Source organism: Podarcis cretensis (assembly GCF_951804945.1).
Source record: "Podarcis cretensis genome assembly, chromosome: 3".
NCBI classification, from domain to species: Eukaryota; Metazoa; Chordata; class Lepidosauria; order Squamata; family Lacertidae; genus Podarcis; species Podarcis cretensis.
The window spans coordinates 30,622,815-30,740,296 of record NC_137172.1 but is presented as its reverse complement, the minus strand read 5'-3'; the positions used below and the strand labels follow the sequence as shown (position 1 = coordinate 30,740,296).

The following is a 117,482-nucleotide window of genomic DNA, read 5'->3' as shown; positions in this document are numbered from 1 at the left end:
CGCCACTGAAGCAGCCTTTAACAGATGCTGAAACAACGTCACAGGTGGTAACTGCCTTACACACATGTGTGCGTGTTTGTGTGTGACACAGAGAAAGAGACAGAGAGATTTCAGAGGTTGGGTGCCACTGCAAAAAAGGTTCATCACCTGGTTGCCTTGAGATCTAAAATGGGTTAGATGCACCAAGGCAAAATTAAACTTAATGGAGAGGACCATTAAATATGAGCTGGCTTGAGACATTTGGCTGCCTGAGCCAGAATAGCAAATGGTAAACACATCAAGTAAAAATGCATAGTACCTAAGGAGATTTTGGCACAAAAGGCAGAACAGCTTATAAGCACTCACCTCCCCCCCCCCCCCCGTGGCAAAAGGACTGTACAACGATAATAAAGTCACTAACAGTTTGCTACCCTTTCACAATATCCCAACCAGCTCCTGATGCAGCTGCCTCACTCTATCTCATGGTAGCTCCAAAGTGTGTGCTTCCTTTTTAATGCCTTGTTGAAAAACAACTTTTCCTTATTCTCAGGAGAATTTGAATTCTTCACAGTAGAGGGCACTAAAGAACAGTCTTACAACGGAGGAATCCTAGTTTTCATAGGAATGCCTGTGCCTCTGTGACCAAGCATGCAAGCTGGACACGGTTGTTATGTGTAACATATGTTTCCAGTTAGGTGGAATTATGAGTCCAAATAGCTCAGAGATTGCTTTCTAAGTGTTGCTTTTTAAATGTGCATTTTAGGTTCCTCAATTCTCCCATGCAGAAACTGGACTAACACAGCATGACTAAGGGAAGCCTTTCCAAATAGTGGGCTTGCTGCATGCTTCTTATGGGACAAGACTCTTCATTTTGTGTAAGGGAAACAGAATAAACATTGGGCAAACAAACAGAGAATTTCTTCACCCTTTACAATAGTGCAGTTGAATGCCTTAACCCACCATCTGTCCCACCTTCCTTTCACTGAATTAAGGATGGCTTGCATGGGATTCCCAGGCAGTCTCTCTCTTTCCCATCCAGAAACTGACCAAATCAAGACCTTCTTAATTTTAGCAAAGTTGCTGCATCTTGTGCCTTTGGACCCGAGCCTATAGATTTTATATAGCATGAAATTTGATGATGACGATGATGCAGAGAAACTTACAAGGCACTGGTGTTCTGCAAAATGTGATCTAACAGGTAAAGATTATGAAGGAATTTGTATATTAATGTATAAGTTATAAAGAACAAAAAAATTGCTGTGTTCTCTTTGCTGTAAACACTGGTGTTGAAGCTCTTAATTTAGTGCAGCTGGATGATCCTTAAAACCTTTCTCATTCTCAAAGCGGACTTTGGACTTCGACTAGCAAAGGATTAGTACTGGCTGATATGACTACACATTATATCATGCCTTTTTTTGCAGGCACATTTTAAAGCAGGCACATCAAGGAAAGTATTCACTGCAATTATAGTTTTTTTCTCACCAGGGAAGAACTCCAGGAAACCAAACTATTCCCACTATATCTACAAACTTTAAATAAATAAAAAGAGTTATAGTGTCAACAGTTTTTCCCCCCTTAACGTGTTACTTGTATCGATTCCCTTTAAGATTTTTGACAGCCTGCCATTTATTCCTATCAACGTATTTCAGTGTGACAGCTGCCCACTGGCTATAATGTAATGCTGGAGCCCCACATACAAACAGTAATGGGGGAACTTAGATGGACTACGAAGGTGGCAAGAGTTCTGATAAAAATGCCCTGGGATACTGTCCACCTTGCAGAAATCAGCAGGGGATAGAGAACACAATAACTATAAAATAAGCAGTGCCATATCATTGGCGTATCTACACCCATAGGCTTAATAGCTAACTTTGGAAAATGCAGTTCTGTGAAGGGGTCTAGGGATCTACAACACAAGATTCTTGATACCCTTACCAAGCAAAAGCTGCTTGTTCTCTTTGGGAGTAAGCCAAGATATTAACTGGTACAGATGTTCTGGATCATGGATATACCATCTACTCATACACAGACACTCACAGCGTGTTTTCTAATATATCCTTAGCATCATGGGGTGTGTGTGGAATACATTCTTTAATTCTGACCCTCCATAAGTCGCTGGACTCCACTTCCCATGGAGTTCACAGAAGGTGATCAAGTTGTAGTCCAATAACACCTGGAGGGCCACAGGTTCCCTATCCCTGCTTTATTTAAAAAACGATGGAAGACTAGATTTTTCTGGAGCAAAAATCAGGCAACTATACAACCTTATCTGTGTAAAGGATCTCCTTCTTCCTCACTTTTGTCCAGTACCCAGGATTTTAGGTGCTTTATATAAACCATGAACTACGTATACTAATTAGTCTAGAACTGTACTAATGAAGTCACAGCTGGAGGCAGCAATGCTTCTTGATACCAGGGGGTGAGGGTGAGTGGGGGTGCTCTTGCCCCCAGGCCCTGTTTGAGGGTTTCCTATAGCTGGCCACTGTGGGAACAGGATGCTGGACTAGATGGTCCATTGGCCTCATCCAGCACACTCTATTATACATTCTTGACTGTCATCCAGCAACAGCAGAGAGGGAAGCAAAGTCTCTCCATCAGCTCTACTAAGAGACTCTTTGCTTCCTCTGAACTGTTTCCATTCAAGCTGATCATTGTATGAATCTTGTAACTTCTAGAATCGGTATCTGAGTTTGATTGCTTTCCTCTTCCTCCCCGTCCCCTTTTTCAGCTGGAGAACTGGGTGAAAATGCTCTAAATTAATGAACAAATAATTGTGATTCACAGAAGACAACCCACTTTATAGGATGTTGTTACAGAGATCTTACCTTATGGGCTATTCGCACACCGGTTCTGAATTAATAGTAGGTAAGGTAAAGGTAAAGGACCCCTGGAAGGTTAAGTCCAGTCTTGTCCACAATACAAGATTAATAGTAGAGAATGTTTGGAAAATCAAAAGCAGTTTACACACAAATTGCACATTGGTTAAATCTATTTAATTTATCTTAGTACATCAGCTTACTTGTTAGCAGGTTCATTAATATTAAGTAAAACAAAATAACAACCAGCTTTAAAGCATATTTCTTTAAAAAAGCAAGTATTCTTGAATAAATTCTGTAAAGCTCAGAAGGTATATATAAAACGTTATCAAAATTAACTATTATCTAGGTAGAAATATATCATTTCAGGAATGCAAAGGCTTGATTCTTCTGTCAACACTGGACAAGATAATTCTTTAAATGGCAGCTTTCAGAGATTTCCATTTATAAGGTTAAACCCAGCAGGCCAGCTTAATGCTTTTTCCAGTGAGATATTCATCTGATCTCTTACTCTTGGTGCCTAGGGCATTCCAGGAAGATGAGTTTTATTAAACACCATGACAGATACTTCTGTCCTATACACACAGGCTGCTTGATTGTCTACAGCTGCTTTGACTGCAGCAGAATAAACAGAGAGCTGTGCCAAGACAACATCTAGTACCCAACAAATGGGGCAAAATTCTGTGTGCCATACAGATGTCTTACACAACTCCCACCTGCTTTGTAATCCTAGGTGTAGCATTCTAGCTGCAAAGCAAGATTGCTGGGGCTACTTTCTATGCCTGCCCTGATTTCTCTGCCAAAAATGCCCTTGAGTGCCACATGAACTGCCCTAGACTAGTGAGGCTGTAAAGTGGCCCTCTGCACCACCAGTAGAACAAGAATTGTCATTTGCAATGCTGTCAGAAGCCACATGGTCCCAGGACAATCAGATCATAAGGAGCCACCTTATACTGAGATGGACCAACTGCTCATCCAGCTTAGTATTATTTATTTACACTGACTAGTTGTGGCTTTCCAAAGTTTCAGGCATGGAGTCTTTTCAGCCTCACCTGGAGATCCTGGAGAGTGAACCTAGGAGCTTCTGCAGACAGACAGGTGGGAGACACTCACTTACGAATCACCTGACATCATGGGACCAGATGGCCCATTTTTGCCTGCAGGGGTCTTCAGGAGCATTCTGCGAGGTGCTTCACAAGTAGCACTTTGCAAGCACCACCCATCCGTGGTACCTGTAAACCCCCTTTCAGCTGAGCCAGGTCTTCATCTGCCCCACAACTGACGATGTATCAGTCAAGGGTAGGGCAGGTGGGTGTGGCCTGGCCAAAATGGCCTTGGGGGCCATGAGAGGAGGCCTAACTAGGTCTAAGTAGGCCTGTGGGCTGGAGATTCCTCACCCCTGACCTACAGTCACAGGTCAAGCAGGAGATACAGAAGAAGAATGAAAGTCTACCGAAGAGTAGTGGTGGGGAAATGACATAATAGAGCAGGTGTGGAGAACCTCTTTTATAATGCTAGAACTCATGGACATACAATGAACATGAATGTTGGAAAATTCAGGACATATTTTTAAAAATAAACACAGAAACTATGGCACTCGCTCGCAGTGATGGCCACCAATTTAGATGGGTTTGAAAGAGGATTAGATTCTTAATTCTGTGAAAGGGCTATAGATGGATACTAGCCATGGCAGCTGTGCTCTGCCCCCAGAGCTGGAGGCACTAACGCTTCCAAATACCAGTGCTGGAGACCACAGGAGATGAGAGTACTCTTGGGCTCAGATCTTGCTTGAGAGCTTCCCATAAACAGCTTGGCTGGACACTGACAATTGGATGGCCTGATCCAGCAGGATCATCTTATGGTCTCACGTTCTAACCTGATGCTGCTGAACTACGACTCCCATAATCTCTTAGCTATTGAGATATGCTTGTTGAGGCTGATGGGAGTCATAGTTCTGCCACATTTGAAGGGCCAAAGGTTTCCCACACCTTTAACAGAGGTTTATAAAAGTATGCATGGTGTGAAATTAGCACAGTGGTGGGGAACATGCTTCAGCCTGAGGGCCACGGTCTATTCTGGGCAGCCTTCTGGGGGCTGCATGACAGTGGTAGGCAGGGCCAGAGGCAAAAGCAGGCAGAGCAATTAATGTAAATGTTACCTTTGTACCATAGGCTAATTTATATACACACCCCTGCTTCTATCCTTTACCCAAGCAAATGAAACTAATTATCTGCCCTCAAAAACACATTTCAGCCACTGAAGGTGGGCATGAGGCTGGTGAAAGCGGGCATGGCTTGCAGAAATGTTTCCTTCCCTTAAGAGAGATAAAAGCACTACCAGGGCCTGGCAACCCTACCCACAGAGCTCTCACAATTCTGCAGCTGAGAACCAGGATTCCCAAGGTATCTGGAACTGATTGCAAGATGCTTGGCTACGTGATGGAGCCAATGCAATAATGTCCTCAAGTTCTCATTTTGTCAAATAATTTCTCTTCCCAATTCCCCCTTTTCATCCATCTTTTCTGGTCTTTGCCTGCTTCTGCTGTTGCTCCTGCGTGCTCTAACATGTAGACCAGGGATGGGTAACCTGTGGCTCTGCAGATGCTGTTGGACTCCAATTCCCATCCGCCCCAGCCAGCATGGCCAGTGATCAGGGATGATGGGAGCTGTAGTCCAACAGCATCCAGAAGTTCCCAATCCCTGATATAGACATTCCACAGAGGCAGCTTTTCCTGCCTCTGTGGAACACTAGCCCACCATGCAACATTACTAAGGCCTGACAAGAATTATGAAAACTTCCTCTCTTTGTTTTCCTTTCATGTGTCTCCTTTACTTGTTACTCTACCTCCATTTCCTCCTACATGCTGTCCTTTTCTTCGCCCACAGATTTTGCTTTTGTCAAGGCCAGCCCAACTAATAGGCGGTAGTACAGTCTGGTCCATTGGGTTGAATGGAGCACTACCGCACCAACTTCAGTTTACCCTCAATCAACCTCCATCTCCCTGCCTTTTTTCCATTATAATTGGTCCAAAAGATGTAACTGGCTTTCAGCTTCCTCCTCCTTAGCTTCAGTGTTTCCTGTGCAGAACTCAGCAAGGAGGAGGATAGGGACAAAATTAGAATTAATTGACTTTGCCTATCATTGAACGTGGTTGTGCCTGTCATTGGCTCTGGCTCCACCTACTGTTGGCCTCCTGCCTTACACGCCAGCAGTCCCAGTGGAGACCAGTCACCACTGTTAGGCAAAGGTGGCTGCCTCAAGGGGTGAGGAATGGAGGTGAGGTGTTGAAGGACAGAGTTGTGCATGTCACATAGTCTGCCCTATACCTCTCAGGCCTCATGTGTGGTGGGGGACACTGTCCTGCCACCAATGTTCATTCAGTTGACATCCAGTTGGATTTTGCACCTGGAATGGGACGTGGGGTGCCATCCTTGCCTCAGGCGGCCAATGTCTTGGGCCAATCCTGCTGGTGAGTGGTTGACACACAATTACTATATTTCTAAAGCTAGCCCTGCTAATCGACGTTTTGTTCTTTTGGCCTTACTCATTCTGTTGATCAAAGCACTTGTCAGAGAACTACTCAAGTCCAGAGCAGCAAATGAGCCATCAATGTTTTCTATTTTTTCTTTCTTGGTGCTGAGTTGGGAGACATTTCTGAAGATGAAGTTTCAGCGAAAGGGAAATTTAGTCAGGTGCTTCAACGACTGTTCCTCCCGTCTTCAACCCAAATGTGGCTGGCTGCAAGTCTTAACGAAACGCCGTAGCTATTGAAACAGCCACTCCAAGAGGAGATGAGTAGGCATTAGCTAATCCCTGCAGACCGAGTACCAGATAACGGCATCCTTTTTGCAGTGCTTTGCCCACATTCTAGAAGAAAAAAACAGAGAACACTACTGAAGAGCAGGACATACTCAAGAAAGTGACAACATATACCCCAAGTTTCCTCAAGGTGTCATACATGGGTCTCCCAACCTCTCCATTTTAATCTCACAACAACCCTGTAAGGTAGTTTAGGCTGAGAGATTGTGACTGGCCCAAGGTCACCCAGTGAACTTCATATCTGAGTTGAAATTTGAACCCCTGTCTTCCAGGTCTTGGTCCAACACTAACCATTACACCACACATATTTTTACATTTATTTTCAGCTGCAAAAAAAAAATTATTTGAGTGAGGCTCTGTTCTCACAATGCTTTCTGGTCACAAGGTATAGGAAAGCCAGTGCAGTGTACAGTGGTACCTCGGGTTACATATGCTTCAGGTTACATATGTTTCAGGTTACAGATGCCGCTAACCCAGAAATAGTACCTCGGGTTAAGAACTTTGCTTCAGGATGAGAACAGAAATCATGCTGTGGCGGTGCAGCGGCAGCAGGAGGCCCTATTAGCTAAAGTGGTGCTTCAGGTTAAGAACAGTTTCAGGTTAAGAATGGACCTCCGGAACGAATTAAGTAAACCTGAGGTACCACTGTACTAGAAAGAGTGGTGTACTCAGATCTGGGAGACCGGGGTTTGAATCCCTACTTAGCCATGAAGCTCACTGTGGAGCTGGCCACCATCTCTCAGCCTACACTACCACACAGAGTTACTGGTTAATGATATGGGGTGCAGCCCCTTAGTTCCTTGGGGCGGGGAGCAGGATACATTTGTAACAAGGGCCAGCTCACACGTGAGACAAGGTGAGGCGATCATCTCAGGTGCAGGGATCCATAGGAGCAGCAGGTTCTGATATAGATTTTTATCCCCCTCGCCCTGGTTTCTAATGCAGATCTCCAGTTACCTATTCTACTCTGCTGGGGAGCAGGCCACTAATTTGTGGCTTGCCTCAGGTGCCAAAATGTAGGGCTGGTCATAGAATCATAGAATCATAGAATCGGAAGAGACCACAAGGGCCATCGAGTCCAACCCCCTGCCAAGCAGGAAACACCATCAGAGCACTCCTGACATATGGCTGTCAAGCCTCTGCTTAAAGACCTCCAAAGAAGGAGACTCCACCACACTCCTTGGCAGCAAATTCCACTGTCGAACAGCTCTTACTGTCAGGAAGTTCTTCCTAATGTTTAGGTGGAATCTTCTTTCTTGTAGTTTGGATCCATTGCTCCGTGTCCGCTTCTCTGGAGCAGCAGAAAACAACCTTTCTCCCTCCTCTATGTGACATCCTTTTATATATTTGAACATGGCTATCATATCACCCCTTAACCTCCTCTTCTCCAGGCTAAACATGCCCAGCTCCCTTAGCTGTTCCTCATAAGGCATCGTTTCCAGGCCTTTGACCATTTTGGTTGCCCTCCTCTGGACACATTCCAGTTTGTCAGTGTCCTTCTTGAACTGTGGTGCCCAGAACTGGACACAGTACTCCAGGTGAGGTCTGACCAGAGCAGAATACAGTGGCACTATTACTTCCCTTGATCTAGATGCTATACTCCTATTGATGCAGCCCAGAATTGCATTGGCTTTTTTAGCTGCCGCGTCACACTGTTGGCTCATGGTCCTGGATACCATGCTGATTTCATCTGAATGTGACTTCTGAAAGTGGTCAGAGCCAGCATTTATCACATTCAGGCTTTGTTTTCCATGCAATTCCTCTATATTATATCACTTTTGTTGACCAACCTACGTACATATATATGCACACATACGGACATTCCTTTCCTGCCTTATACCTCAAAGGGTTCTCAAGACAGCTTACAAATAATGTAAACCCAAACAGAAAATATACAATGCAACCCCCACCTACCTCCATTTCCTTCTCACCAAAACCACTTTCTTTACACTGCCTGCACCCCTTTATGAAGGCACATCAAGCACCTCAGAACTCCATTAAAATCTGAGAAGAGGAAGAATGTGAGGGGGGAAAGAGACCATGTTGGCCATCAGGGAATGACTGTTTCCACCTGCCTTGCACCACTCTTCAGCAGGAGTGCTAGATTGGCTCCACTGGTGCATTTGCACTATGCCATCATCCCTACCTTCCTCCCCTTCTCCTGACAACTCACGGGGTCAGGTGAGTACCACCACTCTACCATGGCATCTGCTACTGCCTAAGGAAGCTGCTTCCAAAATAAAGCAATGGGGACTTTCTGGTCTTTGGTTTGTTTGGTTTTGCAAGGAGCTAATGTCATCAGCTTTGCAATATTCAATATTTTTGAATATTGGTGACCTTTGTGTTCACTTAAATTTTGTTGATTTTTTTTAGTAATTTGTTGTAATGGTGTTCTACTTTTAATTAGGTATCATTGTCGCACTGCTCCCTTTAGACTCCTTCTTTTTATGTGAATCTATGACTAGGGACGCAGGTGGCGCTGTGGGTTAAAGCCTCAGCGCCTAGGGCTTGCCGATCGAAAGGTCGGTGGTTCGAATCCCTGCGGCGGGGTGCGCTCCCGCTGCTCGGTCCCAGCGCCTGCCAACCTAGCAGTTCGAAAGCACCTCCGGGTGCAAGTAGATAAATAGGGACCGCTTACCAGCGGGAAGGTAAACGGCGTTTCCGTGTGCGGCTCTGGCTCGCCAGAGCAGCGATGTCACGCTGGCCACGTGACCCGGAAGTGTCTCCGGACAGCGCTGGCCCCTGGCCTCTTAAGTGAGATGGGCGCACAACCCCAGAGTCTGTCAAGACTGGCCCGTACGGGCAGGGGTACCTTTACCTTTACCTATGACTATCAGCTTTTTGAAAAAGCCTTTATTTAGATAGGTAAGGTTGTTGCCTTTATTTTATAACATAATAAGTAACAAGCCTTAAGGAATAGAGGGTTGAAAAGACATTAAAAATAACAAAAGGCAGCTCCCCCAGATTCATGCTGGGACAAATGAAACAAAACCTCACTGGAAGCTGGAGGCTGCTATGCTGTTTTTGCAGCAAATACTTGGTGCTGGAGGAGTGTATGAGACTCCCTGGAATTCAAGCTATTTCCTTTAGACGGAGATTGCCTCAAGTACTAGATTACACAACACCAGCTATCTATCACCATGGGCTCATTCATCAGTTCATACTCAGGAAAAACTTACTTATGGATTGTTGAGTGCGTCTGAATAAAGACTTGGTCATATCCATGCTATACATTCAAAACACTAGGATACCACATTAATTATCAAAAGCTAATGCTATTCTAGGCTGCATAAACAGAACTATAGGGTCCTCATCAAGGGACGTAATAGTTCCGCTCCATTTCGCCTTGAGCATACCACTCCTGGGGAACTGTGTCTAGTTCTGGGCACCACAATTTAAGAAGGATATTGACAAGCTGGAACGTGTGCAGAGGAGGGCTACCAGGATTATCAAGGTCACCTTATGAGGAATTGCAGTTGGGTATGTTTAGCCTGGATAGGAGGAGACTGAGAGGAGATATAATAGCTATCTTCAAATATCTAAATGGCTGTCACATGCAAGATGGAGCAAGCTTGCTTTCTCTTTCTCTGGAGGGTTGGACCCAAACCAATGGCTTCAAGTTATAAACAATGAGATTCCCACTAAACATTGGGAAGCACTTTCTGATGGTAAGAGCTGTTTGACAGTGGAATGGACTCCCTTGGAAGATGGTGGATTTTCCTTCATTGGAGGTTTTTAAGAAGAGGTTGGATGGCCATCTGTCATGGATGTTTTAGCTGAGATTCCTGTATTGCAGGCGGTTGAAATAGTTGACCCTCAGGGTCCTTTCCAACTCTTCAATTCTATGAAGTGGCTAAATTTTGGCCCTTTGGTCCAAACTACAGTGGTACCTCGGGTTACATACACTTCAGGTTATATACGCTTTAGGTTACAGACTCCGCTAACCCAGAAATATTACCTTGGGTTAAGAGCTTTGCTTCAGGATGAGAACAGAAATTTTGCTCCGGCGGTGCAGCAGCAGCGGGAGGCCCCATTAGCTAAAGTGGTGCTTCAGGTTAAGAACAGTTTCAGGTTAAGTACGGACCTCCGGAACAAATTAAGTACTTAACCTGAGGTACCACTGTAATTCTAAAACTTGCTGCAGCAGCAAACGTAAGGCTGGGCAGTGACAGAACTTGTGACCCTCTAGTTGTTGGACTACAAATTCCATCATCCCTGACCACAGGCCATGTTGGCTGGGCTGATGGGAGTTGTAATCCAACATTATCTGGAAGGTTCAGAGTTCCCCATCTCTGTGATAGGGCCTACAAATAGTTGCACAATCACACCTCTTTAAAATGCACTGGTGCAGCCAACTCCCTGTCAAATGCTTAGAATTGTGTTAAGTCATTGGTGCAAGATCAGAATAAATTCCTGTTCAAGGAAGAGAAAGATGAAGCTGGAAAGCCACCAAAAGAGGTGGTCACATAGAGGACATCATTGTCTCATCCTCTATCTAGCCTTGGCCAAATTACTTCACCTCTTTTGTTTCATTGGGCCTGGCAGAGATTGTGTCATAAAATGCTTGGACCTTGGCCAAAACAATGGAGCCCTGATTTCAACAGGGTTCAAAGTACTTTCCAACACAAACATACAGCATGACCTTTGTGTTCATTTCCTATACACGATGAAGCAATATTTAAGAGGCGGGATGTGAAAGTCTCACCGAAACCTGTAGCGAATGACACAGACAACAAATCATGGCCATCAAACTCCCTGTGTACACATATTATACCTTTAAATCACATTTGAAGCACATTTGCTCCCTCAAAGAATTCTTGGCACTGCACTTTGTTAAGGGTTACTGGAATTGTAACTCTTTGAGGGGTAAACTACAATGCCCATGATTCTTTGAGGAAAAGAATGTGTTTCAAATGTGCTTTAAAGGTGACATGACTGCTGCATGTTGGATCTTATACACAAGACTTATCAGCACCAACACATGAGCTAATCATCCTTTCAGTTGACTCATACAATATATGAGATTTCCACAGACAACCTGATGCTTACTATTTTGTCCAGGAATAGGGAACCTATGGCCATTGTCCCTGACTGAATGACCTTGGACCAGTCACTTGGGCCAGAGTAACCTATTTCACAGGGTTGTTGTAAGGATAAAAGGGGAAAGGGTCATTTATATCCCAATGAGTTCAAGGTGACATACATGGCTCTCCCCACCTCTCCATTTTCTCCTCACAACCACCGTGTGAGGTAAATTAGGCTGGGAGACAGTGACTGGCCAAAGGTCACCCAGTGAGCTTCCTAGCTGAGTGGGGATTTGAACCCTAGTTTCCCAGGTCCTAGTCCAATATTCTAACCACTACACCACACTGGCCACCTTGACCTCCTTGCAGAAAAGGGTTGTTATGGGGGAAAGACTGGTAATTCCAATGGCAGAGCATGTAGAAGTTCGCAGGTTCAATCCCCAGGTAGTGCTGAAACCCTGCAGAGCCCCTGATAGTCATTGTAGCCTGAGCAAGATGGACCAATGGTTTGATTCAGTATAAGGCAGCTTCCTATGTTCTTAAAAGGACAGGTATACGTACAATGAATTAGTAAATAAATAAACAGCAAGAGTAGTATTTTCATTGGTAAAACTCTTGCAGCAAACCAGCAGCAAAGTGTTAATGCTGATGCAGTCGGACAGAACGGAAGGGAGGTCTATTATTTGATCTCTTTGTCTCTGTTGCGGAGGGTGGGAAACGAACCTCACACTTCTTGCTAATTGGAACATTGTCAAAGTAAGGATGCCAAGCGAAGAAATGTGGCACAAAGAGATGCAAAGCATCTGTCACGTGGATTAGCTTAGAGTATTTTACAGACTGAAATGGCAGGTCTCTCTTTTGATCTACATGAATGCTGGCTTCAGCTCAGATAGGACTGGTTTCTTCTTAAAAGGGAAAGGGAAAAGGAAAGGGGGGGAGGTGAAATCCAACAGGCTCCTTCACTGGATTTAACTTGTTATTTGTTTTTTCAAAGACAATTCTGTTTGTGCTGCAAGAGCAGCCTTCTGCCACAAGAATTATCCAAAGAAGATCGCATGAACATAAACTTGTTATTACATACTTATAAGTGGAACCTGAAACAAAATGCTGCACTCTGTTTTCAGGATTCCAACCACTCAATTTCCCCTTGTCCCCTCCCAACAGTCAACAGTCAACCAACCAGCATTCTGTAGCCACTGAGCAGCACTCTCAGTCCTCACTAGGTTCTTTGCAGGGAGGAGTGTCCTTCACCTTTTATCCAAGGATATATAGATATTTAATTCTCAAACCTGGTTATGAACTCCCTCAAACCTGCTAAGAGGGTAAGAGGCCTCTTCTGGATCAGGCCAGTGGCCCACGCCCAACTAGTGCAGCATCCTGCTCTCACAACCAGATGCCCATAGGAAGCCCGAAAACAGCAGCTGGGCACAACAACACTATCCATCTTCTGCTGTTTCCCTGCTGCCAGCATTCAGAAGTATGCTGCCTCCACCAGTGAAGGTTAATAGCACAGCCATCAGAGTTAGTAGCCAGTCACTGATACTCCTTGTTTTCTCTGTGTTGTTTTGCCTACAGAAACAACAGCATTCACATCCGGGGCACTGTAAACAGAGGAATGTATTATGCCTCACCTATCTGTCTACATGAAGTTCCATAAGGGGGGGGGGGGGAATCAGATCCCTTTTACCAAGTAATTTGCAATCTAAATAGGCAACAGGGGAGATAAAATGGGGTTTGAGAGAGAAGCAAATGTGTGAGCAAAAGCAGGTTAACACACTTAATACTTCGCTACAGGAAGATGGATTAAGAGGTTTTTAAGCCTTGTAGAAAGACTTGGATTTTGAGGAGGGTGTTGAAGGGGTGGGGCAGACAGACAAGAGAGAGAGAGAGAGAGAGAGAGAGAGAGAGAGAGAGAGAGAGAGAGAGAGAGAGAGAGAGAGAAGAGATGGTACCATGTACATGGTCAGGGAGCAAGGAGAAAATTTCACCCATACTGGGCAGCATAGGAGAATGTGCAGCAGGAGACTCACTTGAAGGTGGCAAAGCTGAAGCTGTGGTCATAACAAGCAAACCAGGACTGGTGTGCTCTAGGGCAGTTAAGATCCTCAGCACTATCCTAAACAAAGTAATCCATGCTCTGGTAACCTCCAGGCTAGATTACAGCAATGCACTCAATGTGGCTTTGAAAATGGTTTGGAGGCAGCAGCTGGTGTAAAATGCTTCAGTTGTTTGGAATCATGCAATGCCACTTCTGAAGAGTATGCAGCGGCAACCCACATGCTACACAGCCCAAATCAAGGTTTTACTGCTTCCCTGAATGAGTTAGGACCCAGTTACAGTATCTAAAGAAGCACCTCTCTTGGCACTGTCGTGCCTGGGCATTTAAGATTTATCAGGAAGGTCCTTCTTGTCACTCTATCACTAAGCAAAACCTTAGGTGCTTTAGCTTGAGACAGGGCCTCATCAGTGATGGCACCTTGAATGTGACATCTTCTTCCCTTGAGGCATGATTGGCACCAACATGGTTCAACTATTGGCACCAGCTGAACAAATACATCAGAAGGGTTTTGAGATATTGAGCCACCTGGTACAGATACAGAATGAGCTTATCTGAGCGCTCCCCTTACCCCATATATGCCCATTCAACCACTTTGAGAAACTAGCGCTTTTACAAGTACCACAAAATATTTGTCCTGCACTGGTAGGGAATTGAATTTTCAGCAGCACTTACATTTTTGAACTCCTTACCCATTGATACTAGGCAGGTGCCTTCATTGTATTGTTTTTAGTGCCTGCTGAATTATTTGTTGCTTAGGCAAACCTACCCACATATGTAAGGTTGTCATGCATTTTAATAGGCTGTTTTTTAAAAGGTATGCTTCAAACCACTGATTATATGTATACTTCGATTGTTTAGGCCAGCTTGTCTTTAACTTCTGCTTTTATTGATAATTATAACGTAATTATCTAATCACGCCCTTCCTCCAAAAGGAAGTAAACCAATTAGAGGTTTTGACAATAGGCGTACATATTTTATAATTAAATAAATAAATATTACTATTCAGGCTTGAGATAGTTTTATTGACTAGTTTTGTATTTTTATCTGAATGTGACCCTACTTGAGTTTGCTTTTTAGTAAAGGAAGTGATACAAAATTTTCTAAATAACTAAAACAAAATGGAATTTAAAACAATAAACTTTCAGTGTACAAATTTAAACAACTGATTGCATTCAGGATAGCACAGTTACAAGGAAAATGAACATTCTTGTCTCCTGCCACTTTGTAACCTGATACATATAGGATCCACCCTATTATTTTTATTGTAATTTGTTTTAACGGATTTTAATATTATGTTTTTATATTGTTGTGACCCACACTGGGACCATTTGATGAAGAGCAAGTAAGGAATCAAATTACTACTATTAATTTGATTATCATAAGAATTTTGGTTTCGGCATTTATTAGACCCTTTTCTTCTTTAAAGAGATTCCCCTCCCCCACGACTTTTTTAAACAGTGTTGCTGTCAACTATCTAAGACCAGCTGCTGCATTAATTATAACAAAATTAACAGTTATTAATTATGAGGACAAGAATTCAGCTTTATTAATCAGGCATCTGAAAACTAAGCAGCTAAGCTTTTAATGATCAAAACTTGAAATGAAATAAGCTAAATGATTTTTTATAAAAAATAATAAATCCATATTTTTAGAGAACGTTGAAAATGGCTCATATGCAGGATGCCACCGTGTCATACATCCTGCCAGATTTTCACTGGAGCACCAACAAAGAGAAATCATGGCTATCTTTCATTGATACATAATTGCTACACCATTGCATTTTTTATTATCTCTTTTGTACCTACAACCAGGGACGTAGGTGGCGCTGTGGGTTAAAGCCTCAGCGCCTAGGACTTGCCGATCGAAAGGTCGGCGGTTCGAATCCCTGCGGCGGGGTGCGCTCCCGCTGCTCAGTCCCAGCGCCTGCCAACCTAGCAGTTCGAAAGCACCTCCGGGTGCAAGTAGATAAATAGGGACCGCTTACCAGCGGGAAGGTAAACGGCGTTTCCGTGTGCGGCTCTGGCTCGCCAGAGCAGCGATGTCACGCTGGCCACGTGACCCGGAAGTGTCTCCGGACAGCGCTGGCCCCTGGCCTCTTAAGTGAGATGGGCGCACAACCCCAGAGTCTGTCAAGACTGGCCCGTACGGACAGGGGTACCTTTACCTTTTTTTACCTACAACCACCCAATTCAGATTTGTAACCAGGTCTCATCACAGTGACTTGCCAAAGGCAATTTTATATAGTTGCACTTGATTCAATAATTTCCACAGCATGTATACTTTGCAGGTTTTCTTTTTCATCCTGAAAGGAAGTGTGCAAAATAGAGCATTTATTTTATCTGCCAAGCCATTGAAAATCTACCATAGTGCTTTTGCCAGTTGAATAAGTTTCTGGTTTATTTCTTCATATGATTTTATTTTTATTTTTTGCCTCAGTTTTTATTGTTTGGTTTAATATTGAATGGGTATTTGTATTTTTGCATACAACTCGATGAAATCTATATATGGATGAAAATTTGCCTCTTTCAATACTTCTAGCCATTATGGGATTCTTAACCTAATCCTCATCCAACTCCAATGTGGAGTGCTGGTTTTAACTTACAAAGCCCTAAGAGATGGATAGGGAACCTGTGGCTCTGCTGATATGGTTGGGTTACAACTGCTTTCATCCCTGACCACTGGCCACGCTGGGGCTGATGAGAATTGCAATCCAATAACAACCGGAGAGCAACAAAGTACCTCAAGAATCGCCTCTCGCTCATGACCTTGCTCTTAGGTGAGCATTAGAGACCCTCCTCCATCCATGGAAGTAAAACAGAAAAGACGGTCTTTTCCACTGAGGTACATAGTTTATGAAACACCCTCCCCTGACCATCCTCATTATTGTCTTTTTGACTTCAGGTCAAAATATTTTTTTATTTGCACAGGCTGGTTGTTGTGCTGGAACCTTAACATGACAAGGGAAGAAATTTCACTTCACTTTATGATAGCGAATGTAGAGAGTGGCTGTTATTTTGCACAACTTAATATGGGTTTGGGATATCTTTTAGCCACAAACAAACACCTGGCCTCTCTGTGTGTGCATTTTAACACAAAAAGTCTCCTTATCTTCATGGTCCATTCTTTTATTTCCTTTTATAGGTAAAGGTAAAGGGACCCCTGACCATTAGGTCCAGTCGTGGCCGACTCTGGGGTTGCGGCGCTCATCTCACTTTACTGGCCGAGGGAGCCGGCGTACAGCTTCCGGGTCATGTGGCCAACATTACTAAGCCACTTCTGGTGAACCAGAGCAGTGCACGGAAATGCCGTTTACCTTCCCACCTATTTATCTACTTGCACTTTGACGTGCTTTTGAACTGCTAGGTTGGCAGGAGCTGGGACCAAGCAACAGGAGCTCACCCCGTCGTGGGGATTCAAACCGCCGACCTTCTGATTGGCAAGTCCTAGGCTCTGTGGTTTAACCCACAGCGCCACCCGCGTCCCTATTTCCTTTTATAAAACCATATAAAATCAGTGTTCCACAGCTACTACAAGATTATCTTTCCTAATTAGAGCAATAGGCAGCAAAACCAACCCAGATCTCTTTTTGTCTCTGGAAAGCCCCACTCTGACCATGTGGTTTCTCGAATGATTCTTCCCCAAATCCATAGCTTCCCCTTTTTTGTGGGAAATTCCCTTATTCCAGTGCCATTTCCCGCTGCTATCCCAGATTGTTAGATATCCCGTAGACTGTCCCAGGGACAGGTGAGGCTGCTGATCCCTTATTTTCAAATCTGAAAGTTGTCAGCTATGCCCAAATCCCTGAACTGAGCAAACTAGATGACCTCCAAGATCCCGTCCAACTTCAACATCCTACAGTCCTTCAAAAGCAGGTGGCTTCAGACTTGCAATGAACATGCACACAAGGATGTCAACAACTGGAATTGTTGCTACGACCTCTGAAAGCGAGAAAGGGCAGTCTTGGATCACTGTACAGAAGACCTTACGAATGCTGAGAGAACTGAACTGAGCACCATCCTGGACCCTCTACATGTTCTCTAGGAGTCATCTGAACCGAAAGGTTAAGCATATACCCTTGCACACAAGGCCAGCCCAAGACATTTTGGCACCTGAGGAAAATGATACGATAATCTTTATTGTCATTGTCCCATACAGAACAACGAAATTGAAAAAAAATCTACATCAGACACTCAAAAACCCACAAGCCTGCTATCCCAGCCTGGTTAGCCCCTCAAAACACCCCGCTTTCACACCCAAGCCCACCAGGGAAGAAGGGGTGAGTGAAGATCTGCATCAGGAACAAAGGAAGAATAGAGATCTACATGAGGATCTGCTGCCCCCATGGATCCTGCCATCTGAGACCAGGGGTACCAACTTGAATAAAATATTGGGAGAGACCAGGTAAATCCGGCCCCATATAATTGATCGCATGACATGGCACATGAACACCATGTGAATGGCAATGCCTATCAACTTAGGGGACCCTGGCACCCTCAAATATATATTTTGGGGGGGCGTAAGGGACCTCCACCCCCTCGGAGTTGGCTGCTGTGCCTGAGGCGGTTGCCTCACTTAGCCAGCCTCCTGGATCTGCCTGAACGCCACTCAGACCAAATATCCCACATTCCCGCGACATAACTCGAGGTGCCTATGTCGCGGTTGGGTGAGATCCAGTTTTTTACCACTCTGACAACAAGGTGCTAGTGAAGTGTGGTGAAGGCATTTCAACAATCCGATGCGCCCAGAAATCCCCCAGCCATTTTTAAATATTTGTTTTATTATATAATATGACCGAAGTCTGCCCTCACCCTATCCGATAGCCGGGGCGCTGAGGCTGGGCAAGACACTCGCCTAGCGAGGCTGACCCCCGAATAACCCCGAATCGGCTGAGGCGCCCCTCGTCCCGCCGCCCTCGCCGCCTACCTTGCCGTATTTCTTGAGCTTCCTCCTGCGCTTCTTGCTCTTGCGCTCGGCTTTGGGCTGCTGCTCGTCCCCCGCGCCGCCGAGAGGCTCGTACCTGTCCGGGAGGACGGCGAAGGCGACTTTCTTGGAGGCGCAGCCGGACTCCCCCTCCTCAGCGTGGCCGCTTGGGGCTGTCTGCCTCCTCTCCTCCTCCTCCTCCTCCTCTTCTTCCTCGTCCTTTTCCAGGATAGAGATTTCGTCCTCCGCAGGCCCCCGCCGGGGGCAGTTGGCTCTCCGGGTCCCCCCGACGGTCATGGCGCCCGCAGGTGGCCCCGCGGAGAATGCGCAGGCGGCGCTGGCGAAGAGCCTGAGGCACCTTCGCTCCCTTCCCTCAGCCGAGCGCGCAGCAGGAGATCCGCGCGCCGGGCCGGCGGGAGAGAAGTAACAGGTGGCGCTCAAGGGACACTTTCGCATAGGCGGCGCCAGCGCCAAGGCCGCAGCCTGCCCTCCCTGGGTCCCCACAGAAGGGCAGCGGGCGGGGAGAGTCCGCTTCCCGAGGCCTGGCAGCTGATCCAAGAAGTCCAACATCCTGTGCCAAACGGCGCTGTTGACAACACACAGACACCCCCCCATTTCCAGGGCTTCCTGTTGCACCAGGCACTTCACATCCGCACAATAGCCGTGATCGGTAGGCTCAGGCAGGGAAAACAATGGCGTTGTGTGCGACTGAACTCTTAAAACAAAAGAAAAAAGTGCTGCCTCAGTAGAATTTCCTCCCCGGGATATTTGATCCATTGGCATCTTCGGAAATTTATAAAGCGGATGGGACAGATGATTTGGAAAAGTTTTCCTTGTCATCTTCTGCTTTCCCTCTTCTGCTTCCAGACCCAATAAAGTGTGAGGCCTTGAGATGAAAAAGATGTTGAAATATACATTTTTTAAAAAAACCAGAAGCATTTTTACTTGGTATTATAGGTCAGGACATTAATAGGCAAGTTGTTAAATTGTTTTTATATGCAACAACTGCAGCAAGAGTATTGTTAGCCCAGAAATGGAAACAAGAAGAAATTCCGACGAAAGAAGAATGGCAGACAAAATTAATGGACTATGCAGAATTGGACAAAATGACAGGAAGGATTCGAAACCTGCAGGACCAGAGATTTACAGAAGATTGGAAGAAGTATATGAATTACTTGAAGAGCAACTGTAATCAACAAATTACGCTAGTAGGACTACAATAAGTTTTGTAAGGAGAAATATATGAAGTGTTACAAAGTAGAAAAAGATAGAGATATTGATTATGAGTTTGAAATGTAATAGGGAAGATAAGAAATGCATACTAAGAAATTGGAAAATTTTCAGACAGGAAAATTGAATAAGATGTAAAAGTATGTTTAATTACTGTTGAAAATGATATGTTAAAAAACTAATAGTGTAAGAGAGACATCACCTTGCCAACAAAGGACAAAGGTCCGTATAGTAAAAGCTATGGTTTTCCCAGTAGTGATGTATGGAAGTGAAAGCTGGACCATAAAGAAGGCTGATCGCCGAAGAATTGATGCTTTTGAATTATGGTGCTGGAGGAGACTCTTGAGAGTCCCATGGACTGCAAGAAGATCAAACCTATTCATTCTGAAGGAAATCAGCCCTGAGTGCTCACTGGAAGGACAGATCGTGAAGCTAAGGCTCCAATACTTTGGCCACATCATGAGAAGAGAAGACTCCCTGGAAAAGACCCTGATGTTGGGAAAGATGGAGGGTACAAGGAGAAGGGGACGACAGAGGATGAGATGGTTGGACAGTGTTCTGGAAGCTACCAGCATGAGTTTGACCAAACTGCGGGAGGCAGTGGAAGACAGGAATGCCTGGTGTGCTCTGGTCCATGGGGTCATGAAGTCTCGGACATGACTAAACGACAACAATATAGTGTGAGAGGCCTACTTGCAGCGCAAGGCGTTTCGCCGCAGCTCACTGGGACAGGATCAGGTCCCAGGTTCAATCAGTGACCTCTCTAGATAGGGCTTGAGTGCCTCCCCCCCCCCCGCCTTAAATCTGGGACAACTGCTGCCAGTCGGTGTAGACAGACTGAATATGGTTGCTAGGAACCACAAGTGAGGCAAGTGACGTGGTGGTGAGGTCCTGCTTTCAGGCTTCCTATAAGCATGTTCTTGGCCACTATGAGATGCTGGACTAGATGGACTATTGGCCTGATCCAGCAGACTCTTCTTATGCTCATATGATTCATAAGCCTTATGCAAGCATTATTTGAAATCAAGTTGACATAATGCATGTGGTGGCCTGGCCCCCATGTCTCCATTGTTACCCCTGACCTTGTCTCATTCGCCAGGACAGCCAGAAGTAGGTTCTGAGCATATTCAGGTCCAGAAATTGATCAGAATTCTAAACTTTGAATCCAAAGTGAGTCCAGGTTTGCAGGCATATTGCCTCTGCAAGAGAAGCGATATCATTTTTTTTTTAGTCTAATGATATAAACCCTCCAGTACTTAATCTTCGCTAAACACTTCACTACACATCCATAAACCAGTTACATGAAATGATCACTTCCTCCTCCTATTTTATGCTATTTCATCTTCAGTTCAGTAGCTCTTTGGTTGGAATTCATTAATAAGCTTATCTTGTTTTCATTTGATGTCGCTACTAAAGTAATTCCCCAAGTAATTAAGAATTTTACCATGCCTCACTGTCCGAGCGCTGTACTAGAAGTGTTCTTTTGATTACTAAGATATTGGGAATTATATACATTTTCCTCCAGCAGGAGCTGTCATAAAGAATCTAATCTTTCTCCCCCACCCCCAAAATCCCATTTTATTCTGCATTACTGGTTTCTAATACTCCATGTGAGAAAAAAGTACATTAATTCTGAGGCTGAATTTGGTTTAGCAACATGGGTTTTTGGGGGTGGGGGGTGGGAAGGGAATCTATCATTGTAAATATATTATAATTAAAGGGCACAGCTGGCCAGCAGAGTCCCTAGAGGAAAATCACCAAACCTGTGCATCAAGTTTATAGATAGATCATCTAGCACTCAATAAATCTCTCCACAGCTGTACCACCTCATGGAAGAATGTAGCCGAGGCAGAATCAGATAGACCCTTTAGACCAGGCATGGCCAAACTTGGCCCTCCAGCTGTTTTGGGACTACAATTTCCATCATCCCTGACTATTGGTCCTGTTAGCTAGGATGATGGGAGTTGTAGTCCCAAAACAGCTGGAGGGCCAAGTTTGGCCATGCCTGCTTTAGACTATAGGTTTCCTGTAAGGCATTGGGTTGGCCAATGTGAAGACGCTTAGCTATATGGATCTTTGGCCTCTTAAGTCCTTTTGATTGCAGGTCTAGCTGGGCAATGACCAATCTTCTCCTGTGTTTGTCTCAGCTTGGTTGCCTCATGTATATCCTGCACTTTGCCAAAATAATAGCCTCAGTCTGGCCACATGACGCTCTTCCTTATAGGAGCCAACTCCTAGGAGCCAAGGTCCTTTTGACCCCCTCAGTAAAATATTTGATGCCCCTCTGCAAGTTGATGGGCATTGCCATTTAAATGGTGTATGTGACTTCTGATCAGTTATGTTAGGCGTGGCTTACCTGCCCCCTGCAGCCTTCCTTAATTCCCTACAATAGGTTCCTGCTCACTCCCAGCTCCAGCAGAGTACTTTGTTATTAATTTCAAAGACTGCCTTTGCTTTGCTCCCCACTTCACTTCCCACCCACATCCAGATATATTCCTGCCTATTACCTTCTTTCCTCCAAGCTCCACCATCCTCAGATGTTTTAATGTCTCCCAAAATCCACTCTCTCCACAACTACCCACCCAACACTTGAAACTGGCTCCCAAGACACCTGCATGATGCCACCTCTTCCTTCACATCCATAGTCAAAACCCACTTTTCCATGACACCTTTGGTTGAATCCCCACATTCCCATCTGCACCTCATTACAACACTGGAAACTGCCTTATACTGAATCAGAATATTGCTTCATCAACCTCAGTACTACATTGACTGGAGCTTGAGGTCTCTCCTTCCCTGGAGGTTTTGAAGCAGAGGTTGGATGGCCATCTGTCATGGATGCTTTAGCTGAGATTCCTGCATTCCAACGGGTTGGGCTAGGTGATGCTGGGGAGGGGGGCATTCAACTCTATGATTCTATGTCTGGCAGTGCCTATCCAGGTTTCAGGCAGTGGTTTTTCCTCAACCCTACCTGGAGGTGCCAGGGACTGAAATTGGGACATTCTGCATGCAGAGCGGATACTGTACCGTAGAGCTATGGCCCTTCCCCAACTCATCCTAAGCAGATGTTAAAATGAAACCATCGCATATTCTTCATTTAGCCCTCCTCTCCATTTTCCCTGTGTCAAATTTCAGGCTGCAGGTTTGTCTGGGCAAAGGCCTGTCTTCTACTCTGCAAAACGCCATGTGTCCTGATGGTTGCAAATAAATATTTACTTCCTACCATCTTTATATTCTTATTAATCACAATTTACTAATCGCCTTCTGCAAAATCATCTCAAGGCAATAAAAACAGCAAAGAAAAGTTACAAACACACACAAAAAAAACAGTTGATACATTTAAAACAAAACATTACAGAATATACACTTGTAGCCAAGACCCATTTATTCAGCTAGGAAAGCCCATCAGAAGAAAAATATCTTCATTTAGTCCCTGGAAAGCACAGATAGTGGGTACCTGTCATATCTTGACAGGAATGCTATTCCACAGAACGGGGCAGCGACAATGAAAGTCTTTTTCCGAGTTACTGTGGAGTGGACTTCTGAGATCATTGGAATTTGCAGAAGAAAATCTCCCACAAACTGCAATGATCTACAGGGTATATAAGGGCTAGGGAGGTTTCTCAAGTAGCTAATTAACTTATACTTTAGTACAAACACCTTGGACTTGGCCAAGTAGCAGATTGTTAGCCACACACCAGGTGCAGCCTCTGAACCAAGCCCAAAGGTAGTCCTCACGATGCAGTAATCCAACCTTGAGCTTACCTATGCATGGGCGATTGTGGTCAAGCTATCACCATCCAGGAATGAGCACAGCTTGCTTATGAACCAACTTTAGTGTGTAAGCTTTTATGTAAAAGCAGAGTATGCTTACAATTCATGTTACTTCAGAGGAAAACTGAAAATGTAAATTGCACTGAATAAAAAACTTTTAGGGGAAAATTCTCAACCATTTATGGCAAAGTCCTGCTAAGCCACAGGGTGCTCTAAGTTCAGGGATGGGGAACCTCAGGCCTATCTTGACACTCCATAGCCACACTCCTCAGCTGCCCTACTTGGTACCTCAAGTGTTTTTTGCCAGTCTGGAATGTGCCCTTGAACTCTGGGATGATGTTTCTTGTTTGCCTAGATTGATAGAGAGGGGTGCATGAGTGTGTGTAGAACCTGGCCTACAGTAACATTTGTTACTTTGCCCACTATTGCCTCTAGTCTCACCTACCACTGCCATGTGGCCCCCAAATGGTTGCCCAGGAGGGAATGTGGCCCTCAACCTTAAAATGCTTCCCAGTTCCTGCTCTAGACCCTTTGTTGTTGTTGTTTAGTTGTTTAGTCGTGTCCGACTCTTCATGACTCCATGGACCAGAGCACGCCAGGCACTCCTGTCTTCCACAGCCTCCCGCAGTTTGGTCAAACTCATGCTGGTAGCTTCGAGAACCCTGTCCAACCATCTCGTCCTCTGTCGTCCCCTTCTCCTTGTGCCCTCCATCTTTCCCAACATCAGGGTCTTTTCCAGGGAGCTGTAGACCCTAGCCCAGCCCTATTTCACAACCCTTTGGCGGAAGATGCACATAATAAAAATTCTTTGGCAAGGCTGACATTAAATGGTATGGCTAAACTGCTTGTGAGTGATTAAGATAATTTGTTTAGTGTCTTGTGAATTCATCAATTTTACTTGATTTTTAGATGATTAAAATGTTTACATTCTTAAGTTTCATAACCTATCCAGGGACTTAGGAATTAGGCATACTAAGGAAAATCTCAACAACAACAAAAAACAGTCCCAAGTTCATATCTGGGATGAATTCACGCAAGGACCTGGGGTCCTCTAAAACTGAACCATGCCCCCTCAAAAAAAAAATAAAAAAAATAATAAAAAAAATAAAAGAAAAAAAGAAAAGAAACAAGGCCAAGGTTGGGGAGGGGAGGGTTGGTTTTAAGAAACTATTTGGAAATAAAAACACACAAATCTAAAAGCTTTCATAAACCTGCAACCACCAACTCACCACCACCTCCCCTTGCAACCCTTCCTCAATGGAGCCTCAAACCATCCAACCAGCACAGTTAGCGACAAAGAGCAAAAGACAAGGGAGGGTAGTATGAGAACCGTTCAAGTAAGTTTTTAATAGAGTGCACCAGTGAATGTGAATTAGGATGACTTGCATCAAAAAAAATATTATTATTATTTTAAAAAGGAACACCAGATAAAAAGGGGTACAGTTCTTTCTTGCCAAAACACCATCCTTTTTTCTTCTTCTAAGGCAACAATACACGTTCATTTCAGAACAGAACTGTTACAGGAGAGCTATATCACAGTACAGTACAGCATGTCAAGTCCATCTGTCAGAAATCCATTCTCAAATGGCACATTTAGCTACACTTACAGCCTTCTAACTTCGGGTTACAGAGTTTACCACAGCTTCTTTTTTTCATTTTTGTTTTTTAAATAAAGTGACAATTTTGAATGACTTTTCTAATCTTTACAGGGGTGTGCGGATGGGGCCCGTATGTTGAAATTACAGTAATTACGACATTAAATAACATTGCACAACCAACCGCTATGATTAATTCAGTACAAAATAACAAATATTAAAATGTACCAAGTACTAGTGGTTTTACATAGTTTATATATCACCAATTATGAAGGAGTTTTCTTTACTTCCATAGGCAAATGCCCACTCACAGCTGCACATTACAGGCATAATGATGTGGAATAAATACAAGAAAGTGGGCAAAATATTAGAAACACAAACAAGATATATGAGAACAAAATTTGTACAATCATGTAATAATCTATTGTTATAAACCATGTTTGCTCAGCTGTGAAGTATATGAAACTGCACATACTGGAGCGTGGGGTGGGGTGGGGAATATTCCAAAAACCAGTTAATTCCTGAGGTGTCATTTATTAGCTCTTACAATTGGGCAACATTTCAGAATACCTTGTGCTATGAAACAATGTATTTTCATAAAGTGGGATTTGTGAAGGCAGAGAACAATAGTATTTCACTCCATGATGAATGAATATGAACTGTACTTCTATTCTGTTGCTACATTTGACCATATGTCACAAGAGCAATAGTTCAGTCTTCCTAAAAACTCTTTTTTAAAAAATGTTATCAAGACATGATTTCTGTTCCCCAACAAATTTCAAGGGGCCAGAGGCCAACATACTCAGAACCCCCTTTTCTTCACTGTAAGTGCCAACACTGTAAACATGGTTGCATTTTTATTTTTTATTCTGCCAAATAAACACTGTTCTATAAAGGAGGCTAAGAGTGTAAGGGAAGCAGGAAAAATCTTGTATACAACAAAAGCCAATCTGTCCTTGACTAATTCAATTTTTATATGCAATTTGTTTTAACGTAACTAAAATTGTTCATGCTACAGTTGTGAAAACATTTTTTTTTGTGCATTTCTACTATGGACGTAGTTTTTAAAAAACGCATGGTAAGAGGTAAGAATTATAAAAACCACAAAAAATGTAAATAATGACCAGGAAGAACTTCTTAACTCAAAGCAAACACACTTCTGTGCTGATATCTAGACAACTATACAAGATCTGCATTTAATCCTTCTTTTTTATTATACAACTCTATGAACATAAAATGAACAAAATGCTCTATATACTTACCTGTACATGTGAACATAACTTCTTCAGCTACAGTTTTTTTTCCTTTTAATATAGGTCATACTGAATTTAATTTTACAATTCAGAATAACTATGTATAACCTTATTGCAATGGGGCAATTTCTACATGGGGAGTTTCACAAGCCAATCATGTTAGACATAACCAGTACATTCAGAATGTAAGCTAGACTCTTCCCTGATCCCAGAAACGTTGTTGCTCTTTACAGCTTAAGCTCATTCGCTATTTTGGATGCAATGTTTTTAAAGGCAATAGAAGTCCCGGATATTCGCTTGAAGCGGACTCCATTGAGTGACAGGCGTGGCAATTTACAAACTTCCATCTCCCACTGGACGAGGCTGTCTTGTCGTGCATCGCCATGGACACAGAAGAGCAGGAACCTCTCTTTTTGTTCATAGTCACAATTGTTAGCGTCTAACACTTTTCGAATCTCTCTCATCATATCATTTGGGTCCATGGAGCTTGTGGTCTTCATGCTCCACGTGAACCTCAAAGACCGTGGCTTAGAATCTTTACCATCTTCTTTTTCTCTGTCTTTTGGTTCTCCAGAAGTGCTCCTGAAAAGGGAAACATCATTTATATACCAATGACAAATTAGGGAATTACACTTAAGCACCAGACAATTAAAAAATGCTCTTGATCAAAACTATCCTCGCTTAGTGGAGCAACGAAAAAAGGTTTCTCAACTATCAACTTGGTTAGGCTCTCTTTAGGTCTCATCTTTAGGGAGATCACCGAAACATTGAAAGGCCACACAAAACAGAAGGCAAGGAATGCTGACAAAAGCAGGGAAGAAAGGAAGCCACCTTTCATTCATTAGTAATTAAAAAATGTTACCCTCCTTTACAATAACAGCTTATTTTGCAAATTTAAAGTTGGAAGTTGAGAAAGTAAGGGAAATAATTTTGGGTGATTCTTGCCTAGAATGCCTCCTCCAAGCAATAATATCTCAACCTACAGAATTAATAATATGAGCATCTCTTAAACAACTGGGTTGCTTCCTTCTACTGTCCAATTTTATAAATAATTATAACTAGTTTATCTTTAAAAGTTGGCACTCAAGGGACACAAATCCATAAAGAATGTTTCCTCTCCATTCAACCCCAAAGATGCACAATGATAGGATGGCAGTGGCAGAAATGCGCTGTCATATGCAGCAAGGCTCTCCGTCATATCTGCCATTACCTTCTGTGCAATACAGAACATTTATGAATTCAAACCAATCATTGACAGGGAATACACTGCTTCCTATTATAAAGTATTTCATAATGTTTTGGCAGCATCTTCCACAAATTGTTTTGTGATGTAATGGGGAAGAAAACAATTGGGCAGTTCTATCATATGAATGTTTACTAAGTACTAAGGTCAACTGAGTTCAACAGGACTGACTTCCAAATAAGAGTGCACAGAATAATAGCCCTAGCGAAGTATGTTTTTTTAAAATTATTATTATTATTATTATTATTATTATTATTAGTTATTCTTTCAGCTAAAACTTCATCACACACTGTCTGCCTTCAAGAGTCCCATGCTTGCTGAGAATTATTCAGTGTCTGTTTAGACATCATTTAGTATCTTAAAGTCCTATGATCTTTCCAACATCATGTGAGGAAAGAAGCTGTGGAGCAAGGAGCAGTGCGGTGGCTTCAGCCTATCAACTGGAATGTGACAGGAGAAATATTTTATCACCACAAAATGTACTGCTTATACACAATACATCATGTCTATGTGGTCCATAGTTAGTTACCCTCTGCAGAGCTTCTAAGTCCACTGGCCAGCCTGCATCTGAAAAGTCACTCCCTAACCACTCCCTTTCAGGGAAGGATATTTGGCTAGGAGCTGCCGTAAGAAGAAAAATCAGAAACAAATTCCAATCCTTGTGTGCATTCCAGAAGAATTTTGTAGCCTGCAATGGATGACTAAAGGGCAGCAAACTGATCAACCATTGGAACTTAACTTTAGTTTTCTATCAAGTAGATTTTTCAGCATCTAAGATGTTAGGAACTCTCTTGCCAGTGATAGTGGGGGGTGGGGGGGGTGCACACACATGAATGTGTGTGCTCACACACATACGCCCTGGGGACTAGGCAATGCTATTTTAATCTTTAACACTTGCAAAAGTTAAGCAGGATGACACATTCCTTTTCATTCAGAGCCCACAATTTCACCAGCAAGTGGAAAATGTGACTGCTAGCGAGCACTAACACCACGAGCAGCACTTTCAACAACGATACATACATGTGCATAATGAAAATGTAATGTGGTCTTCCAGTAACAACATCTTTTAGGGAAGCTTACTACACAAGTTGAAAGGATGGAGGGATCAGTTACTAAAAGTATAGGAATGAGGGTTCATGGTCTTTCCAGCATGTAATACTGGGAAGAATATGGACCATGGCATCTCAAAGGAGTGGTCAGCAAAATGAGATTTACGTATTCAATGTATAAAATGCCAATTGAATACTAGGCACAATAGCATTCATCTAGATCATCCCTTCCTGATATGTAAACCACTTTCAAGAGGAACACCCCCCTCCCCCGCCACTAAGTTTGCTCAGATTGTTAAAGAGAAGCTTCACACACAAGCTCTGTGCTGAGGAGCAGGCTTTGGGTTTGCATGCCAGGCAGCACATTGCCCATGGAACAAAAGCCAACACACACAACCATTCCTAGGATACACCCCTTGTTGTGAAGCAGATGAATGGGGGCAACTTATTTATGACTCTCGGTGTGTGTTTGTGTGTAGTGTCCTTGGTTCAAACTAAGCAGCCTGCAAGCAGGATTCGAGTAAGGCACCAGTCCAAGGCTAACTCCCACATCTCCAGAGTGTGTTAAAAAGCAATCTTTAAAAATAACATCCGTCTGTTTTTGTTTTATATATACCATGAGTGGGCAAGCTTTATCAGCCCAAAGGCTACATTCCCTTCTGAGCAACCTTCCAAGGGCCACACGACATTCAGGAGCAGGACCAGAGGCCAAAGTGGGCAGCGATAGGAAAGTAAATTTCACTTTTTGGTAAAGTAGGCTAAGTTCCTGACCCTCTATCCTCCATCTAGGTGTCATCAGAGTTCAAGGACTTCGAGGACACACTGCAGCCAAGCAAACACACTCAAAATGAGTGCGAAGCAGGGCCAGGAGGAGGTGTAGCCTGGGGAGAGTTTAGAGGGCCAAATAATTAGTTATTGAGGGCCGCATTCAGTCCCTGGGCCTGAGGTTCTCTGATGCATATACTCTTATTAACCCCAAAGGATTTGCCAGCACATTTTTTTATTTTAGTATTTGTAAAAAGCAGAGGCGTATGGCAGAAGTGCATATTAGGCAGTTGGCAAAGTTCTCAGAATGGCAATGTAGGATTTTACTACGCAATGAAAGATAATGCTTGAATATACATAGTTGTGGTTTTTTTTAAGCTGTGACCTTGCAAACACTTAGAAGGGAGCTGTTTCCCAAAGTGGACTTGCTGAAGTCTAAGAACTTGCAGAATCATGGCTTTTCATTTTTTAAAAAAGTTATTTAAACTTAATAGTATTTAAAAGAGAAATGGGGAATTTAACTCATACATAGTATTTTTTAAAAGACAAGTTATTTAGAGACTCCTCTGTTTTACATATTAGTTTAAAGGCTTTCAGAATCATAAAGCTTTGAACACAAAGGGACCTAGCAGCGAAGTATTAATCGTGGCTCCTCACCTTGAGGTGTCAGTTCTGCCACTGGCTTCGCCTTCACTTGGATCCCTCAAAACAAAGTTAAGGTCAAGATTTTAATAAATGGTTAAAAAAAAAAATAAGTCAAGAAAACCGGTTATCCAGAACAAAGTTAAAATTACTTTTGAGCAAATAGCACGAAACCATCATTTACTACTATTTTTTTAAAAATAGTGTTTTTCCAAAGCTGCAGTTTACTTTCTCCCTATGAAACTTCAGTTTATTTTTACCCTGGCTGGGTAACTTCAGATTGCCCTTCCCCTCCCCCCTTACACCGTGAGCTTAAAATAGCCGCGCTCAAAAGCCAGAAGCCATAAGGCGAGCATGCTCCATTCTTTCCTTTCCCCACCCCACTGTGTATTAATGGCGAGAGACCACCACTGCAGTCAGCAAGGAACTTATCCAGACAGGGGTTCTTACTCACGAAGATGCCTCAAACAGTTTGCTATTAGCATTTAGCCGTGTGCTTTGCCATGCCCTTAAGTCATAACACAGCAGCACATTTGCCAATTGTGTTAGTTATTTGCAAATTAAGGCCTATTGGATACCACCTAAAAAAGCATACTAAAATTTTCTACCTCCCAACTTTAACAGCTCTTATTTAAGGGCTCAAAGACACCACTTCTTGCAACATCTGCAGAGTGTTGTATAGCCCGTCCCACACAATAGTCCATCGTAATATTTTAAATGACATTAAATATACAAGTATATCAGACCTGTGTAGCATGTGACCCACCTAACCAATATGCAGCCCATCTGCTATGTACTAGGCCACCAATAACATGTGAGCTGTTCACAATGGATCAGCATGCTCATCTCTAAGCCAATTTGAATTTAGACTTTACAAAACCCCATGAGCTTTCACACCATTCTCCTCCCCACTGCAAAGTCAACAGGCCTATTGGAAAACTGCACATCCCACAGGCTATTTGTGCTTGGCTCACTGTATACCAGCTTGCCAGGCTCCCTTCTGCTTGCTGCTGCTGACCAGCACAGAAAAACAGCCAGTTTAAGTAGAGTGCAAGGAAGACAGTTCTTCTCCAGTGCCGCTTAAAATCCAAGCTGGAGAAGAACTAGTATATGTGCATCATAATTCTCACCTTGAATTCGACAGGACCATTCTGAACCAGTAAACCCTGTATTTCTAAGTCAGGAAATAGAAGTCTTGGCACATCATTTTGGACAACTATCATCTTTTGCAATCCCAGGCAGGCACTAAAAAGAGGGTTTTATCATGCTTCTTGTGGGCTGCTTTCAGCTTGGTGGGTCACAAATTGTGCAGGGCTGATCTACACAGAACATTCCATAAACTCACCAGAACACTTTGAGAACAAGCAGCAAATAATTCTTTCTAAGGTATCAATCATATGCTAGATTGCACGTTTATATAATATGCTTTATTACAGCATTTTTTTAAAACAAGTACTTCTGATTCCAGCACATATTTGTACACTACTGAACACTTTAAGTTGTAAATGAAATGTATTTCTAAATATATTCAATTAAAAAGGGACAATATTAATACAAGCTGTGAACATAACTTAAAATTAGATGCAGCTGTTAAAGAACATAAAGATGACATGACTTTTTCCAAGTATCTGCACATGTGGCGCCACAATGTGTGAAATCTGATGAGCTGTCAAGTGAGTTCTCTATTTAACAGAATCATGGAAAGAATTTCAGAACTGGAAACTGCCTTATTCTCAAATGCCACTGATAAGGTTCACAGGGCAACAAAGTGACTAGCAAATCTCCTACTGATTTTAGTGAACCTCACCATTACCATACACAATTTTAAAGCAAGTTATGGGGCTCTGGATTCAGAAAATGCCATTTCAAAATGACAATTAAACTTAAGATGCTAGCTAATTGTTTTAAGTTAACATTATGGGCCCCAATGTACCCCCAACAGGTTACACGTTAGGCTGTGTTTTTGGATTATAATATCAATAAATGTTTAACTGTTAAACTAGAGTCCTTTTGAAATCAGTAATATCTTTAGTTCTAACAGCAGATGGATTCCGTCAAAACAAACGGTGTTGAATGGGTCAAGATGAATGGGGTAATTAGTTTAAAAAAAAAAAAATACCTGGGGCTGCTCCAGGCAATATGAATTTCCTACACCCTTTCCCTGTAGGAAATTGTCACATTAAAGAGAGAGCACATGTGTATTTTGCTACGTTTGTGCATAGTGAGAAATCCAGAATTGCAGCATGTTCTCAGAATTCAGTCACAGCATGTCATGAAGGATATTCACCCATTCATTCATGTTCAGGGAAGTTTTTAATGTATGACATATTAGTGTATTTTTGGTCTTTGTGGAAGCCGCCCAGAGTGGCTGGGGAAACCCAGCCAGATAGGCGGGGTACAAATAATAAATTATATTATTATTATTATTATTATTATTATTATTATTATTATATTGCAGAGTTGCAAAAGGTTCAGAAAAAGGCAATCAAATTTATGACGAGGCTGTAAAACATCCCAAGAGAAAGGTTGCAACTTTTGCAACTTTCTAGTTTAGAAAAGAAGTTGAGTGAGGCGGGACATGATAGATAGGGAAAGAGTTTTTTTTCCTCTCTCTCTCTCTTATAATACTGGAACCCAGAGTCAGTCAATGTAGTGGAATGTTGGAAGACCCAGGAGAGACAAAAGAAAGCACATCCTCACATAGCACATAAGCAAACGTAGGAGTTTGCAAGTTGAAGATGCCGTAAACGGCCATCAACTTGGACAGCTTTTAAAGGGAATTAGACAGATTTGTGGAGGAAAAAGCTATCAATAGCCACTAGTCATGAGAGCATTAGAGGCGGTATGTTTCTAAATACTAGTTGTGAGGGAACCCAAATGGAGAGTGTGCTGCTGAAGTTGTGTCCTACTTGTGGGCTGTGAGACTAGGTGGGTCTTTGCTCTGGTCAGACAAGGCTCTTCTTATGTTAAAGTGTCCACATGCCAAAAATGATGCTCACTGCACATGATGGTGCACATACCATTTTTTCCACACAAGTGAAAACCCACGTATGAAATTAGTGACATTAGAACCAGCCTTTAAGTGCTAGGATGCTTATCAATGTTTTCAGAGACACTAGCCAAAGAACCAAGTTTTTCATACCTATTGGATTTGAACAGTATAATTTATTCAGGAAGTTTTTGATTTTTTAAAAAATGACATGAATCCAGAAAGCTGTCATCATTACTGTATCCTATAATTTGATTTTATACTGGCTTAAATGAGGGGGTTCCAAGCAGTTGCTCATCCAGGCGCTTACAAGACTTGCTTCTAACAATGTAACGTTCCATTGCACCTTTCATGTTACCTGGAAATGGAAATGACGGAGGGTACTAACCTGCGGACAAATTTGGAAGTTATTTTGCTTATAATGCCAGTTGACGTCCCCCTTCTAGTTTGAGCAAACGTGCCTGTTTCGTGTGACGGTGAGGCAGGTGGCCCATTGTAAGTGGCGTTGCGCCGCTCCCGTAGCTGCTCCCCATGGAAAGTGCTTCGGCTCGAACTCCCTCGAGGAAAACGGGTTCGGTCTGGAGTGCTAGTACTAATACTGTGAGCGGATGGCGAAGCAGCAGGTGCCCTTTGAGTTGCACTGCTGGAAAGCCAGAAGTACGTTTGAAAAGCAAGGGAGGTAGAAAGAGCCAAGTCATGAGAAACCTTCAATATGACTAGCACATCTCAACATGCACTATCTTGGGATAACATGAGCCGTATGTTTTTATGTACAAAAAGTCTCTAAAGAGATGAAGAACAGTAGAATATTTTAATTCAAAATAGTCTGTAGAAAGAGTAAAAGCTTGGGAAAGAGAAAATGCATCCTCTACAACAGATATACCAGGTCTTGCTGCTATTTCAGAGGTTACATGGGATTTTTCATTCCAATGGGAAGAGCCCAAATGGAAGTAGAAGAAAAAGCAAGAAAGAGAAAAGGGTTTAGTGGTATTTGATATTGGTGAGTAAAATTTTTGTCATGATAAAGTGGTGCACTTAAATACACACACACACACACACACACACACACACACACACACACAGTGTTGGTTTTATATGCATGAGATGGATAGGCTTTGGGGCTAGAACTAGAAAATACAATTCCTACCTCCAAAGTCTTATTTAGTGGTTAGAGCAGGCTTCCTCAAACTTGCCCCTCCATATGTTTTTGGCCTACAACTCCCATGGTCCCTAGCTAGCAGGACCAGTGGTCAGGGATGATGGGAATTGTAGTCTCAAAAAAATCTGGAGGGCTGAGTTTGAGGAAGCCTGGGTTAGAGCTTAGACAAAGACTTGGGAGACCCAAGTTCAAGTTCCCACTCAGCCTTTAAGAGGATCTAGGACCGGTCACTATCTCACAGCTTGATCTATCTCAAGGGACCGTTGGAAGGATAAAATGTGGAAAGAACTCAATGTATTGCTGTTGTCCTAAAACTGGGAGTGGGGGACTCCTGAGCTCCTTGCAGAAAGGATGAGACAAAATGCAACAAGCACCTTTCTTTTGCCTACTCATTCCTTAGCTTCTTGTTTCTCAAGGGCTCCTTTGCATCCTTACTTCAGCTGCCTTGCCTCTGACTTCCTGCTTCTTCACTTACCTGCCTCACAGGGCCATTTTTCAGTCTGATTTTAGAAAGTTACTCCTGTCTCTTGGGCAACTATGAACCATCAACCCCAGACAAACTGTCGATTTGCCCTTCGCCCACACCGACAGCCAGATGTTGTAGGCTACAACTCATATCGACCTAAGTCAGGCATGATCATTTGTCAAGGAACATGAGTAGCAGTCCACACGAAGTGGGGAGGGCACAATGCTGGCTTCTGGTGAGCTAGAACGATCATAGTTTCGTTCACCAAAGCAGTCAGAATGTTTGTGAATATTCCAACACCATCACGTAAGCTCAACTGATTGATGCTAAAGGCTTCAGTATCAAAATATACAGTAGATTGGCAGAGCCTAGCACTACTGATGTTGTGCCTAAACACCTATGTTATGCACATTTGTAGAACATCTGACCATGCAAAGTACCACACAAATGCTACATATTGAAAAATACCTTGGTCGATAAGCTTCAGTGCCATCTTTGATAGTTGGAAGTGTAACTTTTATAGGGTGGCCAGAGGCAGACATGGACTTCTGGTGTCGAGGTCGTGCTGATACTGCCGAAGAGACAGCGGAGCCAGTAGAGGAGGTACTGCTTGCAGACATTTCTGTTAGGCTTTCATCATAAAAACGAAAGCAGGAAAAGGAATATCTTGAGATAAAATGATCTAGTAAAGTAGTTGCATGTGGAACCTTTGAACTACTGTTGGATACTTAAGAAAAAACTGATTTAGCCAAGACATGGTCAACAACAGCTTCTACTGAAAAATGTCTTAAGATTGCTTTTCCTTGGCTCCATTCAGGTAACGGACAGACACTTTTAGGATTCCTAACCCAAATTAAAACATATGAAAGGAACTTGCTCACTGGTGCTACCCTTTCTGTACTTGCTGGGAACAAATGCAGAAGAAAATAGAAATTAATAGTATTTATTGATATTCAAGGGAAAATAGGTGGCAGCAAAAGAATTTTGAACTTTTGGCCACTCATCAAAATAGCACAGAATGCCTCAATAAAAAGTAATTAATCTCTCACCAAGTCCTATCAATTGCATAAATAAAGAAAAGCAACTGCAACTGGCTTTCCTGATCAATCACAGTAAATGTTTTGTACTCATCTGCATAGCTAGTCTTGATGAATTATCTCTACCATTGTATCTGATTAAAAGGCTACTGGTAGCACTTTAAATGAATCCTCTAGTAATTTCAAAGTGCAGAGAGAAGAACAAGCCACAGCATGTATTTCAATACAAATATAATCAACTCGGGAAGAGCACAGGAAGCAACTATTTAACAAGAGGGACAATACGGTCAAATGGAATTATATAATTTCAGTATTCAATCATTTTTCTCGTTGCTGCTTCCCAGCATCTCCTTCATGATACCAATGTAGATTTTTAGGTATGTGCAAAATTAACAAGTCTAAAAACCTCAGAAACAGTTTTGCCTGAGTTCCGTGCAATTGTCATAAAACTTAGGGATCAAGCTGTGCCATCATAATGATTAAGGTTTTAAATGATAATTTTAGGTTATATGTTAGTGACTAAGCTTTAATTTATATATTTTTAAACTGTTGCTATATCTGTATTGTCCCTGTTATACCTAATTGCAAATTCAAATGTATCCCTATCGTGCTTTATGACTTCCTTGATATTGTATGTGAGCTGGAACTGGTCTGTGACCGAAATAATAAAATTCATTCAGTTTTGCCTGAGGCAGGAGAAAGGGGCACAATGACAGCTGACAGGGAAGAATGAAACAGGCTACAACTCTATTGAATTTCGCTTGACATCTTATCATTCTGGCCATCCAGGTCAGGGACCAGAACACAGCAGCCTAAACAAGATAGATGCCTGCCCAAGTCTAAACATATCCAACTTTTCTGAAGGCATTTAATAGCAGAAGACTGTTATAGGCTGGTCAGCGATACCCTAAACTCTGGGGGCTTCCTTTTCCCTCTCTAGCTGCAAGGCCTGCTTAGGCTGAGTTTCTGTTTCCGAGGCTTGCGAAACTATGTTAAACGTGTACATGAAATGTTCCTTTAAGTACCAGAGCAACATGAAATCTTAATTTTCACATAAAACAGGTTCAGTACCTGTTGTCTTTCCCATTCTGAATGGCAGAATAGCGATCTGTAGAGCGTTCACAGACATAAGTATTTCTTCGTGTCATGCCAGTCCCAGAAAACACATTATTCTAGAAAAGACAGGGAAATACAATCATTATTAAAAATACATGACAGAGTAAGAATGCCTAAATATATAGCACATTAGCGTATGTATACATTCTTTGATGCATTTGGGCATCCCATGTTATTTAGCCATGCATTTTCTAATTTACGTTGACGGGTAAAAATGTTGCTTTATTTTCTGTTCTAATAGACAGGCTAAGAGACACAATATAAAAACACAGAATATTCTGATGTGGCACAATTTTAGCAAACAATAGGCTAGAGACACAATCCATTTTTCTGAAGAAGAAAACATAGCAGCTGTCACACACAGATGAGCCCTGAAATTGCTATTCTACTGCCCCGTTAATTCAAAAACAGTTTGAAGATTTGTTAAAACAGCATTTTAAATGAAAAGTAGTACTTCCCCCCACCTTTAACAGCTCTCTCGGGGTGGTGGAGGGGCAGGTGTGGAGACAAAACAAGAAAGTATAAGCAACCCAGATCTTCTCCTTCTAAAATGGTCTTGTGCAAAATCCTCAAAGTGCATTTTCAGTTCATGGGAATCTGGAGAGCATCTTGGTGCTTTTGAGCTGGTATTGCCTTCTAAAAATAATCAAGGTGCACTTTGAACTGGGACCTTAAGCCACAAAGCACAAACCTGGTCCATGAACTTAGAGCAGGCATAGGCAAACTCGGCCCTCCAGATGTTTTGTGACTACAACTCCCATCACCCCTGACCACTGGTCCTGTTAGCTAGGGATCATGGGAGTTGTAGTCCCAAAACATCTCGAGGGCCAAGTTTGCTTATGCCTGACTTATATAAACAGATGGGCAAGTGTGAAAGAGGAAGCACTTCTACCATGCCTGCAATGTAGTGTGCAATGTGACTTTTTTGCACAGACAACTTGCACAATTCTCTCCCTCATTTAAAAAAAGGGGGTGGGAGGAAGCTGTGCATCATCTATGCATACAACTGTATCACACACAATGCACTGTAACTGTGGTGGTAGCAAGAACCATTCTTGTTTTCTCACCTCTACTACAAAGAGGCTGCTTAACAGAGTGTATGAACTATGAGATTGTTTCTGTTCTCATCCATCCTATTTCCCTGGCCATAGAGAACTATGCACAAGAGCAATATCATCTAGTGATACTGAGTCAAGCGTATGTGAGCAAGACCAAGAGAAGAGATCTCTGTTACAGACTCAAATGCTTAGGTATTATTTGAGAAGAACAGGTTTTCAAGCATTGGGAACTCTCAGAGCCAAACTAGCAGCTACAATGAATATAGTGTCCTGAAGGGAAATGCAAATTTGTATAGCCCCTGGCAAACAGCTTGTAGTATTATTTCCCAATTGCCTTGGATCAACTTTCCTCACAGGGAAGAACACCAATTTCGATAGTCAAACATTCACATATTAAACAGTTAAGCTGCTGTTTCTTTATATAAGTGGGTGGTTTTTTTAAAAAATGAAGAAGCAGGCCTGCAGTGGTGACAATGAGTTCAGAGAGTGAAGCAACCAGGGCAGTGAGAGGCAATGAGCACAGTGAAGGAACAACCCACAGGGCACTCCAGCTGAAAAATGCCAGGATGCAACATTACCTGCAAGTTCCTTCCTTCAGCAACCCAGGAGCAAATTGTCACACTCAACTATTCACCCCCACTCCTGTTTTTTAAAAAAGTATTTAAATGCTGGACTGGATTTCTGAGCCCATTTCTATTAGTGTATGCCAGCATTTAATCCATTTGCAGAAGAGAATCATGTAGTTAATACAATAGCAACAACTGTTATCGTGGTACAGAAAACATTTGACCCCGTCAGTGAGCAAAGATCTTTCTTACACTTGGAATAGTAGTCGCTTTTTTCCTTTCAGGGCCCACCAGTGGACTTGCGGCCATTTCACCTTTGGACCCCACTGTAGTGCTGCTCAGTTTACGTGACACATCTTTGTCCCATTCCTCTTTGTGTTCACTCTCCACACTGTTTGCCTGAGCTCTTTTTGAATACGAGACAGCAGGAGGAATTGATGGGCCAACTGTCAAACAAAGGTAACATCAATGAGATGGTGCTCTCTGTATAACCTTCAATCAGTCTGCGCTGGTACTAAAAATAACACCCAAGGAACTAATTCAAATAAGATGCTGGTGCCACTTTACGAAACTGAGATATCGTGCAAAGAATATGCCTGAATACAAATGAGGATGCCCGGATTCCATTCAAACGTTTCTCCCTCCACTGGGCAGATGATCGGTGTGTGATACACTTCACTAAGGAATTCCTTTTAGCATCAGTCAGCTATGGAAGGGAAGTAAAGAGAGAAGGGGTTTCTGGCTGCTCCCAGTTCACCTGCTCCCAGTTCACCAGTTTCTAGTTCCCTACATCATTCATGGTTCTCTATACGGGGACACTGTCTCCATCGTTTAAAGCAAATCAGAAATTTTTTTTTGTCCAGTGTTGTTGAGACTGCAGTACATAAGTCACAACCCAGAATATCAGAAGCAAATAGTCATCTCCATTACCAAAAAGCAACGTTTGACAAGCACAAAGGATTAAGAGATTGTTTGCTTTCCATACAAAAAGCAGGAAAGCCTCAAGTTGCCCACAGGGAACCAGTCTTCTGGGCTGTGGACAATGGTTTGCAATTTTATTCAGGCATATGGCTGTTCTCTCTATGGAAATAAACCCATCCATATCTTCTAATTAACCTCTCTTGAAAAAATTACTGCACTGCAGATATCCAAGCTCACATTTTAGATTCAAAGCAATGATGACGAATACAGAGCAGTTTCCATTATGCAAACAGTTAAAATAGCTACAGACACCAGAATAAATGCAAATGATAATTAACACATCTGTCAACTAACCCAAACTATATTTACCATGGAAGGATCACATGATAAAAGCACCATGGTGTGATATGAAGCAGCGCACAACTAATGCACGAAGAGGTGGAACTGCTAAGCCCAGAAAACATGGCACACAGCTTAAAATTGTATTTTGCTACTTTACTTGGTTGAATGCCATCCCCACCATGTTCACTGAAGCGACGTTGCTTCTGATTGGCTGATATGCTCCGCTGGACCTTCAGGTGAGCAGGAGATTGCATAGAACTGTTGTTGAGGTCACTGCTGGGTCGAGATCTTTGACTCAGGTTACTGCTGGACAGGGACTCGCTCCCCTCAAACTACAAGGATAAGTGACAATTTAGAAAGCAAAGCCATTTGCATCTCTATTTTTGAGACAAGAGTTATTTCCAATGTCACAAAACTCAATACAACATTTGCTATCACAGGGATGCAGACTGGGCACTCTCTGCAGTCACTTTGGCACCAATCCTTTTTTTCGTTTTCCTTTTTTATACTGAAAAGCAAACTCAGAGCTTGCCATTAGCAGCAGGAATGCAGTTGGCAGAGAGGAAGAAGACACTTTCCTCATTATGAACAGAAGAATTTTAAGTGGGTAAATGCCGGAGAGGCAGCCTCTCCTTCCACTTTTTATGGCATCCTCCTCCAAGGCTACTTTTTCATAACAGAAGGAGGGGAAAAAGCATCAAGGGAAAGAAAGATGCAGCTACATTTCCTCAAACTACAGATGTAAGGATACACAATCACTTATCATGATTTTATGTCGTGAACCCCCCTGAAATCTACAGGTATAGGGTGGTATACAATTATTATTATTATTATTATTATTATTATTATTATTATTATTATTAAAATAAAAATCCTTATTTATGCATCATACAGATATAACCAGTCCCAGAATTAACTGACATTTGTGAAAGATTCGACCCAGTTGACAATTGTTGCTGTAATTCACAGGTTGTCAATCTATGCCACCGTGGCAGGCCACACCCAAGTGTTTGGTGGAACCTCAAGCTCACTGGCAGAGATGGTGTGTAGGGGTGGGTGGGGAGAAAGCACAGACTGGAACAGGAAGACAGGCGACAAAACCAGCACCGCAGACAAATGCTGTCACTACCATCTTAATCATGCTCCCCACCTCAGTTATTATTACTAACGTTTAGTAGGATTTATGAACCACTTAATCAAAGAATTCCAAAGCAAAACAATTATTTGTTTTTGGATGGAATGGCTTTGCTGGTTTATTTGGTTTTATAATTAACTGTTTGGCTCATTTTTATAGGCATACAGAATTGCTGCAAACATAGATTAACTCAGCAAAATATACAAGTGGATATACACAACTTGTTCATGTGTCTGGGTAGGCTTGTCAAAACGGAAATGTATTTAGCTGGCATCTGTAACAGCACAAGCATGATGCCAGCCCAGAGCACAGGGGCTTCCACACTGGCCCTATGTTGGCATGCATACAGTGGGAGAGGCACCAGCATAAGTAACACAGTGGAGTCATGTTTGTCTGTGTGCCCAATGTCTTGGATCAACCTTGCTCTACCTAGTCCCTGCTGACCACTGCCACAGGCATGGAAGAATCAGTGGTGGGGCCCTACCTGGGCCCCCCACTTTTCTTAGTTCAGGTGACTTTCAACGTATGTGGGGATCACATTCCAGGGACCCCACACATATGTGAAATGCATGCTTATGAGTCCATGCCAGCAAAAATGATTGATGCATAAACTCCATAGACTCAGCAACCTAAAGAGTACAAAGGCTTGCCAATAAGCATGTCTCAGCATTGTGTTCAATCCCTATAGAAAACAACTTCAAAACTAGCAGATAAATAAATATAAGCAACTATAACTTACCTCAGGTGGTTTTCTGCCTAGGAGCAGATAAGTAGCCATGACTTCGTCATATTTTTGGTTTACTAAAGAGTCGTGAATTTCATCTCTTGCAAAACCCATAGTGACCATTATATCTATCAAAAACAAGACAGCTCAATTTTATTATTGACAAGACATATTTAAAATGTGTCATTAGACAACTTCTGATATTTTTTTTCATCCACAAAACTTCTACTTAAGTAATAACAGTAGAATAAAATAGGAACCTAGAATACTGTTCACAAATTTTCTCTAAAATATAAAAATTCACCCGACAGACCAGTTTCACAATGCTTGCCATGTTCCATTACCCTCTACTAGTTAACATTTATGTAATGGCAACAGAGTCTGTACCCTAAACATATACAGTCAAACCTTGGTTCTCGAACTGCTTAGTTGCCGAACAAATCAGCTCCCAAACACTGCAAACCCAGAAGTAAGTGTTCCAGTTTGTCAACATTTTTCGGAAGCCGAACATCCAACGTGGCTTCCGCTTGAGTGCAGGAAGCTCCTGCAGGCAACTGGAAGCCACGCCTTGGTTTTCGAACGGTTTCGGGAGTCGAATGGAGTCCCGGAATGGATTAAGTATGAGAACCAAGGTACCACTGTATAGAATTGAGATCTACATAAGATAGGAAATAAGAGATTTAGGGGAGAGGGATTGGATTACATAAACATTCCAATCCTCCAAGCATGGTCCAGATATTTAGGAATGTGACATGGGCTAGCAGATTCAGGTTCAATTCATTTTCTTTTTAGCACCAAACATAGTTTCTCATTACCAATGGATTAAATAACCCACCAAACCATGACTGAAAGTTATTATAAAGTGTGTTTTATCCCCAATTCTGGTTAGGAGGGCAAATGCAAACCATTGTTTCCTACTGGAAGTGAGAGGAAGAGGAGGATAAGACTATGAGCTTCCTGGATGTTGTTGATCCTCCATACCATAGCATGTGAACTGGAACTAATGACATGGCAGTGAAAAAAACAGGTAAACTGAGACTAGGATAATTCAGGAAGATATATCGGAACTGTTCAACATTCACTATATAAAAAAACCTTGGGTATATGGCAAACTAATCCACAGAATTAGCAAAACATTGACAAGCATTTTTCCCTACTGTTAACCATGAATCTGCAGCGCACAGTGAAACAGATGAAGAACTGGACTAGGTAGGGAGAATACAATACAGCTATAGATTGGAACAATTGGGGTAACCTATTCTTACCTATTCTTTTGGTGTCATTAAAATCTGGTTCAGGCTCAGTGTATGGCTTTAATTCTTCCTCTTCATGACCAACATTCATCCATCGGTCTTTCATTATTTGCTAGAAAACAGAGCAAAACTGAATCATTGGGTTGTTGTCTTTTTAAATCGACTCCCAAATGAATACCCACTTAGTGGGGAAATTGGCATGTTTATTTCTTTAAAATATAAAAACTGCTTTGAAGCATAAGTGAAAAATGATCAGTGGGGACCAATCAGTGTGCAAAAGACATCTTCAACTGCTGGTTAAATAAAAATGGGTGCTGGACAAATGGACAGGGAGTTACATAAAGGAGGCCCTATTAACAAGAAGGCTCTATACTTTGATGCTTCCCATCTCACCCATCTTACTCTTGAGCAGCAACCCAGCAGAAGATTTTAATAGTTGGACAGGATAATACAGGACCCAGTTACTTGTTGAAGCACATTATTCCATACCAACCACCCTATCTATACCTTGTGATCAGCTGGTGAGAGGAAGGAACTTCTCACTTCACTGCTGGTAAGCACAGATGGTGGAAGCTCTGCAGCGTTTGGGCTGTCAAGTGAACACTTTCTTATTTTCCCAGGCATTTTGGGTAAATCAGCGATTTCCACTTGTTGAGTTTTTTATTTTCTTGCACTGCTGTATTTTACTGTTCATTTTTTTTAATGATTATTTTTAATGAACGTATATTCCCATGGTTGTCTGTATATTTTGTTAACATGTTGGAAACTGCTTTTGGATCAGTATGATGTGATGAAGGGTGATCTTTAAATTTTGCAAATAAAACAAAACATCGGGAAAGTTCTCCTGACCCTAAGTGGTTTAGGATTTTATAGGTTAAAGCACTTGAAAATGTGCCTAGAAATAAAATGGTAGCCGGGTTAAGATCTTGGAATACTGAAAAAACATTTTCCCTACTATCAGTACAAATCTGTCCCTGGGTTCTGAAGTAACGGAGTTTCCAAACAGTCTTTAGAAAGGCCCTCTTAAAAACGCATTATAGTACTTCAATCTGGATGTTGGGAGAGCACAGATAACCATGGCCAAATCTTGTTTTCCAAGAATAGCCACAGTTGGAGTACCATCCAAATTTGGTTGAAGGCATATGACTTCTACTGCCAAAATTAAATTGGGCCCTTCAACCCCAATGCACAAAACAAAGAACAACTCAGGTCCAAGGGTTAGTGTTAGCCATGTATTATGAACAGAAATAAATTTGGGGAAGACCAGTAGTTCAGTGATAGTGTGGATGCTTTGCAAGCAGAAGATCCCCAGTTCATTCTCCAGCATCTTTATACAGAAAGTAGCCAGTTCTGAATGAGATGGACCCAGTTTGACTTGGAACAAAACAGCTTTCTATACTCATGATTAATTCACCACAAACAAGTCAATAGTACCATTTTTGCAGCCTACAGACTATTTTAGGTTGTCCATTCTCTCAACTGAAAATATATTTTAAAATTATCCATAAAAATATTAACAATATGGAAGACAAACTACCATCTAAAGTACGTTGAACTACTTTATTAGCTTCTATCTGTATCTACAAATGTTGAATTAATAATAAACATGTGTTTTTGGGCTTTCTTGCTGAATCCATAAAAGGACCAAACATATATAACAGCTTAATTTTCCTTAAAGGAGAATTGTCCCCTGCAATTTACCTTTCCTTCACATTCAAATGAATGAGCGAAAGCTGATGATATTTTGGCTACAGGAAAGAAAGACTTATTTTGGGAACTGCTTCACTTCTCAGGAGACAGCTCCTATTTTGAAAGGATTTTTACAACAAGCCATTGTTCTTTCATACCCAAGCAAAAAGCAGAAGTGCTGCGACACCTTACGGATGAGCTGTTCAGAGGTTTTGCAGACTGTGACCTTTGAGTGCACACACCCGCTCCCCCATGACCAATTTCCCTTTGAAGCACTGAAGCACTTTTTGTTCTCCTGCTTTTGGCTAATGTCTATGCTTCAGGATTTTCTTTTAGTGGGTCGCACAGAAGGCATCAGCTTGCAATGCTTGAGTACTTTAAACCATATGCTTTCCTTGCTCAAGTTTCTGAGGAAGCATTATTGAAAATTCTATGTACGTAAAAGATTCTCTACAACAGCAAAAAAGGGTGCCCTTATCAAACTTCATGTTCAAGATTATGGGTGAAATTCAATGCTTATCTTATTCTTTGAATGCTGCTGTTCTACTTCTGGAATGGCTTTTAATCCAGTGGTGGTTAAACAAGACAGCATAAGAAGAGCCTGCTGGAACAGGCTAAGGGTACAGCATCCTGTTCTCACAGTGGCAAAATGGGATTCCTCTGAGTAGCTCGCAACCAAGGCCAGAGTGTAAGCACGCTCTTCCCAGCAACCAGTATTCAAAGGCATGCTGCCTCTCAGATTGGAGGGACAAGATAGCCACAAATTTGTCAGATCCTATTTTAAAGCCATCAAAGTTTTTGGCCATCACTACTTCATTTGGGAAGACCCTGATGTTGGTAAAGATGGAGGGCACAAGGAGAAGGGGACGACAGAGGACGAGATGGATGGATAGTGTTCTCGAAGCACCAGCATGAGTTTGACCAAACTGCGGAAGGAAGTGGAAGACAGGAGTGCCTGGCGTGCTCTGGTCCATGGGGTCAGGAAGAGTCGGACACGCTTAAACAACTAAACAACAACAACTTCATTTGGGAGTGAGTTTCATAGCTTAAGAAAAGGAATTGATCTTTTCCAGTTTCCCCTTTCCTCTGTGGTCCCCTGTTCAAGAGGGTTGAGAGACCCTCCAAAACAGCATGGATACTAGTGCAGTAGGAACCAGAGAAACTAACTTCTCCTCTTACATTGGAGTACAAATCAGACAGTTCAAAAGGATTTCACCCTTTGCTATTAGAATACAGTTTTGAGTTTTGGAACACAAGGAAGCCAGACATATTTTTTGCCTTTTTAAAGAAGAATGACATCTGGACAATTTAAATATAATGAACCCATGTTCTGTCTGACATATGTAGCAGTATTCCAAACTCCATCTGAAAAAGTGCACAGCTGAAGAACTCAGACCTAACTGAAAGCAAAGTGTGAAATCTTTTCAAATATTATGCTCTCAAAAATCCCTCAGGAGTATTTTAATTCTCCTCTTAAAATGTATAAAGTAAAATGCATATGAAGTGCATGGTAACTTAATGCTCATTAGGCAACATATGAATTAAGCATACAGTGCTGTCTCTTCAACTTTAGTTTGGCAAAGGTTGCTAGTGAAAGACATACTGCAGAAACTGCATATTACTACAAAATGGTCCTAAATAGTTTCACTGTGCAAACATCAAAACACTGATAAAGCCTATAACTAAATGTATTAAGTTACAGATAGGTAGCCGTGTTGGTCTGCCATAGTCAAAACAAAATAAAAAAATTCCTTCCAGTAGCACCTTAAAGGCCAACTAAGTTAGTTCTTGGTATGAGCTTTTGTGTGCATGCACACTTCTTCAGATACCCAGGTATTCTTCAGGTATCTGAAGAAGTGTGCATGCACACGAAAGCTCATACCAAGAACTAACTTAGTTGGTCTTTAAGGTGCTACTGGAAGGAATTTTTTTATTTTGTTTTAAATGTATTAAATTTCATTCGGACACGAAACTTAACATTCTAGTGCCATTCTAGATGAGCAGATGCCAGTCAAAATCACATCTTAAGAATATCAGACAAAGGCTCAGATAGAATCGTTTATCTGACACAATGCCCATATATAACACAGCACTTCACACAATTACTGAACAGTGATTCTGCAATGGCCTTTTACCCCCCGAGACAATTGCCCTGTGTTTCACAGGAAGACAGAGACAGACCCTCTCTTCTATAGCATTCATGCACTCTGCTTTGAACACAATGTCCTGGCAAGAACCCATTTTTGAACCAGCAACATAAAATTATTTTAAGGCTGTTAATAGTGAGACAGTATTAACCCGGGCAGGAGGGAACTAACACAGCATTACTGGACATAACAGGGCCAAGTTCCCAAAACTGTATCTAGGAGGATTATCAGTAGAAAACACTATTTAAACATGAAAATGAACACAACCTATTTATAAATACTGGTGAAAAGTCAGCATAGTGCACTGAGATCTCACCACACACTGGCCACACAATTTAAACCTATAAAAGTAAGAAACTTGTTGAAATCTGAACACCCTTAAATCTGGCATTCTCAGATTCTGTGCACGTTTTGTGCCTGTGCTAGGCTGTTACAAAATACAGCAAAATTACAGAGACCTGAACATTAGTATTACATTTTTAGTCAGCAGTATCCTTTGGACTCAACCATTTTGAAGTTTGTTAAGTGAATATTAACATCCTTGAGTTGACCTCCTGTGATCCTAATTACACCATCCTATATAGACAGGAGCCTAACAATGAGTGCTACACATCAGTGAAGCAGAAATTACTCATACCCACATTCCACTGGCAAGCTACCAGACACAGAATTATTCAGTACAGAGTCACAGCTGATCAGGGGTATATCTCCCAGCTTGTGCTCAAGTGATCTATGTCAGAAAGTGATTATATGAGATTAATTTGGTGGAACACCATCTTCAGCTGCAAACGCAAACCTATGAAGATGAAAGAAAGGTCAACCGATGACTAATACACATTGTACTTCTCAAGCCATTTTATCATCTGCTGTACTTTTATTGGGCATTAACAAGCAGTAAATCTTCCATGGATGCAAAGCCCAGAGGCCTAGGTGACTGGCTGCTTCAACTTGCTGGAATTAATACATAACCAAAATATTTTTTTCTCAAATGCAGCTCATCAACTATCATAGCAAATGGGAACCAGGTACTCATATGGAAACTGCTTCTTTTAAAACTCAGCTGTCTTTACTATAAAAACAAGATTACTTATGAATCATTGGTTTTTGAAGAACAATTAACTTTTCTTACACTAAATGCACTAGCTTTATCTGTTAAATTAGTACAACGGACAAGGACACTGTTTTCAGCAGAAGCACAATTAACTTAGCATTCATTTCATTTTTTGTGGAAAGGAGTGATACAACTACATGGCTACAGAAAAAACACCAGCATTTCATAGTTTGAGACACTAAACAGGATATTGTATCTTTGTATGCATAACAATAAATATCTGAGAATATTTTATAATTCACATTTCAGACAGTTTAACATGATCTTTGTTATTTGTGCTTTGCTCCAATCCCGAATTTAGCTACTTAATCATATGCTGTTCATTTTGTTGGACCATTATTATGTCACGTTACTGAAATTCTAAGCCTAAGTATATTATGAGAGCTTTCACCGGATCAGAGAAATCTTAGTCAAACAATTACACAAATTTGTAGTTAATCGCAACCTCCCAAATTTGCATGTGTAAAAAGGATTACTACAGAAAACAGCTCTTTTTTAAAGATAATGCACACACTTTTCTAGCAGGCTCCATATTGGAAGAGGCATTCTCTGTTGGGATTCAGAACTTACAGGGTTAAGTTGTTCTGAGTAGTGCCTCCCATTCTGACGTTTGGAAGGAGGGAGGAGCTCTACTTGTTGTTCTCTCTTGGTCTCTGAAGGAGACGGACGCCATGAATGCTAGCAGTCCAGGAGAATCTGAGAAATGCTGAGCTGTAAATATTTGCTGCAATAAAGAACTGATAAATTTGGACACACAGGTGCTTGGTGTGTTTGTCTGGATCTGAAGCAAGCAGCAACGGTTTTTTCCGCTGTGTTTTTACTCTGCAAGGCGAAACCGGAGAGGAGAAGGTCTGCGCAGCTTGGCTAAGAAGTGTGCCGGACCGCAATAAACTGGGGCTAATTGGAGCCATAAAGTAATTAGCCAATTAAGATCTTATCACAGGTTATGGGGGACCTAATTACCGCTTATAAAACTGTTGCTGAAAGTCTGCCGGTGTACTTTGAAGTCAGCTTGATCAGCTGGGAAGACGCTACCGAAGCGGAGGTCTGCGTTCTGTGTTTTGCCTGCTGCTAAGAGGCAAGAGATGCTGAGAGCTGAGAGCTGAGAGCAGCTGAAAAATCGGGTGCCGGAGAGCTGACTGGTTTTACGTGAGTAGCAGCTGGGGCCCCGGGGAAGAGGAGAGAATGGCAGACAGCCAGGTCCTTGAGGACGTTCCGCTTGAAAAGCTCACTTTAAGAAGTTGGGCAACCTGGTCCAGAAGAGTAAGGGGTTGGTTTCTGGTTACTGGGCTTTGGGATGTAAGCCAGAAAGAGCCATTTCCCCTGAATCCAGGTCCTGAAGGGACAGACATTGCAGGCTTTGAGGCTGCGTTGCCTGAAGATAGCCAGCAGAGAATGCAAAGAGAGCTTGCTATGCTGAAAGCATGCGTACATGCATCGCTCTTGCCCAGTTTGGAGGGCGTAAAGTCAGCAAGGGCTGCCTGGGAGGTGCTGAGAAGTTTGTATGAAACTTCAGCAGGAGGCCAGGGCCCTGGAGAAGTCATGAAGAGCCTGGAGATGGCTGTAGCCCCAGTCCCTGAGGTGCAAGTCGGGGGGGCTGAGAATTCCAAAGGCAAGTTTCAAAAGTTTTCCACTGTGAGTGCTGAAGTGAAACGCAGTTTCAGCGAGGGCAGGGCTGGCACAGAGTGCTCTTCCGGAAGAAGGGGGGCCAGGCCAGCTGAAAGGAGCCCTGGGCAGTGTTTTTCCACTGATGTTCGTCGTCAGCCAAAGTCTGGAAGGCTGCGGAGAGCTAGACGCTTCAAGGTCGGCCACCTGGACAAAGTGAAGATAAGGCCTAAAGAGTCGCGTGGGAACGCAGAGACCAGTCCGGTCTCCAAGGCAATGGAGGCAGCTACTTCTACGGAAGCTGCCAAGGTCCTGAGCAAGGGGGAGTTGGTTGCCAAGACAACCACAGAGAACAGCTGCAGAAGCCCAAAGAGAGGGGGCAGCGAGACGTTTGTTGCTATGGCGTTGTTTGAGAACAGCTCTGAGAGAGACACTGACTTACGCTTTGTAATCGACTCAGGAACTAACCGAAACCTGATTCCAGAGACCCCTGCAGTCGAGATGTGGAATTGCACAGCAATTCCGGCTGGAAAAACTGTTCAGTTTGCAAATGGGGAAAAGAAAAATGTAACTAACGTTGCAAATGCCTTTTTTTCTGTTTTGCAGGAGCAGATGGAAGTTTGCATTGTGCCGGGAATGCAACGCTGTATTTTATCTGTGCCTTATTTGTTGAAAAAGGGGTTTAAGGTTTGCTTTGAACACGATTTTTGTACAATCTCCAAAGGAGGGAAGCAACTGGTCAGAGTTGCAAAGGGGCAGAATGATCTCTTCATTCTTAAAACGTCTCTGGAGGGTGAGGGGAAGGTTGAGAAAGCACAAGCCCTGCGTGCTACAGTTCCCACTCATGTTTCATGTTCTTCATAGTTCTGTTGAAGAACTACAGGTGCTACCTGAGGTTAGCAAAGGCTGTAGAATTGAGGAATGTGCAAGAGTCCTAGATTGTCAGGCTTGCAGACAGGCAAAGGTAAGAGGGTGCAGTTACCCCAGGGTGGAGAGGGTAACCACAAAACCTTTTGATCTTGTGCACATAGATCTGTTGGGTCCCATGAAGGAACCAAGTTTGGGAGGGGCCAGGTTTCTGCTGACGCTGCAGGATGATTTTTCGCAGAACACCTGGACACATGGTCTCAAATCCAAGGGAGATGCAGCACAGCTGATTAGACGTTGGATTGAGGAGGTGGAACTAAGGTTCTCCACGAAGGTGCAGGAAATTGCTAGTGACAGAGGTTCACGGTTTACTGGGTCTGCTTTGCAGAAGTTCTTTCACAAGAAAGGGATACGTCACACAGTGACTTCTCCTCAACAGAGGGGGGTGGCAGAGCTCAGAAGTGAGGCTCTGGTTAAGGCTGCACAGGTGATGCTGTCAGATTCTGGGTTATCTCCAAGGTTTTGGATGGAGTCAATTAAATATGTGAGCTTCACCTGGAATCGGTCCTACAATTCAGTGGTAGGAGACACACCGTTTTTCATGCTTCACGGGAGGAAGCCTCAGGTTCACTTCCTCCGTGCGTTTGGATCAACGGCCTCGGTGCCGGTGCCTGAAGCTTTGCGAGGGCCAGGTGAACCCAAGTTCCAGAAAATGATCTTCTGTGGGTATGAGCCAGCGGCTCATGCATGGAGGTTTGCGTACCCGTCAGGTGATCAGAGTAAGCTGCTGATCAGTAAACACGCTGAGTTCTATAAGCAGGATGAAAAGTCAAAGGCTCTTGCCAGACGTGATATTCTTTCAGAATGTCTTTCTGATTCAGAGCAGGAAGGTTCTGATGAGGAGGAAGGAGAGGCTGAGTCTGCTGATGACGATCAGCTCACTGACCAAAGTCAGGAGCAGGATGGGGCATCTCCACAAGTTGTAAAAAGAGAGCCCAAGAGTGAGCCTAGTTCTCCTGTGAGGGTAATGCAAAGGATTCGAAGACGCGTTAAGTCAGAGGGGGAATCCCGGGATGCAGAGGACACACCTGCTGACCACAGTGAGTCAGAGGAAGTGCCTGAGTTTGTGCCCAGGCGGTCCAGTCGCACAACGAAGGGTATTCCACCTGAGAGGTATCAGGCCACAGGTGCGTGGGTAAGTTTCGCACAGTGCGAATCTGAGAGTTGTGAGGATGTTCCACAGATGCCTAACAGGAACGCCAGGAGAGGGCGCAAGGCATTGGGGAAGGGATTGATCTCACAGAGGTCTGCAAAGGTACATCCACAGGTCTTGTCAGAATGCTCGGCAAGAGGGGGTGTTGGGATTCAGAACTTACAGGGTTAAGTTGTTCTGAGTAGTGCCTCCCATTCTGACGTTTGGAAGGAGGGAGGAGCTCTACTTGTTGTTCTCTCTTGGTCTCTGAAGGAGACGGACGCCATGAATGCTAGCAGTCCAGGAGAATCTGAGAAATGCTGAGCTGTAAATATTTGCTGCAATAAAGAACTGATAAATTTGGACACACAGGTGCTTGGTGTGTTTGTCTGGATCTGAAGCAAGCAGCAACGGTTTTTTCCGCTGTGTTTTTACTCTGCAAGGAGAAACCGGAGAGGAGAAGGTCTGCGCAGCTTGGCTAAGAAGTGTGCCGGACCGCAATAAACTGGGGCTAATTGGAGCCATAAAGTAATTAGCCAATTAAGATCTTATCACATTCTCTTCTACGAAAGAGAGAAGGGGAAATTGATATTCTAAGAAGGTGCATGCTACCTATAGCTTTCCTAAGTTCTTGCATTAAAATGAGTTAATTAAAAAAAAATCTGCCCAATCAGAAGCATCAGTTTTGGTTGATCAAAAAGCTTCTTTTTTCACACATTGACTACAGCCATTCTGCTGACCAAAAGACTGGAGCAACTCTCTTGTGTGGAAAAGTTTTCACATTTGGGGCTCTTTAGTTTTCAAAAAGGCAGGGAAGAGGGGACACGACAGAGGTATTTAGGATTGTGAAATAATATATGGAGACAGTGGATAGACAGAAATTTTTCTCTCTCTCCCACTCTCCGCCACATCTCTCTAGAATCCAGGGTCATCCAAAGATGAATTTAATGAACCTCACCTGACAAGTCTACTGCACATGTTACAAAATTCCCACACAGAAGACTGTCAATTGGTAGAACTAACTTACCAACCTGCATTTATATTGGTATTATTTGCAAAAACTGGCTACTACGTCCCATAAGCTCAGGATGAAACCTTACATGTTTAATCATCATACATGATATACACCAACTTGTATTTATTTCCTCCAGAAAAAAAACAGCTTTCAATGGGGAGTTTTTTTAAAAAAAAAATAAAGGCTTTAATTTAACAACGTACTAGGATCCATAAAAAAGCCATTTTACCAAGAAAAAAGATTCTAAAAAAAACCAAAACAGTGAAGCAGCCTGTGGTAACATATTTGGAGAAATGTAGGGATAGTCTATTCCTTATAGGTTTTGAGTTATTCCAATGAAATACAAAAGAGAGGGGAATGGGGGAAGATCACAATACTTACTTCCAAGCTCCCTCTCTTGATTGGATTCAATACAAGTAGTTTTTTCAGTAGATTTTCACAGTCTGTGGACATATAGAATGGTATCCGGTACTTCCCCCGTAATACCCGTTCTCTCAGTTCCTTTAGAAAAACCAGACAAAGAAGAACATCTACTATTGAGACAGAAAAATTGAAGACTAGACTTAGCCATTTCAAATCTCAACTGTACCTTTAAATTCTGACCATCAAATGGCAATGATCCACTGACTAGAGTGTAAAGAATGACTCCGAGACTCCAGACATCCACTTCTGGCCCATCATATTTCTTTCCTTGGAAAAGTTCAGGGGCAGCATATGGGGGGCTTCCACAAAAAGTGTCCAGTTTGTTGCCTAAAGTAAATTCATTGCTAAAACCAAAATCTGCAATTTTAATGTTCATATCTCCATCGAGAAGAAGGTTTTCTGCCTGAGAAAAATGAAAATAGAATTTTAAAGGTAAGTATCAACATAACAGTTCGCCATAACTTCATTATGAGAAGAACTAGTCATTCTACAGAGCTTTGTGTTTTGCTATATGTTACAGCATAACAGGCAATCACCAGTACTGAGAATGCAGAATGTTCTGGAATGGCAATTGTATATAAAATGGGATCTAATATATATCCTTTCGTGCTGAGAAGAGCGCAGAAATTTTTAAAATCTTGTATAGATTTTGTACGATTTAGCCAACAGTACACCTGCTGCCATCAATGGGACATGTGTACACATATCAGACACAGTGCAATCCTATGCATGTCTGCTCAAAATAAGTTTCATTGAGCTTAATGAGCCTCACTCCCAAATATGTGTGTACAGGATTGTAACCTAAACAGCTACAGAGATAATGTTGCCCTGGATCTTTGGAGAATGGAAAAATCTAAAAGAGAAATTAAAATAACGACTGGACTGCTTAGGAATTAAAAAGACACAGGCAAAACAAATGAAAACTCATATAGTGATTCCTATATGAAACAGAACCAGGTTTTTCTTTTGTCTTTCCCTCTTTCCTGCCCCTTAGCCAGTTGACTCCATAAAATGAATCAGGTCTAATGCCATCTTCTTTAACAATTATACCTTAAGATTGCTGTTGGCTCCAAAGGTTTGCTTCTTCAATGTTAAGAATATGCACTCCTCTAGATTCAGATTTTCTCACTTAACGCTTTTTCAGTGAATCTCACTGTTCCTTAATCATTAAAAGCATTTGCGCTCAGGATAACTCACAGTAACTTCTATCTCTAAAGGATCACATAGATGTGCCCATAGTCAAAGGCAGAGGGATGAGCAGCTTTCAAAGCACTGAGAGCTTGAAGCAGAAGCTGAGCACGACACAGAGCCTGTGCTTAAGGTTCACTTTGAGGGAAGAGAAAAATGAATTTGGCAGTGACTTTCTGGGATAAACTGAAGAAGGGGAGATATAGCAGAACAGAGGGCCAAGAAGCCAAGACAGTGGTTTTTGAATTGGAAATAAAGATTGTGGAGAGTTAAAAAGCAGAAGACTCTTCATTGCTGAACTTTTTACAAAGAAACACATACAGATGTGCCTTCACATGCACACACGCTTGGTCATCAAGATAGGGCTCTCAATGGAGCTTCTATTTTATAGCTGCAAACCATTATCCACAATCATGAGTAGAATCAGATTTGCTGACATGGTTAGCAAAAACGTGTGCAAATGTAATACTAGTGAAAATTAGCTCTAAAATTTAAAGGGAGGTGGGGACTTATATCCAGAGGGAAGGACTGCATGGTAATTCTAAAGCAGGCATGGCCAAACTTGGCCCTCCATCTGTTTTGGCACTACAACTCCCATCATCCCTAGCTAACAGGACCTGTGGTCAGGGATGAAGGGAATTGTAGTCCCAAAACAGTTGAAGGGCCAAGTTTGGCCAGGCCTGCTCTAAAGGAATTGTTATGGCTTAGAATAAGAGAAGGGAACAGCCTAAAGCTGCAAGGCAGCATTCCCAATCTCCTAGGCAGTCAGGAGAAGAGGCAGTATGATGACTGCACTGAATCATAACAGGGTGGGATTAAAGTTTCCCTAGACTGGAGACTAGGAAGATTTGGGCAGTGAGTTCCACTTTTCTTCAGGGGAAGAAAGGACTCATGGCTTACATGCCTGACAAACATGGGGAGAGACTAAGCAGCTATTTATTATATATTTTACAAACTTACAAAGTGGGCAGAAAGAGCACATAAATTGTTCTGCTTCCGTGCAGTTTGAGTTCTTAAAGGATGGGAAAAGGAGCATACCTTGAGATCACGATGAACGATGCACTTTTGATGACAGTACTGCACAGCAGACACAATCTGAAATAAGAAATCTGGTTAATAAGCGAACATTTAAGAACGACTCCAAGAAGAATGCTTAACATTTATATAGTGAAGCAGATCAAACCCTACACTTCTATTATCTTCTTGTAACCGCTGCAGGAATCTTATGAGGTTGCTACACTATTGTCCCTTATTGCAAGTGGAACACTGACATGGAGAAAGAATGGCTTGCCTAAAGCCACCAAATGAGTTATATGCAAAGGAAAGATTCCAGCCAGCAAATTTGTGCTTCATAGTGGTTCAGACTCTTCATCGCTACACCACAATAGCCCCTACCAGATCCAGAAAATGTATTGGAAACATGGCATCAGGCCAGAATACATGCAACATTTATTCCTTTGACAGCCCTTAAGCGCACGTTTACTTTCCACACAGTGGTAACTACGCAAAAAGTCAAAACCCTGAAAGCCATTATTAGTTAAATTTTTGTTGGGGGGGGGGCAACTGCCTTGTGCTAGAACAGTTCTGCAAGTACTCCCCTAAATTTTGCAAGCAAGTGGACTGGGGTGAATATGTCAATCAAAATGAAGGAGTCTTTTGTTTACGACAAAAAAAGTCCAACTTAATCACATTTTTAAGATTCCTATTTACTGTAAGCGATATTAACAAAATATACTGCGTTGCTGCAGTCTTCGAACTCATTATGTGCTTCTGAATGCTCTCCTTGGTGCTGAACAAGTTGCCCAGGTTTCCCAAGAGTAAATTATGGCACACACACAAGCATTAAAAGGCATTTTGTTTTCAAAGATCTGAAAAAAAACTTGCAATACAATCAAACTTGCCTGAAAGTCAAAAGAATGACCTTTGGATCCAACCCACTAAAAATATTCCTAAAGCATGCTCTAATACTTAAAATACTTAGGAACTAAAGCAATGGGCCTTTCCGCACTAGAGCTCTTTAACACCGCTGAAGTGCTGCTGTTGCACAATAAAGTATTATTTCCCCATTTAAACCATCCACATGGCAAAGGGAGAACTGTAGAAGGTAGGGAAAAGAGAAGAGACTAATTATTTAAGTATTTAATTTTTATTTTTAAATGCACCCGCATACCCGCATATTTTTAGGTATGCACCCGCACAAAATAATTAAAATGAATAAAGCAGGTGGAGGAAGGCAGAATAAGGCACCAGTGATAGGTAAAGGGTAAGGTAAAGGGCCCCTGGACAATTAAGTTCAGATGACTATGGGGTGCAGCACTCATCTCGCTTCAGGCAGAGGGAGCTGGCGTTTGTCCACATGACTAAACCACTACTGGCGCACGAATGCCAGTGCGCACGGAAACGCCATTTACCTTCCCGCCGCAGCGGTACCTATTTATCTACTTGTACTGGTATGCTTTCAAACTGCTAGGTTGGCGGAAGTTGTGACAACACAGCAGGAGCTCACCCTGTTGCATGGATTCGAACTGCCAACCTTCTGATTGGCAAGCCCAAGAGGCTTAGTGGTTCAGACCACAGCACCATTTGCACCCTGCACCAGAGATACAGTTCTTCCTTGTTCTACTTCTTGGAGGCTCAATTCTTTCCTGCCAGTGGCTGAATATCCTTCCTTGTCATTTTTCTACATTGCAAGTTGTGCTGCTTCTGTTGCTGTCTTTTTCCTCTCTCCTCTCAGCCAAACTGTCCTTTGTTCCAGGAAGAGCAGAGGACTTGGTGCTAGTCAGTCTCTCTTGATCAGGGGTTAGCAAACATTTTCAGCAGGGGGCCGGTCCACTGTCCCTCAGACCTTGTGCGGGGCCGGACTATTGGAGGGGGGGGGAAATGAATGAATTCCTATGCCCCACAAATAACCCAGAGATGCATTTTTAATAAAAGAACACATTCTACTCATGTAAAAACACGCTTATTCCCGGACCGTCTGTGGGCCAGATTTAGAAGGTGATTGGTACGGATCCGGCCCCCGGGCTTTGGTTTGCCTAGCCATGCTCTTGATAATCAGTGGTGTGCTAGTAGAAGTATCTCCATCAGTGACGCGGTCTAATTTTCAGTAGCATTCCCCTTCCTATCCCCATATAGCCTTTACAATATACTGTAACTTTCTCTGTCCCTCATGGTTGGTTATATCTCTAATGGCCAGTGTTGTGACTGACTTGGTCTGCCTCCCTTCTCCTTCAAGACTACTGCATATTTGCTCACGGTCTTACTCCCACATAAATGTGTGCTGAGGAGGGCGACCAAGTTGATAATGGATCTGTAAAACAAGCCTTACGAGGAACGGTTGAGGGAGTTGGGTCTAGCTGTTAACCAAAAGGTTGGTAGCCAGTGATGGCTGTGGGCAGGATGCCTGCATTAGAAAGGGTTGGACTCCAACTCTATAATTCTATGACTTCAACCTTCCTTAAAGCAATTTCAACTTGTCCTAGCCTTCCTACCATCAAGCTCTTTTTGATGACTTAATGTTTTTGAAGATTTGGTAAAGAAGAATTATGGGGAGAGGAGACCCAAATCATTTATGGCTTTAAGTTCCCTAAGCAAAATTCCACAGAAAAGTACAGAAGTCGGGAGGGTTGATGCAGGACTGCAGCATCCCTGTACATGTCAAAGAGCAGGCATCTGCAAAAAGATAAAAGAGCTGTACTAAAGAGATCTACATCTGTAGGCACTGTGTTCCTGTTCTGTTCCTTTGTAAAAAAAAAAAATGATTTTTTTTTTTATGTCCCCAAATAGATGAAAGAAGCACAGGGAAAATAACAGAGGGCCACTGCTGGATAATAAGAGATTATGCCTAGTAAAAATATGAGCGAACCAAGTCAGCCATTTCACACTTAATACCTAGTGTGAACAGGATCTACATTTCCTGCGCTTAGTTCACAACACTAAAACGTATCTTTTATTGAAGCCAGCATTTCAGGTTCACTTTATAAGACCTTTTTTCTTACCTGTCTAAATTTTGCACGTGCCTCTTTCTCTTTCATTCTTCCATGTGCCACCAAGTAGTCAAACACTTCTCCTAAAGCAGAATGGAACAGAATTATATTGCACAGGTTTCCCTGGTGACAAATCAAAGTGCTTGTCAGTCAACTAACTCGTTCCTTTAGCAGAAGCCAGCACAAGGACTCTGACTAATGCAAGACGGCTTTCCCCCTTCGGCTTCCCCGCACCCTCCCAAGCTGCTTTCTGACTTATACTACCACTGAACCTATAAGTGAAGCTTTAGGCTTCCCAACAACACCAAATTTATGGACATGGATCTGTTTCCTGAGATGTGTTCAAGAAATATCTTAAGCAACTCATAAAAATAGTATTTAGATTATTCCTTGTTGGAAGGAAAGGCCAGGCACATAGGTCTTATCGATAAGCAGTACAATAACCAAAGAAAATTAAACTGGTCAAATCTTAACACAAACTCGATTTATTTTAATCAAATTCATAGTTTTATTATAAAAGAACATGTAAAAACACAAGCTCTGAAACTTTAACACAATTTGAAAATTTATTAAGCACAATGGATAGAGGAGAAAAAGGAATAGTTTCTAAATTGTACTCTATATTGCTTAATGTAACTTACAGCTCTATGGAACCGGTTAAAAAGATATGGGAACTAATAGAAGTTTTTACAACCATATAATCAGGAAATCACTAATGAGAGTATGGGAGAGATACAAAGACTTATTGGAACAAAAGACCCCGTGGTGGCTTTCACCACATGAAGCATTATTGCTCAAACCACTTGGAAAGAAAGGAAAATGGCTCACATATGTTGATTTATTAAAGGACCATGATGGAAAATGGAAATTAAGAGATTACGATGAGATCAAAGACCACTTTCAGAGTTGGTTGCATTATCGACAACTATATGAAACACATAAAGAAGACAGCAAGAAAGGATTCAGTTATACAAGATCTAGGTTTAAAACGGAAGTGATCGAAGGGAAAGTGAAATTACTGAAGGCCGCATACAGCATACTATTAGAATGGGAGACGAAAGATGAAGAGGTAAAATCAGTTATGATTAAATGGGCACAAGATGTAGGTCACAACATTATGGTGGAAGATTGGGAAAAATTATGGAAAACTAATTTAAAATTTACAGATTGTTCCCTATTGAAGGAGAATTACATGAAGATGATGTACAGATGGTACACGACATCAGTGCAGTTAGGGAAAATGTACAAAACTAGTTCAAATGTATATTGGAAGTGTAAGGAAAAGGAGGGGACATTTTATCATATGTGGTGGGATTGTAATGTAATTTAAAAAAATTGGGAAATGATATACAATGAATTGAAGAAAATGTTCCATTTAACATTTGCTAAAAAGCCTGAAGCATTTTTGTTAGGGATTGTAGGGAAAGATCTGCCAAAAAAGCTGAAAAACATCGTCATGTATGCGACAACAGCCATGAGAGTTCTAATAGCACAAGGATGGAAGACTGAAGAAACCCCAACTAGAGAATCATGGCAAGAAAAATGGATGGACTATGCAGAACTGGCAAAACTGACATATAAGCTATGGTCAAAACAAAAAAAATTCCTTCCAGTAGCACCTTAAAGACCAACTAAGTTAGTTCTTGGTATGAGCTTTCGTGTGCATGCACACTTCTTCAGATACACTGAAACAGAAGTTTCCAGACCCTTCTATATAGTGAGAAGGTGGGGAGGGGTATTACTCAGAAGGGTGGTGGGAATGGGTGATTGGCAGATAGCTGTGATGAGCCTGTTGACGACTCTTAACGACTGCAATAGGTCTTACAGGAAAAAGCAAGGGGTGAGAAGGTGAAAAATGGCTTTGTCATGTATAATGAGATAAGAATCCAAGGTCTTTGTTCAGACCAGGACTCTCCATGGTTTTAAGTTTGGTGATAAGTTGCAATTCAGCAGCTTCTCTTTCCAGTCTATTTCTGAAATTCCTTTGTAGTAAAACAGCTACTTTGAGATCTTGTATAGAATGTCCTGGGAGATTGAAGTGTTCTCCTACTGGTTTCTCTGTCTTGTGATTCCTGATGTCTGATTTATGTCCGTTTATTCTTTGGCGTAAGGTCTGGCCTGTTTGTCCAATATAGAGAGCTGAAGGACACTGTTGGCATTTGATTGCATACACAATGTTAGACACCCAATGTATACACCCGGACAACACCATTACTGGCCCCAACAACATCACACATACCATCTCGGGACTATTTAATTGCTCATCGTCTAACATTGTGTATGCTGCTGAATTGCAACTTATCACCAAACTTAAAACCATGGAGAGTCCTGGTCTGAACAAAGACCTTGGATTCTTATCTCATTATACATGACAAAGCCATTTTTCACCTTCTCACCCCTTGCTTTTTCCTGTAAGACCTATTGCAGTCGTTAAGAGTCGTCAACAGGCTCATCACAGCTATCTGCCAATCACCCATTCCCACCACCCTTCTGAGTAATACCCCTCCCCACCTTCTCACTATATAGAAGGGTCTGGAAACTTCTGTTTCAGTGTATCTGAAGAAGTGTGCATGCACACGAAAGCTCATACCAAGAACTAACTTAGTTGGTCTTTAAGGTGCTACTGGAAGGAATTTTTTTTGTTTTGACTATGGCAGACCAACACGGCTACCTATCTGTAAATATAAGCTATGGGACAAGGATAACTGTGACTTTAAAGATGAACGGGAACTATTTTAACTAGACTGACCACCCACAAATAAATAAACTAGGTGCTCCTCATCCAAAACTCTGATTATTGGAGAAACACAATCCAAACTGTGTGCAGATTAATAACTCAGTTTCTCATCCAGTGTAGGATATTAGCCTCATCTTTCCTGAGCATGAAGAATTCATTCTTAGCAGAACTTCTACCACTCGAACTTCAGAATATGTGCTCCTTGTAAGAGTTTCTTTTCTATCAGCACCAAACTTCGACACCAAACCTATTAAGCTTAACTGCTTTATTTAAACTTTATTTTATTTATAAATAAAAATAATTATTTATTATTATTATTATTATTATTATTATTATTATTATTATTATCAAACTGAGCTGATGTGCTGCTTATGCATGCTGACTTCTCACACAACAGAAAATTAGGCAGTAAACATGTGTGGACTATACTACTTCACACTGCAGAAAATAAGTCACATGTTGAAATATTCCTCAGTGAAAAACTTTCCTATACATAGAAATCCAACATGTCAGGGAGCAGGTTAGGCTAGAACTCTTCTGCATTACATGCTAGGAATACTTTCTGGTTGTTGTTTTTTTTTGGGGGGAGGGGTCGTGTAAGTCGCCAGATGCACTCTGAAGTATTTTAGTCCAGTCAAAGACCTACCAACTCATCTGCTGTAGGTGAGAACTAGGCTGTCCTTTTCAAGGACAGCAGCCTACATCAACAAAGCAGCCTACATCAACAAAAGAGATAACTATGCCCTATGGAAACTATGGCTCTTATGCAGCGGAGTGTCATGCAATAGATACCAAAAGTATATCACAGCTCTGAGGTGTTATGCCAGCCCCACTTCCACCTTCAAATTCCTACATTTCAAATCGGCCCATAAAAGTAGAATGGAATGTTTGCTTACCTCCACTGGCATATTCCATAACTAAGTATAATGTTTTCTCTGTTTCAATAACTTCAAATAATTTAACTGCAAGATAAAAAGTTGATAACAAATTGCCTTAGCACAAACAGTAAAGAACATTTAAAAACAGGTAAATGTTATTTCTTATCTATGTCACAATTTAATGGAAATCCGAGTCAAAGTTTGGCTCTACAGATGAACTTTGTAGAAGTAAAACCACCCACTTCTCTAGAACCAGTTAGAAATTGGCCATATTTTGTTTTTGCTGAAGATAAAGAGTTTAAATGCTAGATGCGAAAGTAGAACAACTAAGAACCAGGACACTGCCTATCAAATATATTAACAAAATTATTGTTGTTCAATAGTTTAAGAATAAGTGAACGAAAGCTAAGCATGTTGGAAAGACAGCACACTCAGCTGGAAGGAGTAAAAAAGGGCATACCCTGTATGCAGCAATGTGTATACCTTGTATGCAACAAGCCCTCTGGCCGATTCAGCAACAATAACTGTCTCTGGAACAAAACTGTTCTGCCTTCCTCAGCCAGAAGAATTGTCATCACAAAGTGGGGCTCTAAAGGTGGGGAAAACTAAAGCAGAAAGGGAAAGTTACACACTTTGCAAACCTGCTCTTATTCACAGGCCTCAATTTTTCTTATCAAAGTGGTATCGATTTAACAAAGAGCAATGTTAAAAATCCATGTTGATAAAAATCAGTGCCCCATTTTCACAAAACACTACAACCAAATTAAGTCAGACCATAGCTTGAAAACACAGGATAAACAATCACTTAAGGGCATCCCTAAGAGTGTGTTAACAGGACTTCATGAAAGGCTAAAGAACTAATCTGATGAGTCACTGGCCCTGCAGAAAGTTATCAGAGAATGATGCAAGCCACAGGTCCTACTTGGTGAGAATTTACATAGTTCCAATAAACTAGCTTATTTCCTAGAAGTAAAACATTGTGAGTCAACAGTGTGATGCAGCAGCAAAAAAAGGTAATGCTAATCTAGGCTGCATCAACAGAAGTATATTGTCCCAGTTAAGGGAAGCAATAGTCCCACTTGATTCTGCCTTGAGCAGACCACACTGGGAGACCGTGTCCAGTTCTGGGCACCACAATTTAAGGAGGATACTGATAAACTGGAATGGATGCAGAGGAGGGTGACCAAGATAATCAAGGGTCTGGAAACCAAGCCTTATGAGAAACACTTGAGGGAGTTGGATATGTTTAGCCTGGAAAAGAGGAGACTGAGAAGAGATAGGATGAGGTTTTTTTAAGCAGAGGCTGGAAAATTCTATGCAGTTTTGGGACAAGTCCACTAGACTACAGACAATCTGCTTTGTTTTGGAGAATGTCTAACTACCTCTGAAGCAGCTCACTTCATTTCAGTATTGATGTGTATTGAAGTGGGGGTACATAGGGTCCTGAAAGCAAGTGATCCCAATACCTCTGAAGCGACCTGCTTGGTATTTAGGCTTCCTCTAATGTGGATGTGGATGTCTTTTTAATATGCATTAGGGCCTTGATCACAAATCTAAAAGTCACCTAGTGAGAGTCTTCAAAGTTAGAAGAAAAGGCAAACACAGGAAAAAAATAATATGATTCAGCAAAACAAATGTCAAATCCCTACCAATATTAGGATGGTTCAAAATCTTCATTATTCGTACTTCTCGGAACAACTGTAAAAAATAGAGAACTATTTTACTTAAGGTGTTTTTTACACATTCTAAGGATAGCTACAGAATGCAAAATTCAAAAATGTTTAAAATGTAGTTTCACACTTAGATAAGTGTCTTAGATAAGTGTCTTACCAGTGGTAAGTTGCTTGCATAGAGATACTGGATTAGAACCGGACTAGGTTAATTGCACTAAGTTCCCATTGAAATAAAGGGGGTCTGCTTCGGGGGATGACTAACGTTTCACTGAAAACTAAGTTCAACTAATTTAGTCAGGATCTAGCCTGTTGTATGTAATCTTTAGACTCTCTGGGCTTTAACTAATTTGAACCTGCCCAAACTTTAAAAAAAAACTACACCCAAAACCTTACTGCAAATTCTACCACTATTTGAAGTCTGGCAGGGAATTGTTCTTAACCAGTTTCTCAAACCAGTGACTGAATGTTCAAAATTGCAGCAAGGAGATCCAGAGAAAGAGATCTGAAGAACTGCTTTATTTCTCAGGAAAGGTTAAAACGAATATACTTCACAAAATGCTTAAACATATAACATACTTTTCTTCAACCTACAGGACACTTTTCTTCAAGAAAGTGACATCACTCCAAATCTACACAAGTATAACTACCAATATTTTAGAGCTCTAGTTCTCAGTGGGACTTAATTCTCCTTTTCAACATACAATACTGCCCAAATCCATTATGAGATCTTGGTTGGCTAAATAAGTAAGAAATGTAACTTATTTATTTCAGGAATTTCAGTTCACTTATGCACCAGCATCACCTCAGGCAGTTCCTACATGGGACTAGAGGTGAGTGACTTGATTAAAGCTGAACCTGGACTAATATGGGAGCTACTTTGGAGGCTACTTAAAATTGTATGTGTTTTATGGCTGCTCCACACAGAAAGCTTTTGGGTGCACCAACTGAACATATGGATCAGCTCCACTGCATAGGACATGCTTCAAATATTTCAGAAGGAAGGTCATGTTAGTATGGCCCCCTCCTCACATCTGGAACGGAAGGCATCTCTCTATCTCAATGTAACTGACCAAGGATTCAGGGCATAAAAACTTCAGAGCAATTCAATTGCCCTGTAAAGGCAAAAACATTATAAACATGGAAGAATAAAAATATTTTTATTTTGAAATCACATGGGCCAAAATTATTGAAGTGACAACATATTTAACCTTTTCAAAGAAGCATCTTACCTTTTGTAGGCTGGTAGGATTTAGTTGGGTTTTGTCTATTATTTTCACAGCAACCTAGGGATATAAAGAAACCACTCTTTTGAAGGTACCAACAGGTGAGTGTTTTTAGGCAGACATTGACTTTATTTGGACACAGCGCTACACATTTACTTTCTGTTCCCCTCTTGTGCTGTTTCAAGGAGATGTGAAATTTTAGCTTCTGTTTTTAGCTAACTGCAGCTTAGTGTTACTTCTGAACCAAGACAAACTGTGATTAATCTTAACTATGGTTTACTGAAATAAGCCAATGGCCTGGCTTGCAGGTCATAAGTAGGCAAACTACTGTGACTGCATGAATGCATTGGCTACTAGAGAGGAGTCTGCATCCACTTTGATCCTGCCTGGTCCTTAAGCAGGTGGGAACTTAACCCACAAGTTCTGCGTTCAAGGAACACACTAAATTCTAAAAGGACCAAGAAGGATAAGAGTGGCTGCAACCTCTTCTCTGAGAATTCAGCTGTTTTCACTAAGTTATAGTTTGGCTTAGTGTTACATGCAAATGCAGCAAACCTCAAACTGTGGCTTAGAAAGCTGGCTTGTTTAAAGAAACCAGTTAAATACAATTTAGGGTTCAGATGCTGCTCTAAACTGTGGTTAACTGATCATATAGAACTGTGGATAATTGCAAATGAAAGCAAAAGCAATTGAAACAGAGGAGGGGTGAGCATAAGCTTGAATCTTGTTCACATAACTCTAAATCACAGCTTAGCATTACAAACAAATTAAGTCAATGTAGAGGTTTACAGTTTTAAAAGTTTAAAATATAAGCAGTATTTTACATAGAACACTAGCAAATAGTCAGACAAAAACAATGAAATTAATCTCCTTGAAACACTGACAATTCCAAGAAAATAGTGGGCCTATGAACATGTTTAGGGGGCTTCACGGTGTCAGGAGATGTTTGGTATTACTGTATTTTTCGCTCCATAAGACACACTTTTTTCTTCCTAAAAAGTAAGGGGAAGTGTCTGTGCATCTTATGGAGCGAATATGTGGTCCCTGGCAGTGGCAGAGCTGGGGACTTTGGTTCCCAGAGCGGCAGGGGCGTGGCACGTTGCCCGTGCAAGCGTCCTAATGGCGGCGCCCGCACGAAGGGGTAGGGAGAGGCAAGGTGGGGGAAGAGAGCTTTAGAACACTCATCCGAGGGGCTCTGTGACTTGAATGAGAGCAGCCAGGAGCCAGCATGAAGGGGGATCTTTCTCCCTCGCACGCTCTGTCTTTTTCTTCTTCTTCTTCTTCTTCTTATGGAGCGAAAAATACAGTATTTGGAAGAAGTCAGCCTGATTATACTGCATACACAGGCCCATCCACATTAAATGTTCTCAGAGCAATTTGTTCTATCCACTCTGTCTAATACAATCTATTTACAGAGGTTTCTTGTGCTGGCAATGTCAGTAATCTGCAATCCGTGTTGTATTCCAGCCAGCAGCAGAAGAGTGGGGCAGGGAAGCATCGCTTCCTATGGCCACAGGTGGTGATTTCCCTTTCTCTATTATTAGCATTTGGAAGCAGGGAAACTAAAAGATTTCAGAATATTTTGAATTTCAACTAAACATGTTCATTTCTATAAGTAAAGTTAGAGCTTTCAGAGAAGATCTCCACTCCAAACCCTTGTCCACTCTTGTCTCCACACAAATATGGTTTATCTTTTGATCAGGGCACAACTAGATGGGATAGGAACAGTATCCAACCCTAGGACCTTCTGATCTCCTATAAAATAGGGGGGTTCAAGGCAGCATGGATTGGGAAGAGAAGTTTTTTTAAATGCATTTATAAAACTTTTTCCTTTTTGTGGGGTTTACTTCCGATCTTACCCTCCCACCGCAAGAAAGACAGCTGTTTCGGGGGAATCCTACTCTTCAAATCGTCTTGTTGTATCTTAAAATATCTCAATTCCAAGCCTACCTCTTCAAAGAGATTTAGTAGTACACGTAATTCTGCCCACTCGTCTGCTGCCCTGATGTCTCATTTGGCTCTAAGAAAAGCCTGTTACATATTCAGTCACAGAACTAGAGAATAAGCATATTCATTGCAGACAGACAAGTGTGAATAAGGCAACACAGGCTACTGTTACCAAGCAAAAAAAGACAAACAGCTTACCTCTCTACCAGTAAGAACATGTCTAGCCAGCTTCACTTTAGCAAAATTTCCTTTTCCTATTGTTTTTAGTAAGCGGTAATTCCCAATGTGAGGATGGTCTTCATTTGTAGACGTGATTGAGTTTCTGCAACGGGGTATGTTTTGTCTGCTACTTGATTTTGTGGGCTGGACATGGGGCTCAGTATATCCGTCAACAGATGTGTGCTATAAGAGTAAACAACAGAGCAATGTTAATCTATTTAGGATTAATGAATTATAAAACAAATGTTAAATGGGAATAGGAAGGCCCACCTCACAAACAATCAAAAATGCTCTATAGATGATTTCAACCACAAAAATTTCAATCTTAAGCGAGTGGTATGCAATGCTAGTTCTACCCTGACTAGACTCACTGAAGTAAGTGGAAATGACTAACATAGGTTAATTAAGTTCAATGGTTCTGTTCTAAGTAGTTCTTAGTTGACTACAACCCTAAGTTTTCTGTCTGCTTTCATACTTGGCCTACATTTGAAATGTACAAAACTGGACAGTGCGATCAATTCAAGTAAATTATTTCTTTTTAAATAACAATTTATTAATTTCCCAAAGATAACAAAAAATAACAACAATACAAAAACAAAACAAAACAAAACAAACTGACTTCCCTCTAGTCCCTTCCTTGGTTCCATTATGTATCAATGTACTGCATGTCCATTGCTAATTCAAGTAAATTCAAGTAAATAATTTTACTCATTAACTTTTGCTTTATTTAAAATTTGACCTTTGTTCATTCAGTTGCAGCTGGGAAGTGAGGCACTTTCTTAATTTCAATGTAATACTCCTTGAACCCTTTTTGCAAACTCAGGAAGTTACAGACTGGCCCAATGAGGGAGAAAACAAGCAAGCAAGCAAGCAAGCAAACAAACAAACAGCAAAACAGCTGAACATTAGCAAGCATTTTTCACAAGCCCCTAACTATAAATATATTAGGGCTTTTAAATATTTTAGCAATCCTTAAAAGTTATAAAATTGGTTGTATTTTCCCCTAATCTTTTTTCCAACTAAATAGACATACCGTATTTTTCACCCTATGGGACGCACTTTTCCCCCTCCAAAAATGAAGGGGAAATGTGTGTGCGTCCTATGGGGCGAATGCAGGCTTTCGCTGAAGCCTGGAGAGCGAAAGGGGTCGGTGCGCACCGGCAAGCGTCCAGCTTGTGGAGAATTGCCTGCATGCTGAAGCCTGGGCGCGCTGAGCTCAGCGTGCCCAGACTTTGCGCAGCTCTCCGCAAGGCACGGGAGCCCGGCGCTGAGCTCCTGCGGCTTGCGGAGAGTTGCCTGTTCTGGGGGCTGGGGTCGGGGGAAGCTCGGGCTTCCCCCACCCCAGCCCCATGCCGGGGGGGATAAATTCCCCCCCTTTATTTCCTGCCCAAAAAATTAGGTGCGCCTTATGGGACGGTGCGTCCTATAGGGCGAAAAATACGGTAAATACAACTATCAGTGGTAACTATACAGTATAACAAATGCACTGGAAAAGGACAAGTAATTTAAGGTTACCAGATGTCCCCGTTTCCCGGGGACAGTCCCAGGATTTACAAATCAATCCCCATACAAAATCCTATCATTCCTACTGAAGTTGAAAAGTGTCCCTGGATCCATTGAAAAAAATCTGGTAACCTTAAAGTAATTGCAAAGTACATGCAGGAGCCACATAAGTTACAACCTATTTTCCAAGGCCATGCTGTGGTTAACAACAGCCTGCCAACAGCCCCAAGTGAGTAAAAATAGATTTGGTTTTCCTAAAGCTTCATCGCTTAAGAAAAAAAAGTAATGCAACTTTTTTTTTAGTATAGGAATTTTATATCACTAATCATATCCAGAGTGATTTACAGGAAATAATGTAAATACAAAAAAATAAAAATAAAAATGCCACCAACTTAAGAAGATAGGTGGTCTTTTAAGTAATTTGGAACTAGTGATACCAGGACACGATCTTTTGTGAATGTGTGCATCAGCTTTCATGAGAATCATAGACTGGGAAGATTTCCTAAAGGATGGGAGGGAAATTGTTCTCATTTCCCATTTAGGCAACTCTCTCCCCTCCAGGGAGAGTTGCCTGATATCCACTTTGGTATCGTTTTGGTGGTAGACAAAGACCTTTTAGTCCTCACAGACTTAAAAATGGTGGTAGTCTAATCAGCTTTTTCATTCTGCAATGTTCTTGTAGGTTTTATTTGTTCTGTTTTACTGACACAAACTACCCTGAAAATGTTTATAATGAAGGATAGCATGCAAATTTGTTAAATAAATGAATAAACAAGTGACAGAATTCTGTACAATTATACACGGTGCATTATTATCCACCACCGCCTTGGCGTGGCCAATGTTCCTCCCTCAGTTATATGATGGCCAGAGCATGGTGGCGGTTTCACCTGGGGGTATATTGTGAAGAAGAAGAAGAAGAAGAAGAAGAAGAAGAAGAAGAGGAGGAGGAGTAGGAGTAGGAGTTTGGATTTGATATCTCGCTTTATCACTACCCTAAGGAGTCTCAAAGCGACTAACAATCTCCTTTTCCCTTCCTCCCCCACAACAAACACTCTGTGAGGTGAGTGAGACTGAGAGACTTCAGAGAAGTGTGACTGGCCCAAGGTCACCCAGCAGCTGCATGTGGAGAAGCGGAGATGTGAACCCGGTTCACCAGATTACAAGTCCACTGCTCTTAACCACTACACCAGACTGGCTCTCACACTGTGAGTGAAATCGCCACTCCTCCCGAGTCCCTCTGTCACCAGCGCCCAGCTGCAGTTTGTTTCTCCTTCAGCGCGCTGGGCTCTGGTGGCAGAGCAACTCAGGAGCGGTGGTGGTTTTACTTGCGATAGACCGTTGGGTGAAGCTGCCATCGCGCTTTGGTCCTCGGTGATGCAGCAACACATTGCCCAGGCCTACAGTACAGGATGCTGTTGTGAACCATTATGAAATAATTTTATGATACAGCGGTATATAAATATTTTTATAAATAAATAAAATAAATATAAGAACTTGAGGGTAGCCAGTTCTCTCTCATAAGGCTTTCTTATATTCTGAGCTGCAGAAATGTGCACTCAGCATCTGAAGTGCTTGTCCACAGAGATAGAAGCAGGAAAGCAGAAGAACTGAAGTAGCTAAACAGACCTCTTTTGCATATTATGGCTTTCTGAAGTCCGGCTCACTTAACATAACTTTCTGGGTTGATTTCCCTCCCACCCATCGCCGCCCCCATTTGATTTCCCTCCCACCTCCCAAAATACATGCATCATTGCCTAAACCACACTGGAATGCCATATCCTCTACTTCACCCTAGTAGAGGAAAACAGCTGCTCAAAAGAAAGGGATGGGGAAGAGAGACAAGCTGCTCAAAAGAAAGGGAGAGACAAGCTTTGTTTCAAGCGATGGGATACAAATTTCACAAATGTGGCTTATTTGTCATTATAGCTCTAGCTCTCACTGTCATGCCTTCAGGAAGTATTTTACAGCTTTTATCTGCAATGCTATTGGCCATATGAAACGGGGGTTCAAATATTTTGTATTTATGGGCAAAGGTAAATAGAGGATGTTATCCATACCTGTTACATTACCAACTAGATAAATGTATGAGGCATATCTCCCCCCCCCCCCGAATATCTTACAACCCCTTTAGTGCTGTGTGACTGTTCTTTCAGGAAATGAACAGTTTATACTGAGCCTGGCTTTGACAGCAACGAAAATTTAAGTCCAGCATAAAAAGATTAAGGGGTTGCTCTGAGTTCTTGGTCATTTTATTTTATACTTAATCTTTTGGAGGCATTCAAGTATTGTGTTAACTCTAGATAAGATTTCTTTTTTTTTTTTTAAATAATTTTTATTAACTGGCCAATCACATCAAATTAATTTACACATCATATAATTCACATCATATAAATTCCGAATTACAAAGCCAAATTTTTAAATTTTGTTGGGGGAACCCATACTTCAAGATCCAAAGGGGAATTCAGATCATCTTCTTATTACTGCGTTAATGTCCAAATCAGTCCCAATCAGTCCAAACAAAGTTCATAATTCTATCCAGTCTTATCTTGGTGTTGCCACATCATATCTTGTTCGTATAATTTCTCTTTTTCCTTTACGATCTCTTCTGTTAGTCTCCTTAAGCCGATAGCAAGTATAATAATCCTGTGTGGATTTCCCGTTCCTCCACTAAGTCCAGATGGTTTCCATATATCTCCTTTGTAGATAACATCACTTTTTCCATTGTAAATTTTGGCATTTGTCGCTCTTAAGTCCCACCGAGGAGTTGATTCACGATATGTAAACAGCTCTATTTCTCTCTTTCTCCTCCCAGACCCAAGAGCTCCCACAATGCCTCACAAAATGGCGATGGTATTTTTTTCTAAGTGCGACACTCCAAAACTCTTAGCTTTCCAGCTTCATCTTGAAACATTGCTTTGGATCGAAAGTTTATCTCCACACAGCCTTAAATCCACAGCTTAAGTCCTTAATTTCTGACTCATTAGGGGAGGGGATTCTTGTTAAATCACATAAAAAGGTAGAGGCAGGTTTTTCCCCCCCTCCCCCCTCAGTCATTTATCATACCGTATCTTCACGTTCTTCTCGTATTTTATTGTTGTCTTATTATCAGAGATTTCTTCTGTCAGCAGTATTTACTCCCCATTTTCCTTGATGTATGTGCAATTAATCACGTCCGAATTGTTTCTTTTAAAGATCATTGCAACCAGCGGCGCGAATCGGGGACGGCGTCGAGGAGTGCCGAAAATCCCACAGGAGGGCTTTGTGCCTAGTGCCCCCACCCCCACAAATTCGGGGGTGGTATAGGGCACAGCAGGCAAGGGCCGTCCCCCCCATAATCCTGGGGGGGGTTAAGGAGGCTAATTACCCCCATCATAGCCTCCAAATTACCTCGTGTGGGTCGGAGAGATGTTATTGTCAGCCATCTTCCGATGCGCCACCTAGTGGCCCCCCAACTCTAGATAAGATTTCAGTTGCTTTAGCCTACAGAAGAGGTGTTGCTGATGTTGTAATTCATTCATCAGTCTTGTGTTCGTGTGTGTGTGTTTTAATTCTTGGACTGTGAAAGGCACACAATAATTATCTAAGCTTGCATTTGAGCAAGAAATGTTAGATAAAGAAAAGTCAAAGGGGATCAGATTACAATCTCCAATTGTAGCCCTATGGAGAAGTTGTTTTAAAATTAGTAATTTACTGTTATATATTGAGAAAGATACTCAAATAAGTTTTATAATGTACCAGTAAAAAGAATTATGACTGGTAATGTTTGAGGATGGGAAACCTAATCTTTGCAAGCACTTACATCTCTGGGCTTAATGGACTGATTCACCTTGAGGTTCATCTTGAAGGACAGCAAGAGCTTGAAACATTATAGGGTATCAAATCCATTACTTTGTACCAGTAACTAACAGCCACTTATTTTGTTGGACTTCTGTTGGTCGTCTCTCCTACCCAGGGATGTAAATTCCACATTTATCCTTCACAATCAAAATCTGAGAAAGAAAACTGTACTTACCAACCCAGTCCAATAATTCAGGTTTTCCAAATGGAATACTATGAGGACACGTATATTTTACAAAACATATTTCATGTTTAAAAGCTTGTACTCTGGCCAGAGGTGGATTTAGGGTAATGCAAGGTGCAGAATTTTGGCCTTGCACAGGACACTGCTGAAATTTGAAAGACCAAAGTCTGCCCCTCCTCTGGAATTCTAGCTCACATCTTTCCTGTGTGGATATTGGAACAGAGGACCTGCCATTACATGGATTATGAGAGCATAAATTGCCCATTACAGAAGAACCACCAATTCCTTCAGCATTTTTTTGAGGTTATGTGTTACTATCTTCACATCAGTAACTAAAAAGGTATACTACAATGCTCCAGCATTTCCTTTTTAGCAAGTACTGCGTAGTTTTGAGCATTATAAGTTAACCCCCCAAAATAGCTGTAGAAACAAGAAATTGGTTAAGATGGGTATCTGGAAGACCTGATCAACCACTACTTTGCCCCTAGGGTAGAACCCAAATGTGAGATTAGGAACAAGCTCAGGCTCATTGTCTTTCTCCCCGGGATAACTGAATGATTGACCTGGAAGCTTAAGTGCAGATGAGGTCAGGTGCAATGTTTATCAGCTGCATCTAATAGGCCAGCTGCATCTGGAAATCTAAGACCTTGGCAATGTTTAATAATTCCTTAGAAAGCATGCAGATCAATCACAGTCATTTCTTGTCTGGGTGTTGTCCTACAAGACTGTCTGGAAGCAACAGCTGCGCAAAATGGTATGGCCAGTGTTACATGTTCTTTAGGCTGCCAGTTTGTTTCTAGGTTCAATTCAACAGGCTCGTTCCATCCTTTAAATCTTTCAAATGGCGTGAACCTAGCATACCCAGCTTGCGAAGACCCTGCTCCCTCGACACTCCCTGGGCTTTCAGATCTTCTAGACCAAGTCCAAGCTTTACTTCACTAGACTTTTAGGTTTTTTTGCTTCTTCTGCCTTAACCTTTACAGCATCCTGCTTCTTAGTTCCAAACTATTGGCTGTGCAGGCTTTCTGTTGCATCTTTGCCTCTATGTACACACTGCTCCTCTCAGGGTTTTTTTCTTTATTTTATTTTTTAAATTGCTTTAATTAGTTTCTGAATTGTCTTGGGAGAATTGTTTTGGAAAGGTGGTATAGAAAGTTTAATGCAGAAATATATCTGGCTAATTCACCACCTAAAATAATTTTTTGAAACAGCACAGAAACCTCTATTTGCACAAGAAAGCATGCTCCCTGCCAGACTTATTCAATTGTCTGTCTTTTCTTATGCTGCCTTTGTATGGCATAGTTCACTTATTGAGGCTACTTGTTAATGCTTCCCATGGCAGCATTCCATATGGTATTTGCTCTGTGTTTATGCAGATCAACTATTTGCATGGTACTTCCTTCACACCTTTGGCAGGGCTAGCGCACACACATTCTGTGCATTTGAGCTTACCATACAACCAAATATAACATGTTGCACCTTGTCACATGGACAAATATATATTATCAATCTCCTGTTGGAAGAGGCAATCTATGAAGCTTTCGTCAGGTAGGAATGGTTCAATAGCGACAACTAATCCTACAGAATACAATATATAGTTTGTGTATTTATCTTTCCCATTAATCTTATCCTTTTCTTTTAGCAGAGACACTGGAGAAGGGGAGAGAAAAGGTCAAAAGACCTTTTATACAGTCATTTTAATATCTAGTGGAGCTCATTCACACAAACAGGGAAAGAAGCAAGGCTAATCAAAGGAGCTGGGGTCTGAGCTTTACTTCTATGTAGGTGTGGCTTCTAAGCAAACTGCTCTGAATTTACTCATAACAGATGTATCGGCTCCTGGCTCTAACGGAAAAGTATACCTGCTAATGTGGCTGGAGGTGAAACCTGTACAACCAGAGCTAAGAGTCAGCAGCTCCGTTAATATACAGATTTACTATCACATTGTTTTTCTACCAGGAGACAGGTGGGACCTTGTATTGACAGCAATACTTCTGGGTTGAAATTGGCTGAGTGCTGCAGAAAACTGATTGGCCAGTTGAAAGAAATGTCTCCCTGAGTCTGTCTAAATTAAAATGGATTTTGGAAGGATTGTAGGACAAGGGAAGAGTATGGCTTTGAGATTTTTAATTGTTTGACATTTCACTTGGTAGGATTTACCATATTTTTCGCCCCATAGGACGCACCGCCCCATAGGACGCACCTAGGTTTTTTTTGGGGGGGGGAATAAAGAATTTTTTTATTTCCCCCCCCCCAGGCGCGGGGCTGCTGCGGGGGAAGCCCGAGCTTCCCCCGACCCCAGCCCCGAGAACAGCCTGCTATCCGCAAGCCTAGGGAGCCCGGCGGGAAGTCGCGCCGGTCTACCCAGGCTTGTGGAGAGCTGCGCAAAGCCCGGGCGCGCTCTTCAGCGCGCCCCAGGCTTCAGAAAGCAGGCAGCTCTGTGCAGCCCTTGGGAGACCGGCGCGACTTCGCCCCAGTCTCCCAAGGGTTGCGCAGAGCTTCCTGAAGCCTGGAGAGCGAGACGGGTCGGTGTGCATCGACCCCTCTCGCTCTCCAGGCTTCAGCGAAAGCCTGTATTCACCCCATAGGATGCACACACAATTCCCCTTCATTTTTGGAGGGGGAAAAGTGTGTCCTATAAGGCGAAAAATACGGTAAGTCCAGATTGCCCTAAGGGACCAGACTTCACTCACTTTAATTGGAGAGTAGAAGAAATGAAGACTGGAAACAATGCAACTAACTGAAAACTAGAATTCAACAATAGCAATTCATTGTTGGTAGTCATGTTTCAAAGGTATCCTCTCAGTTAACAATGTACACTACAGTGGTGCCCCGCAAGACGAACGCCTCGCAAGACAGAAAACCCACTAGACGAAAGGGTTTTCCGTTTTGGAGGCGCTTCGCAAAACGAATTTCCCTATGGGCTTGCTTCGCAAGACGAAAATGTCTTGCGAGCTCCTGCGGGTCCCCCCCCTTTTTCTAAGCCGCTAAGCCGCTTATCAGCTGATCCGCTAAAAGCGCTAATCCGCTAAGCTGTCAATGGGCTTGCTTCGCAAGACGAAAAAACCGCTAGACGAAGAGAATCGCGGAACAGATTCTTTTCGTCTTGCGAGGCACCACTGTACTAACTTGGGGGACCCTCAGCAGCACAGTGCCCTGATTCTGCACATTGGCCCTAAATCTGCCTCTGGATAACAATACAACCCTGTAAAAGATTGAAGAGTCTTGAACATAATGTGTAAATGAATTTCTCATATATTTCAAAATGTATGAATATATATATTTCATTCTGTCTTTTTGTTTGACAGAATGATGTCCCTAAGGGTAATCCTGCCAGAAAGTATGGAAACTGAAACAGCTGGCAGCTCAGTTACTGCAAAGGTTGAGAAATTGTTAGCCAATTTCTCAATCTTTTGTGTGGGGGGAATAATTGGAGTGTTGCTATAGCCAAGTGTAAATTCCTGTTGGCATTACAACTTCACATATGGACTTGGTGCTGATCTGTAATTTGTGAATGCAGAGTAAAGTGCAATATGCACAGGGTCTTGCTTTGGAGGTAGTTATTTGTGAGTGCCGGTTAATGAATTTTCACGTTACGTTGGTCACAATTAATTTGCCAGAAAACCCAGTTTACCCACAGTTTACGTAATTTTGACACTCATCAATGAAACATTGGCTGTGTATGTATATTGCGGCAGACAGAAAAAATATTCATGGTTTCAGAGGATAGAATTGTCCAAGTTTCAGATAAATACTTGAGGCTGCAAAACTTTTGTGTTTGTCATGTCTGTTAAAACAATAAAAAGAAAGTTGTTTAAACTCTCAGTGGCATACTTCTTGAACATTTTTGCAACCCAGTTAACAAAAAAAAAGGTAAATGGAAATCAAATAATATTCGCTAACAGAAAAATATTATGTAAAAAGCTTGCAAAGATTATGTTGGTCACTATGGAATTATCCTACCACCATATAAATATATGGTAAAAAAAAATAAGAAATGGATCCTCAAATACATGTTTAGGTTAAAGGTGAGCCCTGGATTTTTACTAAGTTGAAGACCACTGATCTAAATTATGTGTTCTAGCATTCCATATCAAAACCAAACACTTCTCCTCCCCCAATTACTAATGCTATTCATTAGTACAGCTGCTATACTAATTTTTGGCAGCTAAGATCTCAGTAAAATGAAAGAAATACCAGAGTTTTGATTCTGCTGCCAGATTTGTCCTAGTGAACCCCATGTCCTCATTTGCAAGACATTCAAGATTAGATTTGTTTTGGAGAGAGTACATATGCAAAAGCAGTCATGCTTTTTGCTTGCTGAGTACAAAGCCAGAGATTATTCAAGTAACAGTTTCCTGGAAGAATATAAATAAAACTTGTCAAAGTGAAAGCCTTCTGCTTTATGTAAAACACAATAATTAAAAAGACCATGCTTTTTTGTTTTTGACTTCTCAGACAGACAGAATTACACTGACCAAAGAAATATACGCATCATACAATGGTACATGGGGAATCCTATTTTGATTGCCCTGGGCTAAAAAAATGAGATTGAGGAAACTCAGCACCAGGTCCTCTGCTTTCCATGATTTAAAATCAGACGAAGCAAAGCCTGGTTACAAAATTAACTTTAACCACATATAATTTCATTACATTTGTACCTTTTGGAATGGATTCCATTCAACTTCCAAAATGTTCGGGCACCAAAGCATAGCTTCTGATTGGCTGCAGGAAGCTCCTGCAGCCAATTGGAAGTTGCAGAAGCCCCGTCGGACGTTTGGCTTCCAAAAATAGTTCGCAAACCAGAACAGTCACTTCCGGGTTTGTGGCATTCAGGAGCCAAAACGTTCGAGAACTAAGCTGCTCAAAAACCAAGGGACGACTGTACTGTTGCAATGCTTAAACAGTGGTTAAGATCTATGGGGGGAATTCACACTCAAGAGGGGAGAGGCTGGGGAAAAAGGACATTACCACAATCTATTCCTGGTGTGATATCCACCATCTTGAAAGTGGACTTCCGATTGCACAATGTTACTTCTTCTTTCTCTGATCCTCCTGCAGTCCTCAGGGAGGACTGTAAAGAGGAAGAATAGGAGACCTATTGCATGCACAAGCAGAAGTTTGCTCCATTTGTAGATGGACACAACTGAATACCAACCACTCACTATGTGTGTACTGCCCAGTAAGTCAGACAATCTTCATTTATCATTTACTAAAAGGTGAAGATACTTTGATCACATGTAAAAGATACAGTGGTGCCTCGCAAGACGAAATTAATCCGTTCCGCGAGTCTCTTCGTCTTGCAGTTTTTTCGTCTTGTGAAGCACGGCTATTAGCAGTTTAGCGGATTAGCGCTATTAGCGGCTTAGCGGCTTAGAAAAAGGGAGGGAAAAGGGAAAAGACTCGCAAGAACTCGCAATACGTTTCATCTTGCAAAGCAAGCCCATAGGGAAATTCGTCTTGCAAAGCACCTCAAAAGACGGAAAACTCTTTCGTCTAGCGAGTTTTTCATCTTGCGGGGCACCACTGTATTTCAACGGTTAATACTCAAAAAATAGTACACTCCATGTCTTCGAAGTCCTGTTTTTCTGGCTGTTCTTATCAGTTACAAGTATAAGATTAATATACCGTATTTTTCGCTCCATAAGACGCACCAGACCATAAGACACACCTAGTTTTTGGAAGGGGGAAAACAAGAAAAAAAATATTCTGAATCCCAGAAGCCAGAACAGCAAGAGGGATCGCTGCGCAACGAAAGCAGTGATCCCTCTTGCTGTTCTGGCTTCTGAGATAGCTGCGCAGCGTGCATTCGCTCCATAAGATGCACACACATTTCACCTTACTTTTTAGGAGGGAAAAAGTGAGTCTTATACAGCAAAAAATACGGTAAAACCTGTATTATATCCAGCGTCATACAAGTAGATTTTGCAGGTGAGGATTTCAACCATAATGGGCAACAATCATTTCAATTGTGCCCATCTATGTGTGGAATAGAGTTTGATCATGCAATGAGGTTCTCCCTTCCTTGATCCCATACTGTGGCCCTTTTGCTCACACCCCAAACTGTTTCAGAGGGTTGGGACACATGGAGAAATACAGTTGACTGTTGTCTGTTATGGTCAAAATCACCACCTGCATAATAGCAGCTCTCTCAGTGGCATCCCATTCTTATGTTACACTTTCATTCACAAAGCTAATATTAATTTAAACAAGTCAATTTTGCCACTTAAAAGTTCAATTACAAAACAAATTTCTATCCTCTGCATCTGGTATGTAAAAACACAGACAATGTGACTACAATCCAATTCCAAGTTTCCTGGTAGTAAGCCCACTGAAATAAGTCGACTTACTTTTGAGTAGACGTGTATAGGATTGTGCTCTAAGGCAACTGAAGCTGAGGTAATTTCATATTCAACCTAAGTCATCAGACAGTTTATAGCACAGAATAAACGACCTAATAAAGTGATGTCTGACAAGTTTCACCCAAGCAAGAAGGGAATTCAGGAAGATCATCAGATAAAAGGCACTCAGTCAAAATATACATTTGGTATGATGCAATGGAAAGAGCTTGATTTGATTTTTTTTTTTTTAAGACCTGAATAACTCCTGCTAAATTAAAGGTGTCAGACTGGGATCGTGATTTAGAATGCCACTAGAAGAGAATTAAATTTGGTTTAAAACACCGTGTGTGTGTGTGTGTGTGTGTGTGTGTGAGAGAGAGAGAGAGAGAGAGAGAGAGTCTGTTTTAATTCCAAAAAAAAACCCCTCCAAAAGGATTGTCTTCCTCTTTAAATAAAGGGGAGAACTATTTTGTCCCTTATTTGTCTGCAAGGATGTGGGAACTGGGAAGAGCGATTGCCGCTTATACAGTGAAAGTGTGTGAGTCATGAAATTTCCTAATTTGGAAAAACTTAAGCTTGTTTTATTGTGTAGGAGGACAGGAGAATAAAATGAGGATCTCGTTGGCAGGCTGCTCAACGCTAGTACAGCACAAACTGGAAGTCTCCTTATTCATACCCTTAAAGTTACTCAAAAGGCAAAATAAATGTACTGATATGTAATTCAAATATTCTATGTGAAGACAGGCTTTAAATAACTGGCAGTAAAATACAGGAACACTGTCATTCTGATATCCTGGTGATATTAAGTACCAAAAGCATGGTCTTTCCCATGGAGAAGTGAGCTTTCACCTCACTGAAAACTTCAGATAATATACCTACTCAAAAACAACTTTTCAAAGTTGGATATGGTCACTTAGTTTAGAGGTGCTGCACCGAAGAACCCACCTGAAAACCTCCACGGCTAAAAGCCAGAAAGATCACAAAGTGAAAGCCTTCATATTGAATACCAATCACGTCTGTTCTAGCAGTTATAGATGATAAACTCATGTTTACTTAATGGTACTATAAAGCCTCCAAATAATTTGTGAATATATTCTAAAAAAGATGAAGTTCGATTTACACAGAAGCAATCCACCAAAACCAGTGTTGGGAACCATTGGGAGGTTCTGGATAACTTTAGGGAGTTAGGAAAGACATTACTGTGTAACTTGCTAAATACAGTCATACTTCAGGTTAAATATACTTCGAGTTGAGCGCGTTTGAGTTGCGCTCCTTGGCAACCCAGAAGTAACGGAGCGCATTTCGCCACTTGTGCATGTGCAGACGCTCAGAATGACATCACGTGCATGCGCAGAAGTGGCGAAAAGTGACGTGCGTGTGCGCAGACATGCTGTCGCTAGATACGTTTACGGATCCCGTTCGTATCTAGAGGTACCACTGTACAAATCATTATGATAGCCATAAAGCAGGCATGTCCAAAGTCCGTTTCAGGGGCCTAAATCCTAAAAAAAACCCCACCTCAACAACTTCAAGGTAAAAGCATAAAAAAAAGCTCAACAACTTTGGTTGGCCCTCATGGCCCTTCACTTCATCAAATCTGGCCCTCTTACACACCGATAAGCAGGACAACATTGTCCCTCTGTGCACCACTGCAAAGCCCTTGTCAGTGGAACCTGAGACAGCTAGCAGCAAATAGGGTAAGACAGGCTTCTTCCTCACCACTATATACTATATACTATATACAAACTACAATGCTTCATTATTCCCAAAGGGCTGAATATCATCAAATCATGTACCGTATTTTTCGCTCTATAAGACGCACCAGACCACAAGACGCACTTAGTTTTTGGTGGAGGAAAACAAGGAAAAAAAATATTCTGAATCTCAGAAGCCAGAACAGCAAGAGGGATCGCTGCACAGTGAAAGCAGCAATCCCTTTTGCTGTTCTGGCTTCAGGGATAGCTGCGCAGCCTTGCATTCGCTCCATAAGACGCACACACATTTCCCCTTACTTTTTAGGAGGGAAAAAGTGAGTCTTAAAGAGCAAAAAATACAGTATATGCAAGAAAGTGCCACATATGGGAACACCATTTGCATGCAGCTTAAAACTTGCCACTGACAACTGTGGTTGCAACTGTGGTTTCTTCAGCAGGAAGTTGATTCTTCCCTCCAGACTTGTCTACTGGAGTCCATTTATTTTGTATATGTCAATGAAAGCTGTTCATGTATGAAAAAAAATGAGGCTGAAACAAAGGACACAGCTGAAAGAACAAAGCTTCCTAGCTGGACATAGGTGCTGTGACCCCAGGGTATTGGGCCTGTTATGTCCTCCTCAGTTATTTCCCAGAGCACGACACATTTACTTGGCTACATACCCTGCAACCTGATTTCTCAGCTAATATCATGACGATCTGAACTTTCCTTGATATTCACAGCTTGCTCCGCCCTGCCCCCCCCCCAAGTATCAAATCTGCAGGAATTGACTAAGGTAATAGCCTCTAATCACTACCTGCAGGTATTTTCTAGTGCCACAATGGCACTGCATTCAAAGCATGCTGCATATGTCTCTAAAAATGGCAAAAGTTACTATTACTGTACTGAACTTGCCAAAGATTGTGCTTACCCCCACACAATACAGCTTTCCCCACCAAAGCTAAACATTTGAAACTACTACCACACTGGTTTTTAATAACCAGATAAGATTATATATACATTTTTAATGAAATTTGTTAGCACATCAATTCTAAGAATTGGAAAAATTCCAGGAGCCCAATCACCTTAGCTACTAAATTCTGGTGCAAATGCTTTGGAACTGGAAATATGTATGGTTGTGATTCTTTTATTTATTTTATAATGTGATGGAGGGCAGGCAAGAAATATATATTTAAAAAATTGCTCCAGCCTAGGAACAAGTGATCAAATTAAGGTTTTTACAAACAACTATGACAACTGAGGAATTCTCAACTAATGTGAGGACCAATATATATATACCAGCAGGACATGTTTGGCCTTTAATGCTCTGTACAAACCTGGAAAAATGCAATTAAATGTAGGTTGTTACATAAACACCACTGTTGTAAAAAGCTAATGATCTAATTATATTATTGTTGTATATGGCAGACCCAGCTCGCTAGCTCCTGCACAGACCCTGACAGAACCAAAGCCAGCAGGATTCCAAAACTCTGGAAGATTTGCTGACTCAATATAATACAGAATCAAGGCATTGTTTACAGCACAGAGGCATAAGTAGATGGTCCTAGACAATTGTCAGGATACTCATTAGGCTCTGATTGAATTGGCTTCCCTTGCACAGAGAGGGATGAAGCCGGCTGAACTGGAAATGTGCCACCAGCACTCAACCTAGCCCTGACCTGTAGGTTACCAGCAGTTTTATGTCAACTGCTGTTTTACAGCTGCTCCCACCCTGCTCAGCTATATTTGAAGGAAATAATCGCATGGATATGTAACTATGATGCCATTACAGTTTTGCTCAAGCGGTAATCTCATTCAAACATGTTCGCTTGGGTATCGGAGAACCCACACCACAGTGACTCGCTTGCTTCTCCTGGTACCATGAACATACTGGTGACGGAAACATCTTGCTGAGTAGGGCAAAGCTGGTATGCTAGCTTACTGTCAGCCTCCTCACCATGCCACCCCTCCCTCCTAGTAATCAACACTGATGCAGCATCAGGAAAGCTGGCATAGTGGCTCTGCCCTACCTGGCGTGCAACTTCTGGCTCTTTCATACTCAGCAGCAACAGCAGCCATGAATACTGCTGTCTTGTCACTTTCGCTCCTCTACTTTGGAGGAAGGAAAGAAACTTGGAATGCAATTGTGTATGATTCTTTCATATGATTCTGCTGATAGCATGGAAAGTTAACTAGTCCTTGGAACCCTCTCTCATAACCCAAAACCAGGGAAGAAGAGAGGGCTGGTGCACCTGCAACCCAATGAATCAGACTGTGATGCCCTCATCTCATTGTCCTCTCCCACAAGCCATTGGAAAATGATACAATGGACCGGCATGACTATTACTATATAGAAACATATACAATAGGCTTTCCCATCAGAAGACAGGACAATATCTTCTTCCGGATTTTAATGGACTTAAATAATTGATGAACACTTCTACAATAACTGCAGCTACTTCAGAACATTTTAGCTTTATGTGGATCATGTTGCATGTTTTATGATGCAATTAAAATAGGAGAAACCAGAAAAGCACATGTGTGTTTGAACTTGTGTTATGACAAGATAACCTTGATGCACAATTAAGATTTATATCAATGCACTAAAATCTTGCATTTGAGTTCACATCCTAACTTTGACCCTGGTTTTAATCTGATGCACTTCAGTTTTATCACAATATAACAGATTTCCATCCTTGTAAACAAATATCAAGAGTGCAACTTGTACATGTTGTTTCCATATAACTTTTTTTTAAAGATGCAAGTCAAAACAGACCATGTATACTTGTTCTTCACAATGAAAGGATAAAAAAAGCAGCTGAAATTACACTACCTACTGTAATGGAAAGGGGACCTTTTACTTTGTTCCTTCCACAACTGCCAGTCTAGGTAGTTCAACCATGCAAGGGAACCTCAGATAGACTGCCACCATATTCCCTCTACTCCAAATGGAAGCGAGACCAGCAGGTACAAGGCAAATACTTATCAGGGTTAACAGAGGGAGCATTCAGCTTATTTGGACTTCACAGTAGCCAATGATAGCTTGCCTTTCTCGATCAAACCCCACTTATACTGCAAGTAGAATGGACTAAATGGTCTATGCATGTAGTCATACCTTATATCGCGTTCCGCTCTTGTTACGGACTTTCAACTTATGAACATGGCAAACCCGGAAGTGTTTACTTCCAGGTTCGACGCCAGCGCAGAAGCTATCTGTGGGCTTCAGGCACATGCAGAAGCACTTGATCACACCACGCACATGCGCAGAAGGGGCGCTCTAGTTGCGGACTTTTCGGGGTGCAAACAGCTTAAGTCCACAACTAGAGGTACCACTGTAAAGGGAAAATCTCTTTCAGTCTGGCAGAAATGCAAAAAAGTCCCAAACAGCCAGTTTTATGAAGTTTATTAAGAATAAAAAGCAAGAGGACAAATGGAAGAGGCAGAATGTGTTTCGGTAAAGTGTTCAAGAAAGTAAAGGGTTTAGTTCAAGTCTATCTTATAGCAGCTACTTACAAACAGGCTTTGAGTCATCTGATGTGTAGTGGATAAACATCGACAGTCAGCTGGAAGAAGAGGGTAACTGAATAATAGGCAACAGTCAGTTTTCAACCATTGACCCATGTGGGCCTCGATTTATGAGTAGTGCTTAGTTAGGGACAAGGCTTGACACCTTTTGGAAAGCGGAAGATGGGCTATGTGGATTTGTCATCTCTCTGTCACAACTTAACCCATTCTGCAGTTTGTGTATTAAACAGAGGCTGAAGGGAGTCATGACTTGCCCACTTGCAGATGATGGAGGTCTAGATAGAGACTGGGGGATCTTAAAGTGACAGGCTGCCACAAGGAAAGACCAACTGCAGGTGGTCAGCCTAAGAGCAGGGATCTAGTTATTTACTGATCCTTCCTATAATTTTATGCACCATAAAACAAAGAATCTATTCAACCTGAAGGGTAGAATTTCAATTCAAAACAATGGCACAAGGAAAAAATATGACAACTCAAGCTTACCTGATAAGCATAAATCTTTCTAAAAAGGAACAGGAGACTTGAATGTCATAAAGTTAATGGCGCAATTCACTCTTAAAAACAAAACCTGTTGTTATTCTCTCTCCTAGACAAAGGAGAGGATGGCAATGCATCCCATATCAATGTATAAATATGTACTTCATGCAGCGGGGAGAGGGCGAATATGTTTGCCATCAGAGGACAGTTGCTTCCTCCTGCTCCAGGAGTCTTCATAAGGAAGCTGCTGACAGAAGAACTGTGACTTTTCAGTCTAGATGCAAAAGGGAAGGGGGGGGGTTACTAGTTACTAGTTACTGCAATTAGTTCTAGGAGTATTTGTAGCTATAAACTAGCCTTTTGGAAGCTTTGTGCATACTTAATTTTGATATATTTTAAACAAATTGTTAATTATTAAACTTTTAGTGTTGTAGTGATATTATAATTTTACTTATGTATTATGGATACTTTATCATTGTCAGCTTTTTTTTTGTAAAGCACTTTTGAGCACAAATTGGGGAAAATGTGGTATGTAAGCAAACTATGACTACGCTAAAAACAATTAGGCATGATCAAGAAAATGCTAGTACTAAATAGGCAGTCTTCACATTTGATCATAGAAATCCAATCCTGAAAGATCCATAGCTTACATTTCACTTAATTAGAAACAGTGGGGGATATTTCTTACCAGTAGGACAGAGTATCCTTCTCCCAAACAAATGTGAAAATAGCTGCTAGTATAACTTAACACTGTCAGTATAAAACATAACTGATTCTATAATATAGCTTTGGCATATACTGTAGTGGTGCCCCGCAAGACGAATGCCTCGCAAGACAAAAAACCCGCTAGACGAAAGGGTTTTCCGTTTTTCGAGGCGCTTCGGAGGACGAATTTCCCTATGGGCTTGCTTCGCAAGACGAAAATGTCTTGCGAGTCTTGCGATTTTTTTTCGCTTTTTTCTCCCTTTTTCTAAGCCGCTAATAGCCGCTTAGCTGCTAAGCCGCTAATAGCCGCTAAGCCGCTAATAGGGTTGCTTCGCAAGACGAAAAAACCGCAATAAAAGAGACTCGGGGAACGGATTCTTTTCGTCTTGCGAGGCACCACTGTAATAGTGGAAAGGACCAATATTTACCCCAACTCTCTGTTTGCAAGTACTGTGCAATCAACCAGCCCACGATAGGCCAGCCTATTCAATCCAGGCTATAATGTATCACAAAACCACAAAAAAGTAGGTGCAGTACAGAAAGGTGCTTGGATGAGTAACTATTTCCAAACGGCTATATCAAGCAAGATAGTTACAGGGGAAGGTAAAACTATTCACTTCTGTAATAAGATATTTATTAAGGAAATCAGACGCTTATTTGTTTTCAGTTTTGTTTTCAGTCAATTCCACTGAATTAACCAAACAACTGAATTAACCAAAGTTTACAAAACAAAAAATAAAACCCAAAGTGCAGTTGGGGAGAATGCTTGTCTAAATGAGTGTGTCTTCAGGAGCCACTAGAAGGCCAACATTGATGGAGCATCTTGTATTTCAGCAAGGACCACAGCACTCCACAACACTGGTGCCACCAGTGAAAAAGCCTGACTCCATGGAGATAACCATCAGACCACGGCAAAACTGACTTGGGCTCCATTAGCTGATTATAGTGGCCTTACACAGTTTGTCAAGTAACTGTGGTCTGTAGCCTTACACAGTTTGTCGAGTGGTCTGTAGCTACTTAGGGCTTTGTATGTAAAGTAGCAGAATGTAAGTATGGTGATCAGCTGTATCACTACTATAATCATACATATATGTAGGATTGTGTCAAAGTAAGTACTTGGGATTCTATGGCCCCCCAAAACGCCTTTAATGAAACATGCAAATTTCTCCACCAGCATCTGTGCCATAGTACATCTTTGGTAGGTGACCACAGTGTCTTTCATGCCTGGTAAAAACATTTATGTTTAGGGAAGCCTATCCAAGTTTTCATATGTTTTATTCTGTTAAGCTTCCTGTTGATTGTAGATTTTTTAAAAAAATGTTTTCAATACTGATTTTTAAAGTGTTTTTGACTGATAATTTCAGAGCTGGTCTTTGACCATAATAAATTATCTTATCTAACTTACTGATAATTTCATTGTTTGCTCTTTTTGTAAACCACTTTGAGGTATGTAAATATTGTGAAATAAATAAGTAAAAATGACTGCTGATGACACAGCACTAATGACCCAAAATGCTGCATAGGCAGGTACAAGATGGGAAAAGTTATTTTAACAGGCAAGTGCTTCATCACAGAGTTGACTGATGCTGTAGCAACAACTCAGATTATCATGATGACAATGTCTTTAGAACAGGCATATTTGTGCATGATTCTCTGTCCAGAAAATACAGCTGTCTACAGTACTTTGTTAGATACATTCCTGTGAATGATAATTAGGGCCAGTCCTACCACCATCAGGAAGAGTCATGAAAATTGCCAGCTATTGTATTTATTACATCATTTTACTACCACAGAGGAGAAACAGCACTTGTGTGGTTTTCTCTCTCAGGTGCCAAATAAACTTGACTTTGGGTACTATGTACCTTGACATCGGTTGAGGAATGTCATTTGCTGCTCCACCCCAGGCAGAAAAACTTATTAGGCCAACTCTGATTATACTGGAAACTTGCAAGAAAAACCAAAACCAAAAAGAAGCTGAAATATGTCTCAGGCTCTCAATAAGCCAGAGCAACAACATTTCATCTTGGGGAAGCCATTTTGAAAATACATATTCAACAGAAACATACGTTTTGAAGGACAAGGGGTTCTACTGTAGTTTTTGATGAGTACAGTGGTACCTCAGGTTACAGACACTTCAGGTTACAGACTCCGCCAGCCCAAAAATAGTACCTCGGGTTAAGAACTTTACTTCAGGATGTGAACAGAAATCGCACGGCAGTGACGTGGTGGCAGCGGGAGACCCCATTAGCTAAAGTGGTACCTCAGGTTAAGAACAGTTTCAGGTTAAGAACGGATGTCCAGAACGAATTAAGTTCTTAACCCAAGGTACCACTGTATTTACTTATTAAGTTGTAAAGAGTTGAATTAGAGTAGACTAATGAAGTTGGCTCTTTGCTCCTACACTGTCAAATCAAGGACACATTCACTTGCATTAACTCCTCTACCTCTTAGGTACAGAACAGATTTTTAAAACGTTCACTCCGTAGTTAACTGCCCGTACGCATTAATTAGTTGAGTCTGTTGCACTTAATATACCATCAATAGTATCCAGTAGTCTGGAGCAAAGCTCTTATTAATCTGTTCGCCAGAAATTGCAATCTCTACAATACAAAACTTTAAATATATAGTAGAAAATATGTAGAAATGATTTGGTGGAAGCAACCTTAAAAATATCGATCATGGGGTTCATGTTATGATCTAACTAAAAATGGCCCCAAGATTAACAACAACTTAATGGCACATGACCTAAGAAAAGAAAAAAGTCTTAGATTCAACAACTGTCTACAAGTAATTGGAGCCAGGGCTATTTTTAGTCACTGGCAGACAGACATACAGAGGAAACCAAGAAATAGGTTATCAGCAATATTCTAACTGGTAAATGATACCAATAAGTTAGATAATACAAGCAAACAACTCTGCCAGAAAGATAATAATAATAATAATAATAATAATAATAATAATATCTGTCAAAGAATGTGGCAAGTACATAAAGATAGACAGACTAGTTTGGTCAGCTGGGTACCTTTTCAGATTTACCAAATCCCAAGGATACCACTGATTCGTACTGCAAAATAGCAAAAGCCTGTTAGCTCTGGGGTTTTTATTTTCATTTGTTTTATTTCAAGCATTATAAGCTGCCTTTCTAGATATTATCCTCCCAAGAAAGCAAACACTATTACAACACAACATCCAATACATAGGGGGGGAAATAAAACTCCCAAAACTAAAAAAGGTATGGACACAGTACATTAAGTTGTCAAACATTATAAAACTTGTAGGTGGTCCTGAGTCGCGCTACACTTCTTCATAGCCATAAGGTCCAAGAACTTTTTTTTTAATGAAAGATGCGTAGGAAGCAAAAATCCCCACAACTTTACAGGCAAATGAACCTGCCTTTCTTTGCACTGGTCATAGTAGTACTGGTTCTGGGATTTCATGGTTGCCTGGCCTATCACAAGCTTGCATCCAAAATCTCTCTGACGTATCCCCTTTAGATCAATAGAAAGTACATAGTCTTCCTCTACAGAAAGGTACATTTTCATGAGATGGATACTTAATGGGGAAAAAATGGTGGTGCACCAACCACCCATCCTAAGGACCCATCCTTCCTGTCCAAACAAGAAGCTAAAAAGCAGCCAGGAAGCAGCCAGAGTCCTTCTGTTCCCTGCCAGCTGAAAACCTGGGGAGACACAGCAGTCTTTGTTAATTAAGATCCAGCCACACACTTGGATTACACAAGCTTCTTCCCATGAAACAATCAAGTGAAGCTGCTTGTCAAAGGCCTCTACCACTCCCACCATCGCAGGCATCTCTTGCTCGGTTGCCTTAGGATCTTCTTAGATCAATACATTTTCAAAGGGTCTGTTCCTAGCAGAGATACATGCCAGGGATCGTTGATGCTATGGCCTATGTGAGGGAAGAAAACGTACCGGTAAGTCAAAGAATCTGCAAAGATCTTAGTGCTAGTTTCTATTACATATTTCCTGTGGTGGATACAGCAGGCAGCTCAACTGAGAATAAGAGAAGCAGGGTGTTCATGTTCAGGAGACTTCAAGAGGCAATTTTTCCAGGTCTTTTCTTCTTTCTTTTCCCTCTGGGCCCTTGACTTCCACAACCAGCAAGCCCTCCAAGAGACAATGGATACCACACAACTGGGTGCTAAGTGGATGAACTTCCTGCATCAGCATTTCTCGGAGAACTTGTAGCCCTCTGGATGTTGTTGGATTACAACTGCCATCATGTCTGACCATTAGCTATTCTGGCTAAGGTTGATGGGAATCAAGAGTCAAACATCATGCGGACTCCCTCCTCCATAGGTGGGTTTCTGCTGCTCTAATTGTGCTAATGTGCTAACTGGTTTTCCCAGTAGGGATGTGTGGAAGTGAGAGCTGGACCATAAGGAGGGCTGATCGCCGAAGAATTGATGCTTTTGAATTATGGTGCTGGAGGAGACTCTTGAGAGTCCCATGGACTACAAGAAGATCAAACCTCTCCATTCTGAAGGAAATCAGCCCTGAGTGCTCACTGGAAGGACAGATCGTGAAGTTGAGGCTAGAATACTTTGGCCACCTCATGAGAAGAGAAGACTCCCTGGGAAAGACCCTGATGTTGGGAAAGATTGAGGGCACAAGGAGAAGGGGACGACAGAGGACGAGATGGTTGGACAGTGTTCTGGAAGCTACCAGCATGAGTTTGACCAAACTGCGGGAGGCAGTGGAAGACAGGAAAGCCTGGCGTGCTCTGGTCCATGGGGTCACGAAGAGTCGGACACGACTAAACGACTGAACAACAACAATTGTGTTAATCTCTGTATCGTTCCACTTTCAGTACATGCGCTGCCAGAGCAAGCACTCTTTTGCTCTACTTGTCTTCCCCGTGTACTTTTTTCAACTTTATGTCTGAGGGTGGCTGATATGTGGTTTTCCCGGTTTTTGCTGACCAATTCCTATTAGCAGTTTTGAGCCAACACCAATGCCATGGGTATAGTAGTAGATATCCTTAGCTGCAATCCAGGAGCAAGGGAGGTTTGTAGGTAGTATAGCAACCCTATATTCCAGCCAGAATTCTCTGCAACCTGGTTCACCTCCTCTTTCCAGTCTTTCATAAAGAGACATCAGTCCAGGACTAGTTAAATTTAAGAAAAAGAAAGCCCAATAAATCATAGCATCTGGGTCAAAACACAGTTTTATAGAAGCTGCATAACGATAACACTTGAAAGGAGGGAGGAAAGTTATTTGATTCATTAGCAATGTGAACTTGTTTTACAGTCAGCTACTGCTTCTCTACACCACACATCAAAGGAACAGAGAGACTTTTCTTCATAATAAAAAATAAATTCCAAAGCAATAGTTATCATTGTAGATTTATGAAGATACATACAGAAAATTCTCACACATTCGATTTTCATATAATTATGCCCAGCCAATACAACTCTCCCGTGCCCTTACAAAGCATGTTTGTGAGAATGGCAGGACTGAGAGAAGGGCCTCTCCTGAATCTCAGAACTGAAGCTGGTTTATATGAGGGAATATGGTCTTTCAGATAGCTTGGACCTAAGCCACAGATGAACATGACCAATGTCTGCCTTACAGACTAATTCCAGTTAATAGAGCATCCTTCTGTGGTTCCCGGCCAATCAATAAAATAATAAATAATTGATAAATAATAATTAATATTATTTCTACCCTGGCTTAGTTTCCCCAGCCACTCTGTTTGGCTTTCAACAGAACATTAAAAACAGAATAAAACTTCTCTAAACAGGGCTGCCTTCAAATGCCAAGAGAAGAAGTGGGAGAAAGTAGCAAACCCAAACTCCCCACTGCGTTGAATATCTGGGAAACACAGCATAGTGCTCTGGTGGCTGTTAACTGAGAAGGACCACTGCCATCTCAGGCCACATGCCAAGTTTCCCAAGTTCCTTTTGCCTTATAGAGCGAGTCATCCTTGAGGCAGAAAAAGTCAGATAAGAAGACAGCCTGGTACAGCAACAACCCAGCTTTCTTCTAGTTAAGGTTGTTTGCAACTCCAGCATTCATCAGCATGCAACTTCAGAGTAGTTGTGGTTGTGTACTCATCATGTACCAAAACTAACACAACAAAGCAATTTATTTCCTACTCTCTCACTGAGCCTATTTCTAGGCATATTTTTAAATCCCAATATTCCTAACCAACTTCCTATGCAGATGATAGCAATATAGCCTGCCTCATACCTACAGAATAGTAGCAATCGTTCAAACATATTCTAATGTACAATGCAAAACCATTTTGTTTCACTTCCAACACTTCAATACTGCTTTGTTCATAAACCATGAAAAAAGCCAATTTTATAAAATGATTTCTTAATTTTCCAGCCTTATCAGAAATGACCTTCAGGTAGTTATTGTGCCTGGAAAGATTGTAAATTCTGAAATTACATTCACCCCTCCTACATATAAACAATAAAAAGACATTGCAGGAGGGCAATACGAAGGAAGCAGTCTTATCTCCCAGTGGACAAAAAAATGCTGCTCTGCAGCTACACACTCATGTTACAGCAATCTATGCATTTCATTATCAGAAATATCTCACTACAGAAGGCTCTATCTGCTCTTAATGAAGTAGATTTAACATGAGAAAAGGATACTCAAAATATCCTAGTAATATCTGTTGAATTACAGAAGATATAATCCAGCTTCACAATTCAACCATTACCTGGTACTTCCAACCAGAAAGCATGAAGATAACCCTGTTTCACTGCAGATTTCGGGGGGGGGGGTGATTTCAGGAATCTCCTGGTTTGGTGCTTGTACATAAATGTCTTAAAGAGAACGGATTCATGTCTCCCTCATAATGTGCAGATGGAAAAAGTGTGAGATGACATCACATTCATGTTTTCCCTGCCCCTACAAGTGGCAGCCAATTAAGCAGACCTGTAAAACACTAACATGATGTCACTGTCATATTTATACAAACACGAACACACCCCACACTATACATTGAGAGAAGAGGGATGTCGTTTGGTAGTTCCCATACACCCCCGTGGCATGTAGCTCAGGTCTGAGAGTTCTTTACAACGTATTTCTGTAAGACAAGCCAGCAGTAATATTCCTACATATTGCAGATAGGAAGCTGATACAAAAATAATAGACTTGCTAAAAGTCATCTAGCAAGATTTCATCTCAAGCTCTTAGACACAAAGTTACATCAATTCTTGATGCAGAGGTAGGTTGCTTAGATGCAGCTAAAAACAAACAGCATACACTAGTTTATTTTATTTAACAAAATGTATAATCAATATTGATACCCCAAGGAATGAAATCAGGAAATCAATATGATTACGCTAAGCATAAGACAAGTATTAAAGTGCTGTCTATCTGTTTTTGTGTGTGTGTGCTGTATAAAGAGTTGCTCTCATGTTGTACCAAGGAAATTCAAGACCCAACAAGAAAAAGCACATTCTGAAATGAATTTTTCATTTAATGTTCCATTTGAATTATTTATTCTGAGCTCTTATTTAAAGCTTTTCAGAATTTGAACTCCCCACCCACCAAAGTTTTATAAAAACAAAAGGAGAAATATGAATACATTTTTAGGACCCGTATAGCATACAATATGGGCATCCACGCAGAGCACAGAAACTTCACCACTGAATATAGTAGAGGCTGGATGCCCAGAAATATAGCACAACAGAGAAGAGTTATGTCAGTGCAACACAGATGAGGAAACTGGAAGTGCACAAAAACCAAGGGGAGAAGGCCAGCAATTATAGGCTCTGACTGGACTACTGGATTCTGTATTAACTGATTTAAACAAAACCTTCTGCAAGGCCATAAACAAGAGGGAAGTATAAGTTATAGGCAAAGAACCAACAGCACTATTTCTCCTGGTCCCTCCTTTCCATGGGCCACAGAAAATATTGGCTTTACACAAGCATGTATCTTGAGCAGACAGTTCCATTCTTCTTCTCTTCCACCTTGAGCACTTAGGACCATTTCTGCCACAACCTGGAATCAAAGGAATGCCTATCACTACCTTTGGCTCATTTACTGAGACCAGCTGCCAAAGTTGTCCTCTGGGTATGCTGCTATCTGAGCTGAGGCATGTGGCAATTTGGGGTGGATTTTTGGCTATGACACTCCATTTTTGGAACTAGAAGCTTGCTTGGCACCCACGATACTATCTACCCATTGCCAGGCAAAGACCTTTTTATTCTCCTAAGATTTTATATTTTCTTTTATGATGGTGTTCCTTCCCATTTCTTGTATTTTGTTTCTTTCTAAAATTTTGTAAGCCACCATGAAAGCTATTTTTAAAGGCCAGCATGATTTTTTATGATAAATATTTTCCGCAACACAGAAACTCTTCCATATGCCTTTGAGGATATCAGTGTCCAGTATGTCTTGACAGCCTAATTCAGCATCACTCAGATAATGAAATGCATATATGTTTAGATAAATGGCACACTCAAGTAAGTAGAGAGCTGAAACCATTAGCAGTTTAAATTGTATGTAATTTGTCGGATAAATACAGGATTGGCAAATACCTTCCCAAACCTCAGTTATGTCAGAAGACAAATTAAAGAAGGAATGCTTACTTCCAGAAGGTATGTTTATTGCATTTTAAAGCATTTTAATTTATTTCCAGCAAAATAGCAGCTAATCTCATGAGGGGGGAAATGAGTTCAAATAAAAATGAGAAACCTCATTACACACTAATATTTTTAACTTAACATATCCCGAAGCCATCCATCACTGTAGAAGTGTTAACAAAAATGCCACAGTATCTCCCATTCTCAAGTGAACTTTTTCACATTCAAAGGATCCAATGTAGTCACACAAAATATGTGTGAGAATGGGCTACAATGATATGGTTAAAGTTCAGTCTTCAAATGAAACCTTCGCCCCCCCCATCTCATCTGCAACAAACTATATATGTATTTCTCAATGTTGCTGCAGAAGGGTATGGGAGAATGTGATGCTAACATCCAGTATCAAGAAGAAGGTCTACCAGGTTTGCATGCTGAGTACACCATCTGTGGAAGTGAGTTGTGGACAACTTACAACCCGCCAGAAGCGACGCCTGAATGCCTTCCACGTGTGCTGCCTCAGGAAGACTTTGGGCATCACATGGCAGGACAGAGTCTCAAACAAAGGTGTGCTCTCCCAAGCCCACAGTCTCAGCAACATGAAGGCTGGCAACGCCAACCCCGCCATGTGGGAATCTCTTGAAGACAATTGTGGTGCCTGGAGACAGCCAGTCAGGTCATGCATCCATAGCAGTGGCCAGAGGAGGAATGATTGCTGGGAGGAGCACAGAGAGAAGAAAATGCCATGGTGCATCTGCCCCAGCTGCAACTAAACATGTATCTCTGTGGTCTCTACAGCCACAGCAAGCGCTGTAACCTTCCAGCGGTTTGACTTCACCTGCAAAGGCATACTCATCTATTGTCTCCAGAGACAGACAGATGCCAACACCAAATGTTGTATCCATCACAAAGTGACCTCAATACCCAACACAGATGTCCAGTTGTGTAGATCGCCTCACACAACTGAACTCACTGTCAGATATTTCTTCAAATCTGGAGTTCCCTGAATTAAATGAGGAATAAAAGATAGCACAGAAATTATATGAGATTACTCTTAGTCTTCACTCAAACTCAAAATTTCAAGACAAAAAACTTTGCCAGATGAGGTTTCCCAACAATCATAAGCTTTATTCAGATGAGCTTTTATCACAAGTATTTTATTGTGTAAAAACAAGTTATTCACTGCAGAAAAGAGAAGGATTCCTGGCCTGAAGCCAACTAGCAGTTGTTTCAGAGAAATTTAGTCTGGATCAATTCATTTGGCTATCCAGGAAAAAGACATGCTATCACCCATCACCAAGCCACTCTATATCTATTGGCAAACAGCAATTCTACTTTGAACCTGGAATGCTTAAAAACTAGGCCATATGTTCCTCAAGGCAGTGAAAGAAAATATTTAGCAGAATTGTCTCCCACAACTTCTCTCTTCATATCTGATCCATTCTTTCTTACACAGGAGCAAAGCTAGATATTATTAACTTTATAAGTACAGCCATCCAACTTTTATTCTACATTTTAACCATAGGCATTATTAAACCTTTGTGCTTTCCTCAAAAAAGAGATTTGTTTACTATCCCTACCTGGTTTTGACAGCTAACTCCTTTACCAACTGTCTTATATGATGCCATTCTTGAGACACGCAGATCTGTTTTTCAGTCTAAACTGTTCCCACGTACATCATGTCTATAGCAGAAAAATTATGAGTTTTTTTTAAAGCTACCATGAAATAAAGTTGTTTGTATCTATACTAGGATATTAAGTTAAACTGAAGATCCAAAGACTTAAGATGCTCTTGCTCTTGCTTAAGTAGCAATATGTCAATGTCCTGGCCCACCCCAGCTAAGGAAAGCATGTGTCTGACTGTTAAGTCTTTAGTTACAAAAGAAGCACTTATAGCAACTCCTGCAGCGCTCCAGGTGCACACGCACACACATGCCTCTAGCCCAGGCATATGCAAACTCAGCCCTCCAGATGTTTTGGGACTACAACTCCCATCATCCCTGACCACTGGTCTTATTAGCTAGGGATGATGGGAGTTGTAGCACCAAAACATCAGGAGGACCGAGTTTGCCTATGCCTGCTCTAGCCACTAGGCGACTGCCCCCCCGCAGCAAAAGCAAGGCCCCCTCCACCTGGCCTGGTTATACACCTTCCTCTGATGGGTTGCGCACCAACAGTCTGAGACTTCTCCTGCACCGAAGTTGTAGTTTTTCTTCCTGCTTCAAGTTCCTCTTGGTTTTAGGAGGCAGAGGGGTTTTAGGAGACCCATCTGTCATCTGAGCAGCCTCTTTTTCTTCTTCTACCATATCCTGTGTGTCTTCCTCTGTCTTGGACTACCCTGACTCTTGCTCCTCCCCCTGCTCTGGCTCCTGCCTTGCAGGCAGTGTCAAACCCCATAAATCGCTGGTCCCCTCTCCTGAGTCACTCCCCTGGTCCTCTGCCTCTGCCCCACACTCTTCAGAGCCCTGCTAGTCCCTGACAGTTAACCTTGCTTACAGTAAGACTTTAAATCAAAATTTACATGCTATATATAAATTACATGTACTGTCTCCTGACCATGAAACAATTTAACAAAATATGACGAAGGAGTTTCTAGAGGAGTAATGTTCTATTCCACATTTTGGAGAAATTCAAAAAATTTGGCATAAAACTGTGTATAACAGGTTTGAAAGGAAAAAAGGGCCCACTTCTGCTTTAATACTTCCCTGCCCATAGTTTATGACATTTCTGATCTTTACAGCTGTCTTGGAACAAACTCCTTTCTGCACCAGCTGGGGCAAAGCAACTCCTTTTGTATAGTGATTCCACTGCCCTAATGTAGCACTCTGGAGAATCACAGAATTGAAAGGGACCACAAGGGGCATCTAGTCCAACCCCCTGCAATGTTGGAATCTTTTTGCCCAACATGGGGATTGAAGCCACGACCCTAAGAGCAAGTCTCATGCTCTACTGACTGAGCTATCCCACTTAAAACAATTCAGTGGTTCATTCCAATGGAACACAAACTCAGTGCAATGTGACCAGGAATTGTGCCACTGCCTTCCTCCAGCCCTTTCTGAAGCTGCCTTTTTCTGTGTGTGTCTCATGCATGACACATCACAGTGCTTATCCCCCATCATACCTGTACCTCCAATGAGAGAACCCAGAACACATTCAAACCTATTTAACCCCAACCATGTCATCTGACATAGTTAATTATTTTAATCACTGGCATAAACAGCCACTATTTCTAGTGGTTATTATTCCTTGCCCAAATCTCCAGTTCATTAAACATTTTCAGCCACTTTGCCTTGCCAGTACTTGCCACTTTGGTTATCATGGAGCGACAGTTGGGTAAACTAGCACAGTTATCCTGAGTTAATTAGAGAAGAAGAAGAATCAATTAAATCAAGATTGCAAACATCACCAGAGAAGATATTCACCATCAAATGCCACTGTCTGTTCTATAACGTATCAGAATGCCAACCTTTGCCCATAAGGGTGCCCTTGATAATAATCCATACATCTATCTGTCTTGGTTGCTCTGAAGCCTGGAAAAAAACTTATTTCAAAAAAATCCAGAAGTGTATCTGCTTGGGCTCATTCTAACATTACCAAAACAGTGAGGCAGCTGCTTCCCTGTGGCTCCATCTGTACTGCTCCAGTCATGTCTGTATACAGGAAATTACATGAGATGGATTGCAAAGTGATTGTTCCCTATACCGCTATTGCTTTACCTGGAGGTAGGCAGCACTGCTGCAAGAAACACATTAATAGTTCATCCAATGTGATTTCCTGCCACATAGCTCCAGTAGCTTAAGAGCAGGCCCGGTCTGTGGAAGTAGTTTTATAATAACAGCTGTAGAACATTCATTTGGCACAAAAGCCAGACCTTAGCTTTAGGTCACTAATCAAATACTACTTCAATGCCTACAAATTGCGACTTCTGGTACTGCTGGCACATATACATTGTAAGAACTTTTCCCAAATCATATCCTTATTTGTGATCCTCAAATACTATTTTGCTTCCCCAATATTCTTTCCCTAAGGCAACCTAGGATACCAACTACTTTTCCCCTCTTTTCAATATCCTCTCCACAAGGCCTGGTTCTTTATTTATAGTTCCTGAAAGTTACCATAATGCAGTTAAGTATAACTACTCAAGAAACCCATTTTAAATTGGCTATAGGACTCCAAAGAAAACTCACTTGAACAAGCCTAAACATCTCTGTGCTTTTATTTGCTTTACCAAAACAAACAAACAAAACCTGATGTTACTGTAAAGTACTGTTATGCATGTAAACTATCAGCTCAAACTTTGAAGCAATAAAATTCAATTTCTCAAGTACATTACGTCAAAACATGCTGTGTCAGAGCAAAAAACCTATTCCAATTACAGGCTTGATTGAAAATCCAAAATATTATGTTCAGCCTAAATTCAAACAGCACCTCTTTAGAACTTACAGAGATTTTTGCCTCTGGAAGGGGTTGCATTTAAGAGCATTGTGGCTAGAGAAACAATGGTCCTTCATTCTTCCTTGCAGAAGAAACTGCAGTGAGTACAGGCATATGGAAATATTCTCTTCCAGCACACAATTTGATTTGCTCTTATATATCCCAAAACCCATCAGCAAAAAGATCTAGCACAAACAAAAAGTAATACTCAAAAAGAATGCCAAGGTGAAAGAGACAAAAAGTAAAAATGAAGAGAAAATGTACTTTAGGAACAACTGCTTGGCCTATTCAGTAATTCTACCACCTGCTGACTCACTCTGTGAATATAAGAAAAGGTGGGCGCAGTGGGTAAGACAATCACACTCTTTCTCACTATAGACCTATAATCCGCTCTATATCCAATGTGATAAGGGAATTGCATAAATTGAGTGACTCTATGCCTGCATATTTATCTACTGTAAAAATGAATAGCCGGAGTAGCAAAATAATAAACCAAAACAAATTCAACTCACCCAAGGATTGTCAAGTCACAACCAAGTGATTATGCCTGTTTCCTTAACAGATCCGCCTTCTGTGGGGCAATTTCAGACCCGTTTGTTCCAAAAGGCATAACAGGAGGGAGGACAATATTTCCTGGTTGCAACTTGGCAACTACAGCACATTTTTACTCCCTTAAAAATTCATCCAAGGCCTAAATCCCAATGGATCATTGCAGAGTTTAGAAAAGAATTTTAAAAGATGGGGGGGATATCTTCCCAATGAACTTTTCCCTAAAAAACAGTCCTAAACATTATACATTCCAATAAAGTTTCACCTCACGGGAGTGTTAGGCAAATATTTTTTTTAAAGAAGCGATAAAAAGATCATTAATTAGAGAGCCTCTTAACACTCTTCAAACAAATTGATAGCATTACTAAACATTCTGGCGTCATTAAAGAAGATATTTCAAAAAGCCCATTTAAGGTCACATTTTACTGGGGTGAATGTCTCTCCTGCACCAATAACTTTCCCACACTAATTACAAGGGGGAAATAAAGACATATTGTTAGCTCAGTATCCTATAAAAATCTTTCAAACATCTCTTCTATAAGAACTTAATAGGGAGATAATTATTGGAGGTGTGTGATGTATTTACACTATACTAAAATGTACACTTTTTAGCTTACATTTAAAAACGCCATGAATTGATACGATAATCAGATTTATAATATGTTTCAATGCAGTTTCTTTGGACAGCATTTCTTATTATAGCACCATGGAACTCTGAAATTGCACAATCCACAGAAGCCACGATTTTCATAATCTGCCTTTTGTCTCCTTCCTCACGTTGTCACACACTTTCACCTTAAATCCAACTCTCCAAACCAGAGTGTGTGAATAGTGCCTAGGACACAGACACAGTGTCCCCAGGAAAGGATAAACACTGCTTGCTTAGAAAAGTGAACATTGTCAACAGCGCCAGCGAAGTCAATGGGCCTGTTCACACTGTATCCCATTTCACATTAACATAGTAAAGTCTGCTTTAATTCAGGCCGTTAGATTACTTCACTACAAATATGTCTTTTCCCTCCCACACACAGTTCACTTCCCATTAATCATGCCTACCAGAAATAGCACGTGCAGACATAAAGCCAGATTTTACAGAGTCTAAACCTTCTGTCTCCCTTTGCTACTAACCATGTGAAATAGGCATTCCAGACATGTTTTCGCTACCCCAAAGCCCCAACATCTTTCATCCTGGGTTATGCTTGTATTTACAAAATAGAGAGCAATTGAAGGCACTTGCATGCACTGAACCCTGGTCATTACAAAGCTTTCCGTTCTCATTTTCCTGTTCTGTACTGTTCCTATAACAACCTTCCCTTGGAAGAGAATCACCCTGCTTTATAATTTCTCTGGCTGCTATCTTAAGCCTCCGTCACCCCACTAGGACAACACCACCAAAAATAAAATAAAATAAGAAGGATCTAAGGGAGAAAGACCAGAGCTTTCCCCAAGAACAAAAGGAGCAAAGTTCAGAAGAAGCTTTCGTGCACAGACATCACCAGCAGGGGCGAGGGGCAGGCGGAAGTGAAGGCAGATCCTGCGCTTGCCCCGAGTGATGGATTGACAGAGCAGCCTGGCTTTTGGAGGTCACCGGCCGGGCCCAGGGAAGGATGCAAGCCTGGCAATAGGCAGGGCAGGAAGAAGAAGAAGAGCGTACAGTCAGGGAGGGGAGGCCGGCCCTATGGAGAGGGAAGCCATGTGGAAAGTTTACCTGAAAGCACAGATAGAGAGACAGGCTGGCTGCAAACTAGACATGCAAAGAAGACACTTTGCCTGGGCTGGCTTGGGGGTGCCTTGCATAAAAGGAGGAAGGGAAAAGCAGGAGGAGGAGGAGGAGGAGAAAGCAGCCCCCGGGGGTGGCATGGGGAGGAGAGAGCGCATCCCACTGAGGCGTGGCTGCAGTGCGGGCAAAGGCGCGCAAGGGGCCACCCGGCGGAGGCCTGGCTGGGCAAGGGAGGCGAGAGGAAAGGGGCTGCCCCCAGTCCCTAAAGTGCCCCCAGGAATGCGGGAAGGAAGGAAAAAGAGAGCTCAAGGTGTCCCTCACCCACGCGAGACGGGGAAGCCGTGGCCGCCAAGCCCCCTCCTGCTCTCCCTCTCAACCCCCCCCCCAAAAAAAAAATCCCGCCCGGCCGAGGCCAAGAAGGGCGACTCCGGCCTGAGCGAGCCCCGCGCCGGCTGGCAGAGTAGAAGGGCTCTCAAGGCACTGGCGGCGGCGGCGGCGGCGGCGGCACTCACGTTCTCGGTGTCCCGCTCGTTGACGGTGGGCAGCGGCGTGCGGGTGGACATCTTGCGCGGGAGAGGCGCTGCTGCAGAGCCGGCCCGGGCCAAGCTGGACTCGCAGGCCTCTGCGGCGCGGCTCCTCGGAGCGAGGCTGAGGCGGCCCGCCTCTAGGCTCCCGGAGCCCTTGCCATGGCTTCTGGGTCGCCCGCCGCCGCCCCCTGGGCCGGGATTACCGCGGCGGCAGCGGCAGCAGCAGCCTGGCCGGCTCCTCCTCCTCCTCCTCCCGCCGCGGCGCGCTCAGGTGAGTGGCCGGCAGCGCTGCGTAGGGGAGCCGGAGCTGTTTCCTCGCCGCATCCGGCGGCGGCTGCTGCTCCTCCTCCTGCTCCCTGTTTTTCTCCTCCTCCTCCTCCTCCTCCTCCCTGAGCTGGGCCCGGCTCGGTCACAGGCCGGAGAAGAGGAGGGGACGCGGCTGGGATTGCGATGGGGACGGAGCAGCCGGAGCCGGCCGCTTGCAGCGCCGAGGAAACACTAGGGGCGCCTCATCCCGCCTTGCGGAGACGCTCTCGCCTTCATTCATTGACGCCGACGGCACCCAAGCCCACCCCTCCCGCCTTGCCGGGGGTTGTGGTTGCTCCTCCTCCTCACGCATCCAGGGCAGCTTCACACGCTACGAAATTCCTCCGGGGAAAGTTTCCGTCTAAGGAAAAGAAAAGGAAAGGATCAGCGCGAGACTCGCGCGTGTGTTGAGGGGCGCCCTCCTCCAGCTCCTCACGGGTGGAAATGGGGACGCTCTTGTGCGCTTGTAAGATCCGTATCTGCACCCCAGGAACCCCTGCCTGAGTCCCTTTCCAGTCGCTCTGTTTTGCGTTTGGCCAGGTGTTTTACACGAGTGGTGCTCTGATAGATGGCTGTTTACTCTGCACAACCTGCCCAGCATTGATTTGCAAGCAAAGAGAACGTGTCTGGTTTTTGCGTGGTTGTTATGCTTTTGGCTACTAGCAAAATATACAAAGTTCAGACTGAAATCTCATCAGCTGCCTGCAGCATTTGAAAGGGCAGGATGTGGCTACTTAATAGCTTAGTGTTTATGTATGTGCATTTAACATGTATGTGCACTCGAGGCAAAATTCTACTACCCAGTCATCATATTTATCTGGGAGTAAATTCCACAGAATTCCCCGTTAATGTCCAAATACTTGGGGCATTCATACAGACAGAATGGCAAATCTAGTAGCAAACATTTTTAAAAAGACATCCCCTACAGAACAGAATACTTTGAGTGTATGCTGGTGCTGATCAGACACACAAACTCTGGAAACCAAAGTGAATCCCAATGTGAGCAATTGACACTGTCTATGAAGTGTGTTAATTCCCACATGGAAATGTTTTTAAGTGTAAGAATTACAAGCACATTGATAATTAGCTGGTACACTTATTGTTTCTGTGTAGGAAATTGTGCATAAAAATAGAGCCACACCATACCATGTGAGAACATGCTGCCAGCCAGGACTTCCTTTGAAATACAGTATGCAAGAACCTAGATAGGAAAATACATGCGCAATGCACACAATTCTCTGCATAGGAAATTTTCTGTGCATGCGGGATAAAAGGGGTTTCTGTGTAAACTTGGTACCAGAAGGTTTTAAATTTATTATTTGAGTTAGGTCTGATCTATTTGTCCAGCCTTTCGCATCTGTGAACCAAGAGTTTCTTTGGCACTGAGATCCACATACTGCATTTTAAGGCAGGGCTCAACTTGCTACAGAGGGAATCCCATCAGTGCCACCACACGGTGAGCACTAGGAAAGAAGGAGGGCTGCTGAGCCCAGAGAGGGTAACAAGCAGTTATCACAAATTTACCACCCTATTTTGTATCCCATATGCTTTTCAAGGGGAGAGGGGGCAGGATGAAGTAGGATTGCCTGCTGGTAGAGGTAGGAGTAGAGAAAACAACCACTGTGTCCTTCATCTGGGAACTGTAAGGCACAATTATAGGAAAATAATAAAAGTATCAAACTTTTATTGTTGGTGTTGCCTAGAAGCACTCTAGGTGACCTAAAGTAAGGCAAGTCGTCCTCAGCTGCATTCTTCCTTATCAAGATAATGAGCTACCTTACATTGTTTTCATACTAAGTCGTGGGGCAGCTTGGAAGATCACTTTTACAGTGCTATATAAGCAAGAAGTATTACTATGCCCAGTTCTAATGACGTACCTTTGAAAATCTTGTTAGCATCCTGAGAATCCCATTTCTAGTCCTCAGGACTGTAGAGAGAAACTTGTGAAATTATTAGGAAAGTGCCAAAGGATCAGAAATTGTGAAGCATGTGAAATAAGACTAGATCATTTCAAGAGTTAAGGTAGCTCTGTTAGTCTAAGAAAAATTCCAAAGTCCTTTAAAGGTCTTGACCTAATAAGGACTTGCTTCTATATTGATTGCTTCCAAATGTGGTATCTAAGACTATTAGAAGGATGATAGCTACCAAGCTGAAGATGCACACCTGGTGCAGGGATCTTAGGTTTCTGTGGCTATTTAAAACCATGCAGACTAGTAGTAACTGGAATGGGGATTTCCTCCATTCGCCAGCTTGTGTTCTGTAGTTGACTGGTGGTCTAATGTAATCTGCATATTACTGTGGTGTAACCAGCCAGACATAACCAACCTGCTTAAGTGTAATTAATGCATGAAATGGTTAAGACCATAGAGTAAGCTGTCCTGCTAAGCTTAGCTCACCTTGGGAGGGACTAGGCAGTCAAGTCTTTGTTCCCCCTCAGTCTACTTGATGAACTCAGCATGTGAAGAGGCTAAACTGGTTGCTCCATCTTCACCACATGACTCTCACAAGCCACTATTGAGTTTGTATACCAATAATTTAGGAACTTTCATCACAGTAACTAAGCCAAGTGTTACTGCCTGTGCAACATTTTCTGAATGCTGTATGGAAAAGCACATGAATCTGACCTTTGGGGAGTTTGTAAGTAAACCACTTTTAACTTACCATGCTTTACTTTGCTGCATACTTTTTGATTTTATATCTCTGCTGAGATTCTCTCACCAAAGAGTACTTGGATGTTCGGTTCCAGAAATTCTCCTTTTTATATCTATCTTTTTCCCTTGAAACAACAATTACATGGCCATAAAGCATTTTAATGAAGTATTTTCTCTTTAAGGAACAGTTCTCTCTCACTAAGTTAGTTGACCTAATCAACAGCCAATATATAAATTATGGAGTCTGGACTCTTACAGTTCAGAAGAATAACTGTAGATTTGGGGAGCAGTTTCATAATACTATACTGACTCATGAAAATGGTACATTAAAGAACACATGGGAGTGGTTCAATTCAAGGCTCCCAAGGCTTTTAAGAATAAAATCTGCAGGTTTCTAAAAGTTTTAAAACTTTGAAGTTAATGGTTCTCGGAGTTTAGACCAGGTTTTCCTTCCCTGCTTTTCAAATTTCAGGTATGCCGATTTTCATTCAAATCCGAACTGCAAAAAGGAGTTTCTCCTATTATTTTGCATCAGAACACCAACAAAATTGCTTGCAGTTGTTTTCAATGCTTGCTTGGTATCTAAAAATTTCAGCATTATTCCAGATCAGAATTGCTCAGAGTGAGCCAAATGAATGTTTTTCAGAAATACCAATATTGATTCCTTCCTGGATTTGTGGTTGCAGGAGAAAGCAGCTTAAACTAAAACCCATAGAAATGTATTCAGTGTCACCACCGAGTCGGGAAAGACTTGCTGACTTCCTGTAATAGCATTTGAGCATGAGCTGACTAGCAATACTATAGTCCCCCTAGGGTCACGATCATGCATAATGCTACTTTATTCCTTTTGCAGCCTAGAGATATTATTTTCCAATACTCTCATTTTTTGTCGATGTTATTGCTTGCTACTTTAGTGCCAGTTGTGTTTTCAGAGTTCAAATACATTCTTCTTCATAACAGAGCAGCAGAGAGGGCTGTGAATGCTGTAACTGATAGAGAAAGGTCTAACTAGGATGTGATAACTCAGGAGGAGAAATGACTAAAGTAATAATTTTCCATTTACTGGAGTCCCCCTTTAAGAACAGAAGAGCCTGGCAAGCCAAAGACCCATCTAGTTTGTTCTCACATTGGCCAGCCATAGCAAAACCTGAGCACAACAGATTCTCTTTGCATAAATAAAAATGCTTTGTCACAAGGTGTGTTTTTGGCCATCATAGGGGCTGATTTTCAAGAAGTAGCTCAGGACAAACCAATGTGAAAATGTGCAAACAATGTGAAAGCCAATTTGAAATACAGTCGTACCTCAGAAGTTGAACGGAATCCATTCCACAAGTCTGTTTGACTTCCAAAAAATTCAGAAACCAAGGCACAGCTTCCGATTGGCTGCAGGAAGCTCCTGCAGCCAATCAGAACCTGCGGAACCCGCGCTGGACATTCGGATCCCTAAGAATGTTTGCAAACTGGAACACTCACTTCCATGTTGGCTGCGTTCGGAATCCAAAATGTTTGAGTCGCAAGGTGTTTGACTTCCGAGGTACGACTGTACATTGAAATCAGTGGATAAATCCATTGGTTTTAATGGGTCTATTCTGTTATGACGTTGGTATCACCCCGAATGCTGGACTAGAGGGGCTGTATGTCTGATGCAGCAAAACATTTCTTATTGCTTCATATATTTTGTTTTGCATACATGCTGTGCTTTCCATGTAGGGGAATATATTGTGCTTCTGTCTCGGAGTCTGCTTTGTTTTATACCTGACTCGTGGTTTCCAAATGCTCGGGGCCAAATTAGAGAATTTGCAGGTTCAGAACAAGCCGTTCTATCTGCTGAATCTCTGCTTGGTGATGTCTACCTGCCTGTCCCTCCTACTTCCCTCCCAGTCATATCTGTTCTCTCACCTCTGTCAAGAGTTTGAAGATGGAGAATGAGCAGCCACCCCACGGCTGAGGTAAAGAGTAAACTCTTTGGAATCTAAATCAAGAGACAGAGCAGAAATCGAAATACCATTTTCATTCAAGTTAGGGCCTTTTGCACTTTCCATCCTAAAGCTCTTATTTGGATTTTGCTTAATGGTTCTGTTCTGTAGTGTAAATAAGACAATTTGCAATGACATTATCTTATCACAGCAGCTCTGATTAGCATATCATTTGCATACAGTGGCAGCTTTACAGAGATTGTTTATTTCAGAAGCATTCCCCCCCCCCCACGTATATTTATATCTTGATTAACACATACACCGATGAAATCATAGGGTGCTGGGATTTTTAAATGCGCCTAACCCAGAGCATGAAAACAGCTGTTTGGAGAGCTATGTTGCAAAATCATTACTGCTTTTCTTTCCAGCAACACTTCTTCCCTTTATTTAAAATATTTCAATCCCACGTTTCAGCAAAAGGTTCCAAGGCTGCTAGCAATAAACATTTAAAATTCAACAATTAATATTCAAATTAAAATCAAAAACAGCAGTGTAAGCAGCTGACAAAAGCAAACAGAGCAAGAATCAAAGCAATCATCTGCAAACAGGCAAATTGTCTCTACCTCTTGGTGCCAAAAAACTAGCAAACTAGGCACCAGCTGAGTAGTTTTAGGGAGAGGGTTTCACAGCTGGTATACCATAAATCATAAGGTCCTATCCCTAGTTATTTCATATTTGAAGGCAGCAGCTCCCAGAACAAGACTTTTTACAGAACAGTTCTATTCCAACCATCTTCACTTGCTGCATCTGTTGGCCCCTATCTGTGGGGGGAAACAAGTTTCTATTTCACCATTAGTCAACCCTACATCTTCAGAAGATTTCTGTTTGCTATTCTGTCCTAGTGTAGATGAACCCATTGTGGAGTCTGGAGAAAACAAGCCAGGGCAGGGAGCCAGAGCAAGGGACCAACAAGTAGAGATTGTGTAGCAGTTTATCAGCTCAAGAACCTGCCTTAAAACTCTTGATTGTAGAGGACTACAGTCATACCTCGGGTTGAAGTAGCTTCAGGATGAGTATTTTTGGGTTGCGCTCCATGGCGACCTGGAAGTAATGGAGCGCGTTACTTCCGGGTTTGCCGCATGCGCAGACGCTCAAAATGACATCACGCGTGGAAGCGGCGAATCGCAACCCACACAGACACGCGGACGTGGGTTGCGTTTGCTTCAGGATGAGAACGGGGCTCCGGAACAGATCCCGTTCGCATCCAGAGGTACCACTGTATTATGGGAACTTCACATGCCCCTACCTCTTAAAGTAGGAACACAGGAAGCTGCCTTATACCAAGTCAAACCAGAGTCCAGAGTACTGTCAACACTGACTGGTGGTGGTTTTCCAGGCAAGAGTCTTCCCCAAGCCCTACTTGCAGACACCCAGGATTGAACCTAGGATCTTCTGCATACAAATCACATCTGCTGCCACTACCAGTAAGCTATAGTGGTGTGTGGGTGTGGGTGTAGGCAAAAATAGGTGCAAGGGACACTTAATTTTCTGCCAATGCTTCCCAGTGATTCAGTATTCTTATTTGTGTTACCTGAAATGAGACCTATTTAGATTTAGTGAATTAGGTGTGGGGTTGCACAGCTACCACAAATAAAACAAAAATCCAGTGTCTGGATTTTTTTGCAGTAACGGCAGCTTCTGCATGAGAACAATTGCTCATGCCCAGAAAACTTAGAATGCTCTTGTTATTTTGCAAATCTGACATTAAATCTCTGGGCATAGAAATCATGGAGTGGGGAATGAGGGAGAAGTGGTGTTGTGTTTGTTTTTAAAGAGTCTGGGTGGCATATCATTTAGTGCCAGACCTGGCCTGGGGAGGCCTGCTTCCGAATCTCCACTCATCCATGAATGTGTGATGTTGAGTCAGTGACAATCTCCCAGCATCACCTGCCTCCCAGGGTTGTTACGAGGACAAAAAGAGGGAGGGGGAAAACCATGTATGTTTCCCTAAGATCCTTGGAGGGTGACTCAAATAAAATATTTCAGTCTTAAGTAAACATGTTCCTCCATGCTTTTAAAATATGTGTTTGTGCAGATTTGAGACACGCAGGACCAGCCAGAACTCAAAGATCATACAGTATTTACATACAAATCTAAAATATGGTGCTTATGAATAATAAATAGCACATAAGCAAAGGCACATGCACATAAGAGATACATGTGCATAATTCATGAATATGCAATGCACAGAAAGATGAACAATCCCCAATCCAGGTACAGTAAGGATTGTGATATTTAACAAACGGGCTGCTTCAGTTTCTGCCGTCCTTTTCAGCAGGGTGGGGGAGAGCTGGACGAATTAATGCTTCTTTGTAACAACGAAGCAGTTTATTTTTGTATGTCATACTGTCACAGAAATAGCATATTTAGGGCTCCTCAAAATACCATGAGGTAATGCTCCCTGGCTTTCATGGAGGGAAGACAAAGCCAAGTGTTTCCCAATCCCCACAGGGCATGTGCTATCTCATAGCAACACAGAGACTGCTTTGTGGAGGGATGTTACTCCTTGTTCAGGTAGAAGAGCCTTTGATTCTCAGTTGGGAAACATGGTGTGCCAGTCTTAAAGCTCCATCACTGATACTGGTGGGCTGCCACAAAACAGTTTAAGCCGGAAGCCGGATAAAGCGCATCACTCTCTTAAAAGTGGACTCAGGTGATGAGTGCTAACAGCACTGTAGCCATAACAGATCACTGAGAAATAAGATGAGAGTATCAGCATGCTCAGGGGAACTCCCAAATTTGCAGAAATGCAAAAAAAAAAAGGGGGGGGGAAAGAGCACTCTCCCCTCCAATGAAAGTTAAGCAGGGTCGATTGCTATGTTGAGTGTCATTTGAAAAAGAAAATCAGAAAACTGGGAGTGAGGTCAAGATGCGTTAGAGGGCACTTCCTGGCAATCTGTTTATTGAGCATTCTCATCCTGATTTGTTTGCAGGGAGATCAGACAAGGTTGACTATTCAGTGAGCATTTCTTGTTTGTTTGCAGGGAGGTCAGATGAAATTCCATCAAAGCAAGTGTTGTTCCACACTTTTCGGGGCATTTTCTTGTCACTTTCCTCACTGCAAAAAAATTCTGATTTTGGGGGGAAACAGGTGTGCTGTGTATGGCCTCCCAATCAACTATAATTGAACAACCTGAGTTTGCTGTCGTGCTTGAATTTGAGGGGCTGCTCATCAAATAGGCAGATGACACCAAACTGGGAGGGGTAGCACAGAATGCAGAACTGGGGTTCAATATGACCTTAACAGATTAGAGAACTGGACCCAAGCTTACATTTATCCCTATTGCCATTCATTTTGTAAGGTTCTGAATAACCAGCTGCGCAACTATAAGCTGGGGAACACCTGTGAAAAGGATCTAGGGACTTTAGTAAACCACAAGTAATAGTCTCACTATTCTGCATTGGGCAGACAACACCTGGAGTACTGTGTCCAGTTCTGGGTGCCACAATTTAAGAAGGATATTGAAAAGCTGGAACATGTGCAGAGGAGGGCAACCAAGATGATCAAGGGTCTTGCTTGTTTTCTCTTGCTCCAGAGGGTAGGACCCAAATCAATGACTTCAAGTTACAAGAAAGGGAATCTGACTTAACATCAGGGAGAACTTTCTGATACTAAGCACTGTTTGACAGTGGAATGGAGGGCCTAGGGAGCACTGGCATCCACATGGTAGCTTTATTTTCCAAAGCGCATCTTTTGTGACGCATAGTTTGTGGCTCATCTGCTGAAGGATCATTGTTTCACCAGTAATTTTTTTTTAACTAACTGAACAATGTCAAATGTTCTGCTAGGCTACTTTGCGCTGCTCTTTTACATCTGTCAGTCAAGGACTGTGCTTATGACAAGGCTCATGGCACTCTCAAAGAGACTCAGCTGTCAGGAGACTGGATTTCCGCCAAAGTGTTCTTCAAATGTTCTCTGTGGGTTGCAGTATCTGGCTGTATAGAATGAGGGGGCTTTGTGTGTTTGCATTCATAAGTTTGGCTGAGATGCTATGCCAGAAATACAGTATTTGTAATAAGGGTATGTGTGTGTACTCTGGATTTTGGATAGTCAGCAGTGTTGCTGGGCAAAATACCAAAAAAGTTTTGAGTCTATCCAATAATCTCCAGAGGGAGAGACTCATCTCCTGGGTTATTTGGTGACATAAAAAGTCCTGCTGAATCAGACCAAAAGCCCATCTGCACAACCCCCCTGTTCTCATAGTGGCCAACAGATATCTCTGGGTAGTCTGCAAAAAAGGATATGAAAACAACAGCACAAATACTAGCAAGGCATTCCTGTACCTAGCTGTTATTTTAAAGTTTACTGTATGATTGGCCTATTATGCCCAAATTGGAACCGGGCAAGCAAACAAACAAAATTGCCTCTTTCAGCAAGCATTTGGAGGAGAAGAGACCTAATCAGACAAATTGATTGATTGCTGAAACTGCTGTTGCTACTAGTAATGGACATTTGGTGGTTTATTTTCATTTTGTGGGTTTTTATGGATTTTATGCATTCTTTTAATGTTATTTCATTTTGTTGTAAACCACCTGTGTCATGTATAAAAGACAGTGTATTTAATTCATTCATAACAATATTTGTATACTGCAATTCCGTTCAAAACATCAAAACAGTTATACACAATAAACAATTATACATAGGGACACATGGAGGGTCTGTCATAACAAATACATTTTAAGCATGCTTACACAGAAGTAAATCTCAATGAGTTGCTTGGACAACTGGTGCCGTTGAAATCGGGTTTCGTTGTAAATTTACTGTAGTTTGCATTTTGATGTTGTATATTGATGCTTCAAGGGACGCAGGTGGCGCTGTGGGTTAAACCACAGAGCCTAGGACTTGCCAATCAGAAGGTCGGCGGTTCAAATCCCCGCGATGGGGTGAGCTCCCGTTGCTTGGTCCCTGCTCCTGCCAACCTAGCAGTTCGAAAGCACGTCAAAGTACAAGAAGCTAAATAGGTACCATTCCAGCGGGAAGGTAAATGGCATTTCCATGTGCTGCTCTGGTTCGCCAGAAGCAGCTTAGTCATGACCTGGAAGCTGTACGCCGGCTCCCTCAGTCAATAAAGCGAGATGGGCGCCGCAACCCCAGAGTCGGCCACGACTGGACCTAATGGTCAGGGGTCCCTTTACCTTTTTATTGATGCTTCATATATGCTGTGCATCTGTGCTTATTTGTTTTTGTAAATTGTTTTGAGATTTGAATTGCTCCCAAATTTTTCTTAAAATATGGACTAATAAGTATTAAGGTTTGAATGTGGAATTTGCATTGCAGTTGTTTATATTGAGTCTTTTTGTTGGGATATGTACACCACTTAGACATTCTAGCTTCTAGAATGTGTGGAGAGCGAAGTGCATCTCCCACTTTTATTCAGAAAGAAAAGTCTTTGGGAAACCTTTGGAACAGACACTAAATCTACAGGAGCAGTGAGCTGCCTAGAGATGTATATACTCCTGAAGAAAATACAGAGGGGTGCAGTAGTGAGGTACTTCCATCTCCATCTTGAGGAAAAGGTAATCACAGTCCATCATAATCACTGCATTCTTTCATGAGTAACCTTCTGAAAGCTGCTTGTCTGTCGTTGGTGCAACTAGAGCTAAACCTGTGTGGAAGTATGGACATGACTCTTTGTACATTCTAGCCATGCAAAAGTCATAGGTCTCTGCACATATGTCCATCTGTGCGGTCAAGAGGCATGGGACGTGGGTAGTGCTGTTGTCTAAACCACTGAGCCTCTTGGGCTTAGAATCGTAGAATCATAGAGTTGGAAGAGACCACAAGGGCCATCGAGTCCAACCCTCTGCCAAGCAGGAAACACCATCAGAGCACTCCTGACATATGGTTGTCAAGCCTCTGCTTAAAGACCTCCAAAGAAGGAGACTCCACCACACTCCTTGGCAGCAATTTCCACTGTCGAACAGCTCTTACTGTCAGGAAGTTCTTCCTAATGTTTAGGTGGAATCTTCTTTCTTGTAGTTTGGATCCATTGCTCCGTGTCCGCTTCTCTGGAGCAGCAGAAAACAACCTTTCTCCCTCCTCTATGTGATATCCTTTTATATATTTGAACATGGCTATCATATCACCCCTTAACCTCCTCTTCTCCAGGCTAAACATGCCCAGCTCCCTTAGCCGTTCCTCACAAGGCATCGTTTCCAGGCCTTTGACCATTTTGGTTGCCCTCCTCTGGACACGTTCCAGTTTGTCAGTGTCCTTCTTGAACTGTGGTGCCCAGAACTGGACACAGTACTCCAGGTGAGGTCTGACCAGAGCAGAATACAGTGGCACTATTACTTCCCTTGATCTAGATGCTATACTCCTATTGATGCAGCCCAGAATTCCATTGGCTTTTTTAGCTGCCGCGTCACACTGTTGGCTCATGTCAAGTTTGTGGTCAACCAAGACTCCTAGATCCTTTTCACATGTACTGCTCTCAAGCCAGGTGTCACCCATCTTGTATTTGTGCCTCTCATTTTTTTTGCCCAAGTGCAATACTTTACATTTCTCCCTGTTAAAATTCATCTTGTTTGTTTTGGCCCAGTTCTCTAATCTGTCAAGGTCGTTTTGAAGTGTGATCCTGTCCTCTGGGGTGTTAGCCACCCCTCCCAGTTTGGTGTCATCTGCAAATTTGATCAGGATGCCCTTGAGTCCATCATCCAAGTCGTTGATAAAGATGTTGAATAAGACCGGGCCCAAGACAGAACCCTGTGGCACCCCACTAGTCACTCTTCTCCTGGATGAAGAGGAACCATTGATGAGCATCCTTTGGGTTCGGTCAGTCAGCCAGTTACAAATCCACTGAGTTGTAGCATAGTCAAGACCGCATTTTACCAGCTTCTTTACAAGAATATCATGGGGCACCTTGTCAAATGCCTTGCTGAAATCAAGGTAGGCTACATCCACTGCGTTACCTTCATCTACCAGGGTTGTAATTCTGTCAAAAAACGAGATCAGGTTCGTCTGACATGACTTATTTTTCAGAAATCCATGCTGACTATTGGTGATCACAGTATTCCTTTCTAGGTGCTCACAGACTGTTTGCTTAATGATCTGCTCCAGAATCTTCCCTGGTATTGATGTCAGACTGACTGGGCGGTAATTATTTGGGTCCTCTCTTTTCCCCTTTTTGAAAATAGGGACAACATTTGCCCTCCTCCAGTCTGCCGGGACTTCGCCTGTTCTCCAGGAATTCTCAAAGATGACTGCCAGTGGTTCTGAGATCACATCTGCCAGTTCTTTTAATACTCTTGGATGCAGTTCATCTGGCCCTGGAGACTTGAATACATCTAAACTAGCCAAGTATTCTTGTACTATCTCCTTAGTTATTCTGGGCTGTGTTTCCTCTGCTGAATCATTTGCTCCAAATTTTTCAGGTCGGGCATTGTTTTCTTTATCGGAGAAGACTGAGGCAAAGAAGGCATTGAGGAGTTCAGCCCTTTCTGTGTCCCCTGTTTGCATTTCACCATCTTCTCCTCTTGCCGATCAGAAGGTTGGCAGTTCAAATGCCCACAACGGGGTGAGCTCCCATTGCTCTGTCCCAGCTCCTGCCAACCTAGCAGTTCAAAAGCACGCCAGTGCAAGTAGATAAATAGGTACTGCTGCGGCGGGAAGGTAAACAGCATTTCTGTGTGCTCTGGTTTCCATCACGGTGTTACATTGTGCCAGAAGTGGTTTAGTCATGTTGGCCACATGACCTGGAAAGCTGTATGCGGACAAACACCGGCTCCCTTGGCCTGAAAGCGAGATGTGCGCCACAACCCCACAGTTGCCTTTGACTGGAATTAACCTTCCAGGGGTCTTTACCGCTTTACCTTACCTTACATGGGTCTAGCTATACAAAAGTACTTAACCACAGCACAGAGGAAGAATGGTGAGAAGACTGGGACATGGGGAGCAGAAAGTGCAGGAAATACCGAGAGCTGGAAGACCACACTTGGCCCAGGACCTGAAGTCTCCCTCCCCCCGCATCCATTTCCCAGGACAGGAAAGCTGATAGATGTTACTTCAGCAATGACACACCTCAGTAAAAAAGACCCCTGACCATTAGGTCCAGTCGTGGCCAACTCTGGGGGTTAAGGTGCTCATCTCGCTTTATTGGCCGAGGGAGCCGGCGTACAGTTTCTGGGTCATGTGGCCAGCATGACTAAGCTGCTTTTGGCGAACCAGAGCAGCGCACGGAAATGCCGTTTACCTTCCCGACGGAGCAGTACCTATTTATCTACTTGCACTTCGTGCTTTCAAACTGCTAGGTGGGCAGGAGCAGGGACCGAGCAAGCTCACCCCGTCGCGGGGATTTGAACCGCCGACTTTCTGATCGGCAAGTCCTAGGCTCTGCAGCTTAACCCCCAGCACCACCCGTGTCCCGACACAGCTGAGACTAGTGGTCTATATAGGACCCAGAGGCACCACCCCTTCTTTGCTTTTTACCTAAGCTGAGCAGGTGTTTCTGTGTCCTTCCTCTTCCTGAGTAACCACACATACAGGCTGCATCTAGCCAGGTACTACTGAAAACCAAACCTCAGTGTGTCTGGGAAAGTGTCTGCGTCTGCAGGTTGTTCTCCCTGTTGCACCCACTCCCTTCTCCCCAGCTTGCTTGTACTTCTGTGAATTCCGTCCTCCGTTATTGATCTTCTCATTAAAGAAATTCTGAAATGCTTCCAGAGCCATTGTTCTGCCTTCCTTTCCCCTCCAATTATCACGGAGAGGCAGCAAGGCCGAGGTTTTAACATCTATCAGGCCCAGCTGTGAGCAGCCTGGTGAAAATCTATGCAATAATAACTAGTCATTTGTATGCCCCTGGGCAGATAATTCAATGCAAGCTGAATAAAAGTCTGCCAGCCATGGATGGAAAAAAAAAAATCAGCCCCACAATTGATCGTGTGGATCCAATTGGTTAAATGAGTTTCTGTGAAGCTAATCTAATTAGTCCCGCTGCCTTGAATGTCAACAGCCACTTGATCATGGGGTCAACCTGGAAATCTGCTATACACATCTCCTTTGTATTAGGAAGCAAGAACAGAGATGGCTTCTACCAACCACAACCCATTCATCCTCTGGTCATGTCTCCCTCCCTGTCAGTGCATTGGAAGCCAGGTGTCTAGATCTTGGAAGATGAAATAAGGGTGAAAGAACGAGGGACAAAATAGAATGGGATGGGAGAAGCAATGGCTGAGTCTCTCCCAGCGCGCTGGGAAACTTTGAAGGAAAAGGGTGAATCTTTTGTGTTGTAACGTGGCAATCTTAGTTAAGATGGGAAAGTGATGCTGTGTAGTAGCTAAGGGACAAGGCTACGAACCAGAAAGTCCAGAGTTCTGGGTAGTCTTATGCAAGTCATGTTCTCCCAGTTTTGGATGATAATAACACTGCAACAAAAGAATTGCTGTAAGGCAGGGCTGGAGAACCTTTCCTTCTGTTATGGACAGCACTACCCCAGTGGTAATATGCATGGGATTAGATACCAGAGCTGGAGCTGGGGCCAGGGGCTAGTCAATTTTTTTGCCCCAGGTGACCCCTCCAGAGGGGCACCATTGAGGCTTCCAGCCTGTGTGTATGTCTACACAAAGGCACATGGTTGGTGCCAAACAGGGTCTGTGAAATAAAGCCTAGTTTCACCCCTACCTGAGCAGGTGGTGGGTGGCACCACAGTCAAAAGTGCACAGGGAATCCCTTTTCTCTCTTTCTGTCACCTCTTTTCTTTCTGTAACTTTCCCTAATCCTTCCCCGCTGCCTCCCCACAACCTGCACAAAATTATTTATTTCATAAAATTTTTATACCCCTTGATTTCAAAAAATGCCTCCAAGCAGTTTACAAAAAGAAACTAAACCAAGGTTTTTCCACACCTGCTATAATGAGGTTACAAGTAGATTATGCACATGAAGCACTGTGAGCACTTGGGAAAAAAACCATACTATTTCTACTAATAATAATATAAAAAATCCACACCCACACCCACGATTAAGAGCCCTTTCATACGTTACAGTATTGCTGCACAAAAAACTACCCCCCAGTAGGTAAACTGTAAGTGCAAACTGACCCTAAGTCCCAGCAGACACAAACAAGACAAACTTCTAACAAAATGCGATAAATATCAGGAAGTATATTTGCTTTAAATCTAAGTATACCAGTGCTGATGGGCTAAGGCTTTTGATACCATCGACCATAACATCCTTCTGGACCGTCTAGAGGAGCTGGGAGCTGGGGACACTGTTATACAGTGGTTCTGCTCCTTCCTCCTGGACCGTGTCCAGAAAGTGGGGGGGGGGGATTGAGTCTTCAGACCCCTGGGCTCTCAATTGTGGGGTGCATCAGGGTTCCGTCCTCTCCCCCATGCTTTTTAACATCTACATGAAGCCAATGGGAGAGATCATCAGGGGGTTTGGGCTGGGTGTTCATCAGTATGCAGACGATACCCAGCTCTACCTTTCTTTCAAATCAGAAACAGTGAAGGCACTGAAGGTCCTTTGTGAGTGTTTGGAGGGCAGTTGGAGGTTAGATGGCGGCTAACGGGTTAAGGTTGAATCCTGACAACACAGAAATACTGTCTGTATATATGTGTGTGTTGTGTAGTGTAGTGTACAAACAATGGCATTTATAAAGCAGCTGGTGTCATTTAAAGATGTTTTTATGAGCTGATTGAAGCACTTGCATTTCCCACTCTGGTTTTATGTTTCTTCAGAGCTCAAGTGATTCACACAAGGCCTCTGAGTCTTTAGCCGTTGAAGAGGCAGGTACAGATGGCTTAGGAAACAATACCAAGTGTAGATTAACGCTGGGCTGGCAGTGCACTCTGCTGTCTTCAGGTACTTGGCACTGTGTCTGTTAAGTTGTGGGTTGACATAGCAGACGACACAGCGATTTCTCCAAGTAGCTCTTTATTTTTGTAAGCTGGAATAGAACTGCCTGCAAACAGCTCAGCCGGCCTGTTTTTATAGGCAGCCGGCTGTCAACATTGTAACAACAACAGCCCCGAGTTCCCGCCTAAAATAACTGACGTGGACCTGAGGGAAAACTATCTACAGACCTGAGTGAAAACTATATACAGTATCCCCCTGCTGGCCCAGGGTGAAACTTCACTACATAACAGTGTCAGCATTTGTCTCCTACTATTTAATATTGCCCATAAAACCTGAAAGCTACAACAAGCATAATAAACTCATATTCAAGGCCACATGACATTAGACTCCATTTGTAATTGTTTCCATTACAGTCAGGGCTTAAGGCATAAAATTTGTGTCTTGACTCTAGCCAAAGAACCTCAATGCTAATGAAGACCTGGACATTTGGGATTGTGTTTCAGAAAGCCTGATGTTAGGAAAATGATGTCCATGGAGAACATTGTGGTAAGGAGGAGACCAATCTGGCTAACAAAGGAGCAGTTTCTCCAATGCTTGCTTTCCTCTTCCCTCCTCAATCCTTTTTTCTTTTGCATCATGTTTATTAGGTCCTACCTGCAGGCTCACAATTTATATTCTCTTTTAACTTCTGTACAAGGTTTAGTAAAATTTTGGGTGGCTTGTACGTGTTGAATAACAAAAGCAGTGCAAGCTCATAGCCTATAAAGAAGAGAGGAATTCGCTCACATGAAATACAATTCTTTCTGTTAATGTTGTAATTCACCTGCAAGCTACAGCTTTGAGGCTGCAAAGTGAGTCTGCAT

The 117,482-nt window shown here is 42.2% G+C and overlaps 2 protein-coding genes across 8 annotated transcripts; both read right to left on the bottom strand.

Annotated features, from left to right (window-relative positions):
- Positions 1–2,950: 2,950 nt before the first annotated feature.
- Positions 2,951–19,929, bottom strand: LOC307212212 (required for drug-induced death protein 1). 2 transcript variants are annotated; one of them, XR_013836872.1, is made up of 3 exons: positions 18,621–19,929; positions 15,872–15,999; positions 15,322–15,498 (listed from the first exon to the last, which is right to left on the bottom strand). XR_013836872.1 is itself a non-coding variant. In XM_079969328.1 (2 exons), the coding sequence occupies exons 1-2, from the start codon at positions 19,554–19,556 to the stop codon at positions 6,543–6,545; spliced, it is 1,056 nt and encodes a 351-aa protein (XP_079825454.1). In that variant the 5' UTR covers positions 19,557–19,918; the 3' UTR covers positions 2,951–6,542. The 2 variants fall into 2 exon arrangements, 1 of the variants encoding a protein (XP_079825454.1); XM_079969328.1 differs by lacking the exons at positions 15,322–15,498; positions 15,872–15,999 and adding an exon at positions 2,951–6,662 and having other exon boundaries at positions 18,621–19,918.
- A 5,010-nt stretch (positions 19,930–24,939) lies between these two features.
- On the bottom strand, positions 24,940–101,506 carry MARK1 (microtubule affinity regulating kinase 1). Of its 6 annotated transcripts, none has more exons than XM_079969216.1 (18): positions 100,877–101,462; positions 66,814–67,017; positions 64,675–64,728; positions 63,422–63,470; positions 61,791–61,856; positions 58,170–58,240; positions 55,210–55,266; positions 53,150–53,386; positions 52,942–53,061; positions 42,947–43,046; positions 41,697–41,809; positions 39,980–40,154; positions 38,812–39,005; positions 36,891–36,991; positions 35,251–35,412; positions 33,546–33,800; positions 30,184–30,228; positions 24,940–27,051 (listed from the first exon to the last, which is right to left on the bottom strand). In XM_079969216.1, the coding sequence occupies exons 1-18, from the start codon at positions 100,925–100,927 to the stop codon at positions 26,697–26,699; spliced, it is 2,409 nt and encodes an 802-aa protein (XP_079825342.1). In that variant the 5' UTR covers positions 100,928–101,462; the 3' UTR covers positions 24,940–26,696. The 6 variants fall into 6 exon arrangements, 5 of the variants coding, with proteins under 5 accessions (XP_079825342.1, XP_079825343.1, XP_079825344.1 ...); XM_079969217.1 differs by having other exon boundaries at positions 40,001–40,154; positions 100,877–101,459; XM_079969218.1 differs by lacking the exon at positions 30,184–30,228.
- Between the last annotated feature and the right edge of the window lie 15,976 nt (positions 101,507–117,482).

Excerpts from the sequence above, each read along its gene's own strand:
- MARK1 (XM_079969216.1), bottom strand. The coding sequence starts at position 100,927 with ATGTCCACCCGCACGCCGCTGCCCACCGTCAACGAGCGGGACACCGAG. Across the intron at positions 39,006-39,979 it reads TGGGGATGGCATTCAACCAA|TTGGCCCATCAATTCCTCCT; the intron begins GTAAAGTAGCAA and ends TTTGTTTGACAG. Across the intron at positions 27,052-30,183 it reads GGCAGAACTGACACCTCAAG|GAGCACTTCTGGAGAACCAA; the intron begins GTGAGGAGCCAC and ends TTCCCTTTTCAG.
- LOC307212212 (XM_079969328.1), bottom strand. The coding sequence starts at position 19,556 with ATGCTTCTGGTTTTTTTAAAAAATGTATATTTCAACATCTTTTTCATC. Across the intron at positions 6,663-18,620 it reads AGCTCAAGAAATACGGCAAG|AATGTGGGCAAAGCACTGCA; the intron begins GTAGGCGGCGAG and ends TTTTTCTTCTAG.